The sequence below is a fragment of the Cyprinodon tularosa genome, unplaced genomic scaffold (assembly GCF_016077235.1).
Source record: "Cyprinodon tularosa strain WSP-4 unplaced genomic scaffold, ASM1607723v1 ctg42, whole genome shotgun sequence".
Lineage (NCBI taxonomy): Eukaryota > Metazoa > Chordata > Actinopteri > Cyprinodontiformes > Cyprinodontidae > Cyprinodon > Cyprinodon tularosa.
The window spans coordinates 1,866,454-2,010,632 of record NW_024039141.1 but is presented as its reverse complement, the minus strand read 5'-3'; the positions used below and the strand labels follow the sequence as shown (position 1 = coordinate 2,010,632).

The following is a 144,179-nucleotide window of genomic DNA, read 5'->3' as shown; positions in this document are numbered from 1 at the left end:
TACCATTCATGCAATGTCTGTTTGCCAAGGCCATTTTAAAACCACTTGTGTTTGTAATAACAAACACCAGTTTTGTTAGTATTATATTAACCTCAGGTTCCCTGGCTGCTCCCTGGTTCTTACCATCCCCCCCTGAGGTTCAAAGAATAGCAGAAAAAACTGAACAGAAGCAGAAAAAATGAAAGATAAATATTCAAGTTTGGATGGATGGATGTTTTTAAGGCAATCATGAATACCTTTACCTCTAGTATATTTAATGAACATTTTCAGGACCTTCCTTCACTTTGAAAATGCCCTAAAAAAATTTCGACTCATTTTACATCAGAGGCGTGACTCTGCCATCTGGTGGCTCTTTCACTTGTTTCACATTCATCAAATATTTTTTATGATACATTCTTCTGTTAAAACGTATGTTTAATTTTTCATTTTAAGTCATGTGCAGCTTTAAGCACAAACAAATTTACAAAGAACAAGTGTTTCCAGTTTCTACATCACGCCTTAAAGTTAAAACAAAACTTTAACAATTTGTTTTGACTTCTACTGCTTATTTAAAGTTAAATGCCATTGTTCTCATGTTTTAATTGTTCTGTGTTTTAAATTTTAATGTACCTAAAGCACCCTTTTTTTTTAGTTCTACCTGTAAGAGGAATCACACTTCATGTTCACTTAAATGCGGGAAATAAAAGTAATGTGACTGTAAAGAATTAGCAGATGTAGAGACTGTCCATAAGAAGCTAAACATAGTTTCCTTTTCCTCTTTTTCCTTAAATTCATTACATAACTTATAGCAAGATAAAATTTTGCTCATATATCGTTTTGTTTTTTAAGTAGGACAAGACTTTAAATGATTGTTTTGCAGTAGTAAATGTTTTAAACCTGTTTTCTAGCTGCCCTCATTTTAAATGCTTTAATTTTGGAAGCTTGTGTTTAAATGGGGGAATTCTCGAAGACTCAGATGCACCACAGAGAGCCACAGGAAATAATTTCTGCCTGTGGTCATCAATTTCTACAACGCCTCCCTCAAGTTATTCAGACCTCCAGATATACAAATATATATATATATATATATATATATATATATATATATATATATATATATATATATATATATATATATATATATATATATATATATATATATATATATATATATATATATGTTTGTATATCTGGAGCGTGTAACAAAAGTAATTTCCCTCTGGGATTATTAAAGTATGTCTGAATCTGATATTACCCTAAAAATGTACATTTGCCATATAAACGCTCCTTAATTTAGGTGGTGTTAATGATGGCAGGGGTCTCTCTAGGTTACACCCTAAATTGTATCAGACCTAATTTTCTTTGGTTCTGATTGTTCAGCTAAAGAAGGCTGTTTTTTTATTATTATTATTATTATTGTTTTGGATCCGGCTGACGCAGAGTATCAAACTAAATACCAGGCTGCAGGTTTTCCCAGAAAAACAAGCAGAGCAAACTCACCCCGCCTGTTTCCAGAAGTGATGTTTCTTTATGTTGTAAATAGGTGTGCTTCTGTGAAACTGCTGATTATGCTACTTATGTAATGTATTTTTGTTCTTCATAAAATTGCTGTTTATATGTCTTATGGGGTAAACCCAATTTAAGCAGTCTAAATTCTTGTTTTTCTGAATTTGTCCCGTGTGACCTTCCCACAGCTCTTCATTTTCAACACTAGAGGGCAGCAAGTGTCTTACTGCAGGCAGCAGGGTGTTATATAAGCTGAGCTGCTGCTGTATAATGAAGTATGCCCATGATAACTCAGCCTTTTTTTTTTTTTTTTTACAAGTAGATGTGCTTGTTCACACTCCATTTCCATAAAAAGCCCCAGAATCTGCAGCATAGAAGCTAATTTTCCACCTTAGTTTTCATCTGGGTTCTGCCTGCTTTACTGAATATGCTCCATCAGCATATGCACAAAGGTATACAGCATCTTTATTTGTGGAGGCTGAATCACAGGTGAGAAGATATATTAAATCCAGTGAAGATGTTGGAGAGAGGTGCGTCTTTCTAAGGGTGGGTGGCCACTAACTGGGTTAACACCGCCTCCTGAAAACCCACTGGGATTGTAACCGGCTTATGTGTTCCACTGCTGAGAAAAGGGAAGCAGGCTTTAATAAAGCAGTTTATTGCAAAATTAACTCCAGTTGGAGAGTCATATATGATCCACTTTAGATATTTACAGTTTCCTGAATAAATTATCATCATAGTGCTTCTAGTCTCCCATCACGTTGGCACATCCCTCTGATGGTTCCTTGTGATGACGTTGAGGCTAAGATCATCCCCCGTCAAGTCAGCATCAGTGAGGGACTCTGGAAAGTAGTCTGCAGGGGTCTCAAGGGTGGGAGAGGGTGGGTCAGAGAGCTCATAGCGCTTGACCGACATTCCTCCCCTGAATCCCCTCCACTCCTTGATCCACTGGTCCCTGGTAGAGCCGTCCATCCGGTCCAGCTGCCTGCCTTGCAGGAGCGGGGAGGGGGCGACCGAGTTCTTCAGCACATGAAACGTGTACCTGAGGGAGAGAGCGTGGTGGTGAGAAAGTAGGCCAGGGAAAAACATACAGGCTTTTGATGTAAATCGGAGCGCTCACTCTCTCTGAAAAATCAGCACTTTCAGAGGAAACGGGGAGGAAGATGTTTGAAGCTGCAGCTGATCCTCACCCTCTATATTAACATTATACATTTAATAATCTGCAAACGTGTTTGCATTATTTCTGATCTCATTTAACGATTTGAACAAGTCAAAAATGAATCCAGATAAACGATAATACAGGTATGATCTGTTTCAAATGTGCACTAATATTCAGTAATGACCTCAGCAGCCATGAAAAAACTCAAGGTTCATCATTTTAAGCCTAAGAAAAAGAAAAAGGAATGGTCTATTCTCCCTTTCTATGCAGAGGTGTAGCCAGAACCTTTTTATAAGGGTGGCCAGGCAATAACCAATGTACACTGAGGGGTGGCCGACAGTGGATAGGAGCCAGAATCTCATGGTCTGTCTACACTGTTCCAACTGAAAAATCAACGAGCAAAACATCCAGATTTTCTAAATAAAGACAAACTATCCTTTCCTACAGCCTTTCCAAACAAATAGACGCATATATTTAAACATCTGTGCTTTCTAGATAAAAGGTAAAGTGGATAAAAGAGTTTCAGGTTTGAGTTCTGCGGCAAACATCTTAACCGTTGTCATTACTTTCCTACTTTTATTAATAATCATTCTGCATAAAATTGATATTTACAAGTACTAATACCTACATAAATTAATATATTATAAAGACTCCTAGATGATTGCAGAAACAAATAACTGTTTCTTTACCCCATAACACAAAATCTAGCTCTGAAAAGAGCATGAATTCTGTATTTGTCATTTTTAATGTTAGTATATTTATGTGATAACCCCACTAACCACATATTAACCACAGTGTTTTTGTTGTAAAGTAATTGTTAATATATGAATATTTGTAATATTTTGAATATTCCTCTTAAGAGTATTACTGCTTCCACCGTTTGTATTAGAGGAAAAAAAATGTTAGGGGTGGCCAGTGATTTGCTGAGGGTGGCTGTGGCCACCCCTGGCCCCCCATCTAGTCTCGCCCCTGTTTCTATGATTTTCTTTCCAATTTCTTTTGAGATAATGAAATATATGGATGAATATATTAATATATTATTAAGATTTCACCCTGCAATACCACTATGTTTCCATGTAGGGGTCAATCTTTGACATGATTAACATTTTTTATGGCTCTCCAGCTATTTTGTAACTTTTTAAAATTGCCATAGCATATTTCTGCCATTTTCCCATTGTTTTTCAAACATGTTTTTTTAAGTGATAATTTTTTTTTTTAAACATGTGAAAACAGGAGATATTGAAACAAAAGAGAATTTCTGTTTTAGTTAGATTAAAATGCTAAAAAGTTAGACGATACAGTACATGTACATTGTCATTATGTGAAAAAGTTTGCATTGCCTTCAGCGTTAGGGATTTGTTTAAATAAAAGAACGGGATAATAAATCACAGCGTGGCAGAAGTAGGATGGAGGATTGTACCTGGGCAGCAGAGCCACCACGGTGGTGAGGGTGCAGATAAGGTAGAACATGGGGTCAGCCATCTGGCTCTGGAGGATCCAGTAAGGATTGGATGGAGGATTACAGGTAACACAGAGGGCACTGTAGGCCAGCGTCACCACGAAGTACAGCAATACGCTGCCCACCATAATAATCCAATGGACCACCGTCTACCACATAATCAAAAATAAAAATATTATTATTAACATGTTTAGGTAAGAGAAGAAGGGGAAAAAATCATGGTTATGGTGAAGATCAGAACTATAACAGTGCATAAAACTTGTGACACAATTACAACACCTGAACATAAACAGACCTGAGGACAGTATTCATTTCTGACTATTTGGATGCCCCTGATTGTGTAACTGAGTGTGCACCAAGTCAATAGTGACTAGCAGAGCTTCCTGAAACCTTCAGAAAATGTCTGTGGTGCTTCTGTCTCAAAAGAAAAGGCTGGAGCAAAACTGGAGGTTTTACAGGATAGTTTGAGGAGAAACAACCACCAGAGATCTGCTTTTTTCAGCTTTTTTAAATATGTTTTGTTTTAAATCATTTTTTGTCATTACACTGTCACAAGTACAACGCAACAAAATGAACTCTCTGCATTTAACCCATCTCCTTGGGGAGCAGTGGGCTGCCATTGCGCGATGCCCAGGGACCAGTGTGGGTTAAGGGTCTTGCTCAGGGATCCAGAATGGCAGTCTGTGGGAGTGGGTCTTGAACTCAGAACCTCTGGATTCCTAGCGCAATACCCTAAACCCTAGTCCGCCACTCCCTCACATGCTAGAAGGTTGTAAATAAAACTGAAATTTCTGAGCTCTTGAAGCAATGTCTTATTGAGATTTAAAGTTCTCATTATCTAGCTTCTGTTAGCAGCTAGCTGTGCTGCAGTGCTAACTATTAGGGGTGTGCATTGGCAAGAAGTTGGTGATATGATATATATCACAATCCTGGTGTCAAGAAACGATTAAAATAAAAATAGTAATTAGCGTTACACCAATACCGATACCATTATTGGGCTGGGCCCTGATTCAGCACTAAAATGGGGTTATCAGGATTGCCGAGTACCAACAAATAGGGCACTGATACCATTTTGAGAGCCAAAACTTTATTCAACTATAGTCACCCATGACAGGTAGACAATAAAAAGTTCTACTGGATTCACCTTGAATTAGTCTTTTTCCTGCTTCACAAAGGTAGGCAGCAGCTTGACAAAGCAATGATGGCAATTATTTTACATACAAGTAGGATGCAGTTCTTCATATATACACACACACATCAATTTCAAACAGATGGTATCAGTATGGTATCGGTATTGGCCAATACTGCACAGCCAGGTATTTTTGCCTATAAATATTTTGTATATTTAAGATTGATTCCATATTTTTAATCAAAATTATCTAATGATATATCAGGATATTTTAAATTTATAAGACTACAGTCTAAAAAACTTTCTCGCAATATTTGAATTGATTTAGTAGATTTATTTTCTTACACCCCTTCTATGGCTTGTAACGATGACTTGTAATTAATTAGGAACATTTAAGTAGCCATTATATAAAAAAAAATAAAAAAAAACTTTAAATGCTGCTGGAGTAAAACTATCGTAGAACTAAACAGTGGTATACCTCAGCCATCTTATGAGAGACTAAAACCCTGTCAATCTCAAGCTTCCCTTGGTAGTAGCATGAACTTTTTTTTCATCCCGTTATTTTTATACACCTTTTAAGGTCCTCATTTGTTCGACCACTTGCTGTAATCTTTTGCTGCTGTAATGGCACAATTTCCCATTGTGGGACAATAGAGAGAACATATTTCTATTCTATTCTAACTTCCTAAATGTAATATCAATTTGTTAAAGGTTATTTTTCATTATTTTTTCATTCCTACCTCCTGTATAACAAGACTAAACTACAGTCATTTTCATTATAATTACTTCTACCTCTAAAATACAAATTTGTTCACTGCTGCTTGTGTAAAGTGATTGATGAGCTAAGCTGCTAAACAAGAAGGACTGGAGGACTGGCAGTAGCCTGCTTCCTACACTGAAAGGCAAGGCAAGGCAAGGCAACTTTATTTGTATAGCACAATTCAGTACAAAGACAATGCAAAGTGCTTTACATGCTTTAAATATAGGAAAATAAAAAAGAATCAAAGCAGGTAGGAAAAAAAATAAATAAAAAATGCAGAAACGAAAAAGAAGATTGAAAACAGTTGGACTAAAGAAAATAAAAAACGAATGAACTAATGATGTTTCAGTTGAACTGTTTAACTAGAACTAGAACAGTTGAAGACAATCCTAAACAAATGTGTTTTTAGTCTTGATTTAAAGGAACTCAGGCTTTCCGCACTTTTACAGTTTTCTGTAAGTTTTTTCCAGATAAGTGAAGCATAGGAACTAAATGCTACTTCTCCATATTTAGTTCTGGTTCTAGGTATGTAGAGCAGGCTGGAGCCAGAAGACCTGAGTGGTCTGAAGGGTTTCAATTATTCTGATGTGAAGTATTTGTGGTATATAAAAATGTCACATTTTACAAAAGAGAATTATATAAGAGCAAGGAAACAGAAAACAGTGTTTGTTAGATTTGGAGAATACATATAAATATCAGAGCAACACTCACCCAAGATTTGATTTCTATGGCAAGATGCAGTAGGATGGTAAATAAAGCAGTCGTGTTGAGTGGAGTTCCAAAGGTGAAAATATCAACATCTGAACCCTGGTAAGCCTGAGGGAGAATCAAACATTTAGTCTAATGTTTGGTTGGTTGGCTAATGGATGAGTAACTAATGTGTAATGATAAACTGTTAGATGTGTTTCTTACCCAATACGGAATAAAGAAGCAAACCAAACTTTGATAGAAAGCATCCAATATGGAAATCCAGAAGGTTAGATAGTTGTAATCCTAAATCAAAGAGACAAATATTTATATGTAATAACAATAATAATAATAATAAAAAATAATGAGAATTTCTTTCTTCCACTAACCCCTTTTCCTTGCCCGGTCCTGTACAATTCAGGGACCCCCTGCAGCACCTCTGCTGAAACATCCTTGTCAAAGATGCCAAACATGATGGGTGGGGTGGAGGTGAAGAACAGGTTGAAGAAGATCATCAGCCAGTAGTCGATCATGGCCGTGGCGCTGAACCCACAGAAGAATTGATACCAGAAGAGCAAATTCACGTAGGCCTGAGGAGCAGCCATTCATTAATCGTCAGAGCAGAAGGTTCATTCATAGGGTCTGATTAGAACACGGCACTCACCACGTTCTTATAAAAGAAATAAATGATCATGTTTGCCAGACGAGTGTAGCACCAGTGGCCATGGACGAGGAGCAGCTTTTTTAGGTGCTTAAAGCGTGATATAGCAAAGTCGCTGGCCATGACCGCCTGAAATGACAGAGATGAGTCTCATTTTGATCATTCTGGGACGAGAAAGGAGGAAAACATCTTTACGGCCAATCAAAACCTTTCCCACCTGCATGCCTTCCTGACCAGATATCCCAATCCCAACGTCCGCTGCTTGGATCATGTTGACATCATTAGCACCATCGCCTGAAACAAAAGAGTAAACTTCAGCACCTGTGTAGACACTTATTCTATTTTTTCAATCTAACACTCAACATTTAATCTAACCCCAAAGTCAGATAGAGTGATGTTATGAGGTTCAACCGCTGATACGGGGGAAAGACTGTGAAATACAATCTCATTGCTTATAATAGGTGAAAATAAAGGTACCTAACTTTAACTAAATGTCAACGTAGTTTGTCTAACGCAATTATTCAGAGCCATTGAATGATTTCATTGACTGATTGATTGATTGACTTTATTGATCTCACAGTGGAGAAATTTACTTGTTATATCAGCTCAAGAAGAAGATTGTGCCAAAGGAAAAAGGGATATATAGAATGTATATAGTGTGTCCAAATATGACAGCTCTTTCCTTTTTTTATAGTAGGATTGTTATACCAGGTTATTGCAAAGGGTATTTATATGGATGGATATTTATATTTATATATATAGTTATTGCACTGTGTGTCAAATATAGAGAAATAGGTTATTGCACAAGGTATCAAATGGTAAATTGCACATTAAACATGGCACAAGCTATTGCCATTGTAGTGTTGCATTGTATAGTCTGGTTGCAGCATGGATGAATGACCTGCAGTAGTGGTCCTTTTTAGGTACAAACAGGTTGTAAAAGTCTTTCTCAGCTCTACAAAATTGCACTTATTTTGCATGTATTTCAGGTGCATGATATCTAATAATCTTATTTACTTGTTGCTTTGGCAGATCATCTTATTTACCCGCTCAAAATAACAGCAAATACACTTATTTTGAGAATTTGTGCTTTATCTATAGATCAGTTTCTGTAGCATATACTTTTTTTAAGCACACATGTTTGTAAAACTCATTGGTTTTAACCTGAAAGCTGAAAACAGCTAAAATGAGAGGGATGTCTTTTCCAGATTCATTTTTTGACACCTTGAACTTTGCAAATAAAATTCCTCTGATTTGGCTTGGCTGTTTAGTTTGCTTTTGCCTTAAACCAGCTCAATGATTGAGCATAGTTAATCACTCAGAGATTCAAGATAAATCAATACAACATAAATTATATTTTTGTGATATAACATACCAACAGCTAGTGTCATGACTTTGAGTTTCTCCCTGACCAGTTTCACCACTCCACTCTTTTGCAGAGGTGTCACACGGCAGCACAGAACAGAGCGGCAGCGTTTCGCCAGGTCCACAAAGCGCCCCTGCAGGTCTGGGGACATAGCCATGGCTAGAGTGTTTCCATCGATCACCAGAGAAGTGTTGGGGGCTGTGTCCACATTTCGAGGGTCCTCTCCGTACCTCCTGACCTCCTCCAGAGTGCAGTCCAGGATGGATGTACATGCAAGCTAAAAAAAAACCAAACAAAATAAGTCCGATTGATTTGTGTTTTTCAAACAATATTGCTAAAATGTTGCCGTTTTTTAATACAATCCAATAGAATGTGCTTCGATTATTAATTTATCTTTTTTTTAAATGCCTTGAATATATAAAAGATATTATGATTTTTTTTATTAGAGATCTTTGATTACAGATCTTGGTTAAGTCCATTAGGGTTGTAGGGAAGGTGAATATGTGAGGTCTCTCTCTAGCGATCACTGAGTAATGGCTGTTAAAAAAAATAGTTCATTAAAGTGTATTTCCTGAGAGGGTTGCATATTAGACTGGTCATTAGATATGAAAGCATTAGTTATAGTGTTGGGGGTATCACTCCATTCGTCATCAGTCACCAGTGCCTCCAAGGGGCCCACAGCAGTCCCACTTATTCCAGACAGATCGGTATGTATCCCTTAGAGCTGCCAAGTCATTTCTATCCATCCAGGGGCAGAATGAGGACATGGTCATGTCATTATGACAGGCTTGTTCCCGTGCAACGACATCCTAATGACCTCAGTGAGGTAGGCCACACTCCACAGGGCTTATGTCAAATGGTAGGAACTTTTTAAAAGGAAAAGGAGTCAAATTAGTTAAAACATTTAAATTGGAGGAAGGAATATTCCTGAATTCTGCAGCTCAGAATATCTTTTTCAGAAACGTCTTAAATTAATATTATAAATGAAGTATCAATGTGGATACAAATATTAATCAAAACGTATTACAGGGCTAAATATGTTTAGGTTTTGATTTATTAGACTAATGAAAATTATTGGAATTCATGTTTTGCTCAAATGTTTTGTTGTACTCTGTCATCTTTACATGAATTTATTTTGCATGACATTATATATAATAGAATTGAATAGAAAATCCCTTTTCAACAGACATTATAGTAAAAGGGTCAAACAAGTGTAGACATTCAATTGTATAAAATGTATAAAAATAACAGAATCGAGTGATAAAGGTAAAAATGTTAAAGAAGAAAAAAAGAAAATCCGTAACTCAATTTCAGTTTAACCAGATAAAAAGAAACAGTAAGTTTCCTCATTTTGCTCATTTTTTCCACCTTTTATTCTAGGCTGACACAGTGTTGGTTTTTTGAAATATGTAGAAATAAAAGGTTAAAATATTCTTGTCGTACGCCAAGACATCTTCTTCGAAGTTCTGACCCGGCATAAGAAATGCTTGTTGGGAGGTTTGGTCTGGGCATGATTGAATTTGTTTGGCGTAATTAGAAAAAGTCCACACCTAATTAAGGTCCTAGAGTCAATTTTCTATGCATTAATGTGGGAGGTAAGTGGCTGGGAAGGCTTCAGTCCCACTTCTACATTAACTGAGGAGAGCATTTGTGTAACTCAATACAAGAAACAGCAAAGAACTCTTCTTTCTTTTTTTTTTTTTTTGCAGAAATGCTGAAAAAAAGGCTTTTTGTACAAATTTTACAAAGAGAGAAATCCAACTTACATATAAAGAAAATGTAAAGGAATACATCATATCTATAAAAATGTATTGCATACTTCATCAACTGGGTTTGTTTTATATGTAGAGGATATTGTTTGTAAGTTGAAAATAAAAAACACATGAACTGTGGAAGCTCTTCTCAACATAGATGGTATTTGAAATGTGAACAGTTGTATCTCACCAACATGTCTGTTTTTTTTAAATTAGCAATTATAGCTCTGATCTCAGGGAGCTTTTCTTTCTATCTATCTATCTATCTATCTATCTATCTATCTATCTATCTATCTATCTATCTATCTATCTATCTATCTATCTATCTATCTATCTATCTATCTATCTATCTATCTATCTATCTATCTATCTATCTATCTATCTATCTATCTATCTATCTATCTATCTATCTATCTATCTATCTATCTATCTATCTATCTATCTATGAAACAAGCAGCATTCAGAGAATGAGGCTGCTCACCTTGTTTGTGCAGCTCATGTTAATCACCAGGTCTTCCTCCTCCAGTAGCCTGCAGGCATAGCCGATGTTGACAGCCGTCTCTGGCTTGTCACCTGTCAGCACCCACACGTGGATCCCTGCCTCCCGCAGCGCCATAATGCTGTCTGGGACGTTCTCCTGCAGACGGTCTTCAATGCCAGTCGCTCCTGTAGGAGGACAAACATCCCGAAACAGTCAGGCACCATTCGCACAATGATCTCATCACGAAGAAATGCCTCTGTGGTGCTGGGAATGGTCAGGTTGATGAACGTTACCTAACAGGGTGAGGTTTGTCTCCAGCTGCACAGAGGTTTGCATGATGAGCTCCTCTCTGCTCTCTATAGCAGCCCGAGCCCTTTTCCTCTCGCCCAACCATCTTTGATACTCGTTTTCACTCACAACCTGTCACAGATGAGGAGAAATTAGGAAAACAAGCTGTTCTAGCGAGAGAAAAGAGTGCTGCTATGATATACTATGGATTTCATACTTTCTTTGTGATGCAGAGTGTGCGGAGGCCTTCCTTCGCATAGCAGTCAAGGTAATGTTGAGTATCAGCTGCTATACTTTTCTGAATGCTGCTGATGTTTTCTAGAAACAGAATAAAACACATTTACGCATACAGTGTTAGCTTGATTTATTAATTATGAAATAGATATGTCAATAAAATTCCATTTTCCTGCAGTTTGTACCTGCATAAGGTGTTCCAAGTAGCTCCATTATGGCATAGTCTGCACCTTTAGTGTACAGCACATACTCTTTGGTGATTGGGTTTCTCACCAAAACAGACATCCTCTTCCTGTTAGAGTCAAAGGTCAAGGTTTCAAGGACCTCAAACACCAGCTCCTCTCCAGACGGAAGCCTCACAGTCACACTGCCAGGAGTGCGTGCCATCAGGATGAAGCCGTATGCTTTGGCTGCGTACACCAAGGCGGCCTCATCAGGGCTCTCTGCCTCATAGCACAGGTCCTCTAAGGCTGCTGTAAGGGCGGCGCTTTGAGGATGAAGAGAATGTGTTTGGAGTCCGTTGGAATCTGCTCTGCTGTCCGTTTTTGAAGAGTCTATAACTGGAATTTCTGAGAGAGTGCGGTTTCTCTTGGATTTACGCTGAAATAAAGTCCCGGCTTTTTTCACCAAGTTGGAAAAGGCCTCCAAAGGGTTGTTTGTCTGGCTGGATGGAGCAGACGTACACGCCTAAAACCAATGTAAAAATATAGCAATAAATAAACACATTTTGACATGATATGCACATTTTAAATTAGCTTCTTTATTGTTTTTTCTTATTTAAGAGGTGGGAAAAGTGCTTTTCAAATGTACAAACAGCCACATCGCTTTATATTAGGTTTAGGGTGATAGACTGAGATCAAGTAGTAAACATGGATTTAATTAAAAATAATTTCTATCTGTCTCGTCAGACTGTAGAATCACATCTAAATCCTTTTGGGTATGTTTCTGCCAACCTTCACATCTGAGACTAAATATTTTTGATTACTTATATTTTCTCATAGCTCACAGATTAATTGGATTTAATTTTAATCAATTTAAATTTTGCAATACAGCAGATTATTTACAGCTTTCCAAACATTTCACCCCTTTACCCCAAAAATAACAGTGCAACCGACTTGCGGCCCCCTAAAAACCCATATATCTACTTCACTCTATGTTAAATCATACATTTTTCTCTAACGACCTTATGAGATATTTAACTATGTAATTGTGCATTACAGTTTAATGTAAATAATGTAATTGACAAAATAAATAAATAGAGCATTTATTTTTTAATGGGACATTGACATTTATGTATTAGGGCCCTCTATTTATCTCAGGGATCACGTCATATTGATTGCGAAAAACATCCCCCTTCTTTGAGACCCTCATCACCTCATATATCATGTTTTTAATGTGTAAATGTGAGTTTTTACGGCTTTCTTCTATACAAGTCTTCCTTCTTAGGTCTCTGGTGCACTGCTGAGGCTCTGATTAAATGCCATTTATGCTATAAATTTAGACTTCACATATCTAATTGTTAAAAAAATAAACAAATAAAACATAAGCCATGTAGCCTTTTCTCTAACTTAAATAAACACGCACCTTATTTTTTTTATTCTATATAAATTATTAATTAAAAACAAAACAAAAGGCGTTTGTGGCCAAAATCTGAAATGTGTGTTATTTCAACTTGGCCTGAGCGACCAGTATACTTGACTTGACAGTTTTTAACTTTTTTTTTCAAGATATAAATTCATTACTTTTAATTTCTGTGTTTTCTTTCAAATTGAAGTAAACTCACCCTCTGTCTGTGATCAGTTGCCAATGAAACAACCACCGTGTTGCAAATGGCGAGAGCCAGAAAGAAGTCCAGATGAGGATCCATCACTCTGTTACCGTCTCTGCGGCCGCTGCCACTCTCAGCCCTGCTAATCTGCTCCAGCAGCTTCTGGTCTGGAATCACCTCCGTTTCCTGGAGGAGCAAAAGTTAATCAGTTTTGTTAATTAAATGCCGTCTGTATGTCGATAAACCTTTTCTCGGTTACATTACGTTCTCCCTAAGCTGACGTAATGGACTCAGAATGTTTTTAATCATTGAAACTTTCCATCCAGTTATGACCGTGGATAAGAAGAGGAAAGAGGTATTAATATGTTTTTATTCATACAAGCATTCTACTCTACTGGAGATGCAGCATGAGGAGTAAAAACGGAGTCTGTGTTGAGTTTTTCTGCCTCTGTATCTCATCCCCTTGCCCCCTAGATAAAAATAGATACAGAGAAACTGTACTCTATATCAAAACGGTAATGACTAATCTATAGCGCACATTAACAGTTGATGTAACATTGGTAGTCCGTGCCAAATGGTACTCAGTGTGACCATATGTCCCATCACAGACACTGGGGCAAAGCTGAGCAATCGCTGACACCTAGAAGCTTGACCATCTGCGGCGGGCAGAGGGACCACGAGGCCTTTGACTCAGGGATGAGTCAGATTTGGGTAAACATCGACAAGGGTTTTCTTAGTGCAGATTTACACACTTTAAACGAGTAAGAAAATATACTATTACTGGTTTAAAATTTCTAAATTTTAAATACAAAAATAGAAAAAGGACTATAATAATGGACTGTGATGTTTGATTTGCCATGCGGACTGATCTTCCTACCAGTGGGCTACTGAAGGCCACGTCGCTCTGCGTGTTTGCCGCCACCTTGCTCCTGCGCCTGCTGCCATGGCGATGTGTATCTATGGAGCTGATGCCCTCAGCTTCCAATGACCACCTGGTTCGTGGGAGTTGTTGATGCTGGTTGAAGATAACCTCCTCCTCGGATTCAGGCTCATCGAGGACAGCAAGACGGATGGCTGGAAAGAACCAGAAGTGTTGACAAATTACCACATTGCATCATGTCATGGAAGAGTCATTAAAAAGGTTAATAATCAGGCTAAATATTTGCCCCCCCCCACTAATATTCACTCTTTTTAATGTGTTACCAGGTGTTTAAAAGTAGTGATATAGTATATACACCTGAGTCACTCAAAAAAACACATCAAGAAATATACTGTTAGGAGAAGGCGAGAGACAAAAACTCATATTAAACAAACTATTTAAGTAACAAATACACAACAGCAGCACATAAATTGTTAAATTGAAATATTTCGAGGCGAATTAATAATTTAAGAAGGAATTTATTCTAAAAGGATGTCTGAAGTTGCACTTTAATGATCACTGGGCGTTACAGCAGGTAAAATGCCTCCATCCATGCATGGTTCACAATGATAGATGAACTGCTGCATAATCATTTTATGACAGAGATAAATAACAAAAACAAAAACTTTAACCTACATTATGGTCGATTGGGTGAAACAATTTCAACAAGCACAAAATAGTCTAACTTAATTTCATATAATTTAAAAAAAACTTTGAATTAAAGCTTTTTAAAATGTAGTACTGATTCCAACATGGGCAAATGTAACACCGATTATGACCCTATTTAAATTTAAATAACTGTAGACCATTGAAGATATGGTTCATTTTAGACATAAAACTACAGTTCCTCATGCTAGTTTAAAATCAGAATAAAGAAAGCTATATTAAATGATTGATTGCCAAATATACACAAAACAATAAAGTATGCCTCAACAACCTTTTTATTTTTTGGTTTTGGGTGTGTTCTTAGTATTACCTAAAATGTTTTTCTTATTTCTCTTAAAATTATGACACTGCTTTTTAGTCACCTTGTATCTTGCAACAATTTGAATCCCACTTTTCCAACAAACTCTCCTGATCAAAATAAGTATTTTCCTGCACTTGTACATAAACATTGTATCTCTGTTTATTTTACTTGGACACTTACCATTTCATGACAGAGATAAATAATGATAAAATTATTTTAAATTCAGTTTATAATGTGATATAAGTAGCGCCGTTCCTCTATCGATTAAGGTTTTGTTCCCTTTTCTAAACAGGGACAACAGGGGCCAGTGTCTTGTTTTGGCCCCTGTAAAGAACAAAATAATAATGTAACTGATTTGCCCAATTTAAATAACCGTAACAGTTTAATTTAACAATCATTTAGGAATTAGGTTCATTACTTGAAGTTTCAGCCTTATTAAAATTAATCAAAGTTAGGAAACTTTAATCATCTAGATCAAAGTTTCCTAAACGTTTCAGCCGTTAATCCCAAAAAATACCAATATATCAGACTGGACACTGCATGAAAAGTGGGATTTTTCGTCAATATACGGCACTGTAGATTGTCGTGGAACTTCAGGTTAGCGGCAGTTTACGGCAATTTGCAGGCCTTGCCGTAAACTCCCGTAAATTGTCAGAAATTGACGTGGAATTTCTTAGGCAGTGTTCCCCCCATGCCTCCCCCCCATGGAATTCTAGGGGAGGCTTTAACATGTAAATGAACATGCTGTGAGCTATACAAATGCAAACCAGGGTTGCAGGGGGGGTTTTACCCCCCCTGCAACCCTGGGTAAGAAAATCTCTGATACAAAGAGATCAGGTATAGCCTCTTACATTTTAGCTTGAATTGATTTATTTAATTAAAGTATAGAGACCAAAACAGATCTTTAGCTGACAGAGCAATACATTTAGAGCAGTAATTATTTTTTTTTAAATTTGCATTTAAGATAAAAAATAAAATGTTGTCTGTCAATATGCTCAATTCACAATTACTTAAGTGGAAAAGTTTCAAGAAATGATTCTGAGATGATTCACTTTATAACATGGCGCATTATCCTGTTGGAAGTAGCCATCAGAAGATTGGTACACTGTGGTCATAAGGTCATAGGTCAGCATGCTAAATTGGTTTTAAGTGGCCCAAAGTGTGGCAATAAATATCCTCCAAATAGATGGTAGAAATAGATCAGGCCCAGTATAGCCTAATTATAGACTCTTACATTTTAGCTTGAATTGATTTATTTAATTAAAGTACGCTAGATTACTGTGTATGCAAATGTTATGTAAAAGAAAATACACAAAATAATTTACTTCAAAAATTAGTTTTAATCAGAATCAGTTGGCTGTAATGGTTGATTTTTTTTTTTAGATTTCCACTTTTTTTTTTTTTTGTTATTGAATATATAAGAAAACAATAACAATCTCAAACAACAAGTCAATAACAAATATTTCAATACAAGAAGAAATATCACAACTCCTGCTTTTGAAAAATAAAATTAAATGCACAGGCTGGAACAAAGTATAAAATAAAATAAATAAAAATAAATAAAATAATAATAGGGTTTAAAGTAAATTAATCAGAGGGGACTACCAACTGAAATTCTTCAATTAACTCAAACAATTTAATTGCATTTAAATTCTGCATCTTTCTCAGACATCTTTTGAAAAGGGAAAGTTCATTTTTGAGAGCAGAGATTGAGAGGGAGCATTTTGCATAGCGACATTTATGGATATAATACTTTGTTACAATTATTAGAATATTGATTAAAAATTCCAAATTTTTTTTCTTTAATGGATAAACCGAATTGAATGTTTTGCCAGGAAATAAAATCTAAATTTATTGTTTTAGAAGACAGAAAGGTTCGAAGTTGATCCCATAAGTTTAATACTTCTTTACATTCATAAAAAAGATGTTTAGTTGTTTCCAATTGAGTTGTACAAAAGCCACAATTCTCAACATTAAACTTAAATCTCTCTCTTAAAAACTCATTTGAAGGATATATGTTATTTATTATTTTAAATTGTAATTCTTTATATTTAGGAGGAATTGGGAATTTCAAATAATTTGTCCTAATTTTGACTATCATAGATTTCTTAAAATTTTGTTAGAGAGCTGTGCTTTTTGTTCTTCCTGGGTACATATTATTTATAGAATATTGATTCAAAAACTTGTTGTTGCATTTATTATCTCTAATGTCCACCTGCTCAAATTCAATCTTATGGAGACAAACAATTGCAATTGCAAACAATTTATAGGTGCATTACCGCCACCTTCCAGAATGGAGCGACGCGAGCTCTTCTCGCGAGTCCTTCCGTATAACAATGACGTCGTATGTGATTGGAGGAGCCTGATGAGCCTTCGGCCCCATCGTCCAATCACGTGTGAGCTTTTGTGCACTACGACTTCTCGCGAGACCAGCATATTAGCAGACATGTTTGTGTTACTACATTTAGAAGAACTTCATCTCCATTTACCGTGTTTGTATTTTGTTGTTACGTGAACAATGGCTGCACGACGTCTCGCGTTCAACTCGCCTCCAACTGCTCTTAGTCCACAACTTTCGGCCAGCCCGCAGACTGACGAGAAGAAACTGCTGATTGCTATCAGCGGACTGTCTCGTCAGCTTGCCCAACATACTGCCGACATGAATGAACGCCTCACTCAGCTGGAGAATTCGATGCGCTCCAGGTTGTAGTCCATAGAGGACAAGATGGCGGCTCTGCAGTCGAGCAACTTTGCAGGATATACGAACTCGAGGAAGAGAAGACGGGTGAACAACGCCACGCTAGCGGTAAATATATGTTCGATTACTGGTAGCTATGCTAAAAGCAGCCTAGCTTAGCTAGGCAAGCTAAAGACAACCTAGCCTAGCTAGGTAAGCTAAAAGCAGCCTAGCCTAAAGCTTTATTAAAGTGTATTTTTTCTGATTCACAGGAAGCAATATGCCGTCTTAACAACTCGGAAACTAATTGCAGGCGCTATGAACCGGAGCAGGGGTAAGGTTTAAAGAATATGCGGTGAAAGGACATGGATACGGATGGATACCGACCATAGCTGTACTTTTTTTTTTTTTTTTCACAGACTACAGTCGCCTCACAATGAGGCGGTGACCTCCTATTTGCTCGGATTTGCACGATGTTGATAAAGACGACATTGTGTGTAAGTGACTTGTTTTAATGTTTTCTCCTTCCTTGTTACTGTGACTTGCGTTTGATTTTTTTTTTGTATTCATACCACTCTCATTTAATTGTTTTCCAGCTGCCTGTAAGACGTATTATGAGACGGTATGCAGGAGCTTCAGATACACGCTGCTAGCCAGCACGCTGCGTGCGGAGGCCGCCAGGCTATCTGCTCGGAGTCGGGCCAGAAGAAAGAGAGTAAGACTTTATTTGGTGACTATTTTTCAGGTGCATTGATAGATGTGTTGTGTCCATATGCAGTGCGCTGATTCATTGTTTTTTTTTCAGCTGCTGAAGGCGAGGCAGAGTGTGCTATCAGATGAGGAAGTGGAACTCTGTAAGTCCGCCACCGTCGACCTCATGTCCGACGAAGAAGATGGCGTCGTCGGCGGTGTCTCTGGATGGATTGTACGGTCGCCGCCATTTCGTAGGCCGGATCTCACTGAACTCTGTGTTAAGCTGCAGTCCCGGTTAGAAGCGATGCCGAAGTACAGGGCCACGCACAGTAGGCGTCTGCACATCGGACCTGCCTCGGAGGGAATGCTGCCTGTTACCTCCAACCCCGAGGAAGCAAACGGACCGTTCACGGAGTTGTAATTTTTAGATACGCATGTGTTTGGATACGCGTTGTATATAGTTGGGTGTGTTTTAATAAAGCTCTTTCTTTGCATAAACAGCTTCCTGGCAAATCTTCATTTCCTGTATAAATTCATTCATGTCCTTGATGGTAGCATAATAATTGTGTAGTAGTGTAGGATAACATAAATACACAGCATATGAATGAATAAATATATGAATGAATAAATATATGAATATATATATATATATATGAATGAATAAATATATATATGAATAAATATATATGTAAATATATATATATATGCCAACCAATCACGAGCGACTTTACTTGTTTAAAAAGAAGTGGTTCCGTCCAATACTCAGTAAGAAAATTAAAGCCTGGCATGGCCACGTGTGGTTTTGCTGCCAATCACAAGCGATTTCACTTGTTTGAGAATAGTGGTTTCAGCCAATACTGAGAAGGTTATTCAAGCCAGACCTGGCCAGCCGCGCGGGTTTGCTGCATTCATATGCTAATTAGGGCCATTAGTACAGCTGATCGCTCTCCACATACGTCAGAGTCCGTTTCCGACAATTTGTGGCACGACAAACGCGGACAAGCACGGGTTGCAAATTGTCGGAAACTGACGAAAATCAGGCAGATCTGCGGGAGTTTACGGGGGTTTACGGGGACGAAAATCTCACTTTTCATGCAGTGGGAGGCCCCCTTAAAAAGCACAAAATCACTTAATTCTGATATCAAGTGAAAGGATATTTATGTATATTGTTTATTTAGATTATTTTATTTTCATATAGGTAACAACACATAAATTATAATGAATTTATAACATAAATATAAACGTAAATTTAAAAGAGATAAATAAAATAAACTATAATTACCATGTAAAACAACATACATTACCTGTCTAATTTAACTTTTAGAAAAAATATTTTCAAAAATAAAGTCACATCTTTTAAAAATAAATGTTAAAATGTATTTTTGATTTTGTAATGGGATATTTAATTGTACATTTTGTATTAGACTAGTAAATAAATGTTACGTCTACTTATTTTATGGTACATTTAATTATTTCATACAGAATTTTGTCGTTAATTATATTTTTTTATATCACAAGGATTATTAAAAAGCATATTGGACCCCCACTTTGGGAGCCCCTGTTCCAGAAGAAGGGTCTCATCTAATATACTATAAGCAATGTGCTATTTCCTTGCTTTTGTGTTATTCTTTTGTTATGTCCTCCATAACCATGTACTGACCATTCCTAAATGTTTAGAGATTATACTGTAAAAGTTATGGAATATTTCCAACCTCTTGGCATCAGGACTCTTATAAACTAAAAAAAATAAATCCTCTTAAAGAATTATCCAAAGTTGAGAAAGGTGAATCATCTGTTTTATGTATAAAAAGTCTCCTGTTAAAATCCTCACCGTTTTCCCTGTGTGAGTATTCTGTGCCCATGATGGAGCATCTGCGAAACACCATCTTGTTCTCAGTAAGGGTGCCTGTCTTGTCTGAGAAGACGTATTCAATCTGCCCAAGGTCCTCCGTGATGTTCAGAGCCCGACATTGCACACGGCTGTCCGTCTCCTCATCGTACAGGTCCATATCGTTAGTAATGAAGAAGATCTGTCCGACTTTCACCAGCTCAATAGACACGTAGAGAGAGATGGGAATCAGGATCTGGGAGGTGGTGGAAAATAACACACAGAGGGGGAAGGAAAAAACAAAACAGACACAAGAGTTAGTTTAATGAGTTTAAACTTAATAAGAACATCCTTTTTTTTAAAGCAATGTCTGTCAGACACCTGAAGAAGGATGATCATTGTGAAAAACATGTGGAAACTTGTAAGACTGGGATCATCCAGGTGACCGTTGCTGTCAGGAACCAGGAAAGGGGGCACGTCAGGTAGTGACTTCAACCATAAATAGTGACCTGCATGGGTAAAGACGGGTTAATTGATTATACTAATTGATAAACAGACAGATAATTCTGGCCTCCTTCCCATCTCTGCGTTAAATTTATATGTAGGCATGTTTAAAATTGTAAATATGATGTTTCCCTCCCATAAATTTAGATGCATGTAGTAGCTCCTTGTTTTAGTGATGTAATTCTTTACCAAATGCTCCAATGAGGCACATAGTCAAGAGGAGAATGAGGCAGAAGAAGACGTCTACATTCAGCTTCCGTTCCAGTTTGCTTCGCTTGTATCTTGACCCATTGTTGTTGAGCATGGATTTGGTCTCATGACCTTAAAAATATCAGGAGAAAGTTGTTAGTTATGCAAACACACATCCCCACACACAAAAACAATAAAATAAAACAAGGTAAATATATAATAATATATAATATATGGTGCCGTTTTCCTGAAAATCTTTGTCTTTTCTTTTCTTTTCTTTTTTTTCTTTTTTTTTGCACAACTTAAGTTTCAAACCTTTCTAATTGCTTTTGCTGATATCTGAATCTGTATACATACTTCTGGTAACTTAGCTTTGATTGTTGCATTACGAACATGAATCAAACTAATGAGTTATAAAACATTAAGCAAATTATGATTATATTTTAACTAATTTTTATTCATGTTTAATCTATTAAAACATGAATAATTAGAAATATGATTAGCTGTATGAATTTTTTTTTATTTTAAATGTAAACACAGTGAGTCGGATTGTTTATGTGTGATTTTTGCAAATCCTAACTCAATATGGAAGTTTTAGAATGCTAACATTAACAACAGGCAGCACACAACGAGAACTTCACAAAAATCACAGGAATGTATTTTATGATGGGAAATAAATAGTGACAGTAAAACAACTGAACTACTGCAGAAAAAACAACAACTTTATGAGCGATTTAAAGCCCAGTAAGACTGCTAATTCTGTAAATTCAGATTTTAAGTATAGTAGCATTTGCACTGGAAATCTAGCTGCCATGTTGTTTGGCTAGTATTAAAATTAAAATGACTTAACAGCTCCATAGCTGCAATTCCCCTGTACATTTATCCAGCAAAGATTAAAGTGTTTTTATACCTTTTTCTATTTTTAAATTTTATGTCTGTTGCTTAACTACTGATGAAACAGGTGATCAGGAGTTCATTGTTTGAGTCAAGGAATTCTGATTAATACCTTAAAAAAAGGCATTTACTTTGTATGTACCAAGTTATTAGAGGTTCAGAATATATTTTACCAGAAGTGTCAAGTAACGAAGTACAAATAGTTTGATACTGTACTTAAGTAAATTTTTTTAGCTATCTACACTTTACTCCATTACTTATTTTTCTTCCTGCTTGACTCCTGACTTCTACTCATTACATTTTCACACAAGTATCTGTACTTTCTAATCCTTACATTTTTAAAACAAACGTCACTCGTTATTCTTGGCTTCGGTTTAATGTTTATAAATATTTATTTCACGTCATGTGCGCCATCCAATGCAGATCATTGGCTCCATCCACATCTAGTGAAAACTAGTGTAATTGGATGAGTCATATAACGCAAACACTCATTAGTTTGCTAAAAGAAATCATCAGAAGCAAGCAGGTGTTCTTCAAACTGCAAGTGTGAATTGTCTATGCCATGCTACAAAGATAGATTCAGAAAAAGATGTTGAAATGTCTGAAAGGTCGAACACAGGCGAGAGCGTATCGGGAGACGGAGACCAACAAGACCTCCCTCATCCTTGGCCCTATCTCAAAGAATTTTTCAAAATAGTCGTAAAATTGAGCTTTCAATTTTTATAATGGCATCTGTCTGTTTTTTTTTTAGGTTAGTTTATACTTTTATACTTTAAGTAGTTTTTGGAGCACATACTTTTTAAATTTTACTAGACTAAAGAGGTCCCGTTGCAGTAACTGTACTACTACTTAAGTAATAAATGTGTGTACTTTTGACACCTCTGTATTTTAAATATGTTTATATCTGTTTTCTGTTTTAAAAAATGTCTCTATAAAACTGTTTGTTTCATTTGATGAGCTGTCAAATTAAAAATATGCCAGTATAAGGCTGCTGTTCCCTTTTATTTTCATGGCCTATACTTGAAGAAGAGCCTGGACGAGTAGCCAGGTGATAAGAAAACTCTTAAAGAGGGTTTTGTGACAGAAAGAAAACACTTTGTAAACCTGCTGTATACATTACAAACATGAGAAACTCTAAATAGTCAAAAAACACAATCTTTGCATAAGCTGTGTAAAAAAGACACAAAACATTTTTTGCCTTCATTTTAACTATTAAATCTCACTTAACTTTAACTCTATGTCTTTTATTAATCATTTATAGTAGTTATTTGTTACATGTGACGAAAAAATACTTCTTTTACAATCAGAAGTTTACACATACTAACATCAGCATGCCTCAAGTCAAACTTGGGAAAGCCCTGATGAAAATGTCACGGCTTTGATTTTGAGTTCATTGCAGGCTCGCGGTAGGACGTGTTTCACACACTGCTAATCTCGCTAATCTTTTGTCATCTGTCTTCATTGAAAAAATCCAAACAGATTAGGTCAGAAGAGAACTACTGACCTCCTTTAGTCCGGTCCACCTATAGGTAGAAATTCCAGATGCCTGAAGGCATCATCTATTTGAACAATTTTAAATACTACTCCTGCATGGGCTGAAAGGCCACACAAGGAAAGAATCTAATAGTCAACATTGCAAAATAGAAAGCCACATTACAGTTAATCTAGAAAATGCCCCTAAAAAAAAGAGAAAAGAAAAAAAAAAATAACACAAACATTGACATATTTCGGTTATGTGCTGTTACATTTGTAGAAAAAAGCTTAAAATGGGAGTATAATTTGCAAACAAAATGTTGTGTTTTTTTTTGTTTTTTTTGGGGACGTTCTTTGCTGTAGGGGCAACCGGCACGTTTCACAAATTAGATGGCAGGATGAAGACAGACTCGAAGCAACATCTCAAGGAACTTTGGGTATAAATGGCACACAAACATCCGAGCTGATTTCTATGACACTGACCACAAGCGTAGTGCAAAATTAGTGGATAGCTATAAAGGTGTCCCAGCAAGATGGCCTGCAAACCTCACTTAATTACACAAGTTCTGTCAGGAAACATTGACCAAAACTCTAGCAAATATTACTAAAAGAAACATAACAGGCTGTAGGTAAATGTCTGAAAAAGAATCCGCGTAAAAGATCTAATTAACTATTAAGGGATTTAGTTGATATAAATGTTTCTGGTAACCCTCAGTCTCCTAAAACAGGAAAACTTGACCTTGATTTATTTGTTAATCCTTAAGGGGAAGAAAAGTGAGGTCTTTTTACACAATGTATGTAAAAATATCTGATTGTGACTGTATGACGTAAGGTAAAAAAGAAGAAAACATGTATGTTTAAATGTTGAGGCCTAAGGCATTTAGTAAGTTGTGAAATTACCTGCATACACCACGAAGCCAACTGCATGATTGGTGTTTCTCATAGTGCAGCCTCGCAGCAGCAAACTCTCAATGCTGGCGCCCACCTTGTCTTTATCAGGCTTCTCTCTGGGAAAGGGACAGTGACAATCCTTTTTACTGTCAGGACTTGTTAGATATTCATTACTGCTGACTTATTCCCCATCGCCTGTAGGAGCGGTCAGCCCTGGCCGCTCCTACAGGCGGCCAGGGCTGACCGCCTGTAGGAGCTGTGCTGCCCAGGAAAATTGATTATAGTCTATTATAGCCCCAATGATGTGTCTGCTATTATTGAGAAGTCCAATGTGGAGGTTGGAATTAGTTTCCAGGCTTCTTGGGGATTTTTTTGCTTTTTTTTTTATGTGTGCCAAATGTGTGTTTATACTTACACAAAACACTTGAAATGATTCAGATTGTTGTTGGGTTTTTCACAAACCACAACAGCATTGAAGCTCTCGGGCTCAAATCCAGGATTCTGGTGAAAAAAATCAAAGCAACCTTATTACTTTATGAATGAAAGCCTTTTATTTGCAGCTTAATCTGAACTTCAAAAGCAACACAGTGACATCTGATTTAGGCTACCATACAGCTTCAAAGTATGTAAACTTAGAGTGTATTTTCCGTTTTCAGTTGTGTTCTTCCACATAACGGCAGCATCAGTGGTAAGATCAGGATAGTCAAAAATGTTTCTTACCAATGGACAAATTCCTGAAACAACCGTCCTTTGCTTCAGGTTGGTTTCCCCGTCCAGGTTGGCAGTCTCAATGTGGCAAACACCGTTAGGGTCCGATGAATAGAGGAGGAGCAGGTCTGCTGGGATGATCTCGTTGCAAAGTACCTTCACAAAATCCCCCACCTGTACATCCTTCCAACACCTCTCCACATACCGTTTCTCCCTCCTGCAGACAAAAAAATCATGCATCACCCATCGAAGAACAGGTCGGCTTTCATGTAGCCTGCCTCGCAAAAGCATTTCTTCTGATTGAAATTGACCACATTTTCTCTTGTAGCAACCTTGGAATGTCACTGAAGTTTATAGAGCTCTTATAGGATAGATCAACACAGAGAAAAGGGAGGAAAATTATATATTTTTTCAAAGTTTTTTTTAATAGATACATAAAACTCTGAAAATCACATACTGAGTTTTAGATCGATATGTTTCAAGAACTGTTGTTTCTGTAATTGCAGCTGCAAATGTTTTGGAGCACATCGAGAGAATGAAGGCTTTTCACATTCTTCCTTCATAGGTAGCTCAGGTGGAGGATATCTATATACAACCAGCTACAGGTTACCATTCAGAACTTTGAGTGGGACAGTTTAACACAAGAGTAAGCTTTGGCCTAAACCAGGGGTCCCAAACCACTGGGCCACAGACTTTTCCCAGGCCATGGACCTGTTGACGAGGTTCCCAAACATTTCAGTCAATCATCTCCGATAAAATACATATAATTACTTTACTCTACATATAGAGTAAAGAAAATCTATCATTTAAAAAAAATATTTTTTAATAACATTTAATTATTTAACCATTTTTCAATTTAATGTAGTAATTATTAATAACAACTATCGAAATGTTTATTTGAATCACTTCGGAAACAAACAGACATACAAATAAATACATACATGTTTTCAACTTTAGAGGCAACATTGATTGATTTTATGACATATTTCGGCTCTTCAAGGATCACATTACATTGATTGTAAAAATTAATTAGCAACACCCCTCATTTGGTGTCTTGCGACCCCCTAGAGGATTCCCGAACCACATATTAGAAACTCTACCCCTATCGTATTTTAGTTGCAATCAATGAACTGCAACCTAATTTTTTTTATTTTAAAAAAAGCATCTGTATGCTTCCATAATGTTGTCCAACCAAGCAGTAATTTGCTGCTCGACATCTTGTGAAAGATGATTTTCAAGTTGCTTATTTTTTCTAGTTAGCTGTGGATCTCTGCAGCTCCTCAGGCGTTTCCCCAAAGCTCACGGCTCTTTTTCCTTCTCTCTTTACCTGGACTGTAATTTCAGGTTTGGTAGCTTTGCAGTTTCCACTTTATTGGATTGAACAGGCTCTATGAGATGCTTTCTTTCTCACCTGTCTGATGTGTTTCTGGTACCTATTACGTATTTTTTTCCCCACTAAGATTCTCTATCAAACCTCTGAGGCCTTTAGGGTGCAACTGAATAGTTTTATGTTTGTATTAGATATGTATTATTTTTTGATAAGACAAAATATAGAAAGATTTAAAGGCAATACTTGTGCAAAGCATTGTACAGGAAAAAAACATCATATTATCTAAAAATATTTAATAATTTGCCAAAATCCTTTCATAAGCTGATTTACTTTAAAGGATTAAAGAAAAGGAGCAACACCTCTAAACTCCATAAACACCAAAGTAAAATGAACGGAAAGAATAACAACTGTGTTGTTGACTTTAGATGGTGGCACATTACATTTGCAGTGCTATGGTATGCTGTTGGGTGAAAAATGCTGCCCTGAACTTTGTGATCAGGCACCTTTTCTTTACAGAGTGTTTTGCATTATGATTGGAACCAGTGTGTCAAGCTGTCTGAGCACCGGGAACAGAAAGCTGAAAGTATGCTGCCCTGCATGTAAGACCTGATAGGTTAGTTACCGCTGCACACCACACCTCTCTCTCAACAAAGCCAGGAGGGGAGCTTCATGTATTTTTAGGATGCCATTTTCATCCCCTTACATACATTACAGTACTTTCAAAAACTGTTTGCGTGCGTCAGACAGTCTGTGTTTAGTTTTGAATTACGCATGATCCTCTTAGAGTAAAAAAAGTCTTTTTTTTGTGCTTGACAAAAGTCATAAGTCCTTTCTAATGTACTTTCCATACAGTTTTAAAGTAGTGGTTTTATATTACAACCTATTTAACTTTATTCTATAATTCATCTGGGTGTCTAAATTTCTTAGCAGTAATGTCTTTACTAATGAAAAAATAAGCAAAGTACTGATTTTAAATGGGGGGTTATTACATTTCCACATGAGGTAACCTTCGTGGAAACTTTTTGTTTATTTTACTTAAAACTACAATTTTCTTTATTATTTAAGCACACACAGAACAATGTTCTGTTGGGTCTGGGCTGAGTATGAAGAAACAAAGCCGTAAAACCAACAACATTCTTAGAGGTACATAAATAACAAAGCACATGTCACTAAGACTAGTTAACATGAAGGTAAAAGTTGGTGAAGTGAAATATAAAAAAAATTATGTAAGCATTAAACTTTTGTACCATGCACTATTAAAGAAATAAGAAAGTCAAGTGTTTGCAAAGATTTTGTAAGAACTAACCCATGTGTGACTTCCTAGGTTTAAACTGTTTTCATGTTGACAGACATTTTAAAGATGAATAAAAGATTAATTTGATTTTTGTTGATGATATCTATTTTACTTTCCCTCCTGACATTTTTCCTCCAAACATACGTATAAAAGGCTAGAAAGTTTTCACCAACCCTGATTTTAAAAATCCGAAATGGCTGCCGCATATTCCAAATAGCGTGATAGGTATGATGATAAACTGCTTATTTTAAGTGGATTTCTTTCACAATCTCTTGAACAGTTTCCCTATGATTTGAATAGAACAAAGTTCTGCTTAGATGCAATAGGATATTATCTTAAGCTTTATAAGTGTACATAACATTTATCTTATCTGTCTTGGGGCTTTTTCCAGATTAAAGTTCTGGGGTAAATGAGAGGCAACAGAAGTTTGTTTTTGCTTCAGTGATAACTAGTTTAAACATTCTCTAATTCCCTATATTCATGGGAATCTTAAGTTTGAAGCAAAGTATTTATTTAAAGTAGATAATTCTTCTCACTTTTACTTAATTGGTGTTAGTTAATAAAATATCCTGATAGAGACTATAATTTCCTCTAAGCTTTACTAAAGGTAATTGAAGTACCACAGTTTGAGAATAATGTATCTCATTACAAATTGATAACTGAGCATTTTGGGATGATATGCTTGTCTGATTATTTGAGAACTCAAAAGAGATGAGAGCATGAAGTCTGCTTTATGCTGTGAAAAGAAAATCAGAAGCAGTTGCCAGAAGCAAAATTAACTTAGCTCTGCATTAAGATGCCAGACATCTGACTAAGTCTAAAGATGACAATGGAATGATTTTATTTATATAATATTTGCACAGTGAGTGGTTGAAAAAAAGTGAAAATGTGAAGGTTTTAGAGCATATCTTGAAAAGGTGTGTGTCTTTATAAAAGAAGAGTATATCTTAATACAAAGAAGTGCAAAATAGCTTTAACAGATACTAGGTGTTACTTTCAGGCTATGTGCAAATGTGGTCTTTCAAACATCACTGAATACTTGTAAGGTAGTAACCGGTTTTAAAGATCACACTTAAAAGTTAAGTGGCATGCTTGAGCAAAGCTAGACTGACAAGTGTTTGAGATAGAAACAAAATTGGAACGATGGCCCATAAGATAAGGCTCTTCATGCTTCACCCGGAAAAATTCACACCTCTATGAAAACAATGACTATAAAAAATTTGATGGGAAATAGACCGGAATAAGGGCCAGTTTCTATCGTCCAACTGCATTTTACGTGGGCAAAACAAATGCTAAGCTGATAAAACTATTTAAATGACTTTAGATCCTGATTTTTTTTTAATTTAAATATTCAACTTTATTGCAAAATGAAAGTTTAGGACTTCTGGAAAACTCTCATAAACCTACTGAACATCTTTAAATCTCAGAGCACTAATATCTTAGATCCTGTGCTATGAGAAAACAAATGTCAGGCCATGTCTTAGCTTCATGTTAATTACTTTGGTTTATTTTATGTTTTTTTGGGAACATTTACTGTTTGTTGTTATATTTCTGCAAATAGTAGCACATTTGTAAGGAAACGGCCAGGGAATTTGAATGCAGAGATAATAAAATTAGTTTAGAGTCAGTGGTGATCAAATACCTCCACATCCTCCAGGATGTTAAGATTAATCAAAAACTCCCTTTAAAGTAGTTGAGAAGATGTAGGATCAGCTCAGGAGTGCTGTTTATTCCAGAGTGACTAACACAACCATACAGACTAGAATCAAATGCCGGTTGAACAATTGAAAGTCATCCCATAGGAGTGTGTGACCATGCAGTTGACCAGCTGTATTAGTTGTATATGGATCTTCCATTCAAGGCTTAAACTTTTGATTCATAGATGAATAAATTGAAAAAATTGCTTTGCATCTAATCATCCAGTCACATTATTGACACCAAATGAGAATTGGTTGTATAATCAGCAGCTTTGTTTTTGCAGAGAATATTCCAAGAAGCAACCCACATATTCAACTCTACTGCTCAACCCACAAATGCAGTTTCTTACAAATGTGGCTTAAAGAGAAATAAACCAGTGTTCCAACATTAGATTTATTGCCAAGAAGCAATGTAGCGACAAAGAAACGAAAATCTACCAAAAACAGATTTCCTGAGGAAGTTTATTAGCATACAGTGGATTTGGATTTATGATCAATCCTTTCCTTACTGTGTTCTCCCATTCACAGCAGGAAAAAAAAAAGGTTCTGAAAATGTCTGACACCTCTTGTGATTTTCTCTTTTTCACCATTCATTCAAAAATAGAACCTTACTGTCTCTGCTTACGCAATACTCGTATGAGGATTTCATCAAACATGTTCGCTGTGATGCTGTGAGATCTTGTATAATCTCCCACACATTCTCTATTTTTAAGTCAAAAATTCCCAAAGGTCTACTGAAACACAGAGGCGATGAAATACACAAACAAATACAGAGGATCCCAAACAGATGTACTGATGTGGTTTTTATACCTGCCTCATCATGCATGAATATGCAGAACAGAGAAACGTACCTGCTGTAGATTAAACATGGCAAGCTGTTGATCTTCCTGTCCGACTGGTACCTTCTAAAGTCCTCCCAGGCATCCTTCAGGGCCGTCAGACACATTATTACACAGATGGGGATCAGGCCCACCTCTGGCTGGAAAGCATTCACCACTGGAATAAAGTTCAGGATGGCCAAGCCAACAAAGTAGAGGTTTGCCATGCGGTGAAACTGTTCATAAAGGTTCATGGGAAGGAAAAACAGCAGAGAATATTTAGTGGTTTTGATGGTGTTGGATGGGAAGAAGCGATTGGGTTGCTTTGCCTTCTCCAGCCCTTCGTATGGCAGATTGGACACCAAGTTGCGGAGCTCTCTCTCCCTTGCCCTCTGACCTTGCAGAGCATCCCTCATAAGGGCCAGAGGGCTTCTCCACGTCATGGTTCCACAGTTTCTTTCACTTCCTTTCCTCACCAAAGATCCATTTCCACAAAACCTAAAGGACTTCAGGTCTAAGCCGTCATCTCCCTCAGTGATTCTCAGTCATTGTGTCAGGCCTGACTTAAAACAAGTAACAACATACCTCTCCAAAGACCGCCCTTTGCCTGTGACAGGTGTGTTTGCATTCCTTACTGTGGAGCTATTAGAGGAAAAAGGCAAGATGACTGAGCTGAGGACATCAGTGAGTTCTTAACAGGTTCACCTGATTTCAACAAAAAGAAGGAAGCTGAAAAAAAGTACTTCAGCTCCTCATTTTCTTCTAAATTTAAGCCAACATTGAAAATACACTGCAATGTATTTACCCTTAATTTGCATAGATAGCTAAAATATAAATTGTTTTATACCATCAGAAGAGAGTCTCAAACACTTGCTTAATTCAAGAATACAAGCAAAAAAAATTACTTACTTAGATTGACGTTGTTAGAAAATTAAAAACAAACCTAACGTGATACTAATCACCAATAAAACAGCTTTTTTTTTTTAACATTATAGTCCTTTTGATAAAGGACAGGTTTCCCCAAAGGATCTGTCTGCAGTGGATCATGAGATTTGAACTGACAAATATGGTGAGTAAACTGCTCTAATACAGACAGGAGGAGACTACCACAAACATTTTCATCCATCAGCTCTAGATTACACAGGATGTATGGTGACTTACAAAAGAGATCTAGATTAAGTTGTGTTATAATCCTAAAAGTACTTTAATGGCATCATATAAGCAAGTTTAAAGTGGGGTTAGATTATAAACAAGTATGGGGAGTATGCAAACCTATCAAGACAAGGTCATCAGCAGGAAACCACCCGCTGGAGGTGAAGTTGGCAGAGGTTCATCCTGAACAGCAAAAGCTACAATGAATCGATTTAGATTGCCAACCATAAGCTACGCCTAAATGTGATGGAGAATTTACTGAAAATAGAATTTGATGGATGCTCTTTATCCAATTTAACCCTTTATAGGGCAACTTACTGTTTTGATCACTTATAGATCGAGGTCCCCGGTCCCTCAGTGAGGTCTAGAAGCACAAGATCTATATCCAGCCATTCAGCAAAGATACTGCTACATGGCTGCACATTTAATTTGGCGTTTGACCAATTAAATGAGCCCTTGATTGATATATTACCTACTGTAAATTAAGTTGGGGAAAAAAGGTTAAAAAGCTGACTGAAAAGTTAAAGAGTAAAGTTAAAAGTTAGTAAGCCTAGTTAAAAATTATATTATATCAACTTCCAGCCACTGGCCTTCTGCTGGGCATGCATATTTTTTTGACTGACTCCACCCTTTCCCTGAATTACATGATCTGACTAGGAGATAACGCTTCTCTTTAGATCTTAATGTCCACAAATCACAACAGAAAGAATATTTTAATACAAAGATTGATGTTTAAAAAAAATTTGTAGAATCCCAGCCAAGAACCAGCCAAGGGCCCATCAAGGAAAGTGGGGAAATTTAAATGCCTACTACTGTAGGAAGCTTTCCGTTTCCTCATGTTGACACAAGTTTCTTTTCCAAACCTGCATGCCAAGCCTGATTTATCCCTGATTTGTGTCGCACCTTTTATTTATTGCTGAAACCTAATTAAAACGAGTCAAATCTGAATGTAGTCGGGAGAAGGCCATCATGGAGTGACGTCCTTTTTTAGGAATTCTAAACATAAACCAACATTTGATTTATTTGTCATTTAAAAACGTCATAATTTGTTTGTGAGGATATGTCACAATAGGTCCCTTCTCCCTAAGCCAGCCTGACTAGTTTTTCCATCACATATGTGCTCGGCTGGGGAGTGGCGTGACGCGACTGTGTCAGACTCACCCTCTCACCCATCCCAGTAAGCGTTGGCTGGCTTTGGCTTAGCCGGCTCGCCAACTTCACAGAGCTCAGCTGCAGGCCCTCTCACACACACACACAACGTAAACACACACTCATACACGTGGCTCCATAGTGCAGAGGTCTGTGCATGGCTAATTACGCCAGTGACATGAAAAGAGTACAAAACAGGAAGCATCTGCCTCCCCTCCTATTCTCGCATGTCAACAGTGATGCCCCCTTTTGCAAAGAGGAAAAAGGAAGGAAAAGGCCAATTTAGCAAAAACCATCTGCCTACTGAGGTAATACATCTGTTATGTCATTCTTTTTTCTAACCAGTGCATGAAAGAACAAGGTTACACGTCACGAAACATCAGTTTTTACATCCGTTTGCCTCCATAGGTCCATTACACTTAGACATTTTATTCCCAGAGGCGTCTTCCAAACGTACAGCCAACATCAGCTGTTTTCTCTCATGCTTATCTCTATATTTAACTTAATTTCCAAGCATTTCTTTTCTTTAAAACTTTACACATTATTGCAGTGTAACCAGATGTATCTGATGTCATTGTTTTGATTTCAGTAGCTGCACATTATTTCCTGCTTGGACAAAAATCCTTTATAAATATTGAATATTCTGTGTTTTGCACCATCAAATATTCACCAGCATCCATTTATGCGTTCAGACTTTGGCGCAGAGAGCACACTCTTCGAATTGATGTGCTCTTCTCTTTCTTTCTTGTTATCCTCTTTTTTTCTGAGTCCAAAGTGTGTCTCCACAGCCACGGCTCTCTGGGTTGATGTCCCCCGAGGCCAGGTGTTGAGCTCAGGCCTGCTCAGACCCCAGTCTGCCCCTCCGACCACCGCTGCAGCCTCTCGCTCGGCTCCATCCATCCATTATGCAGCCAGTGGCACCCAGCTGCAGCGCTTAACGTTCTCAGCTTACCCCTACCCTCGCTTTCCTTGCTCCATCCTCAATTCGGGTTCAGTTGTTCACTCGCTCATTCAGACGCTCAATCAGCCACAAGCCCGCCAGCGGTCAGCCTCACATTCACACAGGAAGGACATAGACCCACCACCAGCAGTGCTCCTCTTGTTGAAGTGATAGACTGAACTGAGTTTTAATTGAATTTAGATACATCTTCATAATTGCTGACAGTTATTACACAATCTATTTACAGTCATTATGAAATATTACAATTAGAATTTACAGAAACTTTGTACAAAATATGCCTGACTTCAATGCCTGGATAGTAAGGGGAGGGGGGTCTCGGTTATGTCGTTTCAGGAGAGTGAGACATTGACCCAAAAGTCAGTGGTGTCTGGAAGTGCTTTAGTTTCAGCAAGTAGATGCTTTCAGAGTCCATTAAAAAGAAAAGAAGAGACAGAGAGAGAGAAAGAGGTAAAAGTCCCAAAAGTATAGTCAGCAAAGTTGTGAATGGTGTTTTAATTCTTCTTACGCTGAGATTTTATTTTTTTCCTTTCTTCTTCTTCTTGACTAAATGAAACAGTTGAGCTGTAATTCAACTGCAGAAAACAACAACAAAGACCCATTTAAATAGAATAAATTTATAGTATTTACACAATAAAGTCAGTATTGATTTATAAAAATGAATCATCTCTTTTTCATTAAATATGTTATCTACAGTATTTTTTTTAATTAAATAATTATTCTCCTTTTCTGGAAACAGAAAGCTAATCACGATGAAATGCATCCTACTCCTATCATCCAGTTCCTACTGGTTACGATGATTGTGGATTGCGATATTTATGCAGCGATGAAGCTCGGCCAATGGGGAAACTTGTCTATGCCAGCTTGTGTTAAATCAAAGCTATACTCTGCACAACGGAAGAAAAAAAAAATCAGTTAAGTGTTTTAAAAGAAAAAAAATCAAACCTCACCGATGAATGGAGGGAATCTGGAAGCGCGGCAAAAAGCAAAATAACCCTAATCAAAAACAGATCTTCTCTTTCTTTGTTCGTTAAAGCTCCAGAGGTAAGACTGCCCCCTGCTGTCTGCCTGCTGCAATCCAGACACCCTCAAATGTTAAGACGCCCTCCACTAGTACAACTAAAATACTCTCATTCCTCATCACGGTTGAGATGGAAATGAAACCAAACATAAGCATGCTTTTTTTTTAAAGGATGTTTCTGATATACAGTAAATATAGGAAAATAGACTATCAAGGATGACCTCCTCTTAAATCATTTATAAAGCTTTTCCTGGATGCAGACAGCTCGGCTACCAAGTAAATAGATACTAAACAAAAGAAATCCTTAAAGTATATGCAAACACAAGCATAAATATTTTGATCCACAGAGAGATAGTAAGCTACGAATGACAAATATTAGTGATATATTGAAATTCTGGAACAGGCACCGTATCTGTCTTTCTTATTTTTTTTATTTTTTGTTATTCACTCTTCTTTTTATTCGAGTGCTCGTCAGTCACTTGAAGGTGTTTCCCAAATCCTAAAAGAGTCACTGCTGACTGAAGTGGGTGCTGCTGCGAAAAAAGGTCTTTGTGTTTTCCTCACGTCGTCGGAAACAAACCAGCTTTTAAAAAGTCAGCACACTGTTTTCATCGCACATTCTCTCTCGCTCTCACTCATCATTTATCTTTCTTGATTCCTCCACGCCAATTCTTCATTGTCGTCTGGCAGAAAGCCGGTTTCCAGACTCGTCCCCCCCCGGGTTTAATGGACATAGTAGAGCCAATAGACCACGTTAAAGAAGGAGAAGACGGTGGGGAAGATCATCCTGGACCACTTATCGATTGAGTTCACGTCGGACAGGTCTGGGATGTTCACCTTGAGCTGTGAGGCCCGTCTTCGTAGGCGGGACTTCTTTTGGGCGTGGCGCTCCAAGGCACTGTGGCCATAGTTCTGCCGGGCCATGGCCGCCCTGCGGTACTGCAGTGTGGAGCTGTCATAGGCCAGCATAGTGTTGCGGGGATCCGTTGGGGCTCCCAGGCCCCGGGACAGATCCCCGGCGCCACCCATCTCATTCTTCATCTCCATGGCACTGAACAGGATGTTGTCATCGGGGGTCATCTGTGTGAAGGTGCAAAAATAACAGATGAAGCTATTAGAGGTTGCTCAGGAAAATCATTTGTCCTCTTAACTTCTGCATTTTGCAAAAAGTATTAACACCCCTTGAACTTTTTCACATTTCGTTAAGATGCATCTAAAAACATTGATGTATTAATTGAGATTTCTTTTGTGATTGACCAACACAAATCATATCTTTAGAAATTCAAAGGGAACTTAAGTGGTGCTTTTTGGAAACGTTTGTGGAAAATACAAATATCCAGGGCAAAATACTTTTTTATGTACGGTAACTTGTTTAAACAGAAAACATAACTTTTTCAAGGATTTTATTACATTAAATTATAACACTACATATTACAAGCTACATTTAAACTGATATTTCAAGGATAAAAACTAAACTAGTAAAGGCAGCATGTAGTTTCGACACTCCTCACCTCTGAAACAAGCTGCCTGAAAACCTTGAACATGCAGAAACTTTTGGCTCTTTTAAATCAGGAAGGAAAGCATGCGGAATGATCTAGCACACTTTGTAAATGGAAACTTGAAGGAAATAAATGCATCTAACCTTAGCAAAGTCATGCCTTGTGGTTATCAATTTGTGGGACATGGTCTAAATTACAGTAGGCATGGGCCGGATACCAGATTAAAGGTATATGCTGCAAAGGTATAGGCTGCCACTCCGCTATCTATCTATCTATCTATCTATCTATCTATCTATCTATCTATCTATCTATCTATCTATCTATCTATCTATCTATCTATCTATCTATCTATCTATCTATCTATCTATCTATCTATCTATCTATCTATCTATCTATCTATCTATCTATCTATCTATCTATCTATCTATCTATCTATCTATCTATCTATCTATCTATCTATCTATCTATCTATCTATCTATCTATCTATCTATCTATCTATCTATCTATCTATCTATCTATCTATCTATCTATCTATCTATCTATCTATCTATCTATCTATCTATCTATCTATCTATCTATCTATCTATCTATCTATCTATCTATCTATCTATCTATCTATCTATCTATCTATCTATCTATCTATCTATCTATCTATCTATCTATCTATCATCTATCTATCTATCCATAAAGTAGAATAGAAAATCCCTTTTTTTCAAAAGTTTATAACAGAAGCGGTCACACAATATGGACCTTAGAAAGTGTATTAAAACAACAGAATAAGTAACACATATATATACGTATATATATATATATATATATATATATATATAAATACCTTTAAATCTCTTGCACTGCTTTTTGTTGGTCCATCATCTCCAAAACACATTGATTTTTGTAGTTGATACGTCATATCATGTGGGAAAGTTCAAGCGATATGAACACTTTAAGGCACTAACCTTTACAAACTATAGCTTAGAGAAAAGCTGCAATCATCTTTAAGCAATTTAGCGTGTGTAACATACTGATGAGGTGCTAAAATGGATGATGTAAATGAGTAATAAACTTCTACTCACAGCCACCAAAAAAGAAATCATTAAATTCTCTTATCATTTGTCAACGCATAAATGATAATACAAGCACAAAGTTATAAAAAAAAATTCTTGAAGAAGCACTTATTGAAGAAACCTTCATTGTCATCCCAGAATTTCAACCAGAGGACGGTTAAAATTCTGACGTTTCACAAGACAAACTGAAAAGAAAAAGATAAAAATAAAAGAAGAAAAAAGCAAAGATATACAAACGAAAAGTGACAGGAGAAGGTTGAGAGAAATAGCAAGGACTTTGCAAGGATGGAGGAGGCTAGAGGTTCAGGGCAGGTCAGGAGAGGCGTTTTGGGAGGTGAAATCGGATCAACATTTCTTCATCCATAGCCTGACTTCTGAGGAGAAGCATCATCTCTATAATTTAATCCTGTACCTGATGTGTTTTACTGTTTTTTTCTGGGTAACTCACTTTGAAGCATCATTGCAATTCTACATTCTGTCCACTCGTCTTCCTAATTTCTTCACTTGTGTTTAAGAAATTTATCAGTTGCTTCATAGATTATAATTTTTTTTTTTGTTGTATTTTTTTTTTGGGGGGGGGGGCATTTTAGTAAAATTATTTAGTCTTTTTCCATCATTAAAAGTTAAGATTAAATCAGTGCCTGCAGAAATGAAGCTGCTGAGCCATGTTTGTCAGGAAAATGCATGAAGAGCAAACCAAGAGAGGGAAAAAACACAATGGTGGGAGTGATGGTCAAGGTTGCCTTAAAACTCTACAAAAGAAAAAAGAAAAATCAAAGAAATCAACAAAGACTACAGAATTTTCCTCTGATCTGAACTGATTCAGATTGATGACATTAAGTTTTGACTTTCAAAACCTCCAGTACCTTATTTCTTTGATCGCCTAGTCCTAATGCGGAATCGTCCACAAAGATGGGATCCCACATCGAGTCATATGCGTCAATTTCCCTCTGTTTCATTCTGGCATACAGAGCATCATCTCTTTGAACTACATTTCCCACCAGCCACTGCAAGCATACAAAATCAGACCTGTTACTTGAGGGAAATCGTAGCTTGCCACACTCAGAAGGAAAGGATGTCTTGTATTTTTTTTTTATTTAAAATTTTAAACGCTGTTGTTCTTAATGGTACTGAGTAATATTTAAAGAGAAAGCTCTGACGCCGCAGCCAGGGATATTTCAGGCGCCTCATCCTCTGGGAAACACAAAAATGTTGAGATAAAGTATTTAAAATGCAGTCATTGCTCCTGCATTCGACCATTCAGATCCAGGTCTGAGTAAGAACGTTAAAACAGCCAGCAACAGAGGGCTGGAGTTAGAGTAAATAGTGCTGGTAAAGGACATGAAACATTGGTTAAAGTGTCACACTGGCCTTAAGAGAAGAACAAGAAGAAGAAGTCCTTTGCTTACACAGAAACAAACATACATATCAAAGGACAGCACAGAGACAATCTGGAAAGGCTCCCAGTGGCACAAACCTTGTTGGGGTCGGGTCTCAGCTTCTCGTTGTTGGCCGTGGCTGCTTTCTCAGCCGCCTTCTTCTGTCGCTGGGGGCCCTGGCCAAAGAAGATGTAGTTGACGAAAGCGTACTCCAGCAAAGCCAGGAAGACGAACACAAAGCAGCCCATCAGATACATGTCGATGGCCTTCACGTAGGGGATCTTGGGGAGCGTCTCTCGCAAGTGAGTGTTGATGGTGGTCATGGTCAGCACCGTGGTGATCCCTGCAGATCAGTGGAGTCACAATTTTTAAAAATGTCTTTAGCTTCACATTTGAGATAGTTTTCTAAAAACTGACTCCTTCCCTCTCACTTTATTGGATTTACTGGTGCGAGTTGTGAGTAAAAGTAATAAACACAGTCATTAAACTTTGATTCTGGTGCCACTGCTACACAAAAACAGAAATCCAGCTTCAGATAATTTTCTGGTCTTAAATTTAATAAAAAATCTTTCTAATCACTGAAGAATCTCTGTCCAGTCCAAAACAAAGAGTGTTAACCAAAACCCGGTTAATCATCACATGCCTTCTGGATAGGATAGGATAGAAAGCTAACCTTAAGCATATGCTTAAAAGATTCAAAGCCATACTTCATATTAACATTTCTCTTTCATACAGTTGGTGGATACAAAAGGTCTGCAGGACCTTGTTTGAATGACAATACCAGTTTGTATATCCTGTAAAATTAAAACTTAAAAACAAAAAACAAAAGCTCTTAAAAGGAAATACTTCATACAGTTAAAAAAGCTGCATTTACATGTTTAAATAGGAATAACCTATCGCAAAGTAAAACTTCTGATTCAGTTCCAGCATTTGGTCTCATTGGGTACCACAAATTAAAACAAATGTGATTATTCAATAAAGAAAAGGAAGCTTTCATAGTTGGATTAACCTTTTTTTAAATTTGTATACTTAATATAAACTTCTTAGTGGCAGAGAGATCACAAAACATCAAAAGGATCTTACTGCACAAAGATATCAGTCAGGAAAAGTATACAAAAAAGTAACCCACCAGAGTATTATTTCATGGCAAAGTAAAGCTAGTCATCAATATTTGGAGAAAACATAATGAAACACACTTATATTAAATATTTTACGTAATGTGAGAAAATGTATGTACTTTACAATTTATTAAAACTTTTTTTCCCCCTTGTTTAGCCGATACGGCTCTGGGAATAGAAGACCCAGAGGTATCTGATAGCCCAACATCTTTGCTTTCACAAGCAGACCATTATGACTGTTGCCATAAGGTTCCACTTGGTACTTGTATATATGAAGTTTTGCTTGAATTATTTAGGGAGTAAAATTCTATACAACGGAGACGGAAATGGAAAGCGAGGTGAGAAAGAAAGAGGGGATAAGAACTAAGGGAAGAGAGAAAGAGACAGGAAACAGTGCATGAAGAGAGAAAATAAAACAAAACAGCAAGAATAGAAAATACAGAAGATATACAGTAACTCCTAGAAGTCTTCCACACCTTTATGACATGAGAGGAACACAAAACAGAGAATATAACAGCAAAACGAAGACGACAGACAAGTAAACATAAAAGCAGCGGATATCCATGAGATATCGATGTGTGTGAAAGGCAACAACTATGGTGATCGCAATATTATTCAGGGTGGTATATATCTGTAGCTGCAGTTTAGTATTTAGTATTAAACTGTATCCGTGAACACTTGGAACCAAACTTTGGTGATATGTATGCATGGGCATGCTCGTGTATAAAGGATTTACAAAGCTTCTTCAAAAGAAAAATCAATAGAAGGCGTGAGGGGCCCCAGACTCGCCCGACGGGGCATCAGGATCCATAAAGAGGCAACGTAAGCCACAGATATCCAGAGGCACCCCAGATCACTGGGACACAAGGTGGGCAGGCAGCGGGATGGCCACACCCATCAAATAAGGGTGGACGAGGGCATCCGGAGCCAAACCCCAGTGGGGCCAAACCCCGAAGGAGCCCAGTCCCTGAGGTGGCCGACCCCACAGGCCATAGTGCAGAGGACCGACTGGGCCACAACGACAGCCCCATGGTCTCCGCTGGCAGTCGCTCACGCCCAAGGTGGACATAAATGAGATCCCAGGAGTCCGAGGGCGCAGAACCCCATAGTGGGAACCCCACAGGAGCAGGGGACTCAGGCCCTGCCCAGTAGCCACCAGGCATGAGACAGTACCACTGAAGTATCCAATCCCGCCACTAGAGAACCATCAGCGCCCCAGCAGACACATACTCATACTTAGGGCCTAGGATGATCAGTAGGTGAGGCGGGGGAGGCAAATACCCAACATGACAAGTAGTCAAAGATAACTTCAAATTCATCCAGTCACAATCACACAATCCCGTACATATACAAGCAATCAACTGAGATACATACAAGGGCAAACACTAAACACTCCTCATACATAGATATAGATAATGGCAGAGCTAAGGCTGCCATACAATCTGCACCACTGGCCACCACCTGGATCTGTAACAACCAATAGTAGTTAAAAATAGGTGAAGTGTCCTACCTAAGGACAAAATGACAAGCAGGGATCTCCCATCAGTTAGAGAATGAGCCTTTACCTGCTGAGCCTGAGAACAGACCCATTAATTGGTGACGTGGTTCTGGTTAACCTTGCATCCAAACACAAAAGCAACCTTGGCTTGTGTGAACTCACCTTTTACATTCAAGATTAATGTGAATAAGTGAGTTTAAGGTTTCTTCAAAGAATCAGAGGTAGCGCTGCGAAAGAGACCCCTTATTTTGCTTTCAATAAAAATGATTTTGTAATTTTTTTCTTACAGCTTAATGGTAAAGATATGCATGTAGAGAGTAGCAACGCATATTTCTCTGCAACTTTAAGAGGTTGAAAGTGAGCTCAGAAGATTTAACACTGTTTACTGTCTAACAGTGTTCAGGTGTTGTTTTCATTATTTTTCAGTAAAAACCAAAAACAACCTATTTAAAAAACAGAATCTTAAAAAATTTGTAAAAATAATATATGAAAAAACTAAATATGAAAAAAAAAATAAAAATGAATATTTTTGAAAAATAAAATCTAAGAAAACAGCAAAGTTACTTTCACAACATTTTCTGATTATTATTTTTTGGATTGCTTCATTTTAAGGTTATATTTTCTCAGATTTAAATTCAGAAAACTTGTTCTTTGCTTGGAACAATAGTGGAAGAACATTCTTCCCATAGTCAAAAGAGGAAAAAAAGGCTAGTAAAATGTACTGCTGTCTAATAGAATCTGTCTAGAACTGATAGATATATCTTCAAAAAGTACAGTCAGAACAAAAATACAATGCAAACAAACTTATATATATATATCCAATGTGAAACAAAATGGTGGCAGCATCATGCCTTGGGATTACTTTTCTTCAGGCTGAAATTACAAGGATTTGGTGGATGAAATCATGAATAATGTTAAATAGCATCCAGTTTTTATCTAAAAGCCTTAGCTATCAGCCAGAGGTTGCAGTGATATTTGTACTTTTCAGTATCACTTTACTTTAAGTTGCGGGAAGAAAATTACCGTTTTGGAATGGGGACAAAAAACGTCAAAACTGACCTCAATCAGAGATGGAGAGAGTGCTGTATGGGTACTATATGACAGATATGGGGAACCTTTCAAAGACAAATTGGGCAAATATTGCCAAACCAACATGTCTCACAATGATAGACTTCTATCAAAAAAGAAAAAGTGAAATAAAATCAAAATGTGCTTTAACAAAAGTATCAAATTGTTTTATACACTTTGCAACCAGGGAATCAGATTTTTGGTTTATTTTCAATATCTTAATTTCCCCCCGTCCAAAAAAAAAAAAAATAACTGTAAGTTTGCTTCAAGTTAAATTGTGCAAAATATATCCCTAATAAATTCTTGTTCTTATTTCTTTTCCTGTAATGAATCATTACTCATATTGTACAGGAGCCATTTTAATTGTTACCCGGCTTCCTTGCAATAACTGAGATCAGGTGGCAATCTCTAATGGATAAGAATATGTGAGCGTTCATTTATCTTGTAGATTATAAAGCATTTAACAACTATGAAGAGACAATACTCAATAGCATGGACCCCATATGGTTCACAACATCCATCTAAACCCCTAGAGACTATGATTATGCGTGCTTCATCATGTAATTTCAGGTCGAACAGGTGATAACCATGCATTCATACACATTTAGAACACACTTTTCTAAAAGCATCCCACTGCTGCTGCAAACATCTGTGTTTAGTCACAGCACAATACACCTGCTTATATGACACACACACACATTGTGTTTGATACATTAGTCATCTGCCTGCACAATTTACATTTGGTCAGATTCACACGCATTATAAATAACCCAACAGTCTGCAGCAGGGCTGTATCACAGAGCGTCGGTTTTCATTGGCTGAGCTCGCTCGCTGCACATTCTCAGGCTGCTGAGAGCATGTGGGCACGTCTTTAAATTGCCTTCCCAGCAGCACTGCGTTAGCCTGTGCTGGTTAGCCTTGTGCTTGTTTGACTTTGGTGGGAAAAACATCCAGGTGCATTTTGGGTGACTGTTTTCATTTCGTTCCTTCTTTTTCAGTGTTACTGTGGATGTAATCTGGGGAGTGAGCAGGTATTTTTGGGCAATGGGGGGGCTTCAACAGACAGATGAGCAGAGGGAAAGACAGCATGCTTCAAGGTCAGGCTGCAGAGCTTCTCGCTCTGCATGAGTCATGCATATAGTCATCTTTGAACAACAGACATTTAGCCAGACAGCCTATCACACACTGCCATCGTTCACACGCTTTGAGACAATTCACAAATTAGTATAATTAAATATGCAGAAAATAAAGATCCAGACTTATTTACACAATACGGCCTTAATGAAGCACAATAGGATAAATGGATCCTTTCATGCAGTTATCATTTTGCTTTTGGCCACTGCTGTGCAGAGGGAAGGCAGTCCTACCCAGGGCCACTCTGGCAGCAGATGCATCATAGTTGATCCAGAAGGAGACCCAGGAGAGGATGGTAATCAGGATGGAAGGCATGTATGTCTGCAGGATGAAGTAACCGATGTTCCTCTTCAGTTTAAAGCTGAGAGACAGGCGGGGGTAGGAACCTGAAGGAGGCACAGAGAGAGAAGCAGAGTCTTCTACAAGATGCCAACTTTGTCCTTCTCAACAGAGTAGAGTCAGACAGAAATCTTCATTTAAATTCCACTTTTATTTTTATTTTATTTTATTACAGTTCAAACATACTTATAGCAGTCACCCGATATGTATATACAAAATATAACTACAATATGATTTAAATCCCTGGTGCCAAAAATAATAGTCCTAATAAGAACTCTCACTGGAGAAATATTAAAAGAAGTGTTTTTTTTTACTGTTTAATTTCTTTTTAAGTCGATAAAAGTTAATCTCTTAGTTCATGTTTGAATGGTGCCCTGGGTGAGCCCCTCTTTGCTTAGCACCAATAATTCAAAACGCAGGAATTGTTGGACAAGATATATGTACTGTAGTCCCGGACAAAGCAAAAAATTGAAAAATTGTCTTATTTAATCTTATTTCCATCAATGAAGAATTAAAAATGTGCAAAACTAAAAACGGTGTATAAGATAAAAATATAAATCATATAAATGTATTTTTAAAGTGCAACTGAAAGATTTCCTTTTTTCTGCTACTTATAAACACCTTGGAAGCTTGCAGTGAGTTTTTGGCTAAATGATCTTGAAGATCAAAGGAAAGTTAAGATAACAATATAGGTAATGATTATATAATCTTTTTTAATAAAACAACAACCTCTTAAATAATATTTTTTCTTTCCACTGAATAAATATATTAATTGGATATTTTTTGACTAACATTATGTGTCTGCTTTTAAAAATATATATATTTTAAGGCTTTTAACACATCTTTTTTTGGACTATAGGAATCATTTTGAGTATTACTAAAGGTTTCAGGTTTAATATGGCACAAAATTAAAGTTAAAAGCTTAAAAACATGGATCGGTGCTCCGTGACTTACCTGTAGAAAAGACAACATTCTTGGAGATGAGTTTGTAGTCAACAATGGAGAACTGTGGCAGCTCTATCCTGTCAACCCCAGACACGGCATTGTCCCCTCCTCTCCAGTAAAACTCAATGTCATCAGTTGTGTATCCATCTGTAGACGACAGAGGCAGAACCATGATCACCATCAGTCGGTGTAAAACCTCATATTCTGGTTTATGGCAGAGCTGAAGTTTGTTTCTGATGACCCATCCTCTATTAGCACAGCCACAATTTCCTGAAATTGTTCTTGTTTAAAGTAAGTGGGAGCAGGTATTCAACTTAAAAAAGGTATTGCAGTTTATTGCAGATTTTGATAATCATATGCTAAGATAATAACAGCCCTTTTTAGGTATATTTTCTATTAACAAAGCAACAATTGTGAAGAAACACAAACATGTAAGATCAAACAAAAGGATCATATGTTTGCTGGTGATTCCGTGTCCTCCTAATTGGCTGATTTATAATAAAAGATAGTAGGAAATCTTCAGCAAAAGCTCACTTAATGCAAAGTTTTACCCACAATGACCAAAAAATCAAATCACATATATTGTTTGCTATACATATTTTTGATACCTGGGTATTAACTAGTTACTACATTTACCTGAGTAACTTTTTAATAAATAATGTCTTTTAGGAGTAGATTCATTTACTTTTAACTTTTATTTCTGTAAGATTATAATGAAGTATCATTATTCTTACTTGAGTAAAATCTTCGGCTACTCTACTGACTGTGAGTAACTTTATAAAAAAGAAGAAGCACAATTTGACCTAAAATGCAGGACCTCATGAGATATGTACCTAATCTCTGTTGTTTTGGTGTTAATTTCATGTGCTGAGATGTCTGATGTGGAGGTCAAGGTAATATACAGTAAAAGGGATTTACTGATTGTGTACTCTGTTCCAGCATACATACTTTATATACCTTAAGAAATGCCTTCATGTGTTATATATCCAAAATTTGACTTTAACAAAGTGTTTCTTCTGCTTGGATTTCCAATTCTTATTTAAACCCATTACATTGTTTTAGTTTTTAAAACAAAAGGAATCTGCACATAGCTTTATATTTAATAACTTTTCTCATTTACAGCATTTTAAATAGTAAAAAAGTCACTTAGTACTGGAGAAGCCTTTTAACTAAGTAGCCTACTTTTTTTACTCTTACTTAAGTCATTTATTGGACAGCTGCTTTTACTTTTATTAAAGTAGAAGTACCGTATAATGAAGTAGTGCTACTTTTACTTGAATACGTTTTGGTACTCTTTAGACCTTTAGTAGTGATTCCTACACTTCTGTTCTGCCCTCTAGCAGAAATTGCAAGTCCTAGATAGCTAAACATACCCTCTAGTTTTTCAGGTAATAAGACGACATTTTATAAACAAGAGATAAAAATTTGCAAAAAAGTTTTTAAAAAGTTTCTAGTAAAGAGTTTCACCCAAAAAAAAAAAAATGAATAAATAAATAAATTCACTGTGCTTTTAAAGCCTCCTTTCGGCCAAGCAAGTATGATTTATAAATGACCATAATTGCCTAATGTGCTAATCATAGCAACATAAAATAAAAAAAAATGAATAAATAAATATAAATATATTGATGATAATCCAAAAATTTTTTTATTTACAGCATCCAGAAAATGAGAAACAATCCTCATGATTTTTGTTGCATAAACAATGCCTGACTCAGACTGAATACTTCCTATTTTCAATTTGTTAAGATTAGTAAAAGGATATTTTTCTTTGCTAAAAACAAATGGTTTTTTGTTTTTTCTCAAAATGTCAGAGGTTTAGATACAATTCCTCTGTTTTAAATAAAGGGACTTTGGTCAGATGGGTTGCTTATCTTTGCACAAGTTTTTACTACAGTAGTTGGTGTAAACCAAATGGTGTAAACCTGACAGTGCGTCAGTCAAGTTTGAAACTGTTCGACCTCTAACTTCCTGGCTGGTGTTTTGTGACATTGCTTTATCTTTATCAAACACACTCTTTCCATCATATCCTCTATTTTATGAAGTGCAGCAGTCCCTCCTGCAGCAAAACACCCAAACAAAATAATGCAACTAATCAGAATGCTGAGAAAAAGTGCACAACAATTAGCCTAAAGATGTTTTTTCTAACATTACCAGCTGTAACCAAAACTTTGAGTAAGAAAGTTCTGCCAGCACAAGAGAAAGAGAGTGCTTGACTCGCCCATTCAAAATACATGCAGATCTGTGACAGACCCAAAACTTTTAGTAATTATTTCACAAAAAACACCTTTACTAAAAAGCTTACTGACTAAGAGGTTCTAATCCATATTATGAGTCTATTGTTAGCCATGTGAAATGTGTTTTTGTTTTTATATAGCCTGTTTCAATCATATAGTTGGCCCATATGCACATGTTCAAAGATGAGAGCAAATTAAATATAATTTTCTATTGCCATACTCTGGTAATATCTATGGCAACACCAGCATGAGCATCTAACTTCCCTCAATCTGTGTATAAAGTGCAACTGTTGATCTTTGTAATGTTGCTAAATTATCAATGGAGTTGTCAGAACTTTCTTGGCTTGGGACATATTAGGGGGCATATCATTTTGAATAATCCACGCATTGAATGTTCGAAATCCAATCCAATCCAATCCACTTTATTTATATAGCACGATTTAAATAAACACAAGGTTTCCAAAGTGCTGCACAAAAGAGTGAAATGCACTTGGTAGTTTACGGCTTGTATGAGTATTTGTTAAATGTGGGCACTTTAGTTAGAATTCTGATCTTCATATCTCCATACTTCACCATCCAAGGCTGGTAAGCTTTGCCATTTTGACAGTTGTCAGTAGGTAAGGCAAGTATATTTGTACAGCAAAATTCAGTGCAAGAAAATTCAAAGTGCTTTACATGAATTAAACAATTAAATAGAAGGAAAATAAAAGCAGAACATACGGTAAGCAAGTGGAGATAATACATGGGTAAAACAAATACACACAAATTTAAACTAACGATATGTCAGTAAAGAGTTTAAATTCAACAGTCAAAGCCAGTTCTAAGCAAATGGGTTTTTAACTTTGACTTAAAAATTCAGGATTTTCAGCACTTTTACTGTCTTCTGGGAGTTTGTTCCAGATCAGTGGAGCATAGGAACTATATGCTGCTTCTCAATGTTTGTTTCTAGTTCTGGGTGGACAGAGTAGAATGGAACTAGAAGACCTGAGTGATCTGGGAGGTTGATAGACTGACAATGGATGTACTGAGGTGCTGATCCATTCAGTGATTTGTAGAGAATTTTAAAGTCTGTTCTCTGAGCTACAGGGAGCCAGTGGAAGGACTTCAGAACCAGACTAATGCGCTCTACTTTCTTAGTTCTAGTGAGACCACAGGCAGCAGCGTTTTGGATCAGCTGCAGCTGTCTGATTGAGTTTTTAGGCAAACCAATGAAGGTACTGTTGCAGTAATCAATTCTACTAAAGATAAATGCATGAATGAGTTTCTCTAGATCCTGCTTGAACATTAGTCTTTTAATCATGGAAATGTTCTTCAGGTGATAAAATGCTGACTTAGAAACTGCCTTTGTATTCCACACTCTAAGTTTTAATCTCAGGACATGTCTTCAAAAATGGAAGTTTCTGATCCTAAGTACAGTTCTAAACTTTAATTTGTTCTAATTTTTTTGCAGTTGCTTCCTCTGTGAGTGGCCTCTTAGCCAATACCAACACAAGACAAGATTTACTGTGGATAATGACTCCCTTACTTGCTATATTGAACTTATATATATATAAGGATCTTATTTTTTGCATTTCATAGAAATAATTGTAAAATGTTCTGTTTATCAGACGATGAGAATACAAATGGTAGTTGTCTTTTTATGCAGCCCTTTCAAATATCTCCTTTAAACTACGCTTATATTATAGTTAATACCACAAAGTTGTAGTTGCTGTATTGATGGAAACCAACACAGCTGCAACATAAAAAGCATTGCATCCATCTCCACTCAAAGATCCAGTTTTGTCTTCCTCATGCTTAAAATAGAGGCTGTGACCTATTCAGATGCAATGAATAATTAAACTCTGAGGCTATGATTTTAAAAAATTAACACACATTTCTTTGTTGCAGAGGCACTGACATTCAGAGTTAGTTTACTGATGTTGGGTTGTTGTTGTGGTTCTTTAGGCAGGCAGGTGCTTCAGTCAAAGGCCTTTATATCCCCGCCGACATTTGCTTTATCATAGCAGGACAAACTCAGGTGTTGCTAATAATATTAACAATGACTCTCATCTCCAGGAACTCGCACTCACAGAACTTTGACCATTCATTTTATTATTTATTCCCTTCTTTTATTTGCAAGAATATGTCAAAATGAGAGAGATGGAAATGTGCCTTTGAGTCATGTCCGCCTGATTTTGCAACACGGCGGCTGTCAACGCAATGAGGCGCAAAAATACAGTGTCTGTTATGCAAAAGGGAGTTAAGTTTTCTTCCAAACAGCTGGGTCCTTTAGCTTGTGGGCAGTATTACTCAAACAGGAGTAATATATGCATTTATTGAGGTTTGCAGCTGCGCAGAGCATTTTGGTGCTCTGGTGAATATTTCACAGCAGTAGGGCTGCGTATGTGGGATCCAATCAAACAAACCAATGTGTGCATTTGTGAATTCGTTCAGGGTAACACAGGAGTGTACTAACAAGTGTAACGGTGTGTTTTCAGATGTCAGAAGAGATTTTCTTTGCACTTTTCAAATTGTTTTTAGGTTTGGGTCCTTTCCTTTTTTATAATGTGCTTATTGATGGTCGTTTATTGCACAGACTGAAAGTGTTTTATGTTGACAAACTCTCTCTGCTGCCTCATGAGGACTGGAGATTTTTTGTGTGACAGACCTAACAAGAGACAGTGCATAATCTTAAAGTAGAAGAAGGATAACAATGACCTTAAAAAACAGAAAATCCAAGTATAAAGATAACAACATTCTGGTGTGCATGAGTTCAGCTCCCAGGAGCAAGTATGTTTCTCTGCATTTACAATTTAAAGTCTTTGGGGAATTTCTGTACCAGTGTGACATATCTAGAGACTGACATTTTTGTCCATTTATGGAGAGAATTACTGTTTCAAGCAAAATGTAAAGGAAACAAAATCATGTTTTGTATATGGAAACTTGGAAAAGATGCAATTCAGAAATGAAACTTGAAGAAACTTAGAATCAAAAATAGGTGTGAGAGCTAAGTTTTTTTGGTTTTCTTATATGATTTTTTTCTGTTGTTTTTCATTTTATTTTTCAATTTTTTTTTACACATTTCATATTTTCTAATTTTTTCAAATTTCTCTTTTTCAGATGGAATTTTACAAATTCTAGCCCAATTTTTTTCACTTAACCAATAAAAAATTTGTTGCCAACATCCTGCAGACCAATAGAAATGCTTTGTTCCTCACTCCAGAGGAAAGCTCGTCTCTAGAAGTGAGGAGAATATGATCTGTAAAAAGCAATTTGAAGATAATGCAATTCATAAATGTCAATCTATGAAAGTGAAATTGAAAAAAATCTGAAATTTAAAGTATAAAATTTACTAAAAATGAAATATCAACAACAACAAAAAAAGAATCAAATGCGCATCAGAGCAGCACCATAGCATTACTGAGTCATTACCATGCTACTCTGTAGACATGGTGTGCTTTTTAATGTATGATTCCTTTTCTTCCTATGTAGTCAGAATTCTACCAAAAGTGCACATTTGTAACAAATACTCATATCAGAAGTCTTATTTAAAATATATGCATATAAACTTTTCTCCGGTTGCATTTTTAATGTTTTATGTGTGCAAATTTAATGCCATGACCCCTCCAGTATTTCATGAACATGCCTCCACCCTTGTTGCTTGCAAACTGCCTGTGATTTCCTACTTTTAGGGAAATCTCACCTCTTGAGATGATACTTTGTTCTTCATGGTAGCAGCTAATAACATTAGGCAAGCATCTTTAGGTTAATTACTGTTCTATCAGAGTTAAAAATTAATTAGGTGAAGTCATCATTGAATCATTTAGTTTACCACAGTCATGAATGTGCTGTGACAGCAGTAGCCATAATCTTTAAAATTATTGATGTTAAATTTGGAATTTCCTATGAGCTAAGCTAATGTTAGCCTCACTGTTTATATAGAGGAATTCAAGGCTTGAATGAACTCTGGTTTTTAGTTGACAATTAGTTTAGTTTAGGGCTGAGACAATTCATCGGATTGATCATGATTAATGGATTATTGAAATAATCGTCAACTATTTTAATTACCTATTAATCATTAAATGGAACATAGAGACTCTAAAACATGCCTTTAGCTGACAGGAAAAGCCACTTAGAGCAGTAATTATTTCCAGAATTGAAAAAAAATGTAAACATTTTGCATTTAAGATAAAAAAAAAAAGAATTTTTCATCTGTCAATATGTTCAATCCAGAACTCCTCAAGTGGAAACATTTTAGATTCACCTGGTTTAATTTGCTGAAAAGTCTTCTTTAAAGACCCTTTGCCTATCTGATTATTAATCGATTAATTGAAAAAATAACTGATTAATCGATTTGCTAAATAATCGTTAGTTGCAGACCTAGCTGACAGTTACATTTCTAATAATTTTGCTGCTGTTTTTTAGCATTTCTTCTTGTATGTCCTGCATTGTGTTTACAAAAAATGCAGCTGATGAAAGAGATGGTTGCTAAATATGAATCCTGCTTTGCTAATGTTACTGGCCAAGCCATACTGTTAACATGTTCCATACCATCAGCTCATTTGCGCATGCACAACCAGAATACATCTGGGATTGATTTTTTTTTTTTAAAGACTAACAAAATACTTTTTTACCTCCCTAATTACAAAAATCCAACTAGTGCACAAAATGTGAAAGGTTAAAAATTACTTCTCAGAGAGAATAAATGCGTTTACATCCTTCTGTTTTATCCTGCTTCTGTCCCGGAAAAGTAATCCTAACCTATTTCTGGCAACTTTTTTTTGGCTTTGGATTTGTAAATAATTGTAGAAAATTTGACTTTTATGTTTGCATTTTTTTGTACTTTTATAGTATAAAGTGCATAATCTAAAGAAAGATAAAACTGAAAGGCAGACAAACATGTCGTAACCATATTTTCTCAGACTGTGCTGAACATGTCCAATGATGATGTCAGAAGCAATATAATGGAGAGAATGTGAAACATGACCAGTTCTCTCAGAAAAGTCACAAATACCTTTCATACAATGTAGTTTAGCATTCTTTGATGATTTGAGGACAGAAATTAGTACTCTCAGTACTTTTCAGCACACCATTTTTGGCAACCTGGATGAACATCTGGTTATACATGTGCAACCAGAGGATACATCAATAAACCAATTTAAAGTGACAGAAAAAAGAAGCTGACTAGTGGTGCAACCAGAGAATGGAAATAAGCTGAATGGTACGGATTGTGCTTCCAGTACCGATTGGATAGTGGTAGCAGCAAGGAAGGAAACAGTGGAGGTGGGATTTCCTGAGAAGTAGCTGAGCACAGGCAGTTTACCTTCTTAGGTTGGTTACAGCCTGAAAGTCATATTAGTTGACATGAGGGCAAGTAGGAGATAATCTAGAAAAAGCAAAAGTGCAAAGAAGGAGCATGCACTCATGCTTGTGACGTACTGTATTGGGGGTTCATGGTATTAAATTTGCACACATTAAAATGTTCAAACTGCTCATTTCAGTATTTATTATGTACTAGCACTTTTAGCAGAATTAAAAAACTTTTAATTTTCACTCATTGCAAAGAACCTGAGCTTCAGTTGCCACCTAGTTTTGCTGTTTCACCACATGCCTACCTGGGATCTAATAAAAGCCACTTAGATCCTTCTAACTTTCTTTGTCAGTCAGTCTGTTTTCTGATGTTTGTGCAACTAGTGTATTGTAAACAGCTGAAAACTTTTAAGTTTTACCAATGAAACTGATCTGCTTTGAATATTTTTTGGAGAAACAAAAAGTTTTTTAGACATATGTTCTGAAGTTTTGAAAGGCACAGTTCAAGGTCAAAGTCCAGTGTGAGCAAACAGAAACACATGTTTAGGTCACAGTGTTTGCTTGTGAAGTAAAAAAAAAAAAAGAGACATGATTTATAGTTTATGCTCAGTATGTAAGAACAGTGCCCTGAGCTGGAGCAGTGAGCTGGTGATGCATTGGAGGATCCGTAGTTTTTCTGTAATATTGTCTGTTAAAAATGCATCAAGTTTATCAAGGGAAGTGAGAGTTCTCCAGGCTCATTAGTCTGAATAAAATAGCATGCTCTGGCATGAAGAGGTTCCTGCATTAAAACCATTGCCAGTTAATCCATATGAGAGCAGATCCTGCCTGGTGATCAAAACTAGAGCTGTGAGTGTTCATGTGCATGCATAGAGTGCGTGTGTTTTGCAGGGCTGCTTGAGAAAGGAGGAGAGGGGGGGGGAACACAGCATATGAGTGATGAGAGTAGAGATAAAAAGGCTGAGAGGAGGGGAAAAAAAAGAAGATGAATCTTTACAAAGCAAAGAGATGAGAAAACGGAAAAGAGGGAGCGATGAGAGAGACGGCGGACATAATGGAAGAGGAGCATAGGAGGGGCGTTTCTGACCCGTGCCGTTTTTGTACTGCCTGGTGCTGCTGGCTAGAAAGGGAACAAACCTATAAAGACTGAACCCCTTAGACCACATCCCAGCACCCTAATCCTTCACTCCAGGGACCCAGATGAAACACGCAGAGGACATCATCTTTCTATCTCCTGTCCTTCCACACGTTTCCTCCGCTCTATAGCGCTGGATGACGTACAACTACAACCTTGGTGTGAAAAGAGCTCTTTTTGCTGTGCAAACAAGGTGATGCAGGTTGGGGAGAAAGCTGCACATAACATCAACTATCAGCACATCCCTAAAACACTGGACCTAGTCAGGCACCTCTGCACCTTAGGAAGCCACTGCGGCTGAAGATGAATTAATTAGGCAGGATGTTATCAGTCACTGAGCCATTAGTTATGTTCTTCTCCTTGATGCATATCTCTGGCTATCTCATTAGCCTTCCTCAGCATTTAGCATAGCGTTTTATCAATACACCACTCTACCTTGGTGCTGCAGTGAGGCTGTGAGAGTCTATGTGTGTGTGGGATCTGTTTAATTCTCCATCTGCATGTGGGTGTGAGAGCTGGTTGTCAGGGAGAACAGTACTTACAGCTTTCTATCTCCAGAGTGCAGTTTTGCTCATCCAGAGGGTACCTGCGCAGGTCCATCATGCAGGCAGCAGTTGTGGTGATGCTACGGACAACGAGGGGACATAAAAACACGGGATTGATCAAAGAGAGGCTCCAGACTGCTTGTTTTATTTTTACCTTCAGCATCAGGCGAATACATCAACACATCATAGCAGTCTGTGCAGCACATGAGGCATTTCACAAGATGCAGATGGAAAAAGGTCCTTAATGAGGATTTTTCTGAGGGAAGAGCTTTCACACACTGCAGATAGATGTTTTATATTACAAAATGTTTTTCATTGAAATGTTTCATTTTTTATCTTTTCTGTTTGAATACACAAAAAATAGATTTAATTACTGTTACTTACATGTTTATTTAGTAGTAAATCAGATGAACCTATATATTAAGATTATTTATTTTCACAATCACATGTAAACACACAGGTTTTTATTTTATTTATACTAATATCTCTGGTTTCCAGTGTTATCTGTTGTTTTTTCAACTCACCTTGTTTGTCAGATTAAAAGTAGAGTTTAAAATAACCTCTAAGCAGGAGCATTTTTATGTTGAAATTGTGTCTTCAGTCCAAGCTAATAGAAATGTGACTTTTAAGAATAGAATATTATGCCAATCAATAAATTAAACACTTATTAAAAAGTATTTCATTTATTTAATAAATCACATATCTTAGATTAATTACATACAGACTGTTTTGGCTGCATTATTTCTGCTAATGATTTTAATACATAAAATTAATGACAAAATGACATTTAAGGGTAAAATGTTACAACAGAAAAATAAAAAAAAGTATTAGTGCAGAAATGTGGAATTAGAGAAAAAAAGTTTGATTAATTCCTTCTTAATGCTTGCAGGGAGAGGGGGCAGACCAAGACTAAACCTTACAAAGAAAACCCAGCACATACATTTGCATCCATAAAGTCCCACCCTCAAGTGTTCACAAACAGACTTTAACACAGAGGAATGAACGCCTTTCACACACTCCAGCTCCCCATACATGATCTATTCTATACCAAGTTCCCAACCATTTCACCCTATGATCCCACAAATAACATTGCAACGGACTGGAGACGAAATTTAAAAATGCACATAATTACTCAACTCTATCCTTATATATATATATGTAAACTTAAATAGATGTATTTGTTTCTAATACATTTTTTTTTTTATTAAATTGAAATACTTAATTGAATTAAACTACTTAAAGGGACATTTAAATGTGCATTTGACCATTTTATTGTATATTTATTATTTAAATCAAGTATTATAAAATTGCTAACTGTACCTTTCATGATGCATCTAGTTATTTCATTTACTTTCTTTCATTATATTTTGGTCCCCCATGTACTTCGGGGATCATATCACAATGATTATGAAAACCATCTGCTGACCCCCTGCTTGCTCTCTTGTGACCCTCTGGGTGGGGGGTTCCTGACTTTGGAAACCCCTGCTCTATACTCCCAGGTCCAAATACCACTACCCCGGTTCTAATATGGAGAAAGGCCGATGGCCAAGCCTAACAGTCCAGGATAAAGTCGGGATCCAAACTTAAATGACCCTGGTTCAGACCCAGATCCCGTCCCGCAACAAAACCCACTTCCATCTACAGGTAGAAGTAAAAATAAGGAGAAGCTGAAATAGGCTAGACTACAAGGGCCTTCCCAGTATTTTCCCAAACCCACAATGAGTTGATACCTAAGCCCCATAAATCACTGACCACCCCGTGAACCCTGGCATGAAGCCCCTTACAGGGCCATAGCTGTGATACAAACCTGCCATGAGTCAAATCCCTGAGAAGCCGATGACATTCACACAGCAGGAGCCCCTCAGTCAACCCCCCACTTAACACGGTCACAAAACACAACACACTGGAAGGTTGTAACTCTAAGTGTCCAACCCAGGCATGACTGAGCAGACACCATTGAGCCCACAGGACCCCCATATACCAACAACGGGTCAATTCACCTGTGCTCAGTCACCCTTAGGGCCGATTGCCCCCACCACATCTTCCCAAACATACAGCATCATTGGTAACCCAATGCCAGCTGAAGGTGAAATCACCAACCAGCCAAGCTCCACTGCCATTGTACAACCAGTCCAAATACTATCAAATTCTTGGTTTAAAGTTTTTCTGTCTAAGGAAAGCCAGCAAGTTGCATGAAGTCAGACTTCCCAGAATTTACCCCTCCTACGTATATACTGTGGAGACAATGCACAGTCATTTAATTTGTGTTGTTAACTTTGCAGCAATTCCACATAACAAGCATGCATGTAGCGAGGGTAGAAAGGAAAACTACTCTTAACAAGAAGAAACCTCAAGCTCAGTATGATCTGCCGTGACCAAAATGAGAAATGAGAAAATAGGCTAAGCAGTTGTTGCTCCCTTAGTGGCCTTATCCTTGGGAGAAACAAAGCCAAGCACAGGAGCTCTGAGGCAGTTTACATAGCTATGAGATGAAAATTTCAGGATCATTGTGTTGCTGTATATGTGTCAGCTCACATTCATGATGATTATCTCTAATTCAAGCACTTTGCTATGTTGGAATCAACATCTGGTGAACATATAGGCCACTGCAGTACAGAGAATATGTTAACATGTCCAAGAAACCAGTTTGAGATGATTTAAGCTCTGGGACATCAGGACCTCAGGGAGCGCTTCACTCTCCTTATGCAACTTTTTACCTTTCCCTATACAACTCTTTTATTCTCATATTGCAGCTTTGTTTGTTGACTAATACCAAATTGCTTCGAATACGATATCAGCTCAAATCCTACATAAATGTTTGACTTATTTTGCAGAGTGGCATATTAAAAAGGCTTGATCAAGTGATATTACTCAACCAAAGATTTGTCAAGAATATTAGGTTTGAGAACAACTTAACAATTTATTACTATCAAATGGGTTACATATACTTTAAACTAAAGATGATAATATCTTTAATCTTGATTATGTTGGAGATTTTAGATATTTGTATTCTGGCTGATATAGGACCGATTTCCAAAATCAAAGTGAATTTTATGTGTTCACAATCACATTCTCAAAGGTGAGCAGACCATATACTGTTAATTGATGAGATTCAAAGAGATAAAGATTTTGTGGGTCCTGCTTTAAGGCATGCTCTGAGATTACAACATATCCATTCTCATTTCGTTTGTCCAATGTAATATATTCACTGTTACCAAATCTCTTTTAGGACTAATTTAGTTTTTAACTCCTCAATCATATAGATTCTGTTGTCAACATTAACATCATTTGGTATTTTGCAAATTCATTTTATTTTCTTTCTTTAGTGAAAAAAACATCTGCTGCTGGAATGATTTGCGGTTAGCATCGCTCATAATAGATTTTACAATCATAGCAATAGATTTTAATGGCCCTGCTAGCTGCTCCAGCTGGAATGCTATTTGTGTGTGGTGTGTAGAAACAGCTCACCAGAGCATGAAACAGTATAGGTTGTTTAAGCACCGGTGTTTAACCCTCTATGATCAAAACTTTATGTGCTGCACATTTATTATTCAGTGAAATTAAATACACAGTCTGCTTCTCCTGACGGCTAACTGACATCAGGAAAAAGCTTTTCATGAAGCTAGTTGATAGCTAGCTTGTTTGTAAGCTGTAAGGCACAACACAACTTTAAAAATAAATAAAGACATACTACCAACTTTCAAGCTAAGTATTTTAAAATAAATATTGTTACACACATGTGAAAAGCTATTTAAAAGATTTAATAACATTCATGCATCCATTTTCATTCCTGTTCGTGGCAATAGCAATATTTTGTTAGCCCCATTTTATTTCCCCGTAATCAAGTTTAATCCTTCCTGCATTCACTTCACTTCTATAAATTAACAATTTCATAATCAGGTATTTTAAATGTGCACATAAGTTAATTAATCATATTTATTAGGAAATCTTAATAATACATTATCATGTGAGTTTTCCAAAATGACTTCAAATATAGCTTTGTACACAGCCAGTTATTATTTGCAAACAATCTATTTTCTATGAGACTCTTGTTAATTCTTATGATATATGAAACAATATCACCCCTGATAAAACCAAAAATTTCAATAAAATAAAACCAAAAATTTCAATAAACACTGTGGGCAAGGCAGCCAACAAGCCCCCCACCCCCCTGATCAGTTGTATTAAGAGGAATGGGCCAAAATTCTGACAAATAATTTTGTGAAGCTTGTGAAAAGATAATCAACATGTCAAATATTTAATAACCAAAACTGCAAAAGAACTAATTACTGAACGGGTGAAGTGACAACTACCCCATTATGGATTATCCCCCACCAGGATCTCATGCACACCTCTTGATAACATACCACCATAAAATGTGCAACATTATTGTCAAACATCACACCTTTTTCTCTCTAAGTATAGCTCCTTTATAATTTGTAGGTAAGAAGCACCATAGAGAGCATTCTGAGCAGCTGTCTCACTGTATGGTGAGGAAGCTGCTGCGCCACAGACTGGAAAAAGAGTGGTGAGAACAGCTGCCACCGCTGTTGAACTGTAGAAAAGATGTTAAGTCACAAATCCAGAAATCCAGAAATTTTTGCACTGCTCTGAACCTTCCACATCAATGCCTTTTGCACCATGTCTCTCCCACATTGTTTACATTTCAATCACTGCTGCACTTTATAATTGAAAATGTTAATTTTTCACTGCTAAGCTGCTGCTCATCCGCTGTCAGCTGTATAAACAAAATTTCATTTTGTGAAACACTGTGTAAACTAAATGACAATTAAGTTTTTTTAAGTCTAAGTAATTTTGCTTTCATTCATAATTCATATATACCTAAAACATAAAGTCCAGCTAGAAGATACATATCACAACTGTTTGGCTTTCCTTAAAGCATAGAATAAGTATAATAATAATTCAGTCCTCAAACATGCTTTTAGTCTGAATGTTCTTCACACTACATCATCATAAATTCCACATGCAACAACTGTTTTTGTTGTTAGTTTGTGTTGTCTGTGTTCTTCTTGTCAGTGTTTTTTGTGCCCCAAATATTAATGCAAAGATTTAGGTAAATATATATCAGCAAATCTATGGTGTAGTGTGTATATTTTTTTCACAGTTTACTAGAAGGTGAGGTCTACCTTTCATTCTAATCTCTAAGGGCTCCTCTTGTTCAATTAAATACCCTATAAAATATGCATTTAGTATTGAGAGGGGCAACCATATGGGCTTTACTATCCTTCATAAAAAAATAAAAACAAAGCAGGGTTCACTCCATGGTCAAGCAGCTCCATACTTGAGAGCCACCACATCCGACAGGTTTGCTTGGAGTGAAGCGCTTCTTATAAAGCATGAAGATGGCCAGAGCCACGATGGGCTGGCATCTGGCTGTGCCAAGCCCCGGAGGATGTCTGAAAGACCGGACACACAGTTTAACTACAGGAACTAAATATAGCACAGCCCGCTAAGACTGGTAAGGCAAACCAACACACTCGGACATAAACAACGTCACCCACTAACAGATGGATATAAAACATGATAGCATCGCTCAACCAGCAATAATACTTCCAGCCTGAAGGAGCAGTTTCCATTCCATGTGGATGAATTGAAATGGGCATTGTTAAAGTAGGTTTGCAGTCTCATAGAGGGTCTCTTAATTAGCTCACTTCATGTATGAGAGAAAAAGGAGCGGGAAAGAAAAATGGATCAATTACAAGTCAATGTTTTGAGAGATTACAGTAAGAGGGGGTTCATTTATAAAAAAAGAAAAGAAAAAAAGATTTAGCGCTGCTAGTGGCCTTTATCAGTCGCTTGAACGGGAGAAGGGCAGAACTGGAGAGGGGGAAGACATGCAGCAAATGTCCAGAGTCTAACCAGTGATAACTGCATCAAAAATACAGGTTTCATGTAGAGTGCAGGTCTACCAACAATTCAAATGGTGCAAAACAGGGTATATACACTATATGAATATCATGAAACTTAACAATATTGTCTTAATAAATATCTAAAAGTTGCCTAACTTGTAATATTTATCCCTTTTGATATGTATATACGACCATTTCCAGAATACAAATACCATGCAGCTCAAAATACAGATTTTTTTTAAATGACAAAAGGTAAGACTATCTTGAGTAAATAGTTTTCTTTCATGAAGCACATATAAATAAAGTACTCCATTCATCCATCTATTGCCTAGACTCTAAACCCGCTTTTCTCTTGCAGGGACTCGCTTGATAAAATATGATTTGCAAGACCGTGATGTCATGGTGCTGCATTATCCATATCCAGAAAAACCAATGAGAAAAGTTTACGCATTTTTATTCAGTTTTGTTTGACCTACTTAAGAAAATGCATCAATACAATGCACATAAAATTTAAGGAATAATTTTTCATTTTATAAAAGGCTGGTTATAGAAAAAAAGGTTCCATTAGAGAAGATTGCATTTGCTTTAAATACAATTTACAAAACGTTTCTGATGTCAGGATGTCTTCTGTAGATGTATTATACTGCCCCTCTGTCTATGTAGAAATATAATTTCATTAATTTTATTCTGCATAAAAAGGGATGACTTAGACATTTAAAATTAAACATCTTTAAAAAAAAAAAAAGAACAGTGTTGTTTATTTAAATTTGAAATACAGAATCCTTTAGATGTAGGTTTAATTTAAAACTATACTTTTTTAAAGTGCCTTTGAATTTTATTTTGAACTCAACATTGACTCTTACAGTTTTACCTGAGAATATCTGTAGAGGAGAAGAAAAAAGGCATTGCTGAAAAACTTTATTTATTTTAGTATTTAATTAAAAACACCATAGGTGAATAAAAAATGTACTTAAACTAGGGAAAAATATACTCAGGCACAGATAACACTTGGTTTCTGTTTAGAAAGAAAAAAATGGTCTTGATAGAGCTGTTTCTTAAGAGTACCATACCATACCAACTTTATTTATGAAGCACTTTATGCAGCGAACAGGACCAAAATTATAAAAAAGAAAAAAAGACAAGTGTAAAAAAAAGAGTAGTTTCTTCAGTTTGAAGTTAGCCTAAGATACTTTAAAAATCACTTCTTATAGCATCTGCAAGAGTCCGGCTATATCAGAACCAGTGGCGGCCGGCCCATAGGGGGCGCTGGGGCACCGCCCCCCCTGATAAGAAGAGAGAAACGTAAAATATATTTTTAGAAATTAACTCATAAATGTCAGTTTTACTCTCTAGACTGTGTACCTATAAGCAAAACAAATTATATAAACTACATTTCCCTATCTACTGTCATTAATTTGTGGATTTCCACAGACAGACTCCTACCGTCTCTGTTCTGGGGGCTGTGATCAGACAGCCCCACATTTGCAGAGAATCTGTCAATCATGTATTATTGCTAGGTGAATTTAATGGCCAATCAGCGTCTCTGAACTTTATGGTCTTGGGGCGCTGAAAATACTGCGCTTTAACAGGCTTCTGAACCCAAGCGCAGGTGCAGACAATTAGAGGGAAGATGGCGAATGTAACGACCGAGATGCAGCTTCCACCAAATTCGGTGAGATCCTTATTTATCTACCCGTTTGCCAGAAGAACATCCCTGTTGTAGGATATGAACATTTCATGTCATGGTTATTGTGACTGTGACGAATCCACCTCGTCGCTTAAAACAACCTCTCTAACTTTGCGCGCCACACACACATTCCTGTTATACTGTGTTTGTGAGGACCAATACACTCGCGCTGAGACCAGTAGCTCCATGAACTTAAAACACACAAGCTGTTCCTGGTTACCTGCTGGCGTATTGAGGGTGCACACTTAATATTTCAGTGGGGTTAGCCGTGTGTGTGTGTGGGGGGGGGGGGGGGGGGGGGTCTGTGGGGGGTGTGGGTGTGTACATGTTTATGCTATGGGGACTTGTCATCTTCAGTCTGGCTGCGTCTTTGCTGGGTTCAAACCCAGTTTGGTGTAATTGAATAAGTCAATGAATCTGTGTAAAAGAATTACGTTGTAAAAATTTTTTGTTTTTGTACATCAATTGTTTGTGGAGGTAATGTATGGACAAAACTGATTAATGAGAAGAAATCAGAAATAAGAGAGCCTGAGGTGAGGGGCTTAAACTATTTAATGAGGGCTGTGGGAAGAAAAGCGGCAATTTTTGTTTTCTGTTTCTTTGTTACATTGCTGGTAACTGGAGGGAGGCTGAGGCCCAGAGTATCTTGTATATGTTTAGTTTCTTTTGCACCCTCTTTTGAGTTTTTGAGCTCAATAAATCACCAACACCGGTAACCCGACTGAGCCTGGATTCTTGGAGGCCAAAGAACCCCGTCACAGTGACCCAAATCATCACTGTTAGTTATATAGTAAATTAAATCATTACTGTTAAATTGTATGTATTGTCCAATTGTTTATTTGAATTCTTATTCCGGATTAGTTGGAGACATACACTAGGCTATATCAGCCCCACCAAAAATATTTTTCACCAGCCGCCACTGATCAGAACCTCATCAGCAAAGCATAGATTATCAGAGAAATCAGAACTAATATGACAGAGAAAACAAAGCGAAGGAATGATCCAAATAAACCAGTAAGGACAGTTAAGGCATAGCAGTAACACATCAGTGGTCAGCATAATTACTGTAATAGTGCTGGCAGTAAGGAAGGAGCCACAAAGGGGAAACAGGATGCTTCCTAGCAGCAGTTCATTTAGCGCCAGGACCTCCTAACGCTCCTAACCACCGCCAGGAGCAATTTGGTTGCCCACAATCCTTTGTGTGACAGGAGGCTTAGGCACGGCCCACTTTATGGAGTTAAATAGAAATATAATATTCTTTACTATGCGTAAAAGAGGCTATTGTAAAAACCTTCATATGTTTTGTTTTGTTTTTTGGGTGGAGAGCTGCAACCGTTTACAACATAATTGTAATTTTTCTTTTTTGTAGTTAATTTCCCAGATGGCTGTAGTCCCAACTTGACCAGCCTCGTCTATTTGCATGTCATGTAACGACAGGGTGAAGGCTGTCTAGATTAAATACAGCAATCTGGAACTCCTTTGCTACCCTGGATAGTAAACTTACAGTTCACCCCAGTAGGAGTAGCTTTTACTAAAGCTCCTTCCTCGATATTGATTGCTTTGAAAATTTGCTCATACTCTTACTAAAAATATTACTCTCTCAACTCACAGTTGAGCAAAAACAGGTAATTTTTTAAAAAGAATGGTATTACATTTTGATAAATTACTAAACTATTTAAATACCCTTCATTGATTGATTATCTCAGTAAGCCATTTAGAGAGGTCAGGTCTCAAAAGTTTTAGATTTAGTGTATGTACTGAACATTTATCATAGGCTATGGACAGTATTTTTTGTTGATCTGTTGCTTATTATTTTCTCAATGTTATCTTTAAGACCAAACTCTCATGTGTTAGTATAGTCTGTGATGTAAAACAACTTCATTTAAATGCCTTGAACTTGATTTAAATTCAGTTCTCACTTAGCATTGAGACACATGCCATGGAAAAGCCTGCACTGTGCTCTGGTCGAAGTTGCAGTTGATGTTTAATTAATTAGTGTTTATTGATTTTGTTGATTGTTTATTGCTGTAGCCAACAGGCCAAAGATATCTACCAAAGGGACCCAATGTAATCTTGCCTTTTTTTATGTCTAGGTTTAGCTCAGGTGATAACTTTAGCATCATTACAGATGAAAACAAACAGGGCTTCAATTGGAGTCTTCATACAGGTTTTCTGGAACGTTTCGACGCCTATCCAGGAGTCTATTCTGTCACCTCGCACTAGAAATCTGTAGAAAGAGCATTTATGTTTTTAGGCACCTGGAGGATTCCCCTGAGCACATTCCAAGTCAGTTGCGAGTCTATGACCCAACAGGTGCTCTCCTTGGTTGTAGGAGTCTGTTGTTTTGTGTGATTTTTGAGTTTGGCTATTTGAATCGTGATAAGACAGATTGTATGATGTCTTTGGAATAAGTTCCAGGACACAGCTATGTATGATCTGGAGCTGGAACTCTAATTCTATTAGAAATGGCTTCCTGAACCACTCTTACAAACCATCAAGATCTGAGCATTGTGGTCTTTTGGAGGTGTGTCCTCCAAAGAGTTCAACAGACTTTTGCCAGATCTGTTGTCTCTCCTGTTCCAAAACATCAGCTCTGCAGATTGCTCTCATGTGAGCCGTCAGAGATGGCAAAGACTCCTGGATAGGCATAAAAAGGTTTTTAGAAAAACTGAGCAAAAATGAAGTTGCCTCAGGGTTATGGTTGTGGTTGCCATGACCTAGATTATAGAGAAGTTGCACAGTACTTGTACTTGAGCATAGGTGTGTATCAAATTCTTCAATGCTGAAATTTAATAAAATGGAAAACATCAGTTTGGAGGTGTGCAAAGTTTAGGGTATCGCAATATTTAAAAACTCCAAAGGGCCAAGCCCTACGAGTTTGGCATTTTAGTCTTGGGGAAAATCAAACTAACAGTCTTTCTCTTATACTCTTGGACTCTCTGTCATTCTTCCTTTTTTCCTGCTCTCTGCACTCTTACATAAGAGCCAGTTAGCAGGGCTATATGGTGCACTGGGGGTTAACAGGACTCCAATTTCTGTCCTGGTTTTTTCGTCTTTATGGGCTATACCTTAATATGGTGAAAACTAGGAACACATTGATTAGTTACCATGTTAACCATCACTACCACTATGAGAATCTTCACAGGGAAAACACCGGGGAGAAACAGAAATGAGGCCAAAGTGGCAGGGGTAAAAATAACGGCCTATTTATAGTCCACCTACATCATCAGCGCTGGTCTCGAAGCCTTTTCGTCTAAGGCTACTTCTGCCTCTAATGGCCGAACTGGAGCCTCCAAACATGCTAACAAATAATGAAACACTGATAACGAGCGAGGAGAAGAAGCAGGAGAGGGTTTCTCTGCAGGATTCCCTCGCTGCCTTTGCTTCTCCTCCTCCTCCTCCTGTTTGTCATCTCCACTGCAGCAAAAAAAAAGTCTACGCTGATCATGAAGCGCAGGCTCGTTTGCTCTTCGTCAACATCAGGGCCGGTGCCTTTCCCTCTCATCCCGACCTGCCGGCGGAGAGGAGAGGCCTTGTTCTCACGGATCACGCAGTTCAAACACGCTACATTTGCTCTGCGTCGGAGCTCATAGGGCACAGAGTTCTAAAAATGGCTGTTTTATTTTTTTCTTTGTGCATGTCCTCTAACGTTTCCGTCCAAGCCCTTTTTTTCTCAGTGTGCATGCATGTGTGTGTGCGCTTGCATGTGTGGACCCCGCCTAAGGCAGCCTGTGCACCTTTATTCCAAATGACCTTGTTTACGGACACAACACAACTACCATGAATTCCCAGACAGAATCTCATTTCGAGGGAGCATATTTTTGTAGGGTGCAAACCTGTGCAGCCTTAACTTAACTGACCTTTTTGCAACCAAAGAAGTGGAATAAAAGAATATGTGCAGAAAGGTTGAATTGGGACAGAGAGGTTTCCTCCATTTTGGATCAGGAGCCCATGTTGAGGTTGAAGTGATGCATGCTGGACAACCATTCTTGTCTGAGGTAAGGTTTTTCTAAATAAAAGCATGTTTTATTGTAAGAAATTATATTTGGCTTTGTTTGATTCTTATTTTAAGATATATATTAAAAGAGAGACTGATAATTTTGAAGGTGAACCTAATGGTGACCTCAAACGAAAGAGGGGGTTCTTGTTTCCTGGCCGTGAGATGAGATCCCCTAAGCTGCAGAGTTGCAAACCTGCAAGGAACCATCCACTCATAAAAAGAGCAATAATATTCACAGAGATGGGAGAGAGGGGAAGAAGGAGAATCCTAATAAATTTCTTCATCTTGAATGAAGTCTGACCTTCATGTCTCTGTCTTTCTCTTCAGCCCTCTCTCTTTATTTCCACTCATCCTTCTTGTCTGTGTAAATCTGAAGCCTTGTGCAGTTACATTCCTCCGTCTCCCTCCTGGTATTAAATAAAAACGCTAAGAGGAGTTTGTGTTTTTTTGATGCATGCTTGTGAGTGTGTGTCTTCTCGCAGGCTGGGCGGTATCTGTGTTATTGGCTTAGCCTTTTCAGGGACTGGGTAATTAGATCAGCCTGCCTCTCCCTGAGACTCAAACCGAGCTCTAAAGTGACAGTTGGGAGCGTGGTTGTAATTTTCTGCTCCTCCCGGTAATTGAAGACCAGGATTTGGCAGGATTGGGATGCACTACATATCCAGAGAATATGAAGTAAACAACACCTTCACCCTTCCTCCTCCGCACGCTCCCCAAAAATAACACTCGCCCACTCCCAGACACCCACCCGCAGACATGCATAGCTCCTGCACACACACATCCAATATCCAATGCCTCCTGCTAACTAACAACCGTCTAATCTACTTGTGTTCCCCAGGTGGGGTGTAACAATTAGTTCAGTTGGTTCAGCACAAATCCACCTTCGCCTTTGAGGGCAATAACAATACTTTTGCCTCTTATTATGCCAGGGTTTAGTAAGCATTCACAGCATGACATCTTTACTAAAGATTTACAAATTGGGGAGAATGGATTTTACACCAGCTATGGTGTATACCTGCTCTATAATAAGTCTTTTGCAGGAATGTAATGTCGCACCTTAATAAAGTTTATGAACTTTGCAGATACAGACTTCATAATGACTCATAAACTGCAACAGAGGCAAATATATCTCTAAGCATTAGCTTCTGCATGCAGTGCAGCTCAGTATAGTCATCATTTTACTCTACATGATTTCCCTTGATATAATTATACAGTTATCAAGCTGAACATGGATTAACTATTATGAGATAACAATGACATTGTAGAGGTCTCTTTATTGAGGTCATTCTCCTTAAATACACTTAAAACTTTGCTATAAGATAAATTAAAGTTGCCTTTTTAATTGCAGTCAACACAACATGCTACCAACAGGTTTTTTTAAAGCCTTTATTTATTTAGATATCATTTTCCCATAATGAAAAAAAAAAAAAATCTACATTCTGCATAAGTTACAGAAGAATATGGCTTCCTCTGCACTTTTATGAAAGCTTTGTATTCATTTTTTTAATCCTGCAGGGGAAAATTAAGATTTTAATATTTGGTTATATTTTATTTAATTTATAAAATTATTAGCTTAAAAATCCATTGAAATTTGTGCGACTTCAATGGAATTAAATTTCTGAAAATGAATTACTCAAATTGTGACTGGATGAAATTAACCCAGATTTTGATATGTAAAAGACTTCAGAAAGTAAAAACTCAACGTACGTACAGACTCGAAGCAGACGTCCACTGAACTGGTCAGCGCAAAGATTTTACAACTGCTTACGTGGAGTCACACAATAAACTTCCCAGCGAGAAACAGTGGTCACATCGAACCATTCTGTATTTGACACCAAGCAGGCTGAGAATCGGTGCCATTTTGTTGTCAAAATGGATTCAAAATTAGAAGAGCGTCTTGCGACAGACGTAAGAAAACAAAAACGTCAATGATGAAACATATAATTATATTCCAGCTTTTAAAAACCTACAATGCAACAATTGAGTTAATCCCTTCCCGTCACCATTGCAGCCCCACCCCCTGTACAGAAGAGCGGAAGACCTCGTCTTTTCAGCCAGGCCAAAAATTCCCTTTAACGACCCCCCCTTTCAGACACTCAGATGAGTATGTGCATTGCAGGCTAACAAAAGAAGCCAAACGACCCCCATTCCAAAGGGGTGGACCCCTTCGTCCATTCTAATTTGCATGTTTTGAAAACAAAAACAAGGCTTTGTTGGGCTACTGTATAAAACCTCAAACCCAACTCTATTCCTGACATTTTGAATTGAAAAAGCTTCCTGGATGGGAAGCAAAACATCTTCAAACTTCAAACAAATCCAGTGGGTTGTTTTTAATTTCCTTTTTTTGAATAACTATGACCTGGATGACTGAGAACCTTCACAAGAATATAATTATATATTTCCCTTCTTAATTCCTGGTCTGGTTAAATGACCTAATGTACCACCTTCTTTTCTTTTGATTTTTTAAAGCTAAAAGACAGATTGAAACTCTCGAGTACGAAGTCTCAACCATCCGCAGACAGTGAGTGCGGACTCTGCACAGCTCCTTGTATGCCTAAAGTTTGTAACCTGACTCCGCCAGATGGATTTGCTCCGCGTATCCATCTGGAAACCTTCCGTTAAAGTAATTTTGGGAAGGGGAGAAAATACTGGTTAGTTGATTGGCCTATGTTGGTGATAGACAGGCCAAATAAACCAATCAGATCAACGAAGCATATGACGTACTAACAGAGCGATGACGAAAACACAACCACAAGCCAGGCACAAGCCAATTGATAGAGCAAACTCTTGCCGAAACCAGTCGGGAGAAGAGCAAAAACATCTTTTCCTCTGAGAAAAGCCTCCAGAGCAGTGTTTTGCTCTTCTTTCAGGGAAGAAATACTCTGTAATTCCAATAAAACTTGCTCGATAGCCACGCTAACGCTAGTTTCATCGGCTGAAGCCGCCTTGTTCTTTAGACTGAACTGTCGCGCTTCTTGTTGCGTCACACCTCAACCCGCCTCAAAGCCAACGCCGATTGGACGTTCGTTTGGTGAACTGCTCCAAATTTTCTTTAACGGAGAGTAGTCAGACTGATCTGCGAGTGAAACCTTGAAAGCTCGCGAGATCAGGATGGTCGCACGAGGTTATAAAGTTTGCCCAAGTAAGTGGGGGCCTTTAGCTCTAGTTGAGTGAGTTGTAAGCTACGCTGCAAATATCTAAGCGTCATAGGTATGCACATCCAAGAAATTTTTAAAAGGTTGTGTTTTTTAACAATGGGTTAAAGTAGGGGTTGGGGCCAAAGAAGAAGATATTACAAAAGGATATTGATTTTTTTTTTTTTTTTTGTAAGGCACATTAACTTTTTAGCCCTGTTATTACTATCAGGTGTCTGTCTCTTCAGGATTGTGTTATGGGGTTCATAGGAAATCAGTATTGTAAAATTAGTGCACATGTATAATAAATACTCATACAAGCATCTTTTTTTTTATGAAGAAAACATTGGAGGTATTTCCTGAAAAGTAGCCAATCACAGGCAGAAGACTTATTTGGGTTGGTTTCACCTTCAAAGTGACAAAGGCTGACATGAGCGCATCTAAAGGCAAAATACAAAAAAGTGAAAGAGTGCAGAGAAGGAGGATGCACTCATGCTTTTGACATGTTGGGGGCCTTGTGGTATTAAATCTGCACACATTAAACGTTCAAAATGTGCATGGAGACTAGTTTAAATGCATGTGTTTTAAATATAACTGCTCGAACGAGACACTGTTGACAGAATTCTGACTTCATATATTCAGAGGATGCAGACTGACTGTCTGGTCTTGCAACATAACACCTGGACCAAACCTACAAATCGGACATGAAGAAGCACAGATGAGGACAAGGAATCAGAGGTAGCAACCACATCTCTCTGCAGCACAAATGTCCTTCTGTTTCACAAAGCATTTACAACTCTCAGAGGCTACACCACATTTCAGTAGATATGCAGAACTACGTGCTAGGATTACATAACTGAGGAAGAGTGTTATAAATTGCATTTTTCAATTGCTAGAACAAATCTAGCAAAGAATAATCTGCTGCAGTGCAGATGCTTAATTTTTTTAAGCAATCTTTTGCATGAGAAAAGCCTCCGACTCTAAAAGAGAATGAGTGAAGGGTGCGATCCTGAATTAGCAACAATAACTTCTAAGACACACATACATGCATAAAGCTGGTGACAGATCAGAGAAGACAGCGGCATACTGATGGATGGGTTGTTTTTGGCTGTGCAGGTATTTGCTACAAATAAACACTGTGTGTTTGTCTTGAACTGCTACATTATTGATTGCAAATGATCAATTATGGATTAGAGCCTCCACATAGGCATCAAAGTCCAGCATCCAGCACCAATAAAGAGAAATTGCGAGGGTGGGTCCAACCACTGCGCACAATCATGCTCACGCTCATCATGAATCACAACTAATCAATTATTTAAATCGATGTTGATCAATATGAAAGTCTGCAAGCCAATGTACCTGCCAAGGCTTTGCTAATAAACACGCAAACCATGATTGATTTACAAACAGGACAACAATCACTAGAAAAAAAAATAAAAAAACAACAACACTGAAATATTTCAGCACGTATAATACCACTGCTGTTTTAACTGAACAAATTCATTCATGAATGGAAAACAGAAGGAAAAATTTTGATGCTAGAGTTGTTTAAATGTATATTTAAAGTCTGACAGTTTCACCTTTAAAGATTATTATAAAGCAAAATCAAAACTTATCTACAAGCACTGGCAGCTTTCTCTTACAGGATAGCTTCTTGTATTTCCTAAACAGGATTCTTAACTAATCAAAGTTGTGATCAAATCCATAATGCCACATGTTAGGGTCAAATATCGTCATTAGGAGACATCTAACTCAGAATGCAACACAGAAAGAACTTAATAAAAATAAAATGCACATCCTTTAAAATGTATACCATAACGTTGCCCAGGAGGAAACAAAGGGTATAAAAAAATTTATGATTCACTTTCACTTGTGAAATGCTCATTAAATAGGATCTTATCTAAGTTTTAATGCTCTGCCATACTATCTCCTTGCTGGGACTACAGGTTTGACATATCGTTAACTCTGTACACTTATAAAATGGGCTGAAGTAGTCATATTGCAGGGTTTGTTTTTTTTCTTAATTAAAAAGACAAATACAAATATTCCAAACAGACCAAAAGCCCCATATTATGGGGATTCCACATAATCTTATACACCAGAGATAGAAATTTGTGGTTAAATTCCCAATCTTTTTTATTTTTTATTTTTATACTTTAATAATCCCAGAGAGAAAACACTTCTCTGCATTTAACTAGGGTTGTCACGATACTAAACTTTTCAACTCGATACCGATACTAAGGAAAATATTCGATACTCGATACCATTTTCGATACCACAAGGATAAAAACAAAGACTCCAAAATTCTACAGAAATATTTTCATTAAAAAAAAATAAATAAATAAATAAAAAACAATAAATAAATACAATAAACAATAAGAACAATATTTTGAGGTTGTATGCTGTGCACAATATTAAGCAAGCTTGATAAAAAACGTACAAAATTAAAATTAAGTGTTCCTTCCTTGGCTATGCTTTGCACACATAACAATGACACTAGCCAAACCGGTTAAGAAACAAAAACATAATTCTCAGCAGCTGCCCCTGTTACAGAAAAAAGTCTGAAACTAAAAAGTGCACAGAATTATTCAATCACACAGTGTTCAGAAAGTGCATTGTCCCATATTCTGTACTTTAGATGAATGACTGCTTAGGTGCCACTGGTGGTAGCACTGTCTCGATACTTTTAAAAACGAGTATTGTATCCGGATACAACGTTTCAGTATCGATACTTTTTTGAGTATCAATACTTTTGACAACCCTACATTTAACCCATCCCCTTGGGGAGCAGTGGGCTGCCATTGTGACGCCCGGGGAGCAGTGAGGAATTAAGGGTCTGCTCAGTGGCAGTCTGTGGGAGTGGGGGATCGAACCCAGAACCTCAGGATTCCAAGCTCTTTGGCCTGTTGTTCTGCTTTGACTCTGAAGTCAAATTTTCTAAAGTTTAAGTCAGAAAGTGTTTTGAGGTTCAATTTATAACCTAGATAGAAAGAGTTCTTCAAGCTGCTTTGAATTTAATATTGTTACTGTGAATATGAAATGCAGTAGAGGCTGGAGGAACTAAAATCATTCACTGGTCACTTTACCGTCTGAGCCACGTCAAGCTGACTCCTCACGATGTGGAAGAGAAGCGGCTCTACTCCGAGCTCCTCCTGAATGATCAAGTTCCTTACCCTTTATCTAAGGGAGTGCCCAGCGACAGCTCATTTTTGCCACTTGTTTCCAGGATCTCGCTCTATCGGTCATGATCCAGATTTCAAGACCATAGGTAAGGTTAGGAACATAGACCGAAGACTAAATTGTTTGCCTCTGCTTGTTTATTGCTTATTAATCTTTTAATTCTTTGCTATTATGTTATTCTTATACATTTTTCTAAGGTCCATATTTGTGTGACCATTTTTTCTATAATCTTTTTGCTGTTGTAAACACCAGAATTTCCCCATTGTGGGACAATAAAGGGATTTTCTATTCTATTCCATTCTATTCTACATGGTATTCTTTTCCAATTGTGTTTTATTGATCACATTTCCTTCAATTCTGGGGGAGGGTTATTCTCTGGAGTGAGGAGCACATGCATTTCTATTGGTCTGCATGGATGTAAGCAACATGTTTATTGGTCCATGTGTGCATTAAGACAAAGCGTTTGTATTAGGCTTGAAGTGAAGAGAATATAATCTGTAAAAATCTATTTAAAAAATAATGCAGTTTGTAAAAAAAAAAAATAAAACCAATTTTAAAAATGCTGGAAAACATGTGAATAAAGAATTTGAAAAACAAATAATTTGAAAAAAAAAAATGAATCAACAAAGATACTCTCAAACCTTTTTTTGATGAACAGGTTTTCCAAAGATTAATTTCTTGATTCCATTTTTTTCGCTTAAAATTTCTATGTACAAAATATTTTCTCACAGGGAGTCAGAGGGAGTTTAAAAACAACTGGTAACTAACTCACCGGAGTCCATAAAGCACGGTCCCATCAGGGTGGAGACGGATCATCCTGTTCTTAACCGTGACGCCATGTACGAAAGACTTCTTGTCATTAAGGAAGTAGGTGTCAGGGACCCACAGCTGGTCGGCCACCCGGTTGTCCAGCGTCAGGTTGTAGGCAATCTCTGAGTACGAGAGTCGCTTGTCCCGCCATGCTTGTTGAAAGTACATGGTCAAGGTGTAGTCCTGGTAAATCACAAGGGGAAAGGAAGGAGTTTAGTGAACTTAGACAAGAGCTTTAAACTTTATTATCATAAATACAGGTGGTTGTAAATGAATTATAACCATCTGTATTTATAACCACCTGTATTCAAATACAGGTGATTATAAATGAATTATGACATTCTTTAGCATAAATTTATTTTAGGTGTTGAACAATATAGCAGTCCTATCTAAATCAACTGGTTGTCAGTTTAAGTCTCTCTGCAAACTGCGGGGTGCCATGGTTCATGGTATGGTCAGCCCATCTTCAACACATTAAATTGATTAATAAGTCATTTTTCTTCAGATTTGCTCTAACCCATATATGCTCAATACATCATATGTAGGCTAATGGTGAGATGAGTGGAAGTGAACACTGCAAGAAAATGTTCTGTCATAATTAATCACCAAATAACCTCACTTCTCAAGGAGTCCCACCCCAAAAAATGGCTTTTATTCAGGAAAGTTTAGATCAAAGAAATTAAAATTGCTTTGGTTATTATTATTTTGCTCTGCGTTGGTCATGTAACTCCTCCTCCACTGCACAGTGCCTGCCCCATCTTTGTGATTAGTCACCACTGTGAGGTAGCGACAGCCTATGGCAATAGAAGGCCGCTCTGACAGCAAATCCCATAGTGCTTTGCGAGGAGAGCTCTCAGCGCAAAGCATTCTGGGATATATCTGCCTTTTCTAAGGCCTTTCTTTTCTTCTCATACACTTCATAGACACATTTTTGCTTACGACCCTCTGCCATTTTCAAAGAACCACGGTGAGAAAGGTGAGCTTCATTGACTGTCTGAAACCGTAGCTCACAACACATATACGGCTGAAAGTGCGCATGTGCAGAAAAAGATAGCTATCAGGACGAACACATAGGACATCTTTGCGTAAACATATCACCAAAATGATTGACGATTAGGCGGACAACTTATTTAGAGAATCCACCTGGAAATAAAAGATTGTCTGCTATACCTTTAAGAAGACAACAACCTCACCAATTGAAACATCTAACAGCAACTGGGTCCCTTTCCTGTCTGGTTTTGCATAAGCATTAACAATCAGATTTAACCTAAGTAATCATAAAAAAAACAGTATTCATGCAGTCCAGCTTGGATTCACACATTATCTGAGGTGTGCTATTAAAGTTTACTCCCTACTCTCCTGACTCTTTAAAACACACACCCACACAGCCACTGTAAAACACAGCACTGCAGTCGGGTATGTTTGGCTACGCTGTGTTGCAGTGCAATCACTGAGTGGGAAAACACGCAAAGAAATACAGTCTGTGAACCAGGGCCCTCGAGCTTTATCTCCATCATCAATACTCATCACTGTGTTTCTATGCTACCTGCCAATTTATGCCTGTCCAAAACAAGCTGGCACGACTAACAGACAATTGCCACTTTCACTCTTAAACTCAAATCTTTGGTTGGATGTAACTTGCACGGCCGAGGCACTACATAAAAAGGCCGTCTAAAAATACACATTTGCTGCCATGTCAATTTTTTGTGCGGGGATAAAAGTCAGCAAAGAATGGATGCATCCTTTTATTTGTTTCTTTTCGGAGGAATCAACACTGACCCACCCTCTCACAGTCGCTCCCTCTGTATCTCATTATTGATTCTGTGATTGGATATCTCTATCACCTTTAGGATCGTTATCTTTTGGCCACAATCTTGAAGCATTGTCCACTAAGGTAGCTTTCACTGAGGTGCAAATTTGCCTTTAAGTATCAATTATTCAGCATAAAATATTAACTGGAGTCAACAGTATGTTGTTTTAATATTGGTCTGGTAAAACATGGTATAAAAAACCTGAAAAGCCATTGATACGTTTTAAGCAGCCTTGAGACAAAACTTTCCACCATATTTTCTGAAATAACGGCTTGAAATCTGGCACATCTAGAGATTGGTTGTCCAAAGTCTTTCCAAACCTGGTCTTGACTCAGTCTGAGTGATTCTCCTACTGGAAGCTCTCCCCCACTCTTAAGAATCCTCAGCCTCTAACAGGTTTTCTTGCCGGGCTGCCCTGCATTTTGCCCCATTCAGGATCTCATCAACTATGACCAGTTTTCCTGTCCCTGTCATGGAAAAGCGTGACCAGAGAAATGATTTTGCCACAGATGTGTACTCCGTGGGATTTATGCGTATGGGGTAGCAGCAAGTATTAATTCTCAATGTCCCCTATATGGCTTTTGGCAAACTGCAAGTGGTACGTCTTCTGGCTCTGTTTTATCAATCATCTCCTTCTTGCCCCTCTTCCATACAGTCTGCATTTATGGAGTGCATGACTTATGGGTGTGAATCTCTACAATTCCCCCTCAGTAATTGTGGGCTTCTAATGCTTCTCTGATAAATGCTCTCTATGGTCATTCATCTATATGTAGGTTTTAACAGTGCTCACTGAGCAGCTATGATTTTATGATGCATTATGGCATCCTGCTCATGTGGGATTTATCGTTTTTGTCTTCTGAGCTTTGTTTGTCCTCAATTTGTACATAACTATAGCCTTTCTGATTTATTTATCAATACATAATGTGACCAGAATTACGTCATTGCGCATGCATATCATTGGTCGACAAGCCAAAGCAATGGAGGTAAGGGAGTGTGTAAGTCCCGGAGTAGTATCAGAAAAAGAAAGTCCAAAATCAAGTGAAAAACAGCACAATATGATGTTTTATTTCAAGAGGAATATAAACTGAGTTGTGCTTAGTAAACAGAAGGACCGATGGTGTGCACTAAAGCTCAGAAGATATTCTGATCTTACTGTGAATTAGATAAGTACAGGAGTACATGTCCTTGCTAATAGCGCCACTGGTGTTAGCAATGCTTTTAGGCCCTATCCTCCAAGCTGTCAGTTTTTCATGAGGCATTTCAGCACTGACGGCTCGGTCGGGACTCATTTAGTAGCTGCATCAAAATAGCCTGGCCAGCCAGACTAATTAACATTGTGTATAGAGCATATTAGTCTGGAAAGCAGCGGGTACAGTAGAGCTCAATTACATAGGTGGGACTGACAGAGTGAGTGAAAAGTGTTTAGAACCAATCAGATAATTCAATTTAATTTAATCCTGTTTATTTATATAATGTTGATTCACAACACATGCAATTTCAAGGCACTTTACATAGAAAATAAAGTCAGAGTGAAAATAATTTTCTATCAAGGAAAAAAGCTGATATTCAAATCCAGGATGGAGTCATAGTCAAACAGGACCAGACCAGATGAAGCTTCCATGACAAGAAAAACCAGAGAGAACATCAAGTTATGGGTGGAACTAACAAATACCACAAAATGGAAAAAAAGAGATGAAAGAGAATGTTGACCCTATGCCCTCCAGCACCACAAATGTATAGCAGCATAAATAAAGAAAATAGCTCAAGATAACCCAACTGTTTTGGATGAGTTATGAGAAAGGTAGACCTACGGATAAATCTCTGTCTGGACTGAATTCTCCCCCACTGTATCCAGCTGTTGACTCTACCTCCTCCTACTTCTGTACTCACCCAGCGACTAAGTAAACATCACTGTCTGCCGTCTCAGCTGCAACACTGGGTAGTAAAGAACAAGGAATACAGAGAGAAAAACCACCACTACAGATTCCCTAAGCAAAACCTTTTTCTGCTGCCCTGTAATTGGTTTAAAAAAACTGTGGTCAAAGATAATTATTTAAACTGACAGGTTCAAATTTTAATTGGGAATGTTTGTCTGTTTTCAAATGTTTTAGTTTAACTCTCTTTTGTACATGTTTAAACCAAAGACAAATTACAGTTTAAAGCTGCATGACAAGTAATTTTGACCACTTTGATAGTAACAAAGAACGCTTAAACTGTTTAATATGCAATGCTAAGCAGGTGTCTAATGGAGAAAAATATACTAACTGATAATAATTAAAAACTATGAAAATGAACAAATTAAATTTAGGCATTGCTTTCCCCTTGATATTCTTGAGGTTTAATTGAACCCTGCAGAGATTTACGAGACCCTGTGCCAGATGAAGCAAAGTTGCCCCAGAGCATAACAGAGCCTCCTCCATGTTTCACAGTAGGGGCAGTGTACTTTTCATGACATGCTCATTTTTGCATATGTGAACATAGAGCTGATGTACTTTGAGAATTTTTTTTCTTAAATTTGTCTAAGTTGTCCATAGGACATTGTACAGGAGGCTTTGTGGCTTGTCCACAAGTAGATTGGAAAATTCCAGTCTGGCTTTTTTATGATTTGTTTTTAACAATGGTGTCGTACCTAGTTGTCTCCCATTAAGTCCACTTTGGATAAAACAACAACGGATGATGACAATGATGTTCCTCAGCTTTAAGATCACCTTTAATCTGTTTAAAAAGTTTTCTGAGCTCTTTAGTTACTGTTTATATTATCCGTCTCTTTGATTTGCCATCAATTTCCCTCCTGTGGCCACATCCAGAGAGGTTTGGTCCAATCCTTTGGATCTTACATTTCTGAATTATATGTTAAACTGTAGTCACAAAAACATCAAGGTGCTTTGAAATTTACCTTGAACGTGCTTGTCTACAATTTTTGTCTATAATATCCTGAGGCAACACTTTCCTTCCCTTCCATGTTGAGTGTGGTACACACCATCTCCCAAACAACTCAGTGACTACATGCAGCCCCATGTATAGGACCACTGATTGATTACAAAATTGTAGACACCTGGGATGCTAATTAGTGATATAACATGTTCCTTTGGTCACATTATTTTCAGTCAGTTTTGATAGATTTTCTCAAAATGACTTTTGTTTGACAGGATATGAGGGTTGTTTTTTGTTGTTTTTTTGTCATTCCAGTCCACACTCTAAATCTGTGGTGCTGGTATTGCACACCTATAATTGTTTACCACCCTCCAAATAAACTCTAAAAAAGAAGAAGAGTATTTGCAGCCGTTTCTAGGTGTAACATCATTTTTTTGTCCAAGCCTGTTTCATGATTTAATTTAATTTTTTACATATTTCTATTGAAGCACGGTTAAAAAACAATATCTGAATTTAATCTTTTTTTATTTCATAGATTTTTCACTTATCATTATTTAGTCAGCTTCAAGTTATTTCTGTGACCATTGTTGGTTTTTCTTTCTTAAAAAAGGAGGTACCAACCATTTTGTCCACGTTTCATACAGGTTAATGCCTACAGATCACTGTGGACAGCTGTCCCCTAACTCAGAATCTGTTGAAGTTAGAAAAACATTAGGAGGGGTATAAACCGCCTCTTCTACAAACATAAAGAAAAACAACCTGTTGCTTCCTATGTCATGAAAATGCATTTTATACAGAAACGTTTTTGCATTTTGCTCTAACTGAAATAGTTTTAAGACATAGTACTATAAGTATAGTCTTTAAACTCTGCCTGTCACCTCCTCTTGCTTTATCTGCAGCTAAAGCTGTACAAGAAATTGTTAAGTCGGATGAGTTCAGTGATCAGAGAGGTTTGTCTGATGAACTGGTAACCAGCCTGCCATATTGACAAGCTGCAGTGAAATCAAGGTTCTGCTTACAGATCTGACAGAAATTTGTTTTTTGTCATGAGTTTCAGCAAAGCAGACGAACCGAGACCCAAATCCTTCAAGCCTTCCAAATAAAAGCCTCTAAAAGCAAATCAATTGAATTAGAATAGCTTTCAGGATAGTTTGTGCTTGTTAGACACTGCAGTGTTGATGCTGGTTGTGTTTTTGTGCTGCAGACTCATCCACTAACATATTTGTTGATTTCATATACAGGATTAGAGCTTTAGTCTTGGTGCTGCTTGTCAAATAAGCTAAAAACAACATGCTGCACATGAGACAGAAAGACGGTTATATTTGTTGGTTAAATGTGAAGCAGATGTTGTAGACCTTAGAGGGTTTTTTAAACGTGTTCTCTTCATGTTAAACATGTTCTATTCTTTGTCCCACATGTCTCATTGTGTTTCTGTGTGACAGAGTGGAGACAAGTCCAGAGTTTACCCTGCCTCTAACCCATTTACTCCTAGACCCAGGCACCATCTCCCCACTTTAAACTCCCCTGTGAGGTTTAATGGAGGGGAACAGAACATGGAAAATACGGTTAACACATCAGGCTCTGCATAGACGTCTCTTGTGGTGCTGTTTCACAATGGAAGTAATGCTACTGTCTGTCAAAACCCCCAAAACTTGCAGATAGAAAAGTTATTCAACTTTAGACCTTATTCTTGGTGGATCTCTTTTAAAGTCACACATAAAGCAAAGCGGGATCCTGTGTTTGTTGATGAGGACAGTGGGGGGATTTAAAGAAAAATAAAAAATTTTAATGTTATGGCTTTTAAGAAAACGACGAAAAAATTAAGCAACCATGTTTGTACTTTAATTCCCTTAGTGTACGATTGCTGGATATTCTATACTCACTTTCACAGAAACATAATATGGATAACCTCTATTAACCCATAGAAAACAATAAACATTTGACTCTAATCTTAATTTTCAAAAATGTGCAACAGAGGTGCACCAACTTGAAAGTAATAGCTGCATCAGAGCATGGAGTGTCTGCTATCTCTTCCCTGTTTTAATTTGCTCACATTATAACAGAAACCCCCCAGAAGAGACGCTAGGCTCGATTTAAAGCTTCCTTGTAATTTCAGTAGACCTGTAATTCCAGCCAATCTGGGGTAAAACTGCTGCTTTATCGGGGTGAACTGGCGATTTTTTAAAGAGAGCAGCAAAATAGTTTCTGTTCACAAAATTCCAGTTCTGATGGTTTTGGGAAACCAATTAGCCTCTGCACTGATACCCTTACCTGCTTTTACTAAGTGTGACAGAATCTTTAAGACTCTGGTTTTGGTTTCCTTTGTGTTCCTGTTTTGCAGTATTTTACTCTTTAATGTATTCTGTTATTTCTATTAGTTTGCTATATCAGTTAATATCATTGTTTTTATTGTTTGACATTTCTAGTTATTGTTATCATTCTTATTCTTATTATTTGAGATCCATTTAAATGTTTATCTGTGCTTAAGTTTCCCTCCCTGTTTCCACTCAGTCCTTTTTTTAGTTCAGTATTCTCCTTTTCTCCTTAATTAATGACTGCAATCTTCCTCAGCTTTTTTTTTCACTTCTCCTCTGATTTCCCCACCTGCTTCCTTTGTTCTCGTGTCTTGCTCTCCTAGTTTCTCTGAAATCATCCTTCATAAATAGGGTAGTCAACAGTCTCTTAAAAATAAAGGAACTGTCCCATATTAAGAAACAAAATGAAGGGTGTAATTCAACCAGCCTGGATTTACATTTTTTTACAGAATCATATCACACCATTAATAAAAGGCAAAAATAAATGTAAAATGTCAGTTTTGGGTTTAAGAAGGAATTTGTCAAATATTTTCTTAATATTTGTCAAATATTTTCTTAATATTACGCTCACAAGACTGATTAATTACGTTGTAGCTTGGTGATTAATTTTCATTCACATGACTAATTGGTTCAGGGCCTGCTGCTTTCCAATATGATAGTCTGATCCACAGCAGGATCAGAAGCCCAGGTGTTATTAATACCTTCAGTGGAGCTTAGTCAGCTGTTCTGTGACCACATGACAGGAAACCAGGCAGCTAATTACTCAAATGCTTCAGTTATGTTTTAGTAGGGGTTCATATGTGTATAGAGGGAACCTGAATTTAAACATCGCCCCTTGTCTGTGTGATCATTTGTAAATGTGACATCACATTTTTTTTTCCTTTAAAGATTTTGGTGGCACTAGTGGCCTTTTTTTGCCAGTGTTCAGACAGGTAATAAGTAAAGAAATAAGGTGGGGAGATCTACAGCAAAGTACTTCAAGATAAGCATTGAGAATAAATAGTCTCCTAATAGGACCTGCATGATATACCTCAGCACCAAGCACCACCCCTTTAATTCACATGCACACAGGATTCTCCTATCATATACAATAATGTTGTCAAAAAAAATGATACTCTAAAAAGTAAGACTAAAAGGCTGCATCCTGGTACAATACTTATTAGGTATTGGCAATGATAAAAATGAAAAGTTCACCAATTTTTTTATTGTTAATTTCAGATTTTGGGATTATTTGCACATTTAAAAAACAAGTCCTCAAAGATTGTTTTAAAGATTGTTAAATTCTGTTATATTTGAGTTATTTTGCATATTTTGCAAACTTATGTAACTAGTTTATTCAAATTTTATTCACACACACACATTTTCAGTACATCTTCTTATAAGACTAAAGTCATGTGTGAATCAGGATTCCTAAGAAGCTATTAATAGGAAGGAGCCTGTGGATACAGGGAAAAGTACCAGGAAAAAAAGAGGAAGAAACAAAAGTAAGAAAATGAAATATGGCACATTAGCTACATTCACATACAGCACATACATATAAATGTTTCAATGTACATATCAATTTAGGAGTTTTGTCTTTAACACATTTTCAGTATAAAAAAAAACTTGTTCCTTGTTGAAACTGAAAAAGGTGAATTTTTGATTCTAAATATATTTACATGCCTTAAAGCTACAGTGTGTAATTTTCAGCGACATCTAACGTCCAGACTGCAGATTGCAGCAACATGAACATCTCCCCCCCACCGCTTCTCCCCCCGACAGTACGGCGAGCATTACGGGACAAAATGTCTTCCACGACGTCCGCATCACCTACCTTCTCAAGTGATGAGGTTTGTTTACATAGATAATTTTACAGATAGTATTTCATTAGTCTGTGTAGGGTATAGATTTCATGTAGACTTAAGATAATAAATATCGAGCGTAATGGGCGATCTCGCAATCACTAGTTTGTTGGCTCTGCGCTGCCGTAGCGCAAAGATGTCTGCCTCCATGGCTGCGAGACCCACTCCTATGTAATTATAAATAACGAATTCTAAGGCAACACAAATATTAAGGTTAAGAGGCCGAGCTCGTAGATGATGATAAATAACATAGTTATGTATAATATATTACATTTCTGACTGTGTATCCCTATAATTATTACACACTGTAGCTTTAATCTATTGCCTTTTTAAAAATCCCCCATGGTATCAAAACTGGTATTGAGTATGAAATATTTTCCTGGTAACCTAGTGGCAATCCAAAGTGAGGTTTGTTTCCTGCATGTACGTTTTCTGCAGCAGCAAGACTAATGAGGTCATTAGTCTTGCTAACTAGACTTTGGGCTACATAAAATAAAGTGTATTCCTCCTTAATTAAAGTTTCATCTATGGCGCTACTGAATTTGAATTCTTAATACCTACGGATAAAAAAAAAATAATTATGTTACTCTTGGATGTTATGTTTTTAAATTACCTCAACATTTTATACTTAATTCCTCTTAAATTCAGAAGTGTCTAAATTTCCATGGAAAGGTCTATTTTTTAACGCTAAACAGAAAGCAAATGGTTTACTGAAAGTTTAAGGGGAAAAGATGAAAACTGTTTTGAGTTCTGCTAAAACAAACAAAAACAATTTTAAATAAAATATTAATTTATGTGTTTTTTTTTTTATGTAAATAATAATGTGTTACCATTAGTCATCAACTAATTTCCCATGTTTGTCATGGTTTTGGTTCTGTCAAATTTTTATCTTTGAGTTTTCATTGGTTTTATTTACATTTTGTGTTAATGTTGTTATTTTTGATTGTATTTGAGTTCGTAGGTATTTCTTGTTCGCCCTCTTTTGCCCTCTTGTATCAGTCTTCTTTTCCCTAGCTCCCTTCTAGCCCCCTTTGTTCACACCTGCCCCCAATCTGCTGATTAGCCCGGTCTTTGTTTCTCTCTCCCATATATGCGACTCTGATCAGTCACTGTTGCTGGTTTGTCATTATTTCTTTGCCCCCTTGTTGTGAGTATTCCTGGTTTTCAGTGTTTTTGTATTTTGTGGATTTATGTTTTTGGATTTTTGCTTCTGTTACCCTATTTGTTATTAAATCTGCAAGTAACCACCTTCAGCTTCAGTGTCTGCAGTTGCGTCCTGTCAAACCTTCACCCAACTTGACATGTTAAATAAAAAAGTCAAGAGAAAAAAGAAACTAAATGTAAAAGACAAAAATCATTCATCACATACAAGAATCTGAATAAAGAACAAATTTTTTACAGAACTGAAAAAAGATCCAGAAGAAAAAGAAAAATCTAGGAGATCCCAAGATGAATTTGTATATTGATCGAATTAGGAAACAAAAAACAAACTTTCCATTGATGCCGCACAGACGGAGGTTTTTACCTTCAGAAAGGACGTCAACATTTGAAAAAACAGAAACTCATGACAGAACTGAAGATGTAATATTCACACAAGGTCAAACTAATGTAAAAAAAAAAAAACATCAGGGTCGTGTGTTCGGTGACAGAGAGTCATTGCTGAAATGTTTTGGGGCTCCGAAATCTCCCATTAAAAGCCTGGCAGAGTGACAGGGAGTACATTTATGCTCCCCAGTGTGATCCGTCATAGCTGGGTGGTGATAGTCCTCCATTACAGCTACATCAGCTGTCACAACCAATACAGGATGGACAAAATAGAGTTTGTAAAATTCAGATCTGGAAAATTTGATACCAGGCATCAATGCTGCATGTGAATCTGTCAAGGAAATCCATGAGAAGCATTACGGTAAAACTCTGCAGCTTCCCTAACAGCCGGCAAATGTATGTTGACTTTCCAGATGCACCAAAGAGAAAATGTGCAAATCATGATTAACGACTGTATTTGTACTTCACTATCCTAGCTAGAGCCCTTTTTTTTTATTATTCATTTTGCAAATTCTAGCTATAACTGAAAGAGTCCGCATTTTATTCTCCTTCTTCAGGGGGTCTGGAAACATCACCTACCCTAGTTTGAAAAGTCTGCTACTTTAAGTTATCCAAATAAATGGTGGAAGATTTTGCAAAGAATTTATTCTGGTCAACGAGATGTAAAGATAACCATTTTCTTTTCTTCCAGAAGATATCATGTTTCCCAGGGTGGTTGAAGGAGAGTATGGAAGGAACAGACACCTTGACATTTTAATGCAAATAAGTAAAGAGAGAAGGTCCAAAACTGGCTGTTCAGTTTGGCTGGATGAGAATCTAACAGATTGATCAAATAAATATTAAAAACTAGTAAAACTTTGAAAAAGTCTGTTATAAACGCACAGCTTTTTTATGCTTTAAAACTATGATAAACTCAGTGTACCTGAAAATGCTTAAACGAATAATGAAAGCTTTAAGTCTGCTGTATTAAAACACATTAGAAGTAACTACTATCAGAAAGCTCAAATTCTTTTAGTCTGTCTAATCAGTAGCCTCAACATTTATTGTTCCTCCTGGTAAACATGCATAAGAAGTTTGGGAAAATGTGTTTGTTTTTGTTTTTTTTATTAATATAATATTTGTAAAAAAAAAAAAAAAATGTAGAATCTTGAATTTGAAAACAGAAACTGAAAAGAAAAACAAATCTGAGAAAACCGCAAACTTACCCTCAAAATCTTTTGTGATTGAAACACATTGCAACACATGGTGTGCATTTTCTTATCAGTTTCAATTCATAAAATGTGTTTTTTTTATACATACAATTTCTGATATATATAATGAAACAAAATTTCACTAATCTTACTCCATATCTCTGCTCAGTTTCTCTATTCTTTCAGACTCAAAGGTTAATATGTTCTAAATATTCTCTTCCCTTCAGATAACCCAAAATGTTTTGAATAGGATTTAGATCCAGGTGCTAAAATCCAGCTATGGTCCAATGAATCCCATGAAAACCTGTTTTCAGTTCCCTGGCTGGTGGGCTTCACAATATACTTATCATTTGTCTCAAACCAGACCCACTCAAATTGTTTCCCGTTAAAAGTCGGGTGTACTTGTATCTGTGATATTTTAGTGTGTAATTTCTTCTGTTGTGCCTTGTGTATAGTCACTGTGTTTTGAGTAAAAGCCTAACTGGGGACAAGCATTGAGAATTACCCTGAAACATACTTGTCCCTATCAAATAAACGAATAAATAAAATAAAAATACTTGTCTAAGCTACTTCGGGTACTTTAGTAATGTGTACAGTCCCTGGAGATTTAAAAATTCACAGACAAGTATACCAATTACCTATATTATTCAGGTTGTGTCTCATAAAAAGCGGATTGATGTGAAGAGTATGAGTACATAGAGGTAAAAATGCAACGGACGTCCGCAATGAGTACCCATGAATAAGCGGAGAGTCAAGCACGCCTGACTCTGCGGAAGTAAAAGCACTTTAGTATGATCTCATGAAAGCAAAGACCTCCAATTAAACTCTCAGAGTTTAATTGTACACATGTACATTTGGGGTGCGGGACAGAAAATGCTTTCTCCAAACATAACTCCCCATTCATCGATCTGCATGTAGTTGGTGCCTAACAGTCCAAATGGAGAATTGCACACCAATTGCACACCAACCTTGACTGCAACTATTTAACAATTGGCTTAGGGTGATTTTAATTACCTTGCATAGCCTGTTACTCTCCGAATGTCCTAAAATGTAGCACCTAATCTTTCCTTGTCAGTCATAGCTCCAGTTATTAACTTTTTTATCATCATTCTCTCTACTGGAGAGTTTAAATAAATAGCTGTTGAAAAAGTAAAATATTTCTTTGCATTTAACTAAAAGGCTTTGAATAGTTGTGCCTTTTTTAACTACTACTTGGTCATGAAAGGTCATTCTTATTTTCTTGGTCCTGTTACACTCTAAAACCCAGGAGGGCAATAAGTGTGGATCCCACTGTCTTTTTAGCACAATAGCAATTAACATTGAAAAACAGTAACTGTTATGTTTTTGTTATTCTTTAACAAGACTTTTCTCATAACTGTTTTGTACGCATGCATTTTTCTAAGGTTTAACTTTAGTCTAACACTATGTTCATTAACAAAAAAATCAGCAAAGGACTGGGGATGCATGGAAAAGCTGAAGGATTAACAGCTCTTCTTATGTTCTTATTATACTACAAACCATATAAATCTTCTGCTATGCAGGTCCATTCAGCATAACTAATAACACTGTTCCAGACAGACTGTATTCTACTTTTAAGCTTTCTTGAAAGCTCCATGGAGCGAACAGAGAAGAACCGAGTCCGAGCTGCAACAGAGAAACAGGCACTAATCTTCCTTATGTCTTTAAATTATTGAAAGAAACCATGTATGCAGTTTAAAGTTTGGAACAAGAAAACTTTAATTCAGTTCTATTCAACTAGCCCCTCTCAAACACAGGTCAAATGCAAAGGGTTATCAATCATAATTAAGCAAAATAACAAAATTATACCATAATAAAACAATTTAAAAGAGGAGTCATTTAGATCTACAAGAATATATAATGAAATATGTTAAATGAATCACACTAAAAGAAAATTATAGCAGCTGTTCAATTAGAACTGTAGTAATTAGAAACTAATCTCCCTGAAATGGGAAAGTTTTGCACCTAAAGAGGAAACTAAGTCTGGAGCAGACTGGAAATAGAGTCTCTGCCTCCTGCTGCAGTTCTGGGAATGACGAGCAAACCTGCACTTTGAGAGCAGTGTGTTCTGTTCCTGTGAGGCAGTAAACATTAGGTTTTTGAGGCCATTGAGGGTGATAAGAGGTGTTAAAAAGGATTTTGCTTTGAATTAAGAATTTTTAAGGAAGGCTTACATAAGCCAGTAATGAGGAAATATGCTCCATTTTCCTGGACCTAATAACAGCCTCCATAAGGTGCGACATTTTGAGTATTTTTACAGCGTATGTCAGATAGGGGTTTATGTTTAGATAGAGAAAAAACTCTTTCTTAATGCATTTCAAAAATGTAGGATTTTTGTTTTCTTCGAATTTGCTCCCAAGCTAGTCAATGAAGTTGATATGAATTGCTAGAGATCTTGAATTAAGCTTAATTCTTGTAAACCTACTTTTATTCAACTTATTGAAGTAGTTATACCCCAATAACTTTGGGGGGGGGGTTCATGTTGAAGCCACAGTTTTTAAATCGTTCTATTGCAATTTTATGGCTCACATTAACGACACAAAATGGAGCAATGTTGTGAAGCAAAAGTAAAACTATAGTCATTTTTTTAAGAGCTTTTAAAAATAATAACATAAAAAGTTAAGCTATTTTTACTGCCTAAATAAAATTTCACTGTAACAACTGCCTTCAAAAGTTATCTAAAGGGTAAATTTTACCAATCTGGCTGTTCGATCTGATTGAATTGTCTCGGTAAAATGCCTTAAGATGACTTGTGTTGTGAATTGGCGCTGTATAAATAAGCAGAATTGAATAAAATCACATCTGTAGATGTTTTTGTCTATCAGTATCAGCCAAAATACCCCCCCCCCCTTTTTTTAACAGATAAAGAAAGAAAAGAAAACAGCAGTAAATATTGCAATTAAATAAACTATAATCCCATTTAAATAACAAAATCACACCTATAAAGTGTCTTTATTTTTATATTAACTGTTTATATTATTGCTTAACATAGACATTGCTACCAATGCATTTATTAACAATTTAAATAACTAAATACTAGCACTTTACCGGCATTATAACAGTTGTTATCACATTGTCATTTTTATTATGTAAATGGAGGAAACAAAAAGTAAAATCGCCTTTCAAACCAGCCTCAGAAATTGATTAGACTCATGTAAAAAAAAAAAAAAATCAGCATCGGCCTAAAATACCAGTCTATTTCCAGTAAATAGATCCAGTCTGTGTATGATTTAACCTTAAAACAAATACCCCATTCTATGAAGACATCTGAGGCTTTATCAGAGAAATATACACAAAAAACTGCATCATGAAGACAGAGGAACACAGCAGACAGTTCAGAGAAAGTTGTGAAGTGGAGACGTTTACAGTTGGTTATAAATTAATGTCTTCAAGCACAGCTCTCCAATAGTAAGCTACTGTTAAACTGTAACCTACCAACCGATACTTGGCTATACACCAACAGGACAGCATTAATCAGAGCAGCCAAGAGATCGAAAGTAACTCTGAAATTATAATGTTGGTATCAGTTTGCTATGAGGTTTGTAGGGGACATGGCGAAAGTAATATATGGCCAGACCACTAGCACTGAAAAAATATATGACCTAAGCTACAGTATTGTCTTCAAATCGCCTACACCTAAAACTTAATTTTCCATCATAATTAATTACGTCTGATCCATAAATATCAGACGTAATTAAACAACTGCCTTTATTCTAGTCAATCATATTACATTTTATCAACAAAATGCAAAAAAAGATAAGTAGATAAGTTGTATGAATAGTTTTGCAAGAGATAACATATATAAAAGCTCAAGGTTTTATTTAAGACAAAGTAATTAAGATTTGAGAAAATTCTAACATGAACACGTTGTTCCCACCTCCTGGCACTTGAACTTGACACGGCTTCTATAGCTTTACACTGTGTATAAAGCTATAGAATCTATCTATCTATCTATCTATCTATCTATCTATCTATCTATCTATCTATCTATATATATCTATATATATATCTATATATATCTATATATATATATATATATATATATATATATATATATATATATATATATATATATCTATCTATCTATCTATCTATCTATATAGATAGATAGATAGATATATATATAGATATATATATAGATAGATAGATAGATAGATAGATAGATAGATAGATAGATAGATAGATAGATAGATAGATAGATAGATAGATAGATAGATAGATAGATAGATAGATAGATAGATAGATAGATAGATAGATAGATAGATAGATAGATAGATAGATAGATAGATAGATAGATGGATAGATAGATAGATGATAGATAGATTCTATAGCTTTATACACAGTGTAAAGCTATAGAGTGTAAAGCTATATATATATATATATATATATATATATATATATATATATATATATATATATATATATATATATATATATATATATATATATATATATATATCAGGGCTGTCAAAATGAACGCAAGATCATTAATTTCTGGAATTAACACGATATTATTTTTAATGCATTAACGCAGTCCCGCGCTGTTTTACCCACAATTCAATTGTCCGACATGAGCAAGATGGAGGAATCAGAAGAACCCATTGGCCTGCTGGATGGATAGTTCGAGTATAAAAAAAACAAATACGGGACAACAAATAAACATGTTGTGGTTTGCTCACAAGGACTTTTCGTTTCACCGAAGCACCTCGAGCCTTAAATATCATCCTAATGCCAAGCATTCATTTGTTGGGCCTTCAACTTCAGGTGTTACGACTGCCATGCGTCGGACCACCCTCACCGAAACGCAGGGCATTAAGTAACAGTCCACTTTACATTCAGAAAATGTAAACCAGTTAGTTTGCCTTAACAACTGGCTAAAAGATGAATAAATAATAGGTAAAATGACCTCATGTAATTGTTTAAAAGTCAAGTTGTTTGTTTTAAACGAAAAACGTTCCATTCACCCATCCTGTATTTGCTAAAAAAAAAAAAGGAATGGCTAAGTTGCCAAAATTGTTGAGAATTAAATTCTTTTTTTGGATTTGTCATTAATAAAAACTAAATATAATACCCATCTTGCTTATCTTTCTGTTTTGAGAACAATACACAGAAAATTTGTATTTTTCAATAATATTTAGGCTAGTGATTAATCGAAATTAATTCAAGAAACCTTGTGATTAGTGTATATATATTTTTTTTTGTCTGCACCACCAACACCAAATCAAATTACTTGTAAGTGTAAACCTACTTGGCAATAAACTTGTTTCTGATTCTGAAATCTTAATAAAAAACAAATGTGCTGCTACTGAAAACACAGCATCCTCACAGAGAAAGAGAGAGAGAAAAAAAACAGGCAGCGCTGTCATGGCAACGTGAAGTAAAAATAACACAAGCTTATTTTCCACAAGCTGAAAATAAAATGGAACAGGATCCGTTTGGACAAACGAGATAAAAAATGGTCGCTAATTCAGAGATGCCACCATCTCACATGGCTGTACTGTAACGTGGAGGCCCCTGTCGCCGCTCCCTCTGGTCATCAGCTGCAGCTATCCCACGGCCGCATCCTCTTACTCATGGAGAGAAACCAGCACTTGTCAGGATAATGATCTTAATACAACAACGCCCCACTAATTCCTCTGTCCCAGAAGCCACCACAGCTGGTTTGTTTAAATCTTATAATTCACAACCAGCTAATTAACATTCAGAGAACAGCATTATAGAACAGACAGCGCCTCTTAACAACCACCAACCTCAGGTATTTTACATGTAATTAACAAGCAGGAGGAAGAGAAGCCGAGGACTGAAAACACTCATTTAGCTTCCTACTTATTCCTGCCTCGCAGTGCATACTGCAGCCATACGCCACATATGGATTACATGCAGAAGGCATTATTATGCAGCACTGATGCATTGCTGAGAAAACAGACTCGACTTGTATTTAATCAGCTGCACTGGCTGTGTGCAGAAACACTTTTTAATGCACCGTAACTGGGGTCTGCTTCCTGGGTGTGTGATTTCTGCAAAAACAAACAGCATTATGCAAATGAGACCTCAGCTAAACAGAGATGAGCGATGGAGCGAGATGCCAGCACTGATCAGAAAGACAGAGATCAGCAGCGGAGTAGGGGTCTCGGCCCAATGTTATCCGTTTCATGTTTCCCACTAACCCCGGTGAGTCAGCAGAGCCAGTTCACCCAGAATGTGTGGTCACACCTCAGACTCGGAGGACACTTCCCTCTCAAAATAGCACATTTGTAATGTCACACAGCCAAAGCTGCAACCACGGTGTTGACTGGCTTGCATGCTTTTATTGCCCGACAACATGGCTGACCTTTGAGCCGCAGTAGGCCAGCCTGCTGGGTCACACAAGAAAAAGCACCAAAACAAAAATGCTTGTTACATGAGCCTGACAAAAGAAGGAGGGCAACAAAAATCCTCAGCTGCGAGGACGACGACACCCTCCATGTCGTCAGAATACAGATGTCATCTTCGACTAAAGCGGAGAGTTCATTCTTCACCAAAGGCTGTTTTGTCTTTAATTAGAGCAGCGAGCAGCTGTGTACAATAGAGTCCTGCTCACTTCACCATGGCAGGGCAGACCAACAGAGATTTCAGATCCCCTCTTACTCTTTCCACTTCAATCCTCCATTTTCCTTCATGTTCCCATTGCTTGATTTGCATGCTAAAACCCAACAAGATCAAAATAATTCTGCATATCAAGCAGGAATGTCAATACTTGAGTTATTTCCAAAAGGCGAAGATGCAGATCTCAACAACTGTCATTGTTTTTTTAGTGAGCCTTTCATACGGCTGTGCTTGAAAGTTTAAATACCCTCCAATTGAAGAAAATGATAAATTCGCACTAGTATTTCAAATAGAAATAAAATTAAAATGTGCTAAATGGAGCCTAGGTGGAAGTTCAACAGAAGAAACTCTTTGCTTTTCTTCATCCACCTGTGAAACAGCCAATCAGCTTTGAACCACACCTCCACGAAAGCCAATCGGCATCCAAAGTTAATCTTAAAAGACCTCCGATACGCACCTGTCTGCTTCTGTGTGCAGGCAGCGGATTGCAATGTGTGACTTCATTCAGATGACAGCGTTTTAACCCACCTCCAGCCCCTCCTCGACCACCGTAGCTAAAGCTCCATCAGAGAGTCATTCCTCCCGGACTCTTACTGCGTTCCCTGTCTCATCTTAACCGGTCTGGCAGAAGACCGCCATGTTGAGCCTGGTTCTGCCAGAGGTTTCTTCCCAACAGGGAGTTTTTCCTCTCCATGCTTGCTCATCATGGATAGGTTCTCTTAACCTGTGTTATCTACGGTAACTGGACTTCCGTCTTCCAGGTCCCTGAGTGAAGCTCTAGTATCAGCTCATGCAATCCACTGGATCTCCCCATAAAGCTCAGCAGACCGTCTACAGACTGACCAACTTCATTTATCTCCACTCCACCACCGGTTTCAACAGCCCTATTCTTTGCTCCTGTTCATGCATATCTATCAAAATTAAGCTCTATGTTTCCAGCCGAGGTCTGAGCACCAAAGACAAAGTAATTGTATCAATAAATTTCTTCTAATTGTCTTTTCTCTTCGTGTGAGTTGTTCAGATTGAAATGATAATTTTGCTAAATAAAATATTGATTTTGAATTTTTTTTTTTTTTTACTATTTCTTATATGGCATAAGTGATTAGATTATTTAAGAAAAAAAACTTTAAAGGGAATAAGTACATTATATTTTTTTAAACAGAAGAGGTTTTATAAGAAGTGGCATTAAAGAAGCCCCTAGCTGCAAATAAAAGACAAAAACATTTCATTTACTATGATTATTAATTTACTTTATATTCTGTAAAACAATTTTTTTAGCATTTTTGGGCCAAAGTTACCAAGAACCAAAGGTCTAAAGAGCCATATCTGGTTCTTCACTGCAAAAACTGTACAAATGTCTAATAATAAATATTTTTCACCTTAACATAAGCAGGCAAAAATGATCGGCCAATGGAAAGGGTATTTTTGGCAAAAGAAAATGATAATTAGATATTATGCACTTAAAATTAGATAATGGAGCATTTTTTTTTATTTTAAATATAAATCATCCTTTTCCATTGACAAATTATTCTACTTACCTGCTCAAATTAAGAGAAAATACACTTATTTCCAGAAAAACTGACCAACTTATATTTTAATTTGTGCAACAGTCACAAGATGCAGAATCCTACCCTAACCCATCCTGTCATATAAAATTTTTAGTTGATATATTCTCATGCATTGTGATGATGATTAATGGTCATGTAACAGATTTTTGATTAAATTAAATAAATACAAACAACCTCTTGTTGATAGATAGCACTTTTTTCCAGTTGATACATTTCCTCACACGTAACATGGAGTTCTTAAAAGGTACAAACCGAGCTCTGGATGCCATTAAATGTCCAATAGAAGACGTCTCAGTAAATACCAAAACTACTAAGATGGAAAATGACAAAAAGAGGGAAATGGCAAGTAAATATGGTCTCTGTGGAAACCATTTGCACCCATTACATTTAGCTAAAATCAGACATTTGTACACACACTATATACTAAAGACAACAAACCTTTTTTTCTCTCTGGCTTTAAATTAAACACACTTTATTTATTTTCAGATCAGAGAGGATTTACATAAGTATTTCTATTTGCTAATAGAATAGTCAGAGAGACCTTTTTTTCATTGCAGGGAATTAAGTTTACAAATGCCAAATTTGATATTATTGCCTTTAAAAGATTTGAGAATTCTTCCACAAGCTTATTTGAAATTATTAACTTTAATTTTGGCCCATTCCTGCTCATAATATTGGAGTTAAATTTAGTTTCTCTAATCCTTTCTTTTTCTATTCAATATTCTTTCCTTACGATGCCTCTATTTTGTGAAATGCATTAATTCTGTCTACTGCAAAACCGTCCCATAACATGATGCCACTAACGCCGTACAGTTTCCCTCCTAATGTCATCCTGTTCATTACAGTCAAACACTTTTAGTTTGAGAGAGGTGTCTAATTGTCATTCTAACATTTTTAAAAACATGATGAAGAATCAGGCACTCTTCGGGGGTCTCTCTAAGCTGCCACTTAATTTATTTATACCTCAGGCTGCCTCCTTTGTGTTAGCCTAATAAAATGATACTATGGGGCAATACAAGCAGGCTTTACACATTAAAGCACAATTTAAAGATATTAAAAGATATTTTTATCATATATATGATTTATGATATGACATATATGATTTTGATTAAATAAAAGTGTAATGTACTGTAACAGTGGGAGGTAAAATTCTTCTATAGCAAAGTTTTCTCTCACCTTATAACAATACATGAATATTCCAGAAAACAAAAACAGACATTTCTTACTGCTTTAACAAAGCTAAATATGATCACGATAACCTTCATCTCTATTAAAATCCTCCTCCTCGCTGCCTGTTTCAGTCTCTCCTCTCCTGCTTGTTTTCCCCATCAGCACTTTAATCTTAAAAGCAGCTGCCCATGATGAGGAGGATCAAAGCAGCAGCGCACCGAGCACAGGTCACCGGCTGCGTCCCCGTGATCAGGGCGATATTATTGATTTTTATTTATTTTTTTCTGGGATCAATCTCGTCAACTGCTTACCCTTCATTCCAGCTGAAAAGAGCTAAAGATGAAGAACAGAAGAAGAGGAGGAGGAGATTCCAACCTGTTATGTAATTTACAGGGATTCCTCACAAGGTAACGACATGTGGAACAGGCGTCCACATGGAGTAAGAGGTTTTATATTTCGGTGTTTTATCTTTTTGCCTAAATCTGGCAGGAGGAGCTTTTTTTCTGAGAAACGAGAAGGAAGAAGGTTCTTGCATAGCCACAGGGAGTTGTGTGACGTCAGCCGCCTTTCACTCTGTGTGTGTGTGTGCACAGTTTTCTGTTTTGCTGCAGACACAAGCGGATGTATGAAGCAGTGGTTTTTTTTTTGTTTGTTTTTTTCCAGATGAATGCCTGCCTAGATGCCTAGTTCTTGAGTGAGATAACCCTTTGGAGCAAGGCAGAGGTGGATTACATGGCTGTTGAGCTCAGAGTTACAGCCAGGGATCCAGCCAAAGAAGTGTGAGAGATGGTTGGAGACAGGAGAGGAAGAAGGGAAAGGAAAGAGAGCTCCATTTAAACTCTCCATGGACACCCTCCAAGTCATTTTCATTACGGCAGCCTTCCCCACTAATAATGAATCACCTCCATCAAAGGAGATGCTGTGACTACTCCATGTTCACCTAAATAAGCTGCTGTGTTTTCCGACTAAAAGTGATAAATGGCTGAGAGGTACTCCATCTTGAAAGCTTAAAAAATCTAATAATAAACCACCTTTTCATACATTTTGATCATCCAGAGATTCATTTTTGCTAATTATTTACAAACATGATATTACCATGGTTTTTAAGGATGAATAAAAATCATGTTATCACACAGTCCCATTTATATGATCTTGATCAGTGTTTAAAGGAAAGGCATAAAACCACATAGCGCCATCTAGAGAAAGCACACAGACTACAATAACTAAACAATATGCATGTTTGCCTCTAACTTAAATTTTTAGGTATATTATCTGAAACTTTTAGACAAAACTGACTTTCCGCTAGAATTTGACAAAACACAAAGTTAAAAAAAATTATAAATGGGTAAATCAATTTACACTCATTCTTTAAAGTCCTTTTATGCATTCCTGTATTTAAGTTTTACAATATTTTTCTACATCAATGTGGATTTACTACGCAGTTCCTATGTTTATAAATTGCATAAAGCAGCGAATTTGTTTCTCTAAGTGCATAAAAGAGCACAAAATGTATATAAAAGGTTTTTAATTGATTGAATGATGACACAAAAACACAATCTTTGAATGTAAAAAAAAAAAAAATTATTAATCCTTATAAGAGGCTAAAATGCACCTCAGAATAAAAAAATAAAAAGATTTGATGTCACATGGTCTAGAACAAGATCACTTCCATCCAACTCAGCGCCTACAAATGGAGAAATGTCAGACTGCAATAAAACAAATACTATCTTTTTTCCAGTCTCAAAAACAGATAATCAAATTACAGCCGCTTGAAATTCAAACTGACATGGAAGTAATGTTCAACTTGCAAGTCTCTACAACTAGTGGAAAACAATTAATGTCAATCTAGTTGTTAAAAACCTTAATGAGCTGTCTAATATATATAACAAACAATCGGATTATTCGATTGTTGAAATAATCGTCATCTAATTTAGTAATGGATTAATCTTTAAATGGAGTATAGAGACTCTAAAACATGCCTTTAGCTGACAGAAAAAAACACCCAGAGCAGTAATTACCATTTTACCAAAATGTTATATATATATATATATATATATATATATATATATATATATATATATATATATATATATATATATATATATATATATATATATATATATATATATATATATATATATATATATATATATATATATATATATTGCATTTAAGATTTCAGTTTGTTCACGTTAATCTTAAATCTTCCTCATGCTCAAAAGTTACCTGTGGAGTACCACATGGATCAGTGCTAGGACCAATTCTCTTTGTTATAAATATGCTCCTAGTCGGTATAATTACTGTATTAGACAGCATGGGATTAATTTCCACTGTTATGCTGGTGATACCCTGCTATATCTGTCTATAAATGCAGATGAAGCTATCCCATTACATCAATTATAGGCATGTCTTGAAGACATAAAAACCTGGATGACTCTTAACTTTCTGCTCCTGAATGCAGACAAAACGGAAATTATTGTCTTTGACCAGAGTGCTTGAAAAAGAAGCTGATTAGTCAGTAATTTTATTTAGATGGGATTAAACTGATCTCAGATAATAAAGTAAAAAATATTGGTGTTATTTTGATCAGAACCTGTCATTTAAATCGTCTATCAAAGAGGTTTCTTGAATTTCCGTCTTTCATCTGTGGGATACTGCAAAAATTAATCCATGCTTTTGTTACTAACAGGAAATCCACAAACTGTAGTTAAAAGCCTTCAGCTGATCCAAAATGCTGCAGCCAGAGTTCTGATGAAAATGAAAAAGAGAGATCATATCTCTCCTATCCTGGCTTCTCTTCGTTGGTTTCCTGTTAAATCCAGAATAGAATTTAAAATCCTCCTTCTCACATATAAAGCCTTAAATGGCCAAGCTCCATCTTATATCAGAGATCTGATTGTTCCTTATGTTCCTAACAGAGCACTTCGCTCTCAATCTGCAGGTTTACTAGTGGTTCCTAGAATTTCTAAAAGTAGAATGGGAGGCAGATGTTTTAGTTATCAGGCTCCTGTCCTGTGGAATTAACTACCAGTTTTTGTCCATGAGGCAGACACCATGTTTACTTTTAAGACAAGGCTTAAAATTTTCCTTTTTTTTTATAAAGCTTATAGTTAGAGTGGCTCAGGTTATCCAGAACTATCTCTACCTCTAGTTATGCTGCTATAGACTTAGACTGCTGGAGAACGTAGGGACCCCTTTTTCATCATTCTGCTTCATTCTATCTCTATTCTCCCACTCAGCAGAATTGATAGTTCAGTCTCTAACATTATGCTCTCTTTGCTTTTTCTCATAGTAGCTTTGCCGAATCTGTTCCTGTGACTCCATCTTGGAGAGAAATATCAGCTGTGCTGCTGCCATCAACACCTTTTTTTTATAGATGTTTGAGATTGGTCTGTTTTTCAGTGTAGTCCTGTTTCTCTAACTGGCTGGGTGTTTTCTCTTCATCCACTGACATGAGAGCCTTTTGCTATCCAATTATTAATCGAAACAATAATCAACACATTAATGGATTAGCAAAATAATCAGTAGTTGCAGCCCTACTATATATTAAAATGACCCCCAGGCATTATTGTCCACTTTAGATGCAGTAAGTGAAGTGGTTGGAGGCAAATTTTTGACAATCATCTACAATTCCTAGACTGTGTTAAGACTGCTTATTGTATTCCTCTTTAACTAAATAGATTAAATTAACAAAACAATTCATAAAGAGTCACCAAATTTTCATGAAGAACTGAAATGAAAATATCTAAACAGGTCTCTAATCTTTCATTAGTGAAGAGACCTATTCTGCACAACTCTAAAAAGATAAATGATTAAAAAAAATACAATTAGAGAAATGTAAAAGGTTTCAAGCAAAAACTTAAAATCAAAGAGATTCTAAATATCTAGAATGGGAATTTGATGGGCGAATAAATGTTTTAAAAGTGTTAAAGGTTTGACAGCAAGAAATTTAAAAAATATAATAAAAAAAAAAATCTAGATCTAACATCTAGTGGTAAAGTTGCATACTGCAGTTAACTTTAAGCAATTTACCTTCCATTTTATATGTATGATAACATATATCTATTGTGCTACTCCTTCAAATGAGCTTTCCTCTGACTTATTTTTTGTAAAAAGTGCTTTTAAAGAATTTTAGATATCTTACACCACTGGTCTATGAGGGCCATAATGGGGCTTTTGCCTATTTCTAACAGTCTATGGAGAAAGGTGGGTTAAACCCTGAACGAGTTACCATCCCATTACAGGGCAATAAAGAGTTCGCACAACCATGCATAGCGACAGTGGCGTCTGATGAAGGAGTTTGCTTGCAACCATAGGGTTATCAGTTCAAGCCCCGGGTCTGGATTTCAGTGTCATTGCGAGACACCTGACCTGCATTTCCTACTGATGGTGATCAGAGGGACTGGTGGCGCCAGTGTACACCAGCCTCGCTTCTGTCAATGAGCCCCAAGGCAGCTTTGGCTATGGTAAATGGTAAATGGCATGTACTTATATAGCGTCTTTATTCAAGTTAGGAGACTTGACCAATGCGCTTTACACTACATTCATTCACCCATTCACACACAGATGATGGCAAGCTACATTGCAGCCACAGCTGCCCTTGGGCTCACTGACAGAAGGGGGGCTGCCATACACTGGCGCCACTAGGCCCTCTGACCACCATAAGTAGACAATGCAGGTGAAGTGTCTTGCCCAAGGACACAACAACACTGAAAGTCGAAGTCGGGGCTTGAACCGTCAACCCTTCGATTTCAGGGCAAACTCCTACATCCAACACCACTGTCGCTACAACATAGCTCGCCACCATCAGTGTGTGGGGATGTGCATAAATGGGTGAATAACTGAATTTAGTGTAAAGTGCTTTGGTGAAGTCTTCTGACTTGAAAAAGTGCTATATAAGTAGAGACCATTTACCATTTACATGCTAACCAATCCATCTAAGTCATGTTTTTGGACTAAGGGAGGAAGAACCCTGGAGGGAACCTGCAGGCAGACCTAGGACCTTCTTGCTGCACCACAACAGTGCAACTAAATGCTCCACCATGCAGCACTACAGTAAAACCATTACAACTTAATGCAGGCAGCAGTCAACCGGTCTGTCGATGACAACGATCAATAGATGGGGCTCTTGGGATACAGAATTTTTCCTTCTACTCTCAAAGACATGATGCAGGTGCTGCCAGTGAACAGCACACCTTAGCTGCGGTCATTAGGGAAAAGGGTCAAACAATTAGCAAATCAATATTTTTTTTTTAACATAGAAGGGAAAAATCACAAAAGCAAAATGATCTTGATATTAAGTTAAACATTTAAATATTCAACTGATTCAATGATTCAATTAGATAATGATTCAACTTCGACTTCACCCATTTATTAATTGTGTTTTTCATTGTGATCTTAGGAAGAATTAACAAGAAATTAAAGGGAAAATCTAACTGACATAAATATAAACATATTTCATCGCCATGGACAGTCATCAATGCACAATAATATTAGTAATCATCACAATTCAACAAATGTATTTGGTGGCAGAACTAAATGAAAGTTAATTATAATATCAAACAATCCATTATATCACTTAACAACCTAAACATGACTGTTGAGTGAAATATTACCAAGCAATGACCCAACCGTTGAAAATTAAGTCAAGGACCATCCCAACTCCAAATCCTAGACAAATCTGATTCTGGAACTTTATCCAACAGAGAATTCTAAGTAGCCCCATTCAATTTCAAAACCCAAGTTTATTTTTTTAAACTTATCAAGGCTACAGCTACTGCATTTTTTGCAAAACTTATTCAGGCAAAAATCCACATCAAACTTAGATCATCTGTGCATATGATGGAGGAATTGACCCTAGCTTTAAGGCGGTGGCCTTAATTCCCCCATAGTTAGCCATGTGCAATCTGCATAAATGCACTCCAGTTCACTTGCATAAAATTGTGTTTTATTCAACACAATGCTAACACAAAATTCTTTTTTTTAATGGAGATCCTTATTTCACAATCCTACTGCTTGAATTAAGCCTTAAGGTATATTGTTTGTGTTTTTCTGCCATTGGTGCAGTGGTTAGCCCTGTTGCAGCAAAGGTCCTGCTTGAGCCCTGGCCTACTTACATGTTCACAGGTACTCTGCCTTCATAAATATTTCGATTTTTAACATTACAGCCTGCACACATGCTGCCCAAATGGAATCATACCTGCCTGGGTGTTGATGATGACAATTAATTGTGAAAATATATATATTTTTTATTGATCTCATCCCCTTCTGCTTTCTTTGAATTGTTAATAGAGTTGTTCCACTGATGAAAAATGAATGCAAGAGTGAAAAGTGTCACAAGCAAGCAAGGTCTACGGCTAAACAGTGATGCTGGGGCAGCCGCGCACACATTAAACACACACGGCTGCTCTTCGTGCGCTGTGCGTCCCAGTGCGCCAGTGAGTGTGTGTTTTGAATTCAAATGCAGCCGCACACCAGAGCAGCAAATGCGGAGTCTAGGAAGAGGGAAAGTGGTGATGTGTTTGGGAAAAAATAGGAGAAAAAAAAATCCCACAGGGGTTTGATAAGTGCCCCACTTTTAAAAATGCAATAAGAGGCGCACCTTGCCAAGTAAAATTTTATTTTTTTTTTAAAGCGCAACGATTGCATGAAAATGCACCTACCATATTTACTTCTGAGACCATATCTATGCTTGCAATGTCAATGTTCATCCCCACCGCCACCGGAGCACCTGCGGAGGAGAGGATGCGTTAATCCAGGACCAGATATGAATAATTCTGCCATCATGTAAATTTAACAGCTCCGTGACGCTGCAGGAGAGCCGTGCATCATCGGGCCGGGCAGCAGCCGTCACGTCTGACACCCACTTTAATTGAAATGCTGTTAATTTCATTTATTTAGCGGGGGTAATCAAACATTGATGAGCGGGATCGATCACCTTAAAAAGCCTCTTATCAAAGCGGAATACGCTCATCATTTCTCTTCGCCTAATTGGCAAGGCCCATTTGACTGTGAAGGGATGATTAAAGCGGATTTTGCGATTCATTAAGCATGTATTGCACGTCGGGAGGGGCGCGAAAAAAATTTTCTTTACCTCCAAAATCCGGCCTCAACCGAATGTCGTATCCTTTCATCAGCCTGTCCACTGTTTCCTTCACCAAAGGCATATTACTCGGATCTTTTAGATCCTTGACGCTGCAGAAAAGATAAAAGGTATATATAGAAAAAAGGAGCAACATGACATGCGAAACTACATGTGGGAAGAAAAAAAAACATAATCAAGGTTTACCTTTGCGCCCAGATGAAGGTCACCAAGAGGGAAAAAGTCAAAATCCCAAAGTGGTTTTCCCTGATCCTCCCCATCGCAACAGTTTTCCCGATGGCTTCTGGATGCGAGTGAGGAGAGCGCACATCCAACTTACTCCAGACGGTGCAGAGGAGCCAATGAGAGGCGCATGCGTGCAGCGAGCCCAAGATCAAAGAGTGGAGAGAGATGATGGTGGATGAGCCGTTTCCATTGCAGAGGAAAATATTAAAGGGACAACTGGATGTGCGTAATAGAGAAGTGGGCTTTAACGCTAAGAAAGAACAACAGTACGCTTTGCTTGAGGGTTTTATTGTGATTATTTATTATAGAGGAGATGGTTTTTATTCACATGTTGACAAGGTCAAACACTTCAGGGCTCATATGAGTTAAGTTTGCTTTTCATATTTAAGGATTTGTGTCTACAAAGTCTGTTGGCTTCCATCCAAAATCACTGTAGTAGGCTACCTTTGCAGATGTGCGCTATTTGTTATGACTTCTGATAGTTTGCATTAAATTTACCACAAATGCACTAAACTGCGCCTTTTTTTTGACTGAACCAACAGAGTCTAGTAGATTAACATTCAAAAGAGGATCCTTAAGATGGCTAAAGCAAGGCTAGGAAAGAAAGATTCCCAAAAAAAAGTTGTTGCTCATATTTTTTTCACACACCTTCTCCTTGAATCAATTTTTTGTGTAACATATTGATGTTTAATGAAAAAAGTTATAGAAGCTACTTTAATTTCAGCACAAACCACTAAAGTGTGGCATTGTTTTTGGACTTGGATCATATTACAAACAAGGTTTTTGAATGTTTGTACTTAAAAAATAACTTTTATCAATGACTGTTTTTCTCACTGACAAATATGTTTTCACGTGTATTGATGAAACAAAGAAAGCAGAACATTCTCTGTAAAAAAGAAAAAGAAAAAAAAAGAAGAAGAACAAATAAAGAGGGCCATAAAGAAATCTCTGTATAATAATCCAGTTCTGGTTTGATCACTCTCAGTATTTTAGATCATCAATTGGAGATTTTCAAAGGCAATCTTGATTTAAATATAAGAAAATAAATAAATAAAACAGCCTTTATTTTATATCTGAATAATGAGCTTTAATTAAGTATAATGAGTTAAGACTGCATTTTCTTTCTTAACTCCTCACACCTATGTGTCCCTCTATGTAATGCCGTTCTTGGAAATGAGCTATCGCCTCCTTACATAGAAAAAATACAAATGTTTCAAACTTGTTTCTACAATATGTAGGGAGAAACTGCAGCACACCACAAAGTGCGAGGAGAGCAGCGGAGCTCCAGGGAGGAAAGGTGGGGAGGAAAACATGGTCCCACAATTCATTTTGCTAGATTGAGTTCATTTTTGAAGCAGTGAGGGGTGGGGTGGAGAGGGGTCCTCTAAACTGTCTTTGATCTCCATGCAGAGACAGAGCTGTGCTTCTGTAGAGGGCAGGCCTCTGAAAGCATTGGTTCGCTGTTGCATCACCACTAGTTACAGCCACCGCAGATTATATCATCCAAGTCTTTTTGATGCGTTCCGTATAAGTGCGTCCTGCGTGCGTGTGGAGTATCTGTCTGGGATTGAGGAGCTGCAGTGGATGGTGGGGTTCAAAGCGACTGGGACCTCTTGGTAAAGGGCAGCCAATCAACTGCTGATCAGAAGTCAAGTGGGCAGTGGCTACAGACTGCGAAATGAAGAGATGTGCAGCAGGAGGAAGGATGAGTCCATTGATGGATGGATGGATGGATGGATGGATGGATGGATGGATGGATGGATGGATGGATGGATGGATGGATGGATGGATGGATGGATGGATGGATGGATGGATGGATTCCCATTAGTTTTCCAGGTCCATGTCCCTGCAAGACCAGAGCAGAGTAGAAATGAGAGCTCACATTATTCCACATTCAGAGAGGCTCTCTCTGCAGTGTGCTGCACAGCCAACTCTGCTCCTGCACTCCTCATCCTCACACCCTTCAAAAGTAGCTACGCAAAGACAGAGCTAACCAGGGAGCGGACGTGCCACAACTGCTCCTATACTCTCCATGTTGTCTCTCTCTTATGATAACAAACAAAACAGCCATAAATATTCTCTGACAGCAACATGAGAAGCATGATGAGCAGTTTTGCACTCCTCTGCGTTACATAACATATCTCTCCTCCCTTCTCTCCTCTCTCTCTCTCTCTCTTGGTCTCCCTCTCTCTCCCTCTTGCACTGTTTTTTTTTTACACTCTAGCTCCCATTTTCCTTCTTTGCCATGGAGCTTTATGCTTTGGAAGTGGCTCATTTGTGAGCATGAAAAGTTGGTTTGTCCTGTAATAAACTAAAACGTGAGCTCTGACCTTTTCCCAACAGAGGAACAGCGTTATTAAAAAGAACTGGGGGTGGGGGGGCAGTCTGCAGATATGATGCATTGCTTTCTTCTTAAATTAGCTGCAAGCTCTATCCCTCTATGATGATAAAAACAGAGTTATTGCGTCGGTGCAACCTAACATCATTCCCCTCGGTTTATCTATCCTATAGTGTAGCTGTTCCTTTGTGAGAAACAGGTCATAATCTAATGACTGACTGTCTAAGACTTAAAACCATGTAAAGTTTGCACACCACTAAATCCAAGCCTTAGAAATAACTGATAAAAGACATTTGCCATGAAAACGTGGTTGCTTTCAGAAGAGTAAAAGCAGTCAGAAGAAAGAGGTGCTAATAGTTCTGATTGGATTGATCATAGAGAAGTGTTCTTAGATGTTTAACTTTTCCTCAAGTCACATACTATCCACTCATTTCAATGTATTTTGTTGGATATGATTATGTGAAACACAGAGTTTTGGTTTAGATTTAAAACATTACGCCCATCTGTTTTGTATATCTGTTTTTTCCTCACAGAATCATAGCTTTCTATCTCCAGCAGTAGTTGGGACAGATCACCAGAGTAAAGCAAAAACACAGAGATAAACAAAAATACACTTAAGTTGAATTAATATGCAGGGTTTGAGGTTCCGTCTCTGTCCAGAAATACTCTGAGGAATGTTATTCAAAGACCTTCCTACTAAGCATTAAAAGAGAAGGTGGCAGCATCATGCTGTGGGGATGGAAAGGTACATAAGTTTGAGTACAGGAAATTCCTGGAAAATATGGCAGCACAACTCGAGACTGAAGTGGAGGTCCATCCTAGCCGGACGTAGTCCTACTCAATTCTAGTCAGAATATGAGTCTGATACTGCTCCATAGAGCTGTGATTATGGGGCGTGTTTCGAACGAACCAGGAAAAAAAATGCCTCTGCACTCAATTGGATAGACCTACAACCAATAAGAGCAACGGAGTGCGTGACGTATGTTAAAGGAATAGTACACCCAAAACATGATTAGCCTTCATTTTCTACTCACCCCCATGCTGAACAACACTCTGGAGTACTTTTTTGATTTCTCAAATGCATCTGGAGATCTGGGAGGCTTCTTGCTGTCTGCTGACATTCAAATAATGGAGGTCTACGGCGCCCGAGACAGAAAGGTCCATAAAAGTCCACAAAAAACGTGTCAATATTCCTCCATACTGCTCGTCCAATGTATTCCAAGTGTCCTGAGTGGCTAGCGTCCATAATTTACTCGAAACGAAGTCATTTAGAATGTTTTTAGAACATAAACAGTAGTGTATAGGATTTCCTAAAAGCGCGTTCACGAGTCTACGGAAACCGCGGCAGACCAAACCAGACGAAAGTGCGCATTCAGCTCGGCAAAGAACTCATGCTCTTCCTCAACACTGAAGTCCTCAGACATTTTTTTCTGCTGTTTTTTCAGGTAAACAGCACATTTCTTCTTCTACGCTTGCATTATCGGCAGAGCAGACGCTGAATGCGTCTGCCTCAGGACACTTGGAATACATTGGACGAGCAGTATGGAGGAATATTGACACGTTTTTGTGGACTTTTATGGACCTTTCTGCCTTTTTTTTTTTTTTTTTTGGGTGTACTATTCCTTTAAGCGACGCATAGTTGTTGTCAACAAAAATCAAAGCGTGCAGTTCTACGCCTAGAATAAGAAGATGAGCGTGAACGATTTTTGCCGATGTTGCAAAAAGAACCTGAGGATACAAGGAGTCATTCAACACACGAACCTCATTTTTAAGAAAAACAGTAAAGGCGAATGCACATACGATCAAGTTCTCCGTTTAGGATTACAACAAAACGTCAAATAAATCGCATCGCATTTGTCGGTCCTGTCAGAACGTTATAACACGGTTGGAATGCGACATGCTTGTGTTAAAAAAATGGGCAGACAACGAAGGAGACCAGCTGGAAGAACAGAACTACTAGCAGAATCTACACACCTCAACTCTCCAGCGGCAGCCATTGTTGTTGTCACCCATGTGCGCTTTGGTGACGTGGTTGATTACGTTATGTTGATCATCTGTCCATCATCGTATAAAGCCCGCCCTGACAATTTGATTGGCCCGCCAGATATTGGGCGAGCATACTTGCGCTACTATTGCGCAATGCCAGACCGAACTTCCCGACCTCAAACGTTGTGGGCGGGACTAAGTTTGGAATGGCACCCAGGCTTGGTCCATCCTACAGCAGGAAAATTATTCTAAATATGCAGCTGTTCACATAAAATGTAAGAAAAATCCAGTCAAAGTCCAAATCTATGAACTTTACAATCTGGTTCCACATTGAAGATGACTCTTCACAGATGCTCCCCCAAAAATTTGACTAAGTTTGAAGTATGTTACAGAGAATAATGTGCAAAAAATGGGACATTTTTATGATTTTGTTGGATATTGGATATTGAGCATCTTAATCATCAGCTTCTCCCTATGATCCTGCTCCTTCTCCATATCTTAAAGAGGCTTTCCTCTGCATTGGACGGGTCATCTTTGCTATTATAAACAGCAGTTTATTATGTTGTCCCTGTTCATTTTAAGCATCTGTCTTAGCAAACTTCAGGCTTATTTCAAAGCCACCTTTTATTTCTGTTTTAGAAAAAGTTCTCCTTTTCCAGGTCGAGTCTTTTTTAGATGAACATGTAAAGATCAAGAAATGTTTTTTCAGCCATGTTTTACAATGTATTACTATACAGAGCCTGTTGTATTGAGACATCTTAGTGGCATATTCAGGGTAAATGACTGTGATTATGTTCTGGTTTTTCTTGAACTAACCGCTGCTTTTGCTACTGTAGACCATAATATTTCTATTATCTCATTTACAGACCCACCTTGGTTTTTAGTTGTGCTACATTAAAAGGTTTAGGTCTTATATGTCAAACAGCAGCATCTCTGTAAACTAACTAATTTACAGGGTTCCGCAGGGCTCAGTCCTCGCTACCCTGCTTTTTTTTTCTCTTCACTTGCTTCCTCTAGGGTCAATGTTCATAAACTGACAGTCAGATATACAGAACATGTCAATAATAAAAAGGAGCCTTTTTGATTAAGCACATATCACTGTGCCTTTAAGAAGAAAAGCATTGATAGGTTTTAACTCTAAATGACAAGAGAAGAAAGGTCATGATATTTTGTCCCTTCAGTTCCTATGAACCATCACCTGTTTATTTCGGCCTCTTGGCACCTCACTTGAAGCAAACCTCTGCTAATTTGGGCTTTAAAATGGATAGTGGTAAAGTCCAGCTAGCAAGGATGAAGCAGATTTTTTTAAATCAGCAATTCGAAGCAGTAATTGCATTTTTACCACTTGACTTGATTACTGTAATGCTCTCTACATCTGACTCAGGCAGTCCTCTATCAAGCGTTTCCATTTGGTTCAGAAACTTGCTGCTCGCTTTTTATCTGAGTTAGGAAGTGGGAGCGCATCACTCTTAAACTAGCTTCCCTTCAATAGCTTCTCGTGGATTTATGTGTTCATTTTAAGATTCTTTAATATGCTTTTAAAAGCTCACATGGTCTTGCTCCACTGTAACTCACTGAGCTCTTTCACGTACTTTCCTGCTTGTTTGCTCAGGTCAGCTCATCAGCTGCTCTTGGATGTGCTGAGCTATAAATTTAAGCTCAGAGGAGATAAAGTTTTTACTATTGCCACAATAAAGTTATGGATTATTTGCCATTGCCAAGGGCTGTGAAATTAATCAATAAAATCTAATATCAAATATAATTTTATATATTCAATTTATGACGATTTATTTATTTGGAAAATCTGGATTTTTTTTCCCCACCTATGCAGTTCTTGGGCTTCCATAGCTTATGGTGAAATCTCCTCATCACCTTTTTGTTCTTAGATGTTTACCTTCCTTAGAGGTCACCTCCACAAGGGGATTATTGACATAAAAGCTTGTTTTTGAAAGTCTGTTTTTCATTAGTCATTTTTAATATGAAACCCTGATTAATCTAATTTAGTGGGGGGAAAAATGGATATTAGATTTTCAACCCATATTACCCAGCCCTATTGTTGCATTCTAGAATGGCCGATTACTATCCTTTTTTATTCCTTTACATGTTTTTACTGTAATCTTTTGCTTTTCCATATTTTGGAAAGTTTATTAGTGTCTGTGAAACACTTTCTCACATCTGCTGTTGTTTTATATAATTACTGCTTGATTTATAAATTATATTTATATATCAAGCAGTAATAGTAGTAGAAATAGTTGTAAAAATGTCTTTGCTTGTATTTCCAGTGTAGTAGAGTATAAATAATGGATTCAGAGTGGTTTAATAGCGATGTATACCACACTTTTTACAACTGTATTTCTAAAAGGTTTGAATTCATGCATGATTTCCCTTGTACTTCCCAACATCTTTTCTTTGTGATGTAAAACACAAAAAAATATGAAGTTCTTGGAAAAGAAGCGAAAAATGTGAAAAATTTAGAAAGGGTCGTAATGTACAATAATTTAATAATTACTGAAAGAGGGAACTAAGAGCGCTACAAAATAATCAGTGCATAAGCGTAATGTTAGAATTTGAGGTTTGAGGAGGAGCCAGGTGCAGACAGGAACATGGCAGCAGCATGGTGAGTTAAATAACATGAATAACGATGGAGACAAAAACTTACAGGGTAGCATGAAGGAATTGGGACATGGACAGAGCCTCAGTTAGAACAAGGAAAAACAGGCACTGTAACAGCAGGATCTGGTGGATCAGTGAGCGACAGAGAGCTTATATGCTGAGGGATGTGTGGAGAATGGCAGGAGGCTAGCAGGGAGGGATACTAACATACACTCACCGGCCACTTTATTAGGTACACCTGTCCAACTGCTCATTAACACTTAATTTCTAAGCAGCCAATCACATGGCAGCAACTCAGTGCATTTAGGCATGTAGACATGGTCAAGACAATGTCCTACAGTTCAAACTGAGCATCAGTATGGGGAAGAAAGGTGATTTGAGTGACTTTGAACGTGGCATGATTGTTGGTGCCAGAAGGGCTGGTCTGAGTATTTCAGAAACTGCTGATCTACTGGGATTTTTACACACAACCATCTCTAGGGTTTACAGAGAATGGTCCGAAAAAGAAAAAACATCCAGTGAGCAGCAGTTCTGTGGGCGGAAATGCCTTGTTGATGCCACAGGTCAGAGGAGAATGGCCAGACTGGTTCGAGCTGATAGAAGGGCAACAGTGACTCAAATAACCACCCGTTACAACCAAGGTGGGCAGAAGAGCATCTCTGAACACACAGTACGTCGAACTTTGAGGCAGATGGGCTACAGCAGCAGAAGACCACACCGGGTGCCACTCCTTTCAGCTAAAAACAGGAAACTGAGGCTACAATTTGCACAAGCTCATCGAAATTGGACAATAGAAGATTGGAAAAACGTTGTCTGGTCTGATGACTCTCGATTTCTGCTGCGACATTCGGATGGTAGGGTCAGAATTTGGCGTCTACAACATGAAAGCATGGATCCATCCTGCCTTGTATCAACGGTTCAGGCTGGTGGTGGTGGTGGTGTCATGGTGTGGGGAATATTTTCTTGGCACTCTTTGGGCCCCTTTGTACTAATTGAGCATCGTTGCAATGCCACAGCCTACCTGAGTATTGTTGCTGACCATGTCCATCCCTTTATGACCACAATGTTCCCAACTTCTGATGGTTACTTTCAGCAGGATAATGCGCCATGTCATAAAGCTGGAATCATCTCAGACTGGTTTCTTGAACATGACAATGAGTTCACTGTACTCAAATGGCCTCCACAGTCACCAGATCTCAATCCAATAGAGCATCTTTGGGATGTGGTGGAACGGGAGATTCGCATCATGGATGTGCAGCCCACAAATCTGCGGCAACTGTGCGATGCCATCATGTCAATATGGACCAAACTCCCTGAGGAATGCTTCCATCACCTTGTTGAATCGATGCCACGAAGAATTGAGGCAGTTCTGAAGGCAAAAGGGGGTCCAACCCGTTACTAGCATGGGGTACCTAATAAAGTGGCCGGTGAGTGTATAGAGGAATACTAAAGAAGCACTAAGACATTATGAAACACTTAGGAAAATGAGATTAAAATGCACTGGAGAAAAGGACAAATTCTAACCTAAGGGAATAAATTAGAATACACAGAAAAGGAACAAACCATGAAACAAAGCACAAGATAAAAAAGGCAAGTAGATGATGAGGACACAAAACCTTACACCCAATGGCATTGCATTGTAAATACATTTCTAAGTCCTAACTTCTTCAGCCAAATCAAATGAAAAACATAATTTTAGGAATCCATTTTGTGTGGGTTGTGTTTTGTGTTTTTCCCTCCACCACCATTTGGTGCCCGGTCCTCGTTGGTCCTCCTCCACACCTGCGGCTGGTTGGCCCCTCACTGAGGACTATTTGAGCAGTGAACTGTCACTACCTCGACGCCAGAGTGTTTGCCAGTTTTGGGTACTCTAGCCAAGCTGAGATTAGCTGAGTCTGACTGAGTCTTTGTTTCTCTGAGTTCTAACTGTGTTTTTGTCTTTACCTTTGGTAGGAAGCCATCCTGCAAGTTGGATGTTTTTGGCCTTCTTCCCCTGAAAGGATTGTTTGAGTCTCACACTGAGCAGGGGATTAAACTCCACAAGTTCCGTTCAAGACCTCCTTGATTCCAAGTGACAGTCCTCTCCTTAGTGTCTCAGGAACCAACCAAATAAAAACCTGTCCGCCCTCCAACGAGTTCCTCCCTCTGGTTAACCCACTCAAGACTGGATTCTGGGAAGAAGGTTTTCTCCACTAACGTGAGTCCCGTTTTCTATGTTTCGCCAAAGTCATCGTTCAAAGTTCCCACAGACCCTTAACTAACCTCTGATACCTCCCTTCCCACTTCCAGTTCCGGTTCACCAGTTCCCTGAGTTTCCTGAATCCAACCCCGTTCATCTCCTCAATAAATCTGTTAAACTTTTACCCTGGTTTATTTGAGTAGTTTATCATGACACATACGTTTCAACAGTAAAGATAAAAATTGTATAACCATTAAAAAAGCCAAACTCACGTTGCCCACTCCATGGTCTCTTTGGTCAGGTAGATGTACCAGTACCCGAGGTTAAAAAGGGCAAATGTCAGGGGAAATAGGATGCGGGCGTAGCGGTCAATCGGGCTTGTACCAGCAAGCTGAGGGATTTGAGGAAAAGCTGAACCCTGCTGGAGGAAAATTGGGACTGGGGTAACATCTCCAGGCTCACTGCAGCTCAGTGAGTGGTTTCTCCGCTTCAGGCCTTCTCGAAAGCTGCTGCTGTCCGTCTGAGTGAAGAGAGGGAGGGGGGGGGGATTAAATAGAAGAAATGTGGACTTTATGATGATATACAATAGAAAACAGTAAAAAGAAATACCCTTTATACTTGACAAGAGTTGAATTCTCATGGTTGAAATTATGTTAATAATATTCAAGCATCTCTATAGAGCACAGCAGGTAGTTTTCTTGAAATTCATAGGCTGGTTTTAAATTACATCAGGTGCATTTGGATTTAGTCTCTGTTCTCACACTGAAGCTATTTTTATAACATCCAACCATGAGCTTTACATGTGAGGCAGGTCCCGGGAGGATGCTCTGGTGGCTTAATGTATTAGCATAAAACATACGGCTCAACATGGGGTTCCAGGTAATCTGGGAATACACAGAAATACTAATATGTTTGCTGATTCCTTTTCAGAGCAACTTTAACAGCATTTTGTGCCATAAAAACTCATAGATTTGTCTCACTACAAATGTTCCTTTAAATTAATCTGGATAAAATACTTTGCTTCTTTGCTTCCTTTTTCAAATTTTTCCTTTTCTAATTTTCAAATTTCAATTTAAAGATAAATTATGTAAGTTTTTACTTAAAATGTCTTTAAAATAGCCTGTTGATTTGACTCTTATGATGTATCTATAATCTTAAACGTACTTCGGGTCGGAAGTTCCCGCGTTGTTTGCAGATGTGACGTTAAATGGGTCCATCCTATTAAACAATCAAAGCTTTATATTCAAGATGGATTTGGTGGATATTCAGAGGTGACTGACATCCAGCTCAACTCAGACACCGGTGGCAACTCCTCAAAAGGTGGAAATGTGGAGGCTCATTGGTAGAATCCAGAAATAAGGACACTTGAAAACGATTCACACTATTTTGTCCTCCGGAGGGGGAAACATTTCTTGACAATTTAAATTCCTACAGCTGTCTTAAAGACTTCATAAGTTGAGCGCTACATCCTCAGACATCTCACTTTTCGGTGTGCTAGGGTTCAAACACCCTGTCTACTGTATTTTCCGTTTGTGTGTTACTAATTATGTATTAGACCTTGAAATATTTTTACACAGTGTGAAAATTATATAGCACCGTCAGAAAACAAAAACAAAAAAAACACTTTCAAGTACAAGCACGAGCTGCGAGAAGGAGCAGAAGAGTGCTGCAGTTCTGTGTTTTGGCCACAGGTGGCACTATCATTAGGAGACTCCGTAATGCTTCTTTAAATTATCAAGGGATAACAGCTAGTCATTAAAATAAAATCACACCTTGGTTAGATTGGAATTAAGCTGTGAGTCACAACATTTTGGAAAACTTTAATTGAAATTGACCCATTTCCCTGCTTCACCTGTAGAATCGTAAATTCCCTTTGAATTTATAGAGGACAATCTTTTAATTCTGAGTGGATCATCTAAATAAGTGGTCCTCCTAATTGTCATTTATTCTGCTGATATGTTTACTTAAGGCCGTCCTACATGCTCGCACTTTAGGCGTATATCTGTAGTAAGCTATGGGTCTAGTTGCTCATTGAAGCTCACCTTGTTCAGCACAGTTTTGTGAAAATGGTCAAGTTTCGTAAGAGAAAAAGTGTCAACGAAGTGTATGAGAAGAAAAGTAAGGCCTCAGAAGAGGCAGCTATATCCCAGAATGCTTTGTGCGGAGAGCTCTCCTCGCAAAGCATTCTGGGATCTGCTGTCAAAGCGGCCCGCTGTCGCCATTGGCTGTCACCACCATTTTTTTTAATTGAAATCGAAAGGTTGGGTCTTTTTAAAAAGATTGCAAACATTTTCCACAATACCTTTAAGCCCCTGGATTTTCCCTTAAGAGACTTTCATTTTGGTTTCAAAATTTCTTTTATGAGCCATTCACAGGTACATTTTTTGGTATAAAGAACAATAGAGCCTAAGGTGATGAGCTGATGAAATGACCTCTGAATTGAATTCATCACCTCCAGCCACTATATTCTTGAGTTTTTCCTCCTGCGCTGCTACATGTATGCATATTTTGCACCTAAACACCTTCATCTCTGGGACACAGTAGTGGTTTCCCTGCTGAACATTATGATGGCTGGAAAGTCCTGTGTTATTTGTTTTTCTAGATAAATGTGGCTCCCGAACGTCGCACCCTGAGATGACCCAGACCACCTGGAGGTCCTGGTCTGATATCCTGCCTGAGTTCCTGTGCTTTCATGATGTCACAAAAGGAAATAATGTATTTAGGTCCTTTCAGGAAAATCCAATGCATATTGCATGTGATGCACATGTACCACATGTGAAATTGACATGTGGTACACATGTTAAAGTACATGTATACTTGTGGATTTTAAATTTTATGCTAAAAGCACTTTTGATTAATATTGTTTCACATGTAATTTCCAAGTTTTTACATTCGATATACACGGGCCTTAAATGTGAATCACATACACTTTAAATGGGAATCACAGTTTAGCACATGTGTATCACATGTACTTGTATCTTTTAAAATGTAAATCCGATGTTTCTCACATTTGAAGCACAATTGCCTCAAATGCCTAACACGTGTTCTTAAAAATAAGAATCCCATGTGAAAAGATGCGTATCACATGTGATTCATGTGTCTTATAGTAATTAGTATAAGTATAGTAAAAGCACTTTAAATTGGAATCACAGTTTAGCACATGTGTATAATATTTAATACACATCATTTCACATGTAATTCCAATGTTTTTCACTTTTAATACACATGGGACTTAAGTGTGAATCTCATGTGCTTTAATTGGGAGTCACATTAAAACGTGTATCATATGTGATTCAACTGTTTCGACATGTGTACCACATGCTAAACTTATATGTGGTACATGGGTTTCACTTTTGATTTCAGATGTGACATTTAGAGGGTTTTTCTTTCAGGGATTAAAAACGATAAAACATACATACTAATATTGTGACTTTTGACAAATGTAAAAGGAATTACAAAGAGCACAACCTAATGACATTCACATGGGAAAGAAAATCTTGATATGTGTTGCATATGTGAGAAATGGGGCAGTGTTGGCCTGGTGATTAGAGCTGTGCACTTGTTCTCTGAGAAGTACCCGGTTCGATTCCCACAGTCTGCACTCTGGGTTCCTGAGCAAGACCCTTAACTCCACACTGCTCCCCGGGCACCACACAGTGGCAGCCCGCTGCTCCCCAAGGGGATGGGTTAAATACAGGGATAAATTTCTCCTATGTGAGATCAATAAAAGTTAAATTACTAAATTGTGTTCGATCACAAGTTCCACACTTCCCCAAATGTTTGCTGGAAAATGTAATGCATGACCAAATCTTCATGACCATGTATGGAATATGTGACCCACAAATTAATGGCGTTTATTAATATAGTATGTACAATGCTTGATCATCCAGTTAAATTTGATATTTTGAACCAGAAACATTCAAAGCCACGATATCACTCCAGCTTTCCTGATTTGTTTCAAGGCTTTATAATCTTAGTGAATTTAAATTATTATGATTAAAAAAAAATATTTCTCCCATCATCTGGTATTAAGCAAAGAGCAATAATAACACAAGTCATCTTTATGGACACTAACACTGAAAAAAAAAAATCTGATTTACCATCAACAAGAGAGAAAATAATATCAGGTGTTTTTTTAAACAATCTATCTATGTGTATTATTTAACTGCTAAAAAGTATGCCTCGACTGATGACAGTAGAGATGTTGGATTTCTGCTGCTTTTGCTTTGTTCAGACTTTTGGAATACCCTTCTACAAGATATCTGCTGCTTTTATGCTTGACTGAAAACAAAACAAAGTCACCCATTCGTCAAAGTCATGAAATCCCACTACTCACAGAAAGGGTGTCATCATCGTCACTGCCAGTGGCCAGCACCTCCAGCCTGTCTTGTCTGGCTCTCTGCTTCTTCAGGCGGTTTGCCTGCAAGCTGGCAAAGTAGTTCACTGCTGCAAACTCAACCAGGGCAGAGGCCACAAAGGCAAAACATACAGCGATAAACCAATCCATGGCTGTGGCATATGCAACTTTGGGCAAAGACTGCCGAGCACTAATACTCAAGGTGGTCATCGTCAGCACCGTGGTGGCGCCTAAAGGAGAGGCAAATATTTGTTAATCAAGCATGCATGAAAATGTATTAGCCACAGTGATTAGCAGACATTAGTTGCATAATGATGGCGGGCGGGGTGCCTACCAGCAACTGTACGCGCTGGAACAGATTCCTTGTTGATCCAGAATGAAACTTGGGACAGTACAACCACCATGATGAGGGGGATATAGGTCTGTATGAGGTAGTAACCAAGCTTTCTCTGGAGAAGAAAATGGACCACCTGCACAGAATAATGACCTGGAAGATAAGCAGCACATGTGAAATAAGTAACAGAGCAAAGTAGCTGGATGTTCATTAAAATATAACAGTGGTTGACAGAAAACAGGAAACTCTGTTCTTTTATTGCAAAAATGCAACTTCTGGACACTAAACACCTGCTGTATAACATGTTTATGCATAAAATTACATAATTATGCAACGTTACCCGTGTTTGACTTCATGATCTCACTGGACAAGTTCTGCCCGACCAGATCGTACTGCAGAAGACTCATTGACTCTTTGGGACACTCCACAGAAGCTGTTAGACCCTTCCTCCAGGTGAAGATAATTTCACTGTTGGTATATGCATCTGACAGAAAGATAAACTGATTATCAAGTTTAAAACAGTGGAGAATGAATGATGTTGGCTCTTTTTTAAAACAGCTGCTTTACTCACAGCTTCCAAACCTGAGAGGACAGGCGTGGCCATCCATGGGGAAGTCCATCAGCCTCATTGGACACTCTGCACTGATTGTTAGTCTAAAAGCAGAATGAAAGCTCGATAAATAATACATCCTTTATGGTTCTCCATTAAAACAGATCATTTAAAAGACCAGGAAAACAAAGCAACACCTCATGGTGTAAAGGACGGTCCCATTCTGCATTATGCGAAAGAGCTTGTTGGGTGTGGTCATGTTATGGGAAATAGACTTCTTTGAATTTCTAAAGAAGGTGTCTGGCGTCCATATCTTGTCCACCATGCGGTTGTTTAGACGTAAGATTTCAATGGGGCCCTCAAACTTTAGCCGTTCATCCACCCACATCTGACGGAAGAACATGTCCATGGTGTATTCCTGAACAAAAAACATATCATGTTAGTAGAAGGAAAATAAATGTTTTTATTGATCCCTAAACCATGGATTTAATCTCAAATGTTACTGTTTACCACCGGAGAGAGCTTTCAATATTCACTGGAAGGTAAGTGGAGAGAATGAGCGATGATTGATGCCACTCATCCCATATAATCATGAATCAATCCATTCGGCCATTCCCACTGTCTGACATGTTGTCATATTGATTTCAAGGCCATCAATAATGGAGTTATGGGGCTAGTCAGACAAATTAAAGCTCATTAGATGATCACATGGCAGATGGTCACTGAGGCATTGTGATCCTTCACAGTCAGCACATATTCAGAACTGTGCAGACATCTTGTGCCAATGTTCATTTATTCATATTTTGCTTTAGGGAAAACAATCTTCCTGGTGATCTTTAAAAAAAAAAAAAGATTTTTTTTTCAGTTTCTGAAGTTCTTTTACATTTTCTCTTGGTACTTTAGGCAGTTTTCTTATTTTGTTTTATTACAGAGCCTGAGCATTTTTAGAGGATAATTTTTTACCCAATGTAACTCTTAACTAACTAAAATTACTAAAAAAAATCTGTCTACAAAAGATATAGCTTCTATTAAACATTTAAATGTGTGCTTATATTTGAAAAATAGGATTAATGGCATCAATCTACCAAGGACCTAAAGTTTTGGTTTATACAACTCAATCTCAATTGTTGGACGTAATGATACTGATTGTGTCCTCTACTTGAATTATTAGAACATAAATATAAAAAATACACTACTCTGCAGAAGTTTTTCTTTAATTGTGATCATCTTTTTTCTGAAAGTCCTACCAACCTGTGTATGTGCTCAGGGACAAGAGCTGTCCTTAAAATAACCTTAAAAGGTCAAAAAATAGAATTCAAACATTTTTTTAAACCCTCAGAAACTTTGAATAACTGTTGATTAACACCCCTTTAAATACTACAGGTAAGTCTGGAATACTTTACAACTAGCATGAAAGAAAAATGACAGGACACATTTTTAGGACATCTTACCATCTCAACATCTGAAACAGGCCCAAAGCTGGTAACAAAGATGTCGGTTTTCACCTCTGTAATACCACCTGTAGCAATGAGTGACAAAATAACAACATTGTGCATAAAAAGGCTTGGCACAGTAGCTGTGGTGTATATTTTATCTTTAAGACTTTGAAAAAAGAGAATATTGTAACTACCTCCTGAACCAGGTCGCAGTCTATTATCATAACCATCCAAAAGTCTATCCAAAATGCGAGTGATGTTGTCTGAATACACCTTCTCCCCTCCTTGTGCATTACCTAGACTGAAACGACATGTATATCATGACATTTCAAGGCCTAAAACACATTTATATTCAGAAACAAGACTCACCCAATTGAGCAGATTAGGACAACCACAGTTAAAAGGGCAGCAGCCATCTTTTAAAAAACAGTTATCAGCTTAACTTCTATCCAAAAATGATAATGTATTTAAAACAGCGTTTCCTTGTGGTCGTTAAAGCGACTGCTTAAGAATAGTTGGCACTTAGGCAGGAACAGTAATCTAATTAACAGATTAGGGAATCCACTCCAATTTTAGACAGTCTATGTATTCACTATAATACTGTTGAGAGTAAATTATAGCATACTTCAAACAAAATATACAAAAATAGACAAATAATCTGAAGTGAACATAAAATGGTGTGGTTAGAGTGTTGTTGCTTTTTTTTTTTTTTTTTTTTTTTTTATGGTGTATCAAGAAACATGAACCTATTTCCTGTAATTCCTGCTGTTAAACAGCAGGTGGTGCTACAGGAGGAAATAAGGCTAGGCTCAACCGGAAACAGAAACCGAAGAAGATGTGAAAGTTTGTTGTCATTCCGGATAAATCGAGCCGCTGGGTGAGCATCTTAAACCTGCTAGTAACTGTTAACCAGTTTAAGGAGGGTGGAGGCAGCAGCATGTCGGTTCACTTTGAGGAGAGGAGCGGGGTTGTCCCCTGTAAGACACCGTGGGGGTCCTGGTACCAGACCATGGAGGAGGTCTTCATCGAGGTCCATGTGCCTCCTGGGACTTCAGCTAAAGAGGTGAAGTGTCGCTTAGGAAGCAGGGATATCGAGCTGCAGGTCAGAGGGAAGGAGGTATTTAAGGTAAGCTGCGAAATTTAAACACATAGAAATGACACAGAGGGAGTTAAAACGAGTTAAACGACAAGAAATAAGCATTTTAAAATGATGAAAGGAGGAAAATGCTTTAAGAAAAACATATAACTGGAGAAATAGCTCTTTAAATTTTATTTTTGGACAGTGCACCTCTTGATATTTTATCTAGTCTATAGACAGGTGTCAGTAAAAGTAAAAAAAAAAAAAGTGACTGTAGACCTCCTCCCCAGGCAGTTATAAAGAAATTCCAATATCAGGCAGTGAAACTTGTATATTATAGATTTATTACACATACATTTTTATAATTTAAGCCTCAATTTCTTTAAATTCTGATCAATATAGCTTATATAAGTATTCAGGGTATAAAAATATTAATATTATGGGAAAAGGTAACAGCATACTAACAAGTTGAAAGAAAATGTTAAGTTTGCATTTTATTCTGAAATCAAGAGAATCAGTGTGAGTCCAGTGTGAACTTTCCACAGTCAGTGATAATTATTAGACTTAGACTTCCTTTATTGTCATTACACAAAAAACAGGGTGAATCTTTACAACGAAATGTCGATTACTTGGCTACCAGTGTAACAGCGCTAAGACCTTATTCCTGCACAATAAATATGTTTTCTATAACTAAGAGCTAAGAGCTAGCTATATACAGGGTAAAGAAGTATATATAGATACATAAATATTGCACTGAGTTATTGCTAAAAGAAACATTGAATTGAAGACAAAACTAAACTAAGGTGCGTGTATTGTGAGAGGCCAGGTCAATCCAAGCATTATTAGAGGCATGATATATCTTTGTTAATTTTTTAAATATGATATATTATCAATATTCCTTTATTTATATAGTTTTCTCCCTTAGACCTATTCAGGCACATATGATTACATCCATTTACAACAGCAATTAGAGATTTAAAGTTTCCCCAAATTTTAGGACAAAATTCACAGAAGGTTCAAATAAATTAAATAAATTAAGGAACATTTCCTATTGACCCTTTCTCTAGTTCCTTTAATAAAACTCTGATTTCTCTAAGTGTGACCAGGCTGAACAGATTCAGCTGCTGCTGAACAAATACCAGTGACCACATTATCAACAAATACAAGGAGTGTTTTTTACTGTCTGTGATAAATCTAAGCGCTGACGGATGTGTTTATATTATACCTGCGTTCAGTACAAGGCGAAGTTCTGAAAGTTGACATTAAACAACGTCGAATTAAGCCTGCAAACGTTGGAAAGTGACAGTAGATCTCAGAATCATCAGCATAGAGATGCACAGCTGTATCTTTGAAACCCTGTTGCAGTGTGTTAATGTAGCTGGTAAACAGAGTTGGCCCTAAAATTGAGCCTTGAGGGACTCCTTTTGTAAAGTCAGAATTTTTTTATGTTAGATGTTTAAAAACAAAGCTGTAGTCTGATTTCTGAATCCAAAATCCAAAAGCCTTTGACACAATATATCATGATTAACTTTTAACTGAATTTGGTGTTTTTACTTTCTCTAATTCTTAATCATTGGAATTAAAAGACATAGAGGTGTAATTTATCTATGTAATATATAGTTTTTATTTTCTTCAAGGAGGAACAGAAAAAAAACTCAACATATTCTTAATTCTTTGGACTTTACTTATAACGTAAAATACAAAATAGTAAAGCTCGAGTGAGGCTTCACTTTTTCACTTTTCACAAACAAGTTTGCACTTTTGAGACAGTTTTGTTCACATCTCAAGTTTAAACTGTCTGATTTACAAGTTTGCACTTTGTGTTTAATATGACAGGAAAAAATAAAATACATGAGTGTTTTATTTAAACCCAGTTGAACCTCTTTCATTATTGTAAAAACAGATCGAATCGAAATTAATAGATTTAGAACTATATGAATCAAAATCAAATCGATTCAAGACTTTGCCGAAAATATGCAGCCCTACTGATAGAGTGTTGAGTGAAATCTGGTATCGACTCATTTTGTCTGCCAGAACAGATTCAGGAAAATATCTGTAAACAGCAAACAGTCTGGATCAACCTAAAACAAAAAAACGTAGTAAAAATACATTTGTGTATTTTTGTAAACGTTAACATTTTTCACTTTCTGATTCAAAATTGTAGTGATTTATTTAAACCAGCCTAACCTGCTGGAGTGATAAAAAATAATATATATATATATATATATATATATATATATATATATATATATATATATATATAAAAAAATGTGAGTACATTTCCTTCTATGTTCTGACAGGGACGGCTGTACGACACGACCGTGTCTGATGAGGCTACGTGGACGTTGGGTGAGAGGCGCACAACATTAAAAATGTTCTCAAGCTTATTTTTCAAAAACAAGACCTCCCCCACACCCCGTATCTATCCGGCCTGATTTATTTTACCTTTTTCCTTCAGAGGACAAATGTCTTATTCGGATCGTCCTGATGAAGACCAACAGAGAGGCGGGGAACTGCTGGTCCTCGCTGCTGGAGGGCGAGTACTGTGCGAACGCCTGGGTCCAGGACCAGATGCAGAGAAAGCTGACACTGGAGAGGTTCCAGAGAGAGGTCAGATAAAGACCCAAACACGGCACGCAGGATAGTTTAATACCAGATAGTTGATAGATGGTTGTTATGCGATATTTATTTCTTTAATTTATTCTATTTGTTTAGTTTTTTAGATAAACTTGTTTGAAATTTCACTGCGCAGAAGTTTCTTTACATATGATACAGTTCTTTAATCTTAGTGTGGATCAATCACATGGAATACCACCTAAAAGGCAGACAGAATGCAGTTTGAAGAACACTTCGTAAACTAACTGGACAACAGTTGAACAAGTGGATTCTTTTTGCATATTTTATAATGAATTGTAACTCGTTCTGAGTTTACTTATTTAAAAAAAACAAATTCTTGTGGTAGTGTGATTCTGACATTTTTTAGACCAAAGTAAAGACAGTGTTTCTTTAATTCAAATTTCAACTTGAATGCTTTAAAGGCATTAGACATTTAGATGTATACTCCAGTAACTCACTCTGGTTGCCAAAAACATTTTACGTCAAATAACGACATCCTGCTGACATGGAGTTCATGTTTTTTGAGCTTTTTTGCTCAAATTGTACCTAGATTCAACCTTCCTCTGGATATTCGTTATGTGACCAGGATACTTCAGCTTGCACACGTACAATTGGTCAAGACGAAGCAATATAGGCGAGCAAGATTGGAAATCAAAAGAAAAGTCTAAGATGAAATGCAGAAAGGTGAAATAAAATGTTCAATTCCAAGGTGGATAAAAACTTGCGCTGGAAAAAGTAACAATTGTAGGACAGCCTAACGCTGTAAAGCTGATAAGAGCTCACGTCCTTGCAAATAGTGCTATGGCTGTTACAAATGCTTTAGTCCTATCCTCCGAACTGTTGGTTTTCTATGAGGCATTACAGCACTGTCCGGCAGTTCAGCAGGGTCTATGCGAGGTCATAGCACTCTATGCTGGGGTTCTATTTAGGCTTAAAAAGGTTTATCAAAACCCTCAGGGTAGATGTTTGGACTATATAGGCTAATAGAGCCTTACTTTGTTTGGGTCTTTTTAGTAGACAGCATGGTTATGTACCTTTTTAATCAACTCTTGCCATCCCAAGAAACTGTATTTGACCCAGTTTTCTTCTGTCTAGAATCCTGGATTCGACTTCAGTGGCGCAGAGATTTCTGGAAACTTTGCTGGTGGGGGTCCAGACTTTTCCAGTTTACAAAAGTGACCGTCTCCTCCCTCAACTCACAGCAGTGGATAGAGAAGTTTCCTTGAGGAAAACGATGGAGTCTTTTCAAGACGGACATATTTACCACACTGCCTAGATGTTGTTGACCGTAGAGACTCTTCCACAGGAACTTGTTTTTCTGGACAACGCTGCTCTTTATACAAGACTAAAGGGACTATTTGTTGAAGCACTGTCGCTTGTAATGATGAGAACACACACAGGTCTAGCTTTTCAATAAATCTTTATTGAAAGGTGCACAAACATAAGTTCAGATGGTGTGTTTCTGTAACCGTTTTGAACTCTAAAACAGGTTTTATTTCTCACTAATAAAATGTACTACACTTAGAAACTGGTGCAGAAAATGCAAAACAAATTCCAACCTACATTTCCACTGCAGTGGTCACTTTATTCAACTAAAACCAATCGAGTAATAATGTGCAGGCTGGATTCGTCCACTGAACTCTGAATAAATGAAAACAGCTCGGTTTGTTGCTGCTGGTGACACTTCAGCTCACACAACACGGCTGGATGCAGGCGGCTGGATCGCCGCCAGATTCACTTTGCTGGTAAAACCAGACTTCCCTCGTCATTTATAAGAAACTAAAAATAAAAGTCATCACCTTGGGTAGGAGTGTGCATTCAGGACAGCTTAGCAACCTAGGGTGGGAGTTAAGGATTCTGGGCCCGATTTCTTGGTTCCATTTTTGCTAATCACAAAATCCTTCTCCCTCCTCTTCCACATGGTGGACTGAGGACCTAGGTGGTTCAATACTTTATTAGCTTAAAACCAGCAACCCATACAAAGACGTGTATGGATTCAAACAAGTACATACTGTACACCTGTGCAGGCAACTCAACCAGGAACATTTAACTTAACAGGATGGGGGAGATTTGGCTGTTTTGACAGAGCAGTATTCCTTGTTATTGGTAAAGAAAAAAAAAAGTTTCCTAAAAGTTTTTCTTTAAAGAAATCCATTATCAATAATGAAGATCTGTAAGGAAAATAAGGAGATGACCGAAGTGTGAGAATCTAAGGTCATCCCTCCACGAGTCAGCTTTCCATCAGCAGGCCGACTCGGGTATGGTAGGAAGATGAGTGATCTTGTAGTAGCTGTGCTTCAGCTGGCTCGCTGTTCTTCCTGAGATGATCCAGCGGAGCCTCTGGCTGTTTGGTCTTGAGCACTTGGTGTTGGCGTATTCGACCAGGCATTTCCTGACCAGCTCTCTAACGCACAGCAGGTCTCCATCTCTCACCTAAACCAGAAATCAGTGTGTAAGACAACTGCTGAAACATTATAGACAAATAACTAGCTCGGATTGTCACCAAACAAAACTCACATTCAGCAGCTGCTGCAGATTTTTCAGAGCCTCAGATATTTGGTTTGTGTGCTCAGGGTCGTGTTCTTCCTGGGCCTCAAAACACAGCAGAGCCAAAGCAAGGAGTGATGGCTGTAGAGAACAAAAAAAAAAGGGTTCTTTTAACAGGATGTCAACATGTTTTTATAAGTTAATAATGGGCATTTATGGAAGAGGTCAGTGTAGTGACCAGTGATTACGTTTGAGACAAAAAAACCCTGAGGGAATGACAAAAAAAAAAAAAAAAAAAAAAAAAAAAAAAAATCAAAATGGAGGAATGATTACAGCAGAAAAATTCATAGGGAAATCTCTAATTTTTTCATAATGATCTCATATGGAGAGATTTTTAATTCAAACTTCTTTTAATAGATTAAATTTTCATCCATTAATGTCCCGATGAAATAAAAAAAAAAAACATTTTTTAGACATTTCATGACTATTTTAATGTATGTTTTGTGACACCAATTTAATTCACCTTTCATATTTCTGAGACTTTTCATTTTTACACCATTTCATTTCAAGGTCTTTATCTGATGTTCTTGTATTTAAATAATGGGCAGTAGTTTTCTCTACTGAGAGGTTTGGAGAGTGAATCAAGTAGGAGTGAAAAGGATTTTACCCACAATCCACTAAACCTGACTGCGCCAAAGCCCCACCCCTTCAATTGAACATTGCTGAAACAAAAAGGAAATCCCAAAAACCAGAATAAAGAGGATTCAATTCCCGGATTGGAACAAAAATAAAAACTTCAAATACCCAAAAAATTAAAAGTGAAAGCATCATGACTTGGAGAACAAGGTGCTTCCTTCTGATCAGAGCTGAACTGACATTTGAAGAGGAGCGTATACACTTTACATTCACACCAAATCGCTTTCAATTTAGGCTTAGAACCTACCTTGAGTTTGGAGAAGATGAAGGAGCAGTGACAGGCTTTGAGCTGTGCCTCCAGCCTCTCAATGCTCAGTAACTCCCTGCTGTAGAAATAAAGAAGCATTACAATACAATAAAAAAAAAAACACAAAAAAAAATAACAGCATTTTTGTTCAAATTTAATTTTAATCATCTTTCCTAGAGTTAGAACAAACAGTGGACCTATGCTATTAAAGTTTTTTTCCTTAAAAGATTACAAAATTAGACCATAAAAGTTCAAAATGATATTAAGAGGACTTTTACACAGATTTGCTTATAGCGTTTATCGGATTTTTACTGAATTCAAAATGATTCAAAAATATATAAATTTCTTTAAATGCATTTAGCTCGCATTTGACTTGACAAAAAAAAAAAAAAAAAAAAAAAAAAAAAAGAGGTTTAATTCAATTCACCGTCCAGTCAAACTGTACTTCATTACACTACAAGGCATGTAAGCAGTCCTGTGCCCTCACCTCTCAACGTCGAGCTGCTCCTGGATGTGGCTGTGAAACAGGCGGAGAAAGTGCAGCGCCGTCGGGGCCTTCACCTTCCAGTACAGCTTCTCCATGATGATCTTCTCCATCCTCATCATATCAGACACTGTAAAGCGATTCTGACTGATGCGGATTAAATCGCTGGCCAGAGGCACATTCTTCTCATCTTCTGAGGATTTCACAGCAATGTAGAAGCAGCACAGTCCAACACATGGCAGGTGTTTGGGTTGAATCTGTAGGTAACAAATTAAAACCTTATTAGGACTATCAAGAAAGCTTCCTCAGAGCAAAATCTGACCATTTTCAGACTGATCAGGCTTGACAATTTACACTGCAAACAAATTTCCAAAAAATTCTTATCTTTGCATCTATATATCAATAGTAGGTTATGCTTCAGCAGTGTGAGATAATCACCAACCTTCATTACAGAGAGGAATCGATCTAGCAAGCTAACTGCCAAGGAGAACGTCTCAGAGCTGAAGCCAAAGAACCTGCAGCGGTAAAGCAGGTCCTTCACCTCCAGCTCTCGCAGTCTGCTGGTCATCCTGAGGCCGTTATCCTGGGCGGTCTCGATGAGCCTCAAGCCAGTGAGCTTTGGTTGGTAGCGGCCCTCTAGATCCAACAGGCCCTTTACTTGAACTGCAAAGGCCTGTGCTCCTGTTACTGTATCAATCATCTGCAGGGGAAGGAAAAAAAAACAATATGGATGACAAATGTAATTTTTTTTTTTAATCCAGCAGATCTTCAAAGTTTGGATTTAGGATGACTTGGGATTATGAAGTTAGAAAGTTACAACTTCTAAGCCCGGGTCAAAAATTCACAAATTTACAAGAGTACAAATTCATACACTTATACTTGTGAATATCCAATTCATAGTCATAAATTTGTCATTCCTACTAGTAAATTTGTGATCCGGATAGGTAAATTCATCAGTTTGTACTAGTATTTCTGAAAAATTGTAATTTTCTAACTTTTACTCATAACTTAAAACCCCTTTTCTCACAGATGATCTTATGTCACATGCATCCAAGAGTTCACAACAACGAATAAATACAAATTAATTGACTTTCATTTACAAAGTTGGACGTCCAGGCAGACGTTTTTAGTAGTAGTCATCTTACCCCATATCTATTCCTCTAAAATGGTGCCAAGACAAAATGGGAACAGAGTGTAAATACAAAATGTTCATATTTTAATGTACAACCAAGAGACCCAACATGCCACTGGTGAGCATTATAATGACAGTTGCATAGTGCATAAAAACATGAAGTGAAATGAAAACTTTAATTGAAATTTTGATTTTTTTTTTTTTTTTTTGTTTAATTGCTTCAAGATATGGAAAAGTTTACTAACAAGATGTAACTTTTAAAATCATATGTGATTAATTGAATAAACAATTTTAAAGCACTTCACATATCACAATTAAAAAGCTTCTCATAAAAACAATTGAACCAAGTTTAGGAAGGGAACAGGACACCTAAAGGGGCTGTTTCCATATTTGTAGGTAACCCAGTAAGAGGTCTCCCCGTTAACTGTCACCAAAACTGGACATAAAAGATGTTATATAACACCAATAATGACTATAGTGGGTGAAAATAGATTTCCCAATAATGTTTCTGTCATATCTCAGTAGTTTAATGTACTTTATCCGACATTAACCTTTGAGTTTGTTCGCATTTGGTTAATTTAGGCAGGGACGGGGCCTTGTTGGGGCAGCTCCGGCGTCTTGTCAGGACATGTCTGCCGCACACGCCACTGAAATTATAACGGCAGAAACAGCCCCAGCTCAGGGAAACACAGCTCAAAACACACAACCGGAGTCAAACGAGTATATATAATGCAGTAACGGCCCCAATCCGATTGAAATTACAAACTTTAATGAAGGTAAATGTTGAATTTAAAAATGACACGGGGACCATGATCAGCTACAGCAGCTAAGCTAGCTTAAAAAAAAGGAAAAAACCGTCACGTTTGGTGGTGTTAGATATATATTTATATATATATATATATATGTTTTACTTTTAATAAGAGAAAGAATTTACCTGTTAATTACCAAAAAAAAGTACAAAGAAAATGTTTAGTTTACTTACCTTGAATAGTTGCTTTTAAAGTCTTCAACTAAAAAAAATATTCACACGCTCTTAAAAAGCGAGTGTAAAAAGTTACAAAACACAAAAAAAGTGTAAGTATGAACTTTCAACTAAGAAAGTTTTAAGCATAGGTTAACGTCTGCCTATGCACACCCCTGACCCTTGGCGTAAGGCGACGGGGAAAAGGACAGTTTAGGTAAATAAGGAGGAATAAAAGCACACCCTGCCCAGCCATGCTCAGCTGTCATTGGCTGGTGACAGACGTCAGCTCTGATTTTGCATTTCGATAGGATGTGTTACCTGTCGCTCAAATTCAAGCCCCGGTCTTTACTGGCTTCAGGACCAATCGCTTTTGAGCGAAGCATGTGGGACGGAAGTTTGTTCTTGATTAAGCATATAAGGCTTCAGATTAATGAGATTAAACTTAAATCTATCAATCATAAATTATAAGCAAATCTAACAACATTTTTAGAATAAATTCTTTGTTTTTTAACTTTATTTTAGTGCTCAGTGATATTGAATTTGCTGTAGAGAAGTAAAAACTGTGTTAAAAGATTACAAAAATATATATTAAGAAAAAACGAAATTTAGAAGAAACATTATCTTGAAGTACCAAACATATCATGTTATCAGTATTTCTACTGCCCCTAGCTTTAAATGGTGATAATGATTGAAAGTACATATAAATTAACAGGATGACCACTGGGAGGTTTTTCCAGAACAATCTGGAAGGAGCCTGAAGGAACCAGATCCCCTCTTTGTTTCCCTTGCTGATTTAATCAGACAGCAAAATCATAAAAAAAAAAAAAATAACACATTAAAAAAAATAAAAAATAAATCATTTGTTGACATTAGAAGATTTGAATCCTGAATTTATTCAAATCCAGCTTTTTTTATGTTACGATTGAATACATTTACAGTTAAATCTGTTAAATATGACATATACATCATTAAGATATTATATAAGAAAATAAATGTTTCAATGTCAAGACACAAATCATTATTTTAGATATATATCAATATAGTATTTAAACTACTATTTATTTAAAGTGCTTCTAAATCATAACATGACTACAAACAAGACATCTTTTGACAGCATGAGCACATGAGGGCATAATGTACTTATTTCACAGTGTATTTTCTAACATTCAATCAACAAGCATTACAAGGCAAGAACAGGAAAATTGCACATCAAAACTACCTTGCTAAAAGTATTCAATCTTCCACATGTCGACATTTTTACAACCACATACTTCAGTGTATTTTACTGGAATATTATTTGATGAACAGAAGCTAAGCACAACGTTTCCAAAATTGAAGAACAATTATATGAAAGGGTGGGTTTCAGAATCATGTTGTTTTCTTTTAGCTTTTTTTAACAAAAAATTTAAAAATTATGATGTGAATTTCTGAGTAAAACTCCTTGCATCCAATTGTGTTCAGAAATCACCTACTTAAAATTCATCATAAAAAAAACTCCCTTTTGTTAACCTATTGCACTGTAAACAGGGCTGTTCTGTGAATCATTTTTAGGAAACATTAGGTAATAAATGGTGTAATGAAAACCAAAGGAGACAGCAGACAAGACAGGACAGAGCAAGTTGTGGAGATCAATGAAGCCGTGCTTTGTTATGATAAAAAATATCTTAAGGTCTGAAAGTGTCGGGTAAAAAAAAATAACACTACATAAATAACATTTTTTTTTTAAACAGCATCACTAATTGGGGAAGTGGCAGTGACATAATCATGTTTTGGTGATGCTGTTCTTCATCAGGGACAGCCAAAAACAAAAAAAGAAAAGAAGAAAATAGAATAGATGGATAGAATGTATAGAAGAAAATACCTGGGTCCTTTATTAGGATATCCTAAAGCAAAGACAGGTGTAATACATGATTTTAAATCTATTGCAAAAGACTTCAAAAACTGATCTTAAAAAAGGCTCTCACATCCTATCTGGCTAAGCTTAAAAAAAGACCTAAAACTCTGAGTGCAAAACAGTGATTCTACAAAGAAAGTATTAAGATAACAGGAGTAAATAAATATGTACTCCACACTTTTCAGATTTAATTTGTAAGGTAAATAAAACATAAAAACCTGGTATTTTTTTCCACCACAATATAATAGGCTACTTTCTGTCGGTCTGAGATATAAAATTATAATAAAAGACAAAGAAATTTGTGGCTGAAACATGACCCCCACTCCAGAGGCGTGAACACTTTTGCAAGGCACATTATTATAAAAACACATTTCTGAAAAGTAGACCCCTTAGCAGGTACAGAAATGAAGTTTAGGAGCCATGCAGAGGCTATGCTGCAATGGGAAGATAAAGGTGTAGGTGACATGGAAGACATCTGCTTGATCAAACCTCAAAGAGTTTGTATTTCTAGAAAATTTTTACTAACTCTTGTTAAAAAATAAAAACACTTGATTGTTAGTCGGACGTTCTCATGCGGTAGAAAGTCTTCTAATTCACGTTCCTTCCTGAGGTTAGGGAGCACGCAGAGGGAAGACTAAAGAAGCTGGAGATGGGAAGACAAAAACAAGGTTATTTGTTTAAAACCAGAAAATGACACGCTTTTGACTCATTAGATAAAAATATCACTAAAGGTTATTCACTATTTGCTTTAATGTCACTGCTAGCAGAGGAGGAATTATAAATAAGCCTCTTTTACAAGAGCACATCGAGGATTTATTGAATAAAACAAATGATCTAAGATGTTTTTATCTTCTGAAAGACAATGATGATAAGATGGAAGTTGAAGAGAATCCATTATGATCATTATGCATTATGCTTTTGTTTATTTGTTTTTAACTGAGGCTGAAAATGTTCTCTACTCTAGATGCGCTGCTGATGTGTCAATATGACGTTACGCCCCTAAAGATGCTGAATACAATAAAATTTTATGTTATTGTATTTCAAAATAACTCCAAAAAAGTAAAAAAAAAAAAAATCCACTGCACTTTGTTTCCAAGTTTGAAGACGTTTCGCCTTCAATTCAAAAGGTCAGAAACAGCATTGAGTTCAAGGCTTTATAGAGTAGACCCAAAACAAATCCTTGTTTTGGCTTAGCAAAACATGCAAATTTAACTGGACGAACAGATCTGCCCCTTAATAATGGGCGGTCATTTGGGTTCTTTATTAGCCTGCAATCCCCAATACCTGTCTATGTCTCTGAAAGGGGGTCATTAGAGGGAATCATTGGCCTGGCTGAACAGGCAAAGTGATCTGTTCCCCTGTAAGGGGATGGGGGTTACGATAATAGCGGGAAGGAATCAACTCTATCGCTAAATTATTGGTTTTTGAAAGCTGAAACCTGAGATCCCGTACCCTCTGTTTAAGGTTGATTTTTCTTTCATGACATATATGGCTTCCTTCACACCCCTTTCAAACCACTCAAAAGAATGTCCTTTCTCCATAAGGTGTAGATGAACCGACGAGTCTTGTCCTGAGGAGGTCGCTCTTCTGTCTTGGGCCATGCATCATGGAGAGGTTGTTTGGTTTTTCTAATACAGGGTGCTCGAGTCCAGTCCTCAAGAGCAACAATCCTTTAACGTTTAGATGCATCTCTTTAACACACCTGAATCAAAAGGCTCAATCAGCAGAGGCATGGTAACGAGCCACTCATTTCATTCAGGTGTGTTAAAAATGGGGTGCATCAAAAAGTTGCAGGACAGTAGATCTTGAGGACGGGACTTGAGCACCCTGCTGTAATATAAAGATCAGAGCATTCCTCACTGCATTGAACTGCATACACCACTCCAGTCATATTTGTTCTGAGGGTTTTGTCTTTAGGATGCATTAGTCTCTGTTTAAGGGTCTTGTTTGGTTTTAAATTTACTGGGATTTTGTGTTTGGAGAAAATCCTCTTGACTCCAGTAACATATGGGATTGCAATTTTTTTCCATTTAATTTTCTCATTGTTATGTTCTGCTGCATGTCTTTTGGATTTCTTTGCTGATTTGACAAACACCCAGTTTGGGTATCCACAGGTTTGAAGAGCATCTTTGATGTGTTTCTGTTCTTTGTGCTTCCCTTCTGTTTAGTAGGGACATGCTCGGCCCGGAGAATGACATTTTGAATTGAAAAAGTTTCCTGGATGGGAAGTGGATTGTTGTTTTTTTTCTTTACTTTTTTGGAATGACAGACCTGGATGACTGAAAATCTTCACCAACATTTCAAAATAACAGCAATTAATATAATATCTTAATTTCAGAGTACCAAGACATATATTTTTATGAAAAATCAGTAAAAGCCAGAAGCAGAAACTGTGCAAGCTGTTTAGGTTCCCTGGGTTTCTAATTGAGAGCAAGAAACTAGTAAAGCAGACAATGAAAAAAGTTATAGTAAAAATTCCAAAAATATTTCTTTGGTGTAAATTAAAAACTATTAATTTATGTATTATTACACGTAAATACAGTTAGTCCAAGGAGACGGTACACTGAGCGTTAAGCACACGTATTAGCATCATCATTATTATCATTGCTTGGTTAATAATTAATAGTGTTGCCCCGATGCCATTTTTTGGCCCTGATACCCGATACTTGGCTGTGCAGTATTGGCCGATACCGATACCATCTGTTTTAAATGGATATGTGTGTATATATATGAAGAACTGCATACTACCTCGATGTAAAATAATTGCCATCATGGCTTTGTCAAGCTGCTGCCTACCTTTGTAAAGCAGGAAAAAGACTAATACAAAGTGAATCCAGCAGAACTTTTTTTATTGCCTCCCTTAAATGGGTGACAATAGTTGAATAAAATTTTGGCTCTCAAAATGGTATCGGTGCCCTATTTGTTGGTACTCGCCCATACTGATACCAACATCTTAGTTCTGGATCGGGGCCCCGCCCGATACTGGGATCGGTATCAATATCGGTGCAACACTAGTAACAAATCAGTTCACACGTGGTGTAGAAAAAAGATTCTGGTTTTCCTACATTGACAAAAACTGCATTTTTCTTGGATGCTCTCATTCACTAGTTAACTAAAAGAAGAAGATACAAATACAAATAAATGCTAAAAATGTATACAGTACAGTAGAAAAATATAAACTTCTCTATGTTTTACTTTAAATTACTCTCCAAAACATCATGCAGCACCTCATACAACTAGTACAGTTCCAAAGAAATATGTAAAACATTTTAAAATGCTACAACTAAAACTAAAGCTCATACTAAACATATTTAGGTAATGCAACTGCAAGGGAAAATACTGTTTAAAGAAATACTTCTAGTATTTTGGGGATTTTCTTTGACAGTAAATTAATTAAAGGTTGTATTGTTGAACATTTTTAGTGTGTTTGCTGCCGCTGCATTTAAATATGTTTGAGTCGCTTAACAGATTTTTATTATGGAGTTAATTTTGTTCCCTTATTGCTGCAAGCAAATAACTTATTTTGTATATAGAAACAAAAAAATACAAATTTATCAATTAAACATTTAAAAACATTTTACTGAAAAGATTTAAGGGTAATTTTGCCTTTTCGAATTTTTTTTTTCATTTTATTCTCTTTTTCTTTTCATGTTTAATTTTTTTCAGGTGTTGCTTTTTAAAAAAAAAATATTTTTTTATTTCTGTTTTTCAGATTGAGTTTTACGAATACATTCTTTTCAAATTCCATTTTACACATTCTCTTCACCTTTTCTGCCCCTTTTTTGATGAAGATGTTTTTTAAAGTTTAATTTCTGGATTCCTTTTTTTTTTATTTATTTACAAAACATGTTCTTTGCTTGCAACAATAATGGACCAAAGTTTACTCCATATTTCTTGGGCGTGCATGTGGAAAAGCTTACTAAAATTTATAAAATCTTAGCAATAGGGCTTAGCAATCTTAGTAAATCTATATATTTCACAAAGGTTTCCGAAGAAAACTTATATTGTGGTAGCATTTGACAATTATTAATCCTTTCAGAAATCCTAACCGATCAAAACTGGATAAAATTCAATCATTAGGCTCTTATAATTAGCTTCCATTTTTTTCAACATGGTCTTGGTTTTCAAAGTGTTTTTAACAGAACTAATTCATTCATCAATAATTCACCCTGACATGTAATGTGTCCACCTGAAAAACTGATGCCAGCTCCATGGGTATCTACACTGCCGAGACAAGTCAAATGTAAACACAAGTGCCCTTGCCTGAGAGACAGTCTGGCAGGTTGGCCTGCAGAGACGGAGGCATCAGGCTGTGTCATGCAAGCTGTGACCCTTTCTTACGGTGTCTGTGCACCATGTCAGTCTAAATACGTCCCTGGATCACTTTATGAGTCAAATGACCTCTGGGAGGACAGCATGGTAGCTTACTTTATCGCCCACTCCCATATCATTAAATCAGTGTAAACAAGACTTGCCATTATGTTCAGTATGTCTACTTGCGGATTAAATTAAATCGTGATGATGTTTGGTGGCCTCAATATATGAAAATATCCACTATCTTAACTAAAACTGGAGAAATATAAAAGATTAAGAGAAGTATCTGATTGATTGAGAGCCTATTATAAAGCTATACTATGAGTCAGTTTTTTAAAGTACTGTGATTCCAGGGGTGAACAAAAACAACAATCCATACTCACTTCTTTTTGTCCTTTTCCTTCTTAAGAGGCTGATGCGAACACCCCTGCAGCGCCTGTCCCATCAGCGTTTCAGCCGCCACCTTCCTCCGGTTGAAGGCGTTCATCTCTTCCTCCAGCTCGCGTCTTTTCTCCTCCAAATTCCTCTTTTCTTCCTGGTGCATGCGCTTCAGCTGTTCGAACCTCTCGTGAAGCTGAAGAATGTGGGCATCACAAAAAGAAGGCGCCATATGAGAGACACCCAGGGCTTTTTTTAAAAAATCTGTGGTGAATATTATAGCATGCTCAGTCCTCACCTCCTTTTCTTTCTCTTTCAGCTCTACCTCTGTTTCCTTCACTTTGTTAACAAACATCTGTCTCATTGATTCCTCTCGTTGCTGCAACTCTTTGAGGAACTCCTTTCTTTTGGCCTCGTACATCTCCTGCAGGCTAGAGAACAGGGCGAACGCAATCTTAGGTCCATATCGCTGGTTTGAAATTGAAGCATCAGGAGCTGGTTAATATAAAATACAGCTTCCAACTGTTGTTTAATTTACTTTAGCTTTTTCAGGCTTAAAAAAGGAAATGAAATGAAAAGCAAATCTGCTGACATTCCTTAGTCCAGAAAAGGACTAAGGAATGTCAACCACAGTGAGAGCCAATATCCATGAAACAATGCTAAACCTTCCCAGGAGTGTCCGGACAAAAATGACCAACTTACCAAAATGTTAAGGTCATGATTCAATAACAAGAAACTGATTGGGAAAGAGTGGCCTGTCCTGATTAAACAGAACACAAATACCTGCCTCACATTTGTCAACAAATACCGTGATGATCCTCAAGATTTTCAAAAAACAGACAAAAGTAGATGTTTTTGAAGGTGTGTCATGTTAAAAAATATAATTATAACAGAATTCTAAAACAGGAACATAATAACTGGAGTCAAACGTGGTGGTGGTAGTGAAATAGTATGGGAAAAAATCAGATTCTGAACTTCCCATTACCTAGGTGAGAATGAGCCTCTATGAGAATGTTCTTCCAAAATAACTCAACAACATGGGGGTCGCACAAAACAGAGGAAATTAGGGTTTTAGGTTTGGCTTGTCAAAGTCAGGAGATTAATCCAATTCAGATTAAACTAAAAAGAGCTGCTTATGTTTGTAAACCCTCCCTATGGTTTATTGAGAGAAGTTCTGCCAAGAAGTTCTGCAGGGTTGCAAGTAACCGGTTCGATCCCAGGGCCTCCACTCTGGGTCTCTGAGCAAGACCCTTATCCCCACACTGCACCATGAGCGCCTCACAGTGGCAGCCCACTGCTCCCCAGGGGGATGGGTTAAATGCAAATCCAGTGTGAGATCAAGAAAGTTCTATTATTATTATTCTATTTTTATTATTATTATTATTATTGTTATTGAGTGGAGTAAAATTTCTTGAAATACCTATGCAAAGGTTCACTGACAGTTAAGTGAGATGCTTGTTGGTTGTTATGAGGTTTATGGGGCAGATATGTTTCCACATCAGGTTGGTGTGGAAGGTTTTGCATGCTCAAATAAAAAAATAATCTGTAGTCTGAAATTCAAATTTAGCTTTTCTCTGTACTAATTATCTCTCTACTAAAGACAAATAAGGGTTTGACAGTGCATTGTAATGTTAAGCTGTAAAATATCTAAGATGACAACAAATATAAACAACAGACAGAACGGTTATGCCTAAATGAAAGGAACAGATCTGTTTGTTTGTGACGTGAGGATAACACCTAAGACCTAACTAGATGCACTCATTAGATTGTATTGTGTAAGAAAGGGTTTCTGTGCAGTGGGATAAAGCATGCGCTGCTTTGCAACAGATTCCCCTCATTTCACCTGAACGACTGGCTGTCAGGGTCAGTGTCCTTGAAGCCCATCTCTTCTAGCTTGCAGCGACGATAGAGCTCATAGTGACGAAAGTGTGTTTGCTCCCGGAGATCATCCATGTTAACACGTAGAAGCATTTCCCTCAGATGAACAAAGTCACAGTGCTCTTCATTTTCCACTGAACGAGTAAGAAAAAACCTTGTTAGCTGCTCAATCTTCACAAACAACATTGTAATCATTTCTATCCGGTGCACAGATTGTGAGATTTTTGTTAAATGATAATAGCAGAATCACCCTGTACAGCTCCCCAGGGGTATGACCGTGCTTTCATCATCCTGTTCCCTATTTTTACATCCTCCGTGCTTCCAACCACAGCAAAGGGAAGTCGATCCTGTAACACAGAGAGAGGAGATTGTTCAGATGTGTGCATATATACTAACACTGTTGGTGGGATTAATTTATTAGGTTAAACATTTTTAGTCATTCTGTTCGTACTCACTTTGAAAGATGTCACTTCTATGCAGATAAGATGGCTAAGGGAGATTTTCATGAACTGGACCTGACATTTAAATGGTCAGTTTAATGTGTTTCTGATCAAATTTGAATTTGTGAATAAAAAAAAGATTTCTAACTTGGTGAAACACACTTGAAACCTTGTTTCTTTAAAAAGACAACCACAATTAAACTGAAAATGTCTGTCATTCATTACACTTGGAGTGTTGAAAAAACATGGAACATTCTGCTTCATGGGCCCCTTGAACTTTTTAAGTTGCAGCTCTCAAAAAGGAGCAAGGGGACGGGGATCGGTATTAGGTCCTCCTCTATTCATGATTTAAATAAATTATTTGGGAGAAAATGTGTCTGATGCAAACTTACATTTTTTATGTAGATGACAATAGTATTTATTGCATATTAAGGGAACTTGACTTTTACAGAAGATTCAGAGGACTTTATTCAAGTTCAAGCTTGTTTATAATGCTTATAAAACCAAATGTATGTAATTTTTTTATTGAGTGAGTTTTATCTGTCATTCTGTTATTTGTCATTGTTGCAAGCCAAAAACATCTTTTGTAAGTAAAAATTTGAAGAAAAAAAACTGAAAAAAAAAAAAAAAAAAAAAAAAGTTTTTTCAGTTTTATTTTTTTAGGGTAAAGCTATGTTTCCTTGTGTTTATCTTTTTTTAATTTGTATTTTATTTTTTCAAATGTTATTTTTTCTTTTTTTTTTCAGATTTTTTATCTTCAAATTTTATTTTTCAAAATTCAAATTTTTAGATTGAGTTTTACAAAATGTTTTACAGATCATGTTCTCTCTTAATGGGGACAAGCTTTCCTCCAGACTGAGGAGCTTTTCTATTGGTCTCTAAGGAGACTGGCAACTTTTCTCTTGGCATTGAAGGGGGAAAAAAATCTGATCTTAAAAAACAATTGAAAAAGGATGCAATTCTTCCATTATTATACAAAACACAAACAGACGACCAAAAGAAATCTAAAATCTGTTAAAGGAAAATTGCAAAAAGAAAGTTTTAAAAATCAAAACTTGAAAAGATAACATCTGAGAAAAAGGTATAGTTACTCTAAACATCCTTTTTTTTTTCATTTACAAATGTGTTCTTTGCTGGCAACAATAATGGAACAAAATTCCCTCCATAATTTTCCATGTTAAGGGGGCTTCAAAAGTTCCCCTCTGCATTCTCTTGTGTAGTAAATTGCATAAAGTTGGTTTACACATGTTAATATCTGGGCATTTTAATCAATGACATCCTCACTTTTAAACCCCATGTGGAAAATCTTTGAAGTCAGATTTATTTTTAACACAAGTTGTGTTTTTCTTATGCTACTAGAAAGCAGCTGTTGCAACTGCTTTTTATGTCTGTGTCGGACTATGGAGATCTTTGTACATAATGGATGTCCAAGGTGTATCCATGGATGGATGGATGGATGGATGGATGGATGGATGGATGGATCCATAGATGTCCATATATCTGAGACTCACATTTAGGGAAGAGTTTATCTCTCCGACTTCCTCATCCTCGGTCGGAAACTGATAGAACTGCACGCCATAGCTCTTCAGCTCGTTCATGATCGTCTTCTTTAAGTTTCCCAGGTCACTTTTGGACATGATGTCTGCCTTTGCAATGATGGGGACGATGTTCACCTAAGCAGAGGTTCACAAGATGAGACAAAAAAAAAATAATTACTGATGAAATATTCTGTGCTTGGCTTTCATCATCCTACCTTGCTGTCCAACTTCTTCATTGTGACGAGATCAAGAGATTTCAGGGTGTGCCCAGTGGGAGCGATGAAATACAGGCAGACGTGGATTCTGGTGTCATCATAGCTGAAGAGGCAGCGTTTTATTTTTAGCTCCTCTTCCAGATATTTCTCGAACTGAGCTTCTATATAGTCAAGAATGGGTTTGCAGCTGGAAAAAAAAGACAGTTTACATGTCACCACAGTCTCTTTAGTCTAAACATCACTAATGAACAGCTTGAAAGGAGGGGATTATAGCTAGCCCTGATCTCACCAAGATGCATGTTAACTTTTTTTTTTATCAACCTTTTACTGTCATCATTTAATGCATAGCCAGTGTATGTTGTCAAAACAGGTCATAAACACATACCTCAAAATACAAAGAGAGAAAATGTGAAGAAATAAGTTAAGACATAAATAAGTGGTGGTCACAGTAATTTAAAATGTCGACCTTATGATAAATATGATGGTTAAATAGGAGGAAAAGAATTAAGAACTTAGTAAGGGGTCAATAACTGTTTATTGCCACTATTTTCATAAGAGTACCTGTTGAAATAAAAGAAGCAGCTACTTTGGTGAGTCCTTTTTTCTAAAGGGTTTGAAAAGATACATTCATCCTAACGCTTTTCTTATAAGCAATAATATGCAGGGGTGTAGTAGTTTCAACATCATCCAGAAAACATGTATTTTTGAGATGTCAGAACTCTCCATTTTCCATATGCTGACTACAGCCATGTCATCAGTGGTTCCAAAACCAAGTAGCGCTCCCCTTAGGGGCGCCCAGTATAATTGCAGGGAGGAACTGGTGGTAATGATTCTTTTATAAATGTTTTGATAGCAACATTAAATTATATTAAACAGAAAATGAACATTTTAAATTATGAATAAATACACTTTAAAGATGGCAGTTTTGTGATTTAAAGGAGAATGTAGTTTATGTAATTGATATTTTTTACTTTTTATTTACTATAGTTGAATTTTTTTTTCTTACTAAAAAAAACAAAACAAATAAAATAAATAAATAAAAAATACTATAGTTGACTTTTAATGTTCAGCAGTTGAAAAAGTTGTTTACAGCTTCGTATTCTAGATCAACTTGGGAAGCACTGGTTAAGTTTGCTATTTCATCATCTGGACAGCACCCAGTCTTGGATAATGTCCCAACATCTAAAGACGTTCTTCACCTTTCTTTCTTGTTAATCTGGTCTCCAAACCCCACAGTGTGCACCACGGTCAGCTTCAGTTTGACGGTGTGCTCCTGCAGCTCGTATGTCTGTGAGCGCAACTTCACCTCTTGTTCATAATGATCAGCTTCCTCGTTTTCAAATGTGGTGTTAAAGAGCGTGTTGATCAGGGTTGATTTGCCTATCCCTGTCTCACCTTGGAGAAACACAGCAAACGATGAAGATTTCATCCAATTTAACTGATGGTTATTCATCACATCGTGTTTGGACATACCTATGCAGAGGATGTTAAAGCAGAATCCCTGAGAGACAAACTTTCTGACCACTTGATGAGGGAGGCTGTTGAAGCCCACTTGGCCATTGAGCTCCAAGCTTCGAATTTCTTCATTCTTTGGAACCATATGAGGAACAAAAAAAAAAACACACACACACACAAACATATTAGTATATTTGTCAAGATTGAGTGTTTTTTTCTCTCCCAATCTATTTGTCTCCCCCCTTGATTCATCTAACTCTCTGTCTCTGTTGCATACGATTTTATTCCCTAAACCATCACTAATAAATCTTCACAAATAATTCCCAAGCTTTACCCCCTATGGCAACGACCATAATGCTCTAATTGTGAAAGCAAAAAAATAAAAAAAAAAGTTGCAGTTGCCTTATCACTTGCCCAACTGCAGCTTTAAGCACTCCAATTTCGTCATACTTCTTGTTTTGGTTGATACACAGACAGCATTAAAAGGAAATATTTATTGGTTAGATTTATTAGTGATAAGTGATCATAGCTTTAGGTAAAGAAGATACCATGTGTCAGATGTCAGCCTCCCTGCTTTAAACAAAACAACAGACGTCAATTTGAGCCTGGAAATAACAATCTTGTAAGTAGGAATGGGTCTATAGGGATTTCTGACTGTATTATAATAGTTTTACAAAAATGTATAACTGAAAGTTAGGCGCTATTTAAAAAATAAAAACACCTCACCATGTCTTCTCTGGCCAATTTATTTTTTCTAAAACTTTTCAGTTGTATTTTCTATTTTTCAGCTGACCAAAAACAAGTAGAAGAGGGGAAGCAGCACTGTTACTACTCCAAACAGTTGGAAAACTCTCCAATCAGTCCAACAAATTCCCTGGCATCTTTGTAAAAAACTACTTTAAATGCCCAACAGAGACATGAGAAACAGTTTCGTCTTTCAAAAATTGTTTTGAAAGACGTTTTTAAGACATTGATATCTGTTGATTGGATGTAACTTTGGATGAGTCAGAATGCTGAGCATTTTCTCCTTTAACACTGAATCCATCAGGAATCTTGGGGGGCCAGGGGTGTCCATGGCCACCCTTAGCCAAACATTAGCCACCCCTGTGGCCACCCCTACCATCCCCCCCCCCCCCCTCTAATACAGATGGTGGCAGCAGTAATACTCTCAAGTGGAATATTCAAAACATTTTAATTTTTTGTGATTAATTATACATATCAATATACTGACATCAGATATGATAAGTACAGAATTCATGCTCTTTTCAGAACTAGATGTTCTGTGCAAGTAATCTAGGAGTCTTCAGTGAAATCATAGATAAATAACAATTTTAATTATAATTGTCAAATAATCAACTTATGTAGATGTTAGTGCTTGTAAATGTCAATTTTATGCAGAATGTTTATTAATAAAAGTGGGTAAGTAATGACAATGGAAAAGATTTACGCTCCGTAACTCAAAACTGAAAGAGTTTTATCCACTATACCTTTTATCTAGAAATGGATGTTTAAATATATGCATCTATTTGTTAGCAAAGGCTGTAGGAAAGTATAGTTTGTCTTTATTTAGAAAATATGGATGTTTTGCTCATTAATTTTCCTGTTGGAACAGGGCAGATTGACCCTGAGGTTCTGGTGCGGCCACCCCTCACTGTACTTTGGTTATTGCCTGGCCACCCTTATAAAAAAATTTCTGGCTACGCCTCTGCTTGGCATCTCTTAAAAAGCTCAACATGAGGACCAACATGTGGTAAATAAAACAGCCTTCCGTTTCAGCCTCAGACACACAAAGAGCTCTTTATCTGGACGTTATTACCCAGAGGACATCCAAGCTGGCTGCCCTGGTACCCACAACCCCAATGACATTAAAACAAAGTCTTTAATCTCTTAAAGCAACTGTTGACAGGAAGTTAAACATTAGTATATTATACAATAATAATTTATTGCAGCGCTCACATCTAAAACACATGTTTTATGGGTGCATTTGTTTTCACAAAGCAATATAAGTATAATTGAGGTAGTTCTTAACATCACTAGATAAAGAGGCTTATATTTATCCTGTTAGATCCGCCCAGGGGCGTTGCTAGGCACAAAGCTTTACTGGGGCACTGGCCCCCTACCGCATATGCCCCTCCTGCCATACACAAATACAGACAAGCACACTGCCCCACCCTGATATTTTCCTACCAAAATTACCAGTTGAGATATTAATGAGTGTAAGAGCATATTTGTTTTAACAAACATGAACATTTTCAACATTGCAGCTATAAAAAATAAGACATCACCAACTCTGACAAATAAAACGTTTCCTTATACACATTCTGAAGTAATCATTAATTCCTAGGTTTCCGAGTTTTAGTTCAGGGTAAAGTTTAACTCAACCCGAACTAAGTTTTTCTCTTATTTATTGAGCATTAAAGTGTACCTCCTATTTTTCATTTTTGCAAAGCAGTCAATAACTTGTGACTCAGCTTAGAAAGTTCTTCCTTTTCAACTGATAAAATAGCAAGATGATGGAGCCTGTCTTGTCCCATTGTGCACCTCAGCCAAGTGTGGAGCTTTCTCAACACACTGAATAACCTTTCACAACTCCAGACTGGGATTGTGAGGGAGATCTGGATGACCTGCGTTAGTGTGGGGAATATGATGTTATCAAGCAAGTTGAAAACACACTGCATATCCTTGATGACTAGGCTTTCTTTTTCAACCATAAAAAGCTTTCAAACCATTTTGAATTGAATGAAAGTTTTTTTTACTCCAAATTTGTCCTGGGGATTGTGGGACAACTTTACTTGTCTAGGACCATCATGCTTTCCCTCTAAGTCACTAATGTCCCCTTCTTGTTTGTGGAAGCTGGTTGTTGCTCCCTCATCACCTTCATGGTCCTGTCTCTCCTGTCTCTCACCTGTCTCTTGCCTGTCAGTCTCGCCTCCTCCTCCCTTTCCTACTCCATCACCTTCATTCTCATTCTCTACAGCAAACATTAAAAAACTTAAATTTATAATTATGTAAATATCTATCATATTGCTTATAACGTCCCTAATGTAACTGCTTAGCTTACATCACTAATTCATCGCGGGACCTTACCTCCCTCTCTCTCATCTTGTTTTACTGCTTCCCTGTCTCTGCTTCGTGTGAGGAATTTCCTGATATCCATCTACAAACCAATGCAGTAATTTTCAGTTAGTAGCCTATAAAGCATGTGGTTTCACTGGGAAAATAATAAAAATGTCAGGTAAGAAACGTTACCAGAACAACGTTTCTTACCTGTCAATAAAAAAAAAAAAAATGCGCCGTACAGTGTCCCATCCAACTCAGTTGAGAGCAGCGCGTTAATTTACCTGCAGTTCATGCAGTGACATGCGCTGACGTGGGGGCGCTAATACATCCTCAATTTGGAGTTAACAACACACTTGCTGCGCATTTGAGTAGAAATATACGTCTCCTTCCGTTGGAATTATCTAAATTGATGCATTAAAAAAATGTATCACTGTTGCAAATATTCATGAGATTTATACTGGGGCACAGCACATTTATACTGGGGCACAGCTCATTTATACTGGGGCACGTGCCACAGTAAATGGGGTCTGGCGACGCCGATGGATCCGCCCCCCATTCAAACTGACCCTCCGCCCTGTCATTCAGCACCTGTCACAGGTATAAACACTCATCCTCGAAGCTGTTTCGCTTTTCTCTGACCGTTCAAACACAGAAGCACAATGACGTCTTCATTAAACACAGCGAGCCTCTCTCAGCATCCTGCATCCTGCAGCATTCCGTCACTCCGTGTCCTCTGTGCGCGTCTCTGATCTACAGTCTCTCTGCAAACAGCAGCTCATCGCCATGCGTAAAGTGAAAACATCTTACCTCATCGGCCGCCATCGTCATAAATGTCTGAGTCCGGGAATAATAATCAGGCTTTCATGCAGACCTGCTGTCCGCACAATCTGCTCAGTGCGACACCCCCTCTGTGCAGGAGGACGGCATTACAGCGCGCTGTGCAACCTGCTCCACTGGGCCCAGTTTGCAGGGGCGGCTCCAGAACATTTTTATAGGGGTGGCCTAAAGGGCGTGGGCTTGATTTCAACTTTGGTAGGGACACTATTGGTCTTAGGGTGAATTGGTCTGATGTCATGCTCCTATTTTTTTCACGCTTGACCTGAGCAACAGGGCGCATTTCGTTTAAAGAGAAAACAGCATTTTTTGCTACATTTATACAAAATTTAAAAGCACTACACACACAAGATGCTGTTTATCAATGTTTGAAGCATCAGTGGCTCGGAATATTGTAAAATTGGGGCAACTTAAAGGGAAACAACTTTTTTTTTTTACATTGGCCCCTTGATTTTACGTTATTACACCATGTTCTACTAACCCATATAAGTTCTGTGTCATTTGGAGCTGTTCTAAAGATATTCTGTTAGGTTATATCCAGGTAACGTCTTCCTATGGGCAACGACTTGAAGGCACAAACTTAAATGTTCATAATTTATTCTTTATGGTACACCAGCATTCATAACATGGAGACGAATCACTGTCCCCTTGACATCCACGGTTATATTATTTATATTTATATCTTTTAAAAACAAAGCGGAGCGTGTTCTGACATCATCCGTCATTTTGCAGTCATTTTTTGTCAGTTTTTGGTTAATATACTAACTTTAAAATGTCACAATAGGAATTTCCACATACCAAAACAGTTAAAAAAACAACTTTCCACATGATGGTATCAGTGCTGCCATCTTCTGGTTTAGTGGAGAACAGCTTTTTTGAGAGGTGGTGAAATTACATCCACAATAGGGCAAAAAACAACAACTAGTAGGCGTGGCCACAGTGGGGCCAATTATTGGCCAGGGATGGCATTGGCCCCCCAAGATAGATGTACTATTTGCAAAAAAAATTTGTTTAAATTTTAATATAACAAAAAATACTAGCTTGGGTTTGAATAACTTTTATATTTGTATTTTAACTCTATATAATAACCAGTTAATAATATCAATTTTAACAATGTTTTGCCTAAGTGTGAGCATGGTTGCATGGTTGTCTGCCCTGTTTCTGTTGCCCTGTTATGGAAAAGTAGCCCTATAATAGAAGCAGGTATGGATGCATACATTTAAAGAAAAAAAGCTTTGCTGTGTTGGTTACAATATTTAAAAAGGTAATTCTCTTGGTTTTATATCTAGTAGATGCCACTTATTTGGTTTTGGTTTGTTTTCATTAATATATAATGCAAACAAATTCTGATAAAACATTATAATTCAATAACAATTAGAGGCCATTTGTGCCTGCTGCCATCAACTGCCATCAACACCTCTGTTTATAGATGTTGGAGATTGGCCTGCTTTCCAGTGTAGTCTTGTTTCTCTCACCGTGACTGACTGGATGTGCCCTCTTCATCCTCTGACATGGGAGCTGGCTCAGAGCTCATCTGCCTGGCTGTGTGTTTCCTGGATGGGGCCGCCTTTTACAGTTGCTTTTTGTATATCTGCTTCTGTCTCCTGGAACCCCAGTCGGCCTCAGCAGATGGCCGCTCACACCTAACCTGGTTCTGCTGGAGGTTTCTTCCTGTTCAAAGGGAGTTTTTCCTCTCCACTGTCGCTACAAGCATGCTTAGTGTGAGGGATTACGTTCAAGTTAATGAGTCGATGCAATCAACTGGTTTTCCTTAGATAGAAAACTTTGAATCAATTGGACTGTATGATCTGGTGAACTGTAGAGTGCCTTGAGATGAGAATGTGTTGTGAATTGGTGTTATAGAAATAAACTGAATTGAATTTAAATTTGAGAGATCTGTTGTGATGTGTTGCCTATTCATTTTAAAACATTTATATATGAGTTAATTAAACAAAAGTGTGTTAATATTAATGATTCAATCAAACTGAACTTAACACACCACTTTTTGTTGTATTTTGTTACTACGCACACTCTGAACTTCAGTTTTTTTTCTTTCATACACTGCAAAAAATGTAAATCTAAATAAGTCATTTTTTTTCTTAAAATAAGT

The 144,179-nt window shown here is 37.2% G+C and overlaps 6 protein-coding genes across 8 annotated transcripts; 1 reads left to right on the top strand and 5 right to left on the bottom strand.

Moving 5' to 3' along the window:
- Positions 1 to 2,095: 2,095 nt before the first annotated feature.
- Positions 2,096 to 30,677, bottom strand: atp10b (ATPase phospholipid transporting 10B). Its single transcript, XM_038299174.1, has 21 exons — positions 30,147 to 30,677; positions 24,987 to 25,191; positions 24,682 to 24,767; positions 24,276 to 24,382; positions 21,009 to 21,140; positions 20,697 to 20,824; positions 20,319 to 20,571; positions 14,109 to 14,305; positions 13,247 to 13,417; positions 11,649 to 12,150; positions 11,447 to 11,547; positions 11,235 to 11,361; positions 10,942 to 11,126; positions 8,716 to 8,983; positions 7,558 to 7,634; positions 7,344 to 7,469; positions 7,069 to 7,269; positions 6,905 to 6,985; positions 6,704 to 6,808; positions 4,065 to 4,252; positions 2,096 to 2,527 (listed from the first exon to the last, which is right to left on the bottom strand). Exons 1-21 carry the CDS (start codon positions 30,554 to 30,556, stop codon positions 2,242 to 2,244), a joined length of 3,936 nt encoding a protein of 1,311 aa, XP_038155102.1. The 5' UTR covers positions 30,557 to 30,677; the 3' UTR covers positions 2,096 to 2,241.
- Positions 30,678 to 33,513: 2,836 nt separating this feature from the next.
- On the bottom strand, positions 33,514 to 100,689 carry gabrb2a (gamma-aminobutyric acid type A receptor subunit beta2a). 2 transcript variants are annotated; one of them, XM_038299105.1, is made up of 10 exons: positions 100,528 to 100,689; positions 100,333 to 100,433; positions 99,902 to 99,969; positions 72,285 to 72,505; positions 53,639 to 53,721; positions 44,448 to 44,585; positions 43,388 to 43,540; positions 38,435 to 38,679; positions 37,824 to 37,964; positions 33,514 to 35,473 (listed from the first exon to the last, which is right to left on the bottom strand). In XM_038299105.1, exons 1-10 carry the CDS (start codon positions 100,599 to 100,601, stop codon positions 35,117 to 35,119), a joined length of 1,581 nt encoding a protein of 526 aa, XP_038155033.1. In that variant the 5' UTR covers positions 100,602 to 100,689; the 3' UTR covers positions 33,514 to 35,116. The 2 variants fall into 2 exon arrangements, with proteins under 2 accessions (XP_038155033.1, XP_038155034.1); XM_038299106.1 differs by lacking the exon at positions 37,824 to 37,964 and having other exon boundaries at positions 35,117 to 35,473.
- A 780-nt stretch (positions 100,690 to 101,469) lies between these two features.
- gabra6a (gamma-aminobutyric acid type A receptor subunit alpha6a) lies at positions 101,470 to 116,868 on the bottom strand. 2 transcript variants are annotated; one of them, XR_005281993.1, is made up of 11 exons: positions 116,729 to 116,868; positions 116,554 to 116,660; positions 116,375 to 116,442; positions 115,121 to 115,341; positions 114,945 to 115,027; positions 114,714 to 114,857; positions 114,374 to 114,526; positions 114,019 to 114,269; positions 109,955 to 110,202; positions 102,314 to 102,412; positions 101,470 to 102,281 (listed from the first exon to the last, which is right to left on the bottom strand). XR_005281993.1 is itself a non-coding variant. In XM_038299107.1 (10 exons), exons 1-10 carry the CDS (start codon positions 116,773 to 116,775, stop codon positions 102,391 to 102,393), a joined length of 1,344 nt encoding a protein of 447 aa, XP_038155035.1. In that variant the 5' UTR covers positions 116,776 to 116,868; the 3' UTR covers positions 101,470 to 102,390. The 2 variants fall into 2 exon arrangements, 1 of the variants encoding a protein (XP_038155035.1); XM_038299107.1 differs by having other exon boundaries at positions 101,470 to 102,412.
- Positions 116,869 to 117,172: 304 nt separating this feature from the next.
- Positions 117,173 to 122,164, top strand: nudcd2 (NudC domain containing 2). The gene is made up of 4 exons (XM_038299110.1): positions 117,173 to 117,485; positions 119,738 to 119,786; positions 119,896 to 120,047; positions 121,149 to 122,164. Exons 1-4 carry the CDS (start codon positions 117,297 to 117,299, stop codon positions 121,230 to 121,232), a joined length of 474 nt encoding a protein of 157 aa, XP_038155038.1. The 5' UTR covers positions 117,173 to 117,296; the 3' UTR covers positions 121,233 to 122,164.
- Positions 121,457 to 126,283, bottom strand: ccng1 (cyclin G1). Its single transcript, XM_038299109.1, has 6 exons — positions 126,082 to 126,283; positions 124,410 to 124,667; positions 123,971 to 124,224; positions 123,484 to 123,562; positions 122,571 to 122,681; positions 121,457 to 122,486 (listed from the first exon to the last, which is right to left on the bottom strand). Exons 2-6 carry the CDS (start codon positions 124,665 to 124,667, stop codon positions 122,295 to 122,297), a joined length of 894 nt encoding a protein of 297 aa, XP_038155037.1. The 5' UTR covers positions 126,082 to 126,283; the 3' UTR covers positions 121,457 to 122,294.
- A 1,496-nt stretch (positions 126,284 to 127,779) lies between these two features.
- Positions 127,780 to 142,205, bottom strand: LOC119792475 (septin-8-A-like). The gene is made up of 10 exons (XM_038299108.1): positions 142,043 to 142,205; positions 138,194 to 138,308; positions 137,920 to 138,115; positions 136,721 to 136,907; positions 136,479 to 136,640; positions 134,778 to 134,874; positions 134,493 to 134,661; positions 132,948 to 133,080; positions 132,655 to 132,845; positions 127,780 to 128,600 (listed from the first exon to the last, which is right to left on the bottom strand). Exons 1-10 carry the CDS (start codon positions 142,061 to 142,063, stop codon positions 128,546 to 128,548), a joined length of 1,326 nt encoding a protein of 441 aa, XP_038155036.1. The 5' UTR covers positions 142,064 to 142,205; the 3' UTR covers positions 127,780 to 128,545.
- Positions 142,206 to 144,179: the final 1,974 nt, after the last annotated feature.

What these genes read in the sequence shown, in the direction of transcription:
- atp10b (XM_038299174.1), bottom strand. Translation starts at nt 30,556, where the DNA reads ATGACGTGGAGAAGCCCTCTGGCCCTTATGAGGGATGCTCTGCAAGGT. An exon ending in CACTCTGCATCACAAAGAAA is followed by an intron (nt 11,362 to 11,446) that starts GTATGAAATCCA and finishes CATCTGTGACAG; the next exon opens with GTTGTGAGTGAAAACGAGTA. An exon ending in CTGGTCAGGAAGGCATGCAG is followed by an intron (nt 7,470 to 7,557) that starts GTGGGAAAGGTT and finishes CTGTCATTTCAG; the next exon opens with GCGGTCATGGCCAGCGACTT.
- gabrb2a (XM_038299105.1), bottom strand. Translation starts at nt 100,601, where the DNA reads ATGGGGAGGATCAGGGAAAACCACTTTGGGATTTTGACTTTTTCCCTC. An exon ending in TGCTGCCAGAGTGGCCCTGG is followed by an intron (nt 38,680 to 43,387) that starts GTAGGACTGCCT and finishes ACTGATCTGCAG; the next exon opens with GGATCACCACGGTGCTGACC. An exon ending in TGAGACCCGACCCCAACAAG is followed by an intron (nt 37,965 to 38,434) that starts GTTTGTGCCACT and finishes GTATGCTTGCAG; the next exon opens with TGGCTGGTGGGAAATGTAGT.
- gabra6a (XM_038299107.1), bottom strand. Translation starts at nt 116,775, where the DNA reads ATGGCTGCTGCCCTTTTAACTGTGGTTGTCCTAATCTGCTCAATTGG. An exon ending in CTGTTTCAGATGTTGAGATG is followed by an intron (nt 115,342 to 116,374) that starts GTAAGATGTCCT and finishes TTTTTTGTTCAG; the next exon opens with GAATACACCATGGACATGTT. An exon ending in TCCAGCGCGTACAGTTGCTG is followed by an intron (nt 114,270 to 114,373) that starts GTAGGCACCCCG and finishes CCTCTCCTTTAG; the next exon opens with GCGCCACCACGGTGCTGACG.
- nudcd2 (XM_038299110.1), top strand. Translation starts at nt 117,297, where the DNA reads ATGTCGGTTCACTTTGAGGAGAGGAGCGGGGTTGTCCCCTGTAAGACA. An exon ending in TGAGGCTACGTGGACGTTGG is followed by an intron (nt 119,787 to 119,895) that starts GTGAGAGGCGCA and finishes TTTTTCCTTCAG; the next exon opens with AGGACAAATGTCTTATTCGG. An exon ending in TGGAGAGGTTCCAGAGAGAG is followed by an intron (nt 120,048 to 121,148) that starts GTCAGATAAAGA and finishes TCTTCTGTCTAG; the next exon opens with AATCCTGGATTCGACTTCAG.
- ccng1 (XM_038299109.1), bottom strand. Translation starts at nt 124,667, where the DNA reads ATGATTGATACAGTAACAGGAGCACAGGCCTTTGCAGTTCAAGTAAAG. An exon ending in GATTCCTCTCTGTAATGAAG is followed by an intron (nt 124,225 to 124,409) that starts GTTGGTGATTAT and finishes TGTTACCTACAG; the next exon opens with ATTCAACCCAAACACCTGCC. An exon ending in GAGCAGCTCGACGTTGAGAG is followed by an intron (nt 123,563 to 123,970) that starts GTGAGGGCACAG and finishes TTATTTCTACAG; the next exon opens with CAGGGAGTTACTGAGCATTG.
- LOC119792475 (XM_038299108.1), bottom strand. Translation starts at nt 142,063, where the DNA reads ATGACGATGGCGGCCGATGAG. An exon ending in TGAAAGAGAAAGAAAAGGAG is followed by an intron (nt 132,846 to 132,947) that starts GTGAGGACTGAG and finishes CACATTCTTCAG; the next exon opens with CTTCACGAGAGGTTCGAACA. An exon ending in AAGGAAAAGGACAAAAAGAA is followed by an intron (nt 128,601 to 132,654) that starts GTGAGTATGGAT and finishes TCCCATCTCCAG; the next exon opens with CTTCTTTAGTCTTCCCTCTG.